Here is a 144,179-nt window from a genome sequence, read left to right on the forward strand (position 1 = left end):
AATCGTTTCAATCGGTTTACGGTCTACTCTTAATGTATGCAATCATAAATGACACAGCCTAACCGGGAAAAGTATGTTCTAGACCAAAGTATTATAAGATTTTATGGACCTTTTGGATAAATCTCTTCGTTTCTTTTTTTTGAAAACTGAAGACCTAGAACCATGTCCTGCATATGTGGGGAATGTTTACATTAATACATGATAATGAACCGGGAGAAGTATATTCTAGGCCAAAGTATTTCAAGATTTATGGACCTTTTGAACAAATCTCTTTCTTTTCTTTTTTTTTGGGAAAACGGTTCGACTAATTTGGGTAGGATTTTTTTAAATTTAAGACGCATTTCCCAGATTCTTTAAATCTTTATAAATCAAGACAAAGCTTTTTTTTACAAATCCTCGGGAGGTCACTATGTCCTGCGTGTGTGGATATGTGGGGAATGTTTACATTAATACATGATTACTGAAGACCTGGAACCATGTCCTGCATATTTGGGGAATGTTTACATTAATACATGATTGATGAAGACCTAGAGCTATGTATGTATATATGTATATATTTCCAAAAAAAGACACCAGGCCATAAAAAAAAAAAAAAAAAAAAAAAAAAAAAAAAAAAAAAAAAAAAAAAAAAAAAAAAAAAAAATAAAACCAATAAGAAAAAGACAAATAAATTGAAAAGAAAAAACGTACTTATACGTGAATCTCCACAAAATTATTTATAAAGAGATACATTTTTCACGATGTATCAGCCCTTTTTCAACATACTTAGCCAGATTCTATAATGTCATTTTAACTCGTGATCCTACAATCCCTTCCACCCACCTTCTATCTGTCAACACTAAGGAAAAACACACATTTCTCAGATCCGCCAATTCCTTACAATTCCCCAAAAAATGGAAAATATTCTCATCATCTTCCCCAAACATCGGGCAAGGGACTGGGTTAGCACTATAATAATATTTACATTAATACATGATTGCTGAAGACCTAGAACCAAGTCCTGCATATATGGGGAATGTTTACATTACATGATTCCCGAAGACCTATAACCACGTCCTGCATATGTGAAGAATGTTCACACTAATACATGATTGCTGAAGACCTAGAACCAAGTCCTGCATATATGGGGAATGTTTACATTACATGATTCCCGAAGACCTAGAACCACATCCTGCATATGTGAAGAATGTTCACACTAATACATGATTGCTGAAGACCTAGAACCAAGTCCTGCATATATGGGGAATGTTTACATTACATGATTCCCGAAGACCTAGAACCACGTCTTGCATATGTGAAGAATGTTCACACTAATACATGATTGCTGAAGACCTAGAACCATGTCCTGCATATATTGGGAATGCTTACATTACATGATTCCCGAAGACCTAGAACCACGTCCTGCACATGTGAAGAATGTTCACACTAATACATGATTGCTGAAGACCTAGAACCATGTCCTTCGTATGTGGGAAATGTTTACAGTAAAACATGATTGCTGAAGACCTAGAACCATGACCTGCATATGTGGGGAAAGTTTACATTAATACATGATTACTGGAGACCTAGAACCATGTCCTGCATATGTGGGGAATATTTGCAGTAATACATGACTGCTGAAGACCTAAAGCCATGTTCTGTATGTGTGAGGAATGTTTACATTAATACATGATTGCTGAAGACCTAGAACCATGACCTGCATATGTGGGGAAAGTTTACATTAATACATGATTACTGGAGACCTAGAACCATGTCCTGCATATGTGGGGAATATGTGCAGTAATACATGACTGCTGAAGACCTAGAACCATGTCCTGCATATGTGGGGAATGTTTACATTAATGCATGATTACTGAAGACCTAGAACCATGTCCTGCATATACGGGGAATGTTTACATTACATGATTGCTGAAGACCTAGAAACACGTCCTGCATATGTGGGGAATGTTTATATTAATACATGATTGCTGAAGACCTAGAACTATAGACGTAGCCGATATTTGGTCTTATTAAAATCTGTATATTTAATAAAAAGAAGTTAAACGACAATAATAATATAAAGGTAATAATAACAGATATATAATGATAAAAATATGACATAAGATTCAAACTAATCTAACTCATAAAGATTTTTACCATCAACCTTTATTTGAAATACACGCTATAAAATCATAAATAATGGGTGGATATAAACATTGGAGGAAGCAACTATGCTACTGCCTTAAAAAAATAAACTTTAAAATATACAAAAATTTAAAAATCTATTGGTGATTTACACATACCAAATCTTTTAATACAATTTTCACCAAAAAAAGGTTGGAGACTTGAATTTTAGTTATTGGTCAGTATATAAAATAATTTCCATGGTCACACACACATCATGCCAATGGTACAAGGATATGTGTGTTTCATCTTCCTAATTTGTGTACCCTCCTGGTCTGCCCTTTTAGAATAATCCTGGAGACGGCTTTTGGCAAGTATCATAGAAATGTGACAATGTCAGATACAACCTTTAGATGTGGCAGTGACGGTGTGGTAAGTCACATCTGATGAGCTGACTTTATAAGAGCAAGGCCTTAAAAATTGTGAGAAAATTCAAAATGTATCACTGATTTATACATACTGAATTTATTAATTTAAACATGGCTTTAGCTGAAAAACATTCAAGAATTTAATTTTTGTTTGAAGTTCAGTATATACAAATCACCTATACAGTCAGACATATAACATAACCATGCATTACAAAAATAGTCATAATGTTTAGGCTTGAGCGCCTGAATGGAATTTACCCGCCAAATTTTTTTTCCTTTCGAGCAAAAGGAATTGAGTCACAATTATACCTCGTTTTGAATCTTGTCTCAGTCAATTCAAAGCCCTGTAATTTTACTGTAGTCTTAGTTGGTACTCACACTAATGGGATCTTTTATTGGTTACCCACCTACAGCAACAATCCTGTTCGAAAAGGGTTCATTCAATGTCTTGATTGTTAGTTAACACATGCATTCATAGAAAATTGCTAAAATAAATATATACATAATTGTATCGTTGTAGGTGATAAGTGGGGCAACTGCCCCCTCCAGACCTATGTTTACCACCTTCCCCCAGCTGAAACTTAGTTTCTGCAAAAACTCTTTTCAAAATTGAGATAAGCCTTCATTGTTCAACGTTTCTCTGGATACTTATCCAGAGAAACAGGTCATTTTTCTTTTTGCTTTATGGTAATATATGACTCATTTTTCGTTTTTCATTGTCATTTTCACTTAGCCTGTGAAAATTGGCTCAACTCCCCCCCCCCCTCCAGGATTTTGCCGGAATTACGCCAATGGACTCAATCCATACGCCATACGCGTAATCCATACGCCAATGGACGGCAAAAGATACCAAAAATGCATTGAAAGATAGGTTAGAATGAAAATTAGCAGCTTTTATTGGCTATCTACATTGGATAGAGGAGAGCTGTTTAGCTCTAGTGGGTAAAAGTCACAACTGCTGTGATGATCTTGAGGAATCTCACAAAAAGCATAACTGATTAAGGTTTAAATTATGTCAAGCAGTCATTTACGTAATGGGATCACGTGAAGGTAGTCTAAACAAAGACAGAGTTGTCAGAATGTAACGTTGACCCTTAATTTGATTGGATCAACTTCGTATTTATACTACCTGAAATAAAGCTGTACGATTCTAAAAAAGGAAATTTAAAAAATAGAAAGATTTATGAAATACAAATGGGAAAATAACTTAGAAATTTAACTTTATTCGCTTATAACTTCTATTTGTTTTCACACATTGGTGCACACAGCAAAAGCTCCGGAAGGAGGCTCAAGAGATTTTACCAGGGGGGAACATATATAACATAGACAAGATAAGTAAACAACATAGATAAGATACAAATAGAAAAAATAACTTAGAAAGTCAATTTATTTCATAGATGACGTTTAATTATTCCCATACATGGGTGCACACAGCCAAGGCTCTAAAAGAGGGCTCAAGTGATTTTACAAAGGGGGAAATTGACGCTTGATACAATTTTTTTTTTTTTTTTTTGCTTTCTGCACTTCAGAGAGGAGAGGAAGGGGGGATGGCTCAAATAGATTTCGGAAGCGCTCATCTTTATAGATATTCTGAAATATTCTAAAAGACAAATTAATCCTAGTCCCTCATGACTGAATTGGACAACTTCAATATTTAAGGAATTAATATCCCAGCAAGAGTAAACCAAAAGTAAGACTGAAGATCCTATCCCCTCTCATAAATTCTAAGAAAAATACCTTAAAATACATGAAAGTTCAGATATTTGACTATACAGGACATTTTTGAGCATTATGGGACCCCTTCCCTAGGAAAATATTATTAACTGTCAAAGAAGAGTTTTTGAAGACTTTATTTTCAGGGATATAACATCAATTTTGCCAAGGAATAAATTTTTCCGAGGGAGGGAGAGGCTAAAGTTTAACTAGTTTTTTTTTGTCAGAAAAGTATCTTATTTCCTCCAAATAATTGAAAATTCCACTGTTTCAAGCTTTCAAAGAGGATTTTTTACCTCCCCCTCAAGGGAAAAATCTAACAGATTTATTGCTCGTTGATTAAACTGGATCGTAAAGGAAAAAATAACACGAGTAAAATTCACATATACAATAACTGTCTAACAGTGATTAAACTAATAGTTGTATCATCTCCGATTCACGCCATAGGAATGCAAGTAACTACACGACTGCATCTGTCAGTAAGTATTTGACTGGTATAAAATGGCAGGATTAAGTAGTGTTCACACGAAGCCACATTCCAAACACTATCTCGCTTTGAAAATAAGTTGTCCTATGTATCGCATCACTGCACTAACGGAAGACTCCCAAGCATTATGGGCTACGGTAGACTTTGTCGCGAGTAATCTCCATATCAGTAACGCGGCTGCAACTTGCCCAGTGTACTGCATTGCATATAACCTATAAGAAAATAATTGCATCAGTTAACATGATTTGACTCACATATTCATTAATACTGGAAATGTGACTTAGATGATAAGAGGCAACAGGGAATATAACTCTCTATACGAGGGCACCTGACCTGTATTCATTTATGCACACCTTGAAATCGGAATCCACATTTTGTATGAGAATCCAGCCTCTTGGTAATTTATTCCTAGCATTAACTAGATATAGAAAGAGATCTCTACCAAATTTGAGATCATCTCATCCAATCAAAATCTTTGATACGGGCCTGATGTTAATAATGTAAGGGATTAGTTTCGAACACGGCCTTCTTTTAATTTGAGTATTGTTCTTTTTTTTTCCAGCTTTTAATGTTAAAATTTTTGTAATAAAGGGTTCCTCAAAAACAACGCCCGACTAGAATCTACTATAAATTCAATTTACCGCACATTTACAACAAATTTACGAATTTACACTACAAATAACAATTTGGAAAACAAAAGGGCAGTACTAAAACATGACCTCAACGATGAGTGATAAAAGAAAATCCAAAACAATAACTGGCTTTTAAAATCTGACGTTCTTTTTCAGACAACCTCTATTATCTAGCTTATTTCAGCACTTGAGAAGTATGCCGATTTAGCAGTTAGATGGGACTTCGTCGATGGGACTGCCTTATATAACAGCACAAATTAATTTAGAATAAAAAAAAATATCAAATAAACTGGCTTTTAAAATCTGACGTTCTTTTTCAGACAACCTCTATTATCTAGCTTATTTCAGCACTTGAGAACGAAGCCGATTTAGCAGTTCGATGGGACTTCGTCGATGGGACTGCCTTATATAACAGCACAAATTAATTTAGAATAAAAAAAATTATCAAATAAACTGGCTTTTAAAATCTGACGTTCTTTTTCAGACAACCTCTATTATCTAGCTTATTTCAGCACTTGAGAACGAAGCCGATTTAGCAGTTAGATGGGACTTCGTCGATGGGACTGCCTTATATAACAGCACAAATTAATTTAGAATAAAAAAAAATATCAAATAAACTGGCTTTTAAAATCTGACGTTCTTTTTCAGACAACCTCTATTATCTAGCTTATTTCAGCACTTGAGAACGAAGCCGATTTAGCAGTTCGATGGGACTTCGTCGATGGGACTGCCTTATATAACAGCACAAATTAATTTAGAATAAAAAAAATTATCAAATAAACTGGCTTTTAAAATCTGACGTTCTTTTTCAGACAACCTCTATTATCTAGCTTATTTCAGCACTTGAGAACGAAGCCGATTTAGCAGTTCGATGGGACTTCGTCGATGGGACTGCCTTATATAACAACACAAATTAATTTAGAATAAAAAAAATTATCAAATAAACTGGCTTTTAAAATCTGACGTTCTTTTTCAGACAACCTCTATTATCTAGCTTATTTCAGCACTTGAGAACGAAGCCGATTTAGCAGTTCGATGGGACTTCGTCGATGGGACTGCCTTATATAACAGCACAAATTAATTTAGAATAAAAAAAATTATCAAATAAACTGGCTTTTAAAATCTGACGTTCTTTTTCAGACAACCTCTATTATCTAGCTTATTTCAGCACTTGAGAACGAAGCCGATTTAGCAGTTCGATGGGACTGCCTTATATAACAGCACAAATTAATTTAGAATAAAAAAAATTATCAAATAAACTGGCTTTTAAAATCTGACGTTCTTTTTCAGACAACCTCTATTATCTAGCTTATTTCAGCACTTGAGAACGAAGCCGATTTAGCAGTTCGATGGGACTTCGTCGATGGGACTGCCTTATATAACATCACAAATTAACTTGGAATAAAAAAAATTATCAGCTTCAAAGCGCTCGTTTACTCGGTTTTTGTAGTGCTCCTTTGAATTTTGACAATGTTATTTCAGCTGAGAATAAGAACTCAGTTGGTACCAAATTTGTTAATATTTTTGCAACTTATGGATAAGCTATGGATGTTCTAAGCTGTAAAAGGTTGAAAACGTTTCGACACTAGGTTTTACATAATCTATAATTATCTATTGTTGTTTAAAGTTCTTGAGTCATCCCACGTGAAAGGAAAAAAGTTTACAACACCAAAATTCAAATTTACAGTGTAGAACTATGACGCAATGTATCTTGTTTTAATGTATAAAAGATAAACGACAAAAATTACTATTCTGTGCACGATCAAACATACCTCTGAAATGAACAGATTATGAAAAAAATTAACTAGACTCTGACTCTTTTACTGTTACTCAGTATCAAACACATAAGAAGTATAGTTTTGGTAGTTTAATTGATAAAACGCCCCTTTAAGTGTCGCCATCTAATTTAAAGCTAGAGAAGCATGAAATTGTAGTATGTAAAATTAAATATATCAAGGTACATCTTAACCAGCCAGCAACATAGTGTTTGTTGTAGGGATAGGCTAGAAGTAAATTTGCCAAAGAAATCGGGCGAGTTTTTCTTAGATATTGTTCAAGAATATTGCCAAGTTATTAGAATTTGAGCACTAGGCATTGAAAGGTGTGTGCATATGCCTGAGTAGCACCCATACATTTTCTACAACTCCCTAAAATTAGTTGGAAAATAAGTAATTAAAAGTTGTTCAGTTTCACCATGATTCTAAAACATGGCATTAGATGGTGATGATAAGGTTAATATTTTCTGTCATATTTAGCTGTTTTTTTAATGTTTTTTTACAACCTCTTTTTTGAGCATGCCTTTATCTTATGATTATCCACATTTAAAGATAACTATTATTACAAAGGCTAAATTTAACCAACGGTGTCCTCAGTAGCTGCTGAGCAAGGGTGTATCCAGGATTTTCGGAATGGGGAGGGGGGGAATCAAAAATATGTTTCTATGCATTCTGTAACGTTTTTGTGAGTTGGTCAATGAAGTCAATGAAAATCTGTTTAAGAATGTTAACAGATTTTTATAGATGATTTAAGCCAAAAGAAAACAAAAACTAAATAAGAAGCACATTACAGTACTGAATAATGTAGCTTATTTCTTTACAATTTATATTTTGGATTTAATTTTTAAGGTAAAGTTGGATTTTACAAAGCCTTTTAGTCTCAGTAAGATTAATTACTTATCCGTTGCTCTGCCTGGTCTTCTGTTAATTTTGATAAGGCAAAGCTATTGGATATATGCACATTTTAACATGTGTTCACGAGATTGTCCTTGCTGGGGTCCTCAAGAGCTCATTGGCAAGAATAGATCGTACACAGAGAAGTGAGACCAACCTCTTCATTGCTTTATGGTGTAAATACAACTCCGCGAATGTCAATAGCAGACACATATCAAATATAGGAACACAGATCATACGAGCCCAATAGCTCATTTTCGAAAGAAAAACTTAGATAGCCTATGTCCCTCGGCATTGGGTAAGACGGTATGATGCTGGGCCCGCTGTATCAATTGATGACATTTGAGGTGCCATGACGGCAGGAGTGCCAATTCACGAAAATATAGGGGACAAAAGGATTTTTCTTTATTTTTAAATAAAGATACTAAAAAGGTATTTTTCGAGATCTAGGGGAGGGGGGTAATTTTTTTTTCAATGAAAACAAAGAGAAATATTTTTTATGATCCATGGGAAGTCGAATGGGCTCTAGGGGGCAACTTTTCCTCCTCCCAAATGGCAACCTTGCATAATTTACCTTGCTCTTTCAAAGCTAAGTATTCATCACTTTCTACATGGTCTGCTAACTTCAAATCTGTATTCTTCAAAACTTTAATTATGCTTAATCTATTTTCGGATTCCGGTGGCCAAGATACAGATCACAATGTTCTAGTTTGAATTATTGATTTGTAATAGCTATATATATACTGTCGTGTCTTGGTGTAATTGTGCAAGATAAAGTTAGATCTCCTTTATCTCCAGTACTAAAATTCATTTCAACTGAGGGTAGACCAGGGGCTCCAAATAATTAATGAACTGATACTTTTCAACTGAGGGTAGACCAGGGACTCTAAATGATTAAGAAGCTGATACCTTTCAACTGAGGGTAGACCAGGGGCTCCAAATAATTAAGGAGCTGATACCTTTCAACTGAGGGTAGAAAAGGGGTTCCAAATAATTAAGGAGCTAATACCTTTCAACTGACGGTAGACCAGGGGCTCTAAATAATTAAGGAGCTGATACCTTTCAACTGAGGGTAGACCAGGGGCTCCAAATAATTAAGGAGCTGATACCTTTTAACTGAGGGTAGACCAGGGGCTCCAAATAATTAAGGAGCTGATACCTTTCAACTGAGGGTAGACCAGGGACTCTAAATAATTAAGGAACTGATACCACATTGTTAAAGGCAAAAAGGCAACTTTCATTTTTCAAGGAGATGATGTGTTTAAATTGTTTTAGAAACAAATAGATATGTCTCAATTTGTTCAAATTCCAGATGTAATGGGTTCCCGCCCTATAATAAGTTCAGCCAGCCCTTTTCCTAACCATTCAACTCCAAGCTTCTCCTAGCATCTCCAAGCCTCCCTAAGAACTAGAACTTTCAACAAAGGGTGGTTTTCATTTTAGACCCAGACAAACCCAGACTAACAAGCAGGTACACACACATAAAATGTGTTAATGTCTATAGTATTCACATTTCCTGGAATAAGGGTTTAGATACTTTAAGGGTACTGGCTTGGTATTTGGTAATATGACTAGTTTTTATCCTAAAATTCAGCTTACCTATTTAGGTGATGTTTTGACTCTTTACAATCTACTTCTTCTTTAAGCAAATATTTTTTGGTTCCCTGATAATATGTCTTTAGGTAGTTGTCCCAAATAATATTCCTAGTGTCAAAATAGAAGATCTTCTTATCTTCCGCTGACATTTTGTCGAGAAGAGAGACAGTATTCACTGAATGGAAAGTCCACTGGTTTACTGTAAAGTGTTGTAAGCAGGCCATTGCTTTTGTTGCTCTGTCATGGATCCTTACAAACCTGTAATCAAATGAATAATTTCACTATATTTTAAATCTTACTTTATATATTTACAAACAGGGCCTAAATTTTCTTGAATTCCTGGACGCACTTTATCCAAAATATATATATATATATATATATATATATATATATATATATATATATAAACTAGATTTTATAACCCCCTCCCCGAAAAAAATAGGTCCGAAAGGAATTCTTACATACGTATGACACCTAGACAATCCTTTGAGGTTATACAACGGATACATGACTAATTTTACAATCAGAATTCAGTTGGTTTCCGATCTCCACAAGAGGGTATACCCCTCTCGGCTGGGAGATCAAGTTGGAAAATAAAAAAAGAATTTTTTTTGGGACGTGGCACTAGGCGACTAATAATTTTGTGTTTAAAGGAATGGGGGAGAATATTTTTCTAAAGTCTCCACAAAAGGCTATATGCTACAGTTTTTTTCTTTTTTATGCCTGGTGTCTGGCAACGTTTTGGCAAATAACTAGTAAAATATCACCCCAAATATAAAGGTATGTACGTCTGATAACATGATACCTATAAAATGACATTTTCCATCGTTGAAAATGCTCTACAGGAGGGGGGAGCATCTGAATAATCTTGTCAATATTGTCTCGAAAATAAACACAATAAAATTTTGGGTGGGATAAATAAAAAATAATAGAAATAAAATAAGAAACCAATGTAATTAAAGTATGCAAGAGAAATTGTTATTATTTGAATACTATTTATGAAATTTGAATACTATAAAGGACTTAAAGTCCAGCAGCACCAGCCCTGAGCTGGTAGTCCAATATTGGTTGCATTCAAGGAGCACTGCTACTGCTGGTCACTCACTCATACTGCTACAAGTGATGGTTATTACTAAGATGGTTAGGTGTGCCTCCGGATTGACGGGCCGGTACTCTTAACTGGGTGGCCAGTTCGTTTATTCGGATCAAATTGATATCTGGAACTATTTGATAAACCCCAAACAATTAACATTTTTCCGAAATTGGGTTAGTGGACATCTGAACATCAGCATTATATTGATCAGGACGTCATAAAGTCTTGTCCTCAGTAATTAAACCAGGTGTTCTTCATCAATGGATGCAATCTATGTGGTAAAAAAATTACTAGATAAAGCTACTCTTCAACCATAAGGCACTTCCGCCATAAGCCGTTAACCTATTCCGTTTTCTTAATTAGCTGCTAAAGTCAAGGATACGCACTACCAATGTTAAAATATGCGTAGATCACGTATAAATAATTGTGTGTCTTAATCTATTTCAACTAGCATGTTAAAAAACAAAAACAAATTTGCTCATAAAAATTGCGATTTGATATTTAATTATACCACAAACATAGTTTAAACTAAATTTGGAAGTCTTAAATCTATTTTACGTGAAAAAAGCTTCACAAGATTTCGCCGTTGAAGCAATCTGTTATTTTCAGCAATGATATTGTTTCTTAACTTCTTACTTTAGAGTTGTATAAAATACCAGGTGGTAAGCTTTTTTTCTTTTATATATTTATAGTTTTTTCTAAACATTTTTAGTTTTAATTTTCACATTTCAATGCAAGTTTATATATCATGAAAAGAGAAATCACCAATGCAACAGCACAAACACATAAAAAAAAAAAAAAAATATATATTTTTATATATTTATATATATATATATATATATATATATAATATATATATATATATATATATATATATATATATATATATATATATATATATATATATATATATATATATATATATATATATATATATATATATATATATATATATATATATATATATTTGGTGTTGTACTGAAGACGGCCCTTGGACATAGGGCTGAAATATTCACTTAATTCAATTCCGCTGTCTTGAAAAATTTCCCTATTGTTTCTAAGTTGTGTTCGTTTGATATGGAAGAGCAGTGTGGTATTCGTCAGTATTCTGCATATTCTGTAGTATGAATTGTTTTCTTACTTCATACTGTCCGAATACTTAACCCCCCACCCCAACCCCTATCGTGCAAATATACAGTCCAAATTGTATATTTTGCATCGATTCCATCACTTCGCTTTGTCTTGTCTCACGCTAAGCTGAAAGAAACTAACGAAGAAAAACGGTTCTATAATGCTTCAATTAATGAACAACCTGAGCGGTAGGGGGTTCATCATACAAGTACCCTCGGTATAAGAAAAGAAAGGCTTTATTATAAGTGTAATTTAATTGTAATCCAGTGTATTCAATACTAATAGTTTTTCTTTTCATGAAAGGTTTATTTATTTTCTTACTGAACATATTTTCAACTTATGAATTTTGTCCTCCAACACCAATAGAGAGAAAATACGAATGTGATGTGAACTCACCTGGGTTTGCCTCCAAATATCTTAGCAAATGTATCAACAACGTATGCAGGTCCATAGTGAAATAAAGCAACGTCAATCTTGTGCCTGAGCATACTACTTTTGAAACTTCCGCCAGGTGGCCAAACTACTCCCTTCATTGGATACTTCAGCATTTCATTCTTAAGGATAGATTCAAGAACTCCCCACTTCAAAGGATTCAAGGAACCGGATGTAGAGTTGTAAATAATTGTGTTGTTTGGCCTGGAAGGAGAATCAACTTTCAAGTTTATTCTAGTTCGGTTCAATATAGGGTTTTGATTTCAAAGACAAAGATTTAAAAATATATTTAACACAAATCCTTATGCATTGATGCACGTTTGTGCCCTTAGATAATACCACGGGCACCCATATGAGGGGGGGTAAGCTCCAGACCCCTCTTCCCCCCTCTGAATGACGCCACCTTATATTTCTATATTTTGTTTTGAATTTTCCACTATACAGCATTGGAAGTGTCGATTAGAACAGGTAATACCCCCCCCCCTAAAATTCATCTTATGGGCGGCCATGGATAATGCATACATTAAACATAGCGTGGTCTCCTCTCTTCCCAAATTTCCGTCCCGAACCACCATCAAATAATCATAAATTTAATATAACCCTTCCTCCGCTCGCACCCCTTGAAGTACCAAACAAAAATATAATAAATAATAATTACATCAAAATTATTCTAAGCATAATAATAAATAAATAGATATAGAAATAAACATTTAATCCTTTAGAAAATATTTAACCCTTTTTTAAAGGAGCTGAAATCTGAACCAGCTGTCGGTGTTGGGGGTATGTAGATTTCAAATGAAGATCTCGTGTTTAAACTATGGATTTGTGAAGCTTTATTGAATAAACTTTTAAATGGCAATGGGAGTTTTCCAGAAAATAATTGAAACAAAGAACAATCTCATATTGTTACAATTCCTTTAAGTACAATAAAGTTCCTATAAGAATTGATTATTCCATTGCAGATGGGACGACGGTTTGAAACTTAAAAAAGATGCTTAAACTTAAGCCATTTCTGTATTTGAAATTGGTGGAGCCAAACATCGTCGAAAGCTGCCTGGCACACAAATTCCTTAGGCATAAAAACTTAGAGACGGTTCTGAATTTTCCTTAATCATCAATGCTGTTAAGAATGTGCAAATATATAATTTTGGGATTGATATAATCTTAAAACTTAATTTGATAGGGCGAATCTTGAAACTGAACAAATTTTGCTGGGCATATTTTTTGCTTTGTATCTGAGCATGTCAAGCGTGCAGTCTAATTATAAGGGTTGGCATCTGATATCAGTTTAATTTAACATACGTTAGAAATCTTGGATTTAAAAATATAAATGTTAAGTCGTGCTTCCATTGTGCGTTTTAACAGTTTTCTCGCAGTTTCATTGACTGACTTGATTTCCAGCTTGTCGTAAGACGCCAAACGAAAACGCAGGTTCAGTATAACATCTATACTTTTTTATATTCTCGGCTTATTTATTCACCCACAAAGGATTTTGACAAAATTCTTTAAGAATTTTCCCCTGTTTTCAACCCGAATATTTCAAGATAATTTACAACGTTGTTCGGCAAACCTTTAAGTTTTTAGAGCCCTCCGCTATATAAAAAAAAAACCTTATAGGAAGTATTGAAAAAAAAAATTCGAGCTGAAAACGTTGACAGAGTCCTAAAAAGGAAATTATCAAAATTCTAGGCATCTGAACAAAGCATTAGGTTTTCATTCAAATTTGGCACTGAACATCGACGTTAGATGGTAGATAATGTTTTTATTTCAGAATCTTGACACTGCTTCTATATCATGTTTCAAATCCCAGGTGAACAGCGAAAACCTGGTATTAGTTGTCATGTTGAATCATTGTTAGTGTTTATTTGTCGTTTGTCCTTGTGTATTTTTCAAACACACACATTTGTCAAATTGTTTAGGAGAGCGGGAAACCTGTATGAAACTGAATTTAAACTTATTTATAATGCGTTCTGGGCGGCTTTCTTTCCATAATTCTTTGTTGTGGTTTCCTTAATTTTGTTACTAAAGTATTACCATTTTCATCATATTTTGGTATATTTCATTATGATTAACCTAACTTCACTTCGTGAGTGTGTTTGGGATAATACACAAGTACAATAATGAATTTCACCACAACAATTCACCAAAAAGAGAAATTAAACAGACAATAAAACTAAAATGATAGAATTTATGGTCCCTCCCCATTCCATAGCAAATATATTATCAAATATAACAGATATGTTAATAATTGAAAATCTTGGCGATGAAATAGAGCAAAAGGGATCTCAGTAGATCCCTGAAAATGTTTTACACAGAACCATAAATGATGAATATAAATGACTTCTGCTTTTTGGAATTCTTTTTTTCAAAAGGGATCTCAGTAGATCCCTGAAAATGTTTTACACAAAACCATAAATGACTTCTCTTTTTCGTATTTTTTTTTTTTTTTTTTTTTTAAAGGATCTCAGTAGATCCCTAAAAATGTTTGACACAAAACCATAAATGACTTCTCCTTTTTGGAATTCTTTTTTTTTCAAATATGTCTTATCCAAATTGTAAACACTTGAAAAAAGGTATAATCATCCAGAGTACATAGGAATAGAAGATTTTTTCTTACGTAAGATGCAGTTGATCAAATATGTTAACGAAAATAAACCTGACCACACAGGAAGTAAAAAATAAACCGAACACATCCTTACTAATTCAAGGTTTACCATACATTACTATAACAGTATCTGCCCTTGGACAATCAAGATTTGCTGGATCGCATAACAGTTACGAAATTTTTCTTGTTTGCAATAGCTCAAAGGCTTTACAGAATCAATAGACAATAAAAAAAACATGAGAAATAGACCCTTTTTGGTACTGATTAGAGGCAACCGAGATGTGACTCTGAAAGAAGGTCCACATCAGTGGTAGAAACAGATTTTTGGTTTATTAGAAGAAAAGAAAAATCAGAACTTTTCAACAACAGAAAATCAGAACCTTCGTTAAGAGATGTGCCGATTGACAAATGAGCCCGTTGATAAAGGCTATTGGATGTAAAACCAAAATTCTCAAACTTTTATTATTATTCGTACAAAAAAAAAGTCTTTCTTCAAAAGGTGAATTTCTTATTAAGAATTTTGGCACTTGTCTGTAAAACAGAAAGCACTCACATCATGCCAAAACATGATGATAATATAATACCTAAGAAACAAAATATGGAAACAATGACAAAGAACTGTGGAAAAGAGGCCACGCAAAACGCATTACATTAAATACCTAGCCTAACCCCTAACCACCTCTATATATTAAATATCTAATAAAAAAATATACATCCATCGCAGTTTTCTTACTCGAAATAAGCAAATCATAACCGAGACTATGTAATTGTTGGAAATAAAAAATTATCTATCTATCGAGCCAGGAAGGGAAATCAGTATATGTAAAATCTTACACAGCTCATAATTCTTACGATCGTCAAGTGACAAAATTTTATCTTTATTTCAATATTCCAACTGCTGATTGAAAATTCAGAACCTGGAGACCTAGAACTCCATCCTAGGATTAGAGTCCTGGGAGAGATTTTAATTCCAAGGACTGTTTTTCTTAGCTATTAAATAACAAAAAAAAATTTGCATGTAGATTGAATTACTTGGTGGAGGGGTTCAAATCCTCAGTCAGGCACGTACGTTAGAATTTGGGGACGGACCAATAATACAGACAATTATATGTCCCAGAAGATTCGTGGAACTCGAATATTTTTGGGGAGGGAAACCAGCACCACCACCCCCCCCCCCTCATTGCATACGTGCCTGTCTAAGATCCTTTGAACACGGCCTTTGTTTTTTTGTGAGAATATTACATTTTCAGATATGTCTTCCGTTACTAACATATCTCCGTCTGTGTCAATCGTATAAAGAACATGTACGTTTTTCATTACAAAAAGTCAGCACCGATTTTACTTATTTTCTACAGGTTAAGAACTCTAATGCCTACTTGTAATGTTTTTGATAATCTTATTTACTCCAAATTATATAAAAGAAAAATCTGCCCTGAAATAGGGTCTTATTTACCTCAAGGTGAAACTTCGAACTTGAAAGAAAACTCTCTGACTGGAATCAAATCTGAAGTTGTCACAAGAATTTTCGAAGCATAATTTGACAATGAATTTTATATAAGTTCTATCGAATCAATCAAGCTTTTCCTGAACCTAACACTTCTGGGAATTCATTTAAAACGTATGAGCAACTGTTTATTCAAACACTAATAATTAGATTGTATAAGGTATATGAACTGTGAATAAATTTTTGATCGAAGGAAGTTAATTAGAATAATTTAGCTATCAAAAATCCAAAGCTATATATCCGTATTACTATCATAATTTAACACTAGACTTAATTTTTTTGAATTAAGCGAGTTAAAGGAATAACATATTTCTGTTAAGAGATCAACATCGGATTATTTAATACTAGCTGTTGGGGTGGCGCTTCGCGCCACCCCAACACCTAGTTGGTGGGGCGCTTCGCGCCCCCCCAAGCCCCCCCGCGCGTGTAAGTCGTTACGCGCCATTGTAGTTGTGTCCCTGTGTCCCACCTGTGAATAGATATATATATATATATATATATATATATATATATATATATATATATATATATATATATATATATATATATATATATACTAGCTGTTGGGGTGGCGCTTCGCGCCACCCCAACACCTAGTTGGTGGGGGCGCTTCGCGCCCCCCCAAGCCCCCCCGCGCGCGTAAGTCGTTATGCGCCATATTAGTTACGCGCCATTGTAGTTGTGTCCCTATGTCCCACCTGTGAATATAGATAGATATATATATATATATATATATATATATATATATATATATATATATATATATATATATATATATATATATATATATATATATATATATATGTTTTTAACTACGTAAAACTTGCGAATATACAACATTCTTTGCTGTCCCATTGTCTGTGCATATAAATAGATTTTCAGGTCTTCATTTGTGTCCCGGTGTTCCAGTCTGTGATTTCTCTTTGAGTGTCCCGGGCGTCATTTATATTCCTTGTGTCCCGGTGTTCCGGTCGTCATTTATATCCCCCTGTGCCTCCCGGCGTCCCCATTGTAGTTGTGTCCCTGTGTCCCGGTCGTCATTTATATTCCCTGTGTCCCGGTCGTCATTTGTATCCCGGTGTCCCGGTCTGTATATACATTCGTTTTTTAGTTTTGTTTTTCTCCTTTATTTTTTTCCTTTTTTCTTTTTTTTCTTTTTTAGTTTATTTAGATTTTTAGATTTTTTAGTTTTTTTATTAGTTTTTAGTTTTTTTGTAGTTTTTACCATTTTTTTAGTTTTTTTAGTTTTTTTTTTTTACTTATGTCCTGGTCGTCATTTATACTCCCTGTGTCCCGGTCGTCATTTGTGTCTCGGTGCTTTGTTGATTGCTAATTTATATTATATTTATATTTATATTTTTTATATTTATTAATATTTTTTTAGTTTTCTTTTTCTCTTATTTTTCAGTTTTTTCCTTTTTTTTAGTTTTTTCTTTTTTAGTTTTTAGTTTTTTTTTGTTTTTTACCTTTTTTTAGTTTTTTTAGTTTTTTTAGTTTTTTAGCTTTTTTAGTTTTTTTATTAGTTTTTAGTTTTTTTTTAGTTTTTGCCTTTTTTTAGTTTTTTCAGTTTTTTTTAGTTTTTAGTTTTTTACCTTTTTTTAGTTTTTTTTAGTTTTTTTTAGCTTTTTTAGTTTTTTTTCTTTTTAGTTTTTTTTGTAGTTTTTACCTTTTTTAGTTTTTTTCTTCTTTTGTATTAGTGTGAAATAATTCAGACGTCATATGCGGACAAACACGACGTCACTCGACAGACAGACAGACAGACATAAACCACAAACAACTTATTTTTATATATATTTATTCATATTTTTTTAGTTTTCTTTTTCTCTTTTATTTTTCAGTTTTTTCCTTTTTTTTAGTTTTTTTCTTTTTTAGTTTTTAGTTTTTTTTAGTTTTTTACCTTTTTTTAGTTTTTTTTAGTTTTTTTAGTTTTTTAGCTTTTTTAGTTTTTTTATTAGTTTTTATTTTTTTTGTAGTTTTTGCCTTTTTTTATTTTTTTCAGTTTTTTTTTAGTTATTAGATTTTTAGCTTTTTTTAGTTTTTTTTAGTTTTTTAACTTTTTTAGTTTTTTTTTCTTTTTAGTTTTTTTTGTAGTTTTTACCTTTTTTAGTTTTTTTCTTCTTTTGTATTAGTGTGAAATAATTCAGACGCCATATGCGGACAAACACGACGTCACACCTGATCCACAGATCCACAGATCCACACACAGACAACTTATTTTTATATATATAGAAGATATATATATATATATATATATATATATATATATATATATATATATATATATATATATATATATATATATATATATATATATATATATATATATATATATATATATATATATATGACGACTTATACTTATTGACGACATGACTGCCTGTCCATGGATTATTCTTTATGGTTGATTGTGTATGGCTATGCTGTTTGACCTATGTGATTGTATGGATGAGTAGGGTTAAGGCCTCATTCAAGTGCTGGTCTATATTAATCACTAATTTAGGAAAACAGTCTTCCTTTTCTCCTTCTGTCTCGCTGTTGCATTGATGATTTCTCTTTTCATGATATATATATATATATATATATGTTTTTAACTACGTAAAACATGCGAATATACAACATTCTTCGCTGTCCCATTGTCTGTGCATATAAATAGATTGTCAGGTTTACTGACTCTTGAACATGCAACATATAATTGTCCATGGGAAAAACAATCCGTATTCAGATCTATACCTCATTATTCTAATGATGTGTCCCTGTGTCCCGGTCGTCATTTATATTCCGTGTCCCGGTCGTCATTTGTGTCCCGGTGTCCCAGTTTGTAATTTCTCTTTGAGTGTCCCGGTGTCCCGGTCTGCAATTTCTATTCGAACAATCCCTGTGTCCCGGTCCCGGTCGTCATTTATATTCCCTGTGTCCCGGTCGTGATTTGTGTCCGGGTGTCCCAGTCTGTAATTTCTCTTTGAGGTTCCCGGTCGTCATTTATATTCCCTGTGTCCCGGTCGTCATTTGTGTCCCGGTGTCCCGGTATGTAATTTCATCAGTTGACAAACATGACGTCAGTCGACAAACAACTTCATGACGCATACAGCTCAATCATTATAATGACGTCAGTCGACAAACATGACGTCAGTCGACACACAAACATGACGTCACTCGACACACACACACAGACAACTTATTTATATATACATATAGATACATAATTGAAATTTACTTTTTAAACTATAACTTTCTGTATTTTTCTAATAGCAAACCTATTTTTTCTTATTTCGAACACCAAATTATACGGAAGCATCAACGACTCAGAATTGAGACAATTATTTAGATTAATAAGTTTTCTTTTACCTCGGAGCTACCAATGGGAAAAATGTGTAGTTGGAAATATTTCTGAAAAAGCACTCTCCCTGATTGGCTAAGCTAATCGTTATTATTAGAACATGATTGTTAAGATTTGTCAAAAAAGAAGAAAAAGGGATTTGTCAAAAAAGATGAACGTAAGACAAGTTTGACAAGATTTGTCAAAAAAGATGAACGTAATTAAAAATCAATGAAATTATTTACTTTCACTTTCAAAAACGTCTTGCTATGTCGTGACTGATTCTTTTTTATTTCTAGGGAAATCTTTTAAAGAACAAAACAGGTTATGGTTGGATTATTTTTTTTTTCCTGTAGAAGTAAAATTGTAAACCAAAATACAATAAATTAAACTGTTTTTAGAAAAAAGTACATTTTAATAGAATTACAGTTGAGTTTAGACGGCAGTCTGACTACTTCAACTGTGATATTTGAATATCAAGCCCAGTGACGTAAATCCAAAAAATATTAAGAGAGAGGGGCAAAATGTATTTATCAAACTTTAAGGGGTGCATGTTTTTATTGTTGTAATTTAAAATTAAATACTTTAAAAAGCCGCTTATCAATGAAAATTACCTAAAACATGTATTAGTCAAAACCTAGCCCTCACTTGAGTCTTAGTCACATTTGAGTACTATTAGTCAAACCAAGCCCTCTAACGAGTCTTAGCTTGTTCAATTCAAAGCAAATAAAACGATTAGAAAAAAAAAAACAATGACAGAAAACGTTATGAATATTCAATAAGAAAATAATATGTAGTCCAAATTGATTGACTTCCAATTAGAATATAGCTTAAAATATTCGGTAAAATTCTAGTTAATTGACTTCTTGCTATCTCGGAAAGACTTTAGGTTAGGAAAATGAAACTTTCAGGGATGGGTCTACAGGCTAAAATATGTCCTGGGAAGGTATTTTAAAGTACCCACCTCAACTCCTTCTCCCTCTAAAGGGCCCTGAAATTTGCCTACATGACAGGTCTATACCTATTGAAATTTTGACAAAACAACATTTTACCTTAATTTTCAGTAACCAGTTGCTTTTTCTCTGCTTTTAGTTCTAAAAATGCAATTCCTATTATTTGAGTAGAATTTTGGGCCATATCAATATTTTTTTTCAGAATTTAGGAAATGTATTTGCATATCTTTAAAACCTTATAAAATGGGACTGAGCAAAGTTATGAAGCTGAAAACAATTTTGTTGTACTTCAATTAAGCAGAAGATCTATTTTGCAAGGTTTCATTTTTATAAAACACATATTTTTAAAGGTCATCAAAGGTCAGGGCCCTCTAGAGGGAGAAGGAGCGGAGGTAGGTACTTCAAAATACCTTCCCGGGACACACTTTAGCCTGAAGACCCGTCCCTGAAAGTTTCATTTTCCTAACCTAAACCCTTTCCGAGATAGCAAGAAGTCAATTAAATAGAATTTTACCAAATATTCTTATGCACATTATTACGTTTGAACTGTGTAATAAGATGCCTGGCATAAGATAGCATAAGATAGCACTGCCAAAAAATAAAAATGCTCCGAATCATTATTTTTCATGCTGAAATATACGGAACATGTAATTTAAAAAAATGCTTTAAAAATACTCTTAATTGAAGAATTCAAGGTACAGCCGCCTTAAAAGTGCCCAGATGGGGTCGCAAATGCATTCCCCGCAAGTAAAACTGCCTTAGTAACACGTTCTCCATAACGCACGAGCAAAACAGGCGAATGATTGGCCAGATTTAATGAAATTCAAAACTGTATTGCGTTTAAGGGGTAAACGTGGGGGGGGGGGTAGGAATGAATATCTCATCACTAAGCCTAATTAAGGGTACTGTAGGGAGATATCTCCTTTATTATTGCAGAAAAATGTCTCTGACATCTATTTTAGAGCTTCAATTAACTAAAATAATTTGCTTTGTAATTCACTAAATTGGAGGTCGGTATTTCCCTACAAATATTTGTGGCTTTATTCACTCTGTATGCTTGACCGTGGATATTCCAAAAATGTGCATAAGTTTTTAACACTTGAAGTTGTTTACACTTGCTATACTTATTGGTTTATACCAGTGATGATGAACATAAATTAAATGATCTTTAGATAAAAGTGACTATGGAGTCTATGCGGCGAATTGTTCAGAAATAGAAACCATGAACAAACACTTGTCATATATTTTGTCTTTAAGTCAAGGTAAAAGCTTTGCGTAATCATTATGCCCGGATAACATAATAGCCACTTTCGTTGAATAAGAAGAAAAAACAAGATTTATGAATTGAGTGTGTGTTTTTCCTTGGTGTTAACGTAAAAATTTGTACTACAGAAGCAGAAAATTGAAATGGCAAGAGCTGGTTTGAAAATTAGATCGACACTAATTTATTCCTAAGTATTGTCAACTAATGCTATCGTCATTCAGATAGGAAAAATACTGTTCTACGCCTCCGTTTTTTTTGTAAATTCAAATTTATGCTTTAAATCTTCATTCTGATTGGTTAATCATACAGTTTACGCTTTAACGTTAACTTTACTTAACATACAGGGTTCAACGTTGATACCATAGACTCGTAAATTTTAAATTGCATCTATACAAGCGGGACTACATACATATGTGACTATGTACATATTTGACTATAATGCACCCCAGGCATTAGTTTACACTACATAATCCTATGTGCTCATAATTCATAGAGCATAAATTGTCTTCGTGGCTTTTTAGCAACTTAGGTTTTGTCAGTATTTTTATCACTTACTGTGCTTTATCGCCTATATTTCGACCCTGTTCACATTTGCGTATCAATAATATCTGATTTTTTTTTTCTTACTGTCTAATTTGGAAAATACTTGATTTGGGGCTAAAATACACTTGCCAATACACGAAAGCCCTCACTCCAACAAGCCTTTTTTCTTCTTCATCCTTTTTTCCCGAAGGAATGTTATATTTCTTTCTCTATAAAGAAACAAGAGCACTCAGAATATACTTTTTAGTTAGCAAAGAGTACACTAAAAATGCATAGAGTACAAACACACAAATACCGATTTGAAAGTTTCAGGATTATGATTAACCTGAGGAAATGTTCCAGCAGTGACCCCTTATCCAACCCCCCCCCCAATCCCTAAGAAGACTAAAAATGTGCAAACAGTGCAAAAATACAAAATATCCAGGGGAAATGACACTTGTCGGGCGAAAAAAAAAATACATTTTAATACATTATCTTCTTTCTAAACATTTTTGCGGGTTTCCCTCAGATTTCGATGCAGTAGAAAAAATATATAGTAAAACTTTAATTCGGTTGATCTTTCCGCAAATTAAGGATATTTCCTAATTATGCAAGGAACAGATAAGGTATAATCTTCAAATATTTTAAAATAAAAATTAAATTCGAAGAGGCGCAATTTAGTTTTTATAATCTTCTATGTCCTTAGCCTAGAAAACAATAAAATGTTAGAACAAACCATTTCATACCCAATTTTCTGGAAAAAAAAATATAAAAGAACAAATGAGCATACTTTTAGACTTTTAGGGGAAAAAAAATTTTTTGTTCCTCTACCACCTCTGTTTATTTTTTATTAATTCAAAATAACAAGAAAGAGTTGCATGTAGCTGAAGAAAATAGGGTTTATTCAATAGTTAATTATTAATTCAATAATAATTCAATAATTAATTCATATAAATTCTTTTGTTTAATTCTTCCATTTTTTTTTTAATATAATAAGAAAGACGTACCTATGGGTTGCAGTATACCAGGCTACAGAGAGCATGAGGTTAATAGGGTAGTCAACTGGTATTATATCTGCAATCATTTGCCGCTGACAGTATACGCTTCTAATTAAACCCTTTCCACAACCAACAATTAATCCTGTAGGTCCATTTATATTATCGATCCATCCAGGTAATGGCTCTTTCTCAGCTGCCGTAACTAAAAATATAAAACAAATTGATATATGCTAAATTAAAAAGAACACAAATTCAAGGTTAATATTTCCCATACGAAAAAACTAAAACAAAGAAAAACAAGACATCCCGGACACATTGACATTCAAGTATCAATAATTCTTGAGTTATTTTCGACGTAATACCTTAAATTAGGTATTGTTTTCCCGGGACCACACTGCCTTTCTATGACGAACAAATAAACGTTCAAACTTGGACAAGTCCAATTATAAGACAGTAAAAACATATACAAAAGTCTGGATATTCCGACCACATATACAGCTATCGTCATCAGTAGAAATATTAAAGCACTAAAATTAAAACTAACATACTTATACAGAACAAAATAATAGCTTTCAGTTTTGCTTTAGCATTCGTTTTTTTTTAACTTTTATGCTTTAGTATTGCTGCTGATGACGGTTTTTGTATAGGTGGCTGAAATATCCAGAATTTGTATCTGTTTTCACTCTCTAATAACTGGACTTATCAAGTTTGAACGTTTATTTGTTCGTAATTCTTGAGTTGTGTTTTTTTTATTGTCTAGTGCGTAAAATTATAACCTGAATTAAATAATTTTTTAAATGTCAAATGTGAAGTCATAACCTGAAGGCCAATGTGAATACTAAAAAAAAATATTATTTTTTAATAAAAGTTCATAATGCCCGGCAAAAGTACTGATTTAAGTGGTAGTGACGAATTTTAAGATAGAAAGTTCAAATATAAGCTTTAAAGCCTGGACCCAATCCACCTATAAAGGTCCTATACATGGACCATTCCTATAAAACTATATATAAATTTGCAATTTGCTAACATATCGACTAGGTTATCACAAATTAATAGTATAACAGCATAACATACAAATTAATAGTAATAGACAAATTAGCATACACATTAATAGTGGAATTACAAAAAAAACGAGGGTTTTTCTTCAGCAGGAAGAATTCCTTCTCCCAGGAATTTCAACTTCGCTCCAACCAAAAGTGGCTGGTATCCAAATCCGGTAATTTGGGCAACAGAGATCAGCAATTGGAAACACTGCTTTAGCGGCAAAATCATTTTACAAATAGAGCGGAACACTGAAGAAACGTTGCAAACCGTTTGAACTGCTACTACAGATTCAAGCAGGTTTTAATTCCGAATTAAGCATGTTGCCAATTTTAAATAGTATCAAAAAAGGCAACCTTGGATCTAAGTTATAAAGACAATACTGCCAGAGTTGTTGCAAGAATTGCGATACAATTTATAAAACTGGAACCACTTGGTCTCGTAACTGTGAATGACCGTGGGTTTGGAAGATTGAACATTCCGTGTTTGCTTTTTTATCTAAATATTTACAGCTATGTTTTGTTTCAGGTGTCATTATCCATGAAATTAGACATCTAGGGGACGATGGGAGTCTAGGTGGTTACCAGTAGAGTGTGCCGGAAATATTATTTATTAATAATTGAATTCCAATATCATTTTACTATTTCATGAAATATTATATGAACAAAGATGGCATTCCATCTTTCAAACTGAACATTTTTTCTTATAGCTCTTCGCTTCATTTGTACACTATAATTATGGTGATGGTTCTCCCACTCTATAGATTAGTTCTATTTACACTTAAGCTTCACCACTACGAATATATGATGTTCAGTTAACTCTTTTAAATTTCACCGAAAACTAAGGCTTTCAGTGTTTCACAGTAACAGATTTTTTGGTTTAAATAAATGAAGAAATCTACAAAATTGAATTGTTTGGTAGAATAATATGGCTTGGCTTTTCCACATATGAGTCTTAATCATTGACAGTCCTCTTTTTCATCTGTGGAGTAAATATACATCTCTGTCATTTGTAAGTGAATCTCTGTCATTTCCTGAAGTGAGAGAATTAATTGGGATGTTATTCACTAAGACTCGGAGATATTTGTTGAAAAAGGAGAAGTGACGTATATAAAATCAGCCACATCGAAATAATAAATGAATAAAAAGGAGGAAATGTAATTTGAAAAGCTACAAAGCAGATTTAGTTTACTTACCAATAGTTGGTCTAACGATGGCAACAGGAAGTTGTCCACTTTCATGCATTAGTAAGTGTTCGGCAAGTGCCTTTGTGTATGTATAAGTATTGGGTCGCTTTCCCACCATCCTAGAAGAAGATAGATAATTATGAATACCATTAAGAATACAAATAAATAAGATTACATTACAATAATACCTACTTACACAGCGCATGGAAGAAATTCCTCCCAAGATCTCAACAAACCATCGGATAAATCTCGAAAATTTGGGGCTTCAACCGGACTTCCCTGGTGTTCCAAACCATAAAAACCATGAGAAAAATCATAAAAAATTTCGGATGGGTTCCTCTGTAATCACAATACCATTAAAAAAGGTATTTGAACTTCCTCAAAGTCTTTCATGCTTGATCAGAGCTTGAATCTCAGTCTCTATTCCATATTTCTAATTATTTAACTATTTTCTTTTGACGATCAGAGCCATATCCAGGATTTTTTGGGGTGTTGTTTTACACAAGGATTTTTTTCGTAGGGGGGGGATGTAAGAAAAACCTAAAAATGCATAAAAATTTGTTTATATCCATTTTAGTTACATTTTCACGAGTCAGACAAACATTTCAGGGGGGGGGGGTAAATCCCCTAACCACCTGGATATGGCCTTTCTGATGATTGTGCTGATTTTAGACGATTACCATCATGTTTTGATGAATTTTTACTAGCATGAAAGGCTATGCTTAACGCAGAGGAACGTAATCCCTTAACATAGAAAATTCCGTAAGCAGTACGAAATCCTTATGAACAGTTACCTTTCGAGGCAGTGAAAATAGTTTAGCAATCCAATGAGACGTGTACTTTTACTAATCAAGTTTTATCGCATAAACAAAAAAAAACAAAAAAGGGATCGATTTCCTCTGCTTTTATTTTAATATTAGAATTAATTATTTTCGTTTTGCAAAATATTGCTATGGTACAGTGTCAATATTTTCTTTCTTTAATTGGTGGTGTAATATATGCATATAATATATGACACATAATCTGTGACCTCCATAATATACGCCAAATAATATTGATATCAATAGAACTTTAAGTGGGGCGGGGTTATTTGGCTTCCCCTTCTGACGTATACTTGAGGAATAATGTGCTCCACAAGAGTTTGTCACAGACGTATACAATTGAAATTAAAGCACATTTTTTGCAACAAATTATAGGATTTGTGTATTTACGTTCACTGGAATTATTTGAGTAATTTATTCTGGAGTAATTACACATTAAGATTTTTGAAAAAGATCTAAGTTTGTCTATTAAATTGTTAATAGTATAACTTATTACCTGGAACTGTGTGCTGTACGTTTATGGGCAGATTTCTCGATCTAAATCAAGGCTCCCTCCATGTATTCTGTAGACTTTGATATCATGTGGATTTTTGTTGCTTTGATAATGTCGTAATACATCGGTGAATGAGGTTATTTTTAAAATGGTGAGACCTATGGAAAGACAGTTTTTCCAAAATCTTAATAAAGTCGTTATTTTTGGTTGGTTGAAAGTTAAAGAGATGCGGGAGCCATGGTAACTAATAAGAATTTTTCAGTGAGCCTTTAAGCATAGAAGAGTAGTAGTGGTTTTGGTAATTTCAAAACGTCCGACCAATTCATTACTGCTAAAAGACGAAATTCGAACTGTCTTGACAAATAATTCATGGTATGATTTTGTGGTAAGGACGACATATAGACATTCCCTTGAAAGTAGAATAATAGCCTTGAAAAATAAATGAAACTTTTGCACACCGACCAAAAACCTGTCAAATCCAATTCATGCCCCAATGTGTATTTAAATTTTAACCAAATTAATTCATGTAATGCAGACAATGAGCATGCTAATTGAGTAGCTTGAAGTAAGATTGATGAATAAAATTTCACTTATGATGACAATGGCATCAACAAATTCTTTTCAAAATATTTTTAAGCAATAGAGGAAAATATTAGCTTATTACTGACAGCCAGATTCAAATATTTGTTCTAAGGGGGGGGGTAGAAACCAAAGCTGTATATATAAAAAGTATTTGAGCTGAACATTATTTATTGAATTCTACTTTTAAAGTAAGGTCGCCCATTTTGATCCAATGGTTAAGAACGTTCGAGGGGATGATTCAAGATATGGAGTGAATCTGTTCCTTACCCAGGCTGCAATATTTTTCACTGACATCCACATCATGGCTGAAGATCAACTTTCTTGGTGAGTATTTACAGTACCCTCTATACTACCCTGTTTGCTAGAGCATTCAGAAAGTAAATGATAAAGCAATGTTGTCACCTAGACTGTTTTAGTAGTAAAATAACGAATCATACCTCTTTGTGATTGCTAGAATGACATCCTCATCTAAAAAATCGATCATTTCCATTAGTTTATTCGGATCACATGGAGGAGCATAAAAACTTTCATGGACTTCAGATTTGTCACAGTTGCAATAGGCTGTAGATACATGAACCAGTGCCTTAAAAGCAAGATCTGAATTACCTTTGATAAAAATGTTTTGCACATAAGCTTTTTGAAATCTACTTGTAGATAGGCAATGATTTATCAATAAGCCCACTTGGCCCAGGCTTAGGCGCACACTATGCCAGGGCCGCAAGAAATAACCACTCTGCTTCTTTTTTTTTTTTTTTTTCTTAACAAAAACTGGACTGACGTGATTTATCGTCAAAGTGCCAGGTGTACTCCACCGCCACATAGCCTATTCACAGAAAAGTAATTTTAAAACAACTCAGGAATTCCGTGGCCTTATAAACTGTCAGATGTCTCCTAAGAATGGTAGCTGAAGGTTTGGTATCACCTCTCTCTTTCATTACTTTTCGCTCATCGGTTGCGTTCTGTTCCATGCTTCCACCATCCCCCGATTTTTGGGTATTTCTCAGAAAATTTACTAAAAATAGAGCTGTAAAAATACTTGGGCCTAAAAGCGTCAAAGCTTTAAATCCGGCCCTGCTTGCAGACCATCATAAGCTGATTTTATGGTCGATTGGAAAGTCGTCCGCAGAAACGGTAGCAAGAGAAACAAGAGCAAACCTGTTAACGTTTTTCTTGGGGGAGGTTGGAAAAGAGTGTCGGAAAACCCTTGCATTTTTTCTAGGTATTAAGTATGTTAACCCTTTTGTATAATTTATGGTCCAATTACAGACGTAGGTGTGACGAGCATTGGTTTTGAACTGACGGAAATAATAGAAAGGCTTTAAAGGACGAGTTGTAATTCCCTTGCATCATTGAATTTGTTTAAGTAGCAAATTGAAGCCTGCATTTTAGACTCTATATCCTGAACTTTTTTTTATTTTTGTATTAACCTTAATTTAATTATGTCATTCCTTAGTCGAAAAAATAAAGTGTAAGTTATACTTTTGTAAATAAAACGTGTTATTGCGTAACTTCTTTTAACTTAGTTCGGTCAGTACTTGACAATGAGTTAAACTTTAAAAACTTACAAAGCCTCATTAATAGCACGCTAGACTCAAGTTAACAACATCTGCTTGATCAAATTTGAGTAGGCTATCTGTACTTGGCACCTAAAAATGGGGTACCGCTTGAATTTCCAAAATGTCTTGATTTAGAGATTTGTCTCAAATTACAGTTACGCTACCGCTTATTGCTTTTTTGACGAACTGGCCCTCTTTACTCAACTTTTCACATGTGAAAACTCTGTTTTCTGTTTGGAAACGGTACAATAAAAGAATGACACGAAAAAAAGCCAGATTATTGTTGATTTTCAATAGAAATTCTCACTTTGTGATAGACAGTTTGTTCAGCTTTCTTGAGCCATCAACCTTTTCTATATGTACTTTGAATATTTAATAAGCTGGTCATTTAATAACGGAAGAGTCTTGCTATTGTGAAAAATGAGGTGACGAAAAGAAAAACAATGTTTAAAATAATAGTTGCTGGTATTAAATGCGGAAGAAGCATATTCATTATACCACAAATTACAGAGAGGCTTAACCTTGAATTAAAAAAAGAAGAAGAAACGCAATTGCTTCAATAAGCGGATGCGTAGGCCCATAGATTTAGGTAAAAGAAGCCTCGTCTGTCTATAACTGCCCTTGACCGACAGAATATTATTGGAAAACAGCCAGAAATATTTGAATGATTTATCGATGAAACCGCAAGAATACTCAGTAGATGATAAGTAATAATAACAGGTTGAGTGACTAGACAGATGTAAAGACATTTGTATAACTGAGAAAATCTGAAATTCTACACACTGAATCTAACGCCCTAATCGAACACATTAGACGCATCTTATAAAAGGTGGGTTCCTACCAGACTTTTTAGCTTTTTATCGACTGTGGATAGATGGAGGGCAAGCTAACTTCATAAAAGGAGTGACATTCTAACTCACAGGTTACCAAATATAACGTAATGTATGCTAAAACCACACTTTAGTTCACAAAAGTTTTTCTAGACATTTTATTATTTTAAAATTCCACAAGAAAATTCAAAGGAAATATTTCAGCTTTCCTCCGTAATTCTGAATAGATTAATTAAATCTAAAGATTGTCAAAAACAGACAAAACGTACAAAAAAACTAGACACGCTACCCCTAGTGATATTCCGAAATTCTAAAGTAAAACATTGAGATACAACGACATTTCCTAAATATTAGGAGTTACATCACGGGTTATATTGAATAAAATGTTTTTTCCACAGCAGGTTTTTTAAGAAAGAATTCTGCAAATTTCGGTCTAATATTGGAAGGATTTTTTGAAGACCTTTATTAGAAGGAAAAGAGAAAAAAGCCTAAAATCGTTGGTAATACCAAATAGCGGGGTTTCCTTTTTAATCGAAAGCACACGAAGTCAATGGCTCTAACGTAGTTTAGTTTATCATGGCATAATGCATAACCGCGGTAGACACAAACGTGATGAAGAATATTATGTGTATGGAGTAAGTATAAGAAGACCAATAAGATTCCTTTATCCTGTGTCAACCTAATTAAACGCTTCTAGAATTTTGTTGAGATCTCCACATGTTTTAACTTTTTTTTTAGAACATAGTTGATTTTTAGTAGAAATTAAATAAAAAACAAGTTATTTTAACTGAAAGTAAGGAGCGACATTAAAACTTAAAACGAACAGAAATTACTTCGTATATGAAAGGGGCTGTTCTCTCCTCAAAGCCCCACTCTTTGCGCTAAAGTTTCACTCTTTCTCTCAAATCTACTTTTTAAAAACAGTGAAAACCTTTAGCGTAAAGAGCGGGGCGTTGAGGAGGGAACAGACCCTTTCATATACGGAGTAATTTCTGTTGATCGCTCCTTACTACAGTTCGTTATCACGAACTGTTTGATGTTGTGTAAGCTATGAGAGAAGAGTCTAGTTTATGCCTACAAAACTATGAACAATACGCTTATCTCTGCAATAGCCTGAATAGAACTTCTCAATGATATATTCTACTCAATTAAGAGGAGTCATCTGCTTGGAAAACATCTTGAACTCCAAATACGGTGCTATATGTGGTATAAGTACGCTAGCATGATAAGATGTGCGGTGCAAAGAGGTGCTGTTTGACGGCAGTGAGCCATGCATAGCGCAACAAGTGGCGTGTCACGGTGTAAACCAAGTGGTGGAGATTGGGTGACCACTTGGTGCGGTACACTGAGACCATGCCGAGGGGGTGACGGCATTTAGAAATCACTTAAACCTGGTAGACATTCCAAGCGCGACAAAAGTGTGCCAAGCGTGCCAAAATTACGCCAAGCGTTATGGAGACTGCGGTATGGAAACGTGTCAAATGCGGCAGGATTGTGCTACCGGTAGCGGCACTGTGCGGCACACCTGGCACTCAAATGTACAACATGTGGCGGAAAAGGTGTGGCCCTTCGGATGATGTTGTTTTTATTTGAATGGCTCTATTTCATTACTTGATCGATAGAAATAAAAAGCTGGAAGATCATAAAACAAGAATTTGTGAAAACAGTAAAATGATTAGAATTTATCTAAATTCTTACTAAATAAAAATATTAACAATTTAATAGCAACTTTCTAAATAATCAGTGAACATCATCGCGAGAAGTTACCCTAACTTCATGTTCCAGCACATCACAAGTCAACGCGCATTTTTTATTTGTAACACAGTAAAACACAGACATCCCTGACAATTTTGTTACAAAATTGTGCCCTTCCGTCCAATTTCTCTTGAAATGGCTCACATATAAGAAAGATTTGAAAACAAAGCACAATAATCAAAAGCCAATATCCCCGAGTAAAAAACAACAACAACAAGGTATTGGAAAGAAAAAAACAATTATTGAAAAAGTAAATATTTATGAAAGATTGAAAAATATGAATTTAAAGCGACAGAAATTGATTTATATTAAAAACCATTTGGAGGCCACTTCTACAACTACCAAATAGCTGGGTTTAGCTTAGTATTTAAGGTATTTTTTTTATAACACAAGATTTCTCAGGGGCAGGCAGGAACACAGAAATTTTTCGGGGGGGATAAAAGAACAACTTTAATTTGATATTCTGAATAAGAAGTGCCTAAAAATTCAGGAGCATTTGGGATTTTCAGGGGAGGGCGGGCCCCGAGGCATCCCTGTGAACATCTCGTGGGCCCACCCCTCTTATCTGTGTGTGATGTATGCATTCCTTAAGCTTTCCATAGAAGCTTTCAACCCTGTTACTTCAAAGTACATTAGCACAAACAAAGTTTTTGCATTTAATGTGTTGTGGATTTTGGCAATCATACCCTTTAGCTAATTAACGGTTGGTTTCCGAGAAAGGAATTCTTTATATGTCATAAAAACAGTTCTCAAACTGTCACAAAAAATGTAGGGTCTTAATCACCGGTCTTAACCAAGGTCATGTCTACCTAAAGTGATTTATGGTGTGACGCAGTACCGTGAGGTAGTATTTGGAGGCCTCAACGGCTATATAACTACTTCCGTGTTTATCGTGTTCGAGTTGCCCGGCCAGTTCTGTGCGTAGTACTTTACTAGACGAGGTTGCATACTGGAAATTGTGACTAAAGGACGAATGTTTTTACCACTTGAATCTTCCTTTTTATAGGATGTTTCCAACCATTTGACAGCTCTCAAAATCGAGGCATAACCTTTTTAGGATTTAGATCTACAAAATGGCTTATTTTTAAAATTTGGAAGAAATTTTATACGCGGTAACATTTTTAAAGTTTTTTTTTTAATGTTTTCTTTTTGCGAGGTCCCTTGAACCCAACGTTTAAAATTGCAAAGTAAATTTATTTTTTACTTCAAAACTGATGGATAACCAGGAGCTTACTCGAGGGAATGGCAGCTTGGGCATGAGGGAATGGCAGCTATTCAAATCCAATCATTACCTTTTCAGGTACTTGTGTATTAGCCAGTACACACTTGAGAAATTTGCTGAATGTATATCCTAAGAAAACCGGTTTCATAGTCACAAAGACAAATGACGAGTGACAGAATGCATTAGACTTGTATAATTTGGGCTATTTATTTGCACATTAGGGGGGGGGGTAAGGTTATTTACGACACGACTGCCTGTCCATGGATTATTCTTTATGGTTGATTGTGTATGGCTACGCTGTTTGACCTATGTAATTGGATGGATGAGTAGGGTTAAGGCTTCATTCAAGTACTGATCTATATTAATTAATAAAGCAAGAAAACAGTCTTCCTTTCTCCTTCTGTTTTTTTTTTATGCTGTATGTTTATTTATGTGTTTGTGCTGTTACATTGGTGATTTCTTTTTCCATTATAAATAAAAGTATTATATTTTAATCATATTTTGGTATATTTCATTAGGATTAACCTAAATTCATTTCTCGAGTGTGTACTGGCTAGTACAGAAGTACCCCTTTTCATTTTAGGATTTAGTATCTAGCTCATGAAAATGGCTTATTTTTTAGATTAATAGAAAATTCTGCACGTGCTGTAATTTCTGGTGAGACCTCTAAAACTGAACGTTTAAAATTGTAAAATAAATTAATTTTTTTTTAACTCTAAGACTAATGGGTAAACAGGGACAGACATACTCAAGGGAATTGAGAAGTTTTAAGCATGCCTTCCCCCAACACTTAGGACTTTGCAGACGTTTCCTATTTACCTGCATCATATTTCGCTTTTTTACTTTGGCAGTTTTTCAAAGTTGTGCCTTCCTCAAATTTCTTTGGTGGAACAAATTTTCCACTTGCATAGGCCTACATGATATTAACTAATATTAGCAAACCTGATTTTAAGTAGTCCTCAAGCGGACTTGACTCTTTGTACTCTGAAATATTAATGGGAAGTATTTCAATTCAGAATTGAACTCCGCTATCAAAATGTGAAAAGCTACTTAGATATGTGCACTTTCATGTAGTTTTATATCTCAAAAAACCTAATCAAGAATAAATACCTCTCTTTTTCAACTTTAAAGAAAAAAGAGTTTAAGAAAAAATGTTGTAAAGTAGTGGCGTCGTTTGGGGGGGGGGATAATTTGGAGAACAAATTTTTATATACTCCAACAAACAAAAAGAGAGATAAAACTGAACAACAACAACAAAAAACACCTCAAACGAGACTGCAGCCAATAGAGAGAAAAGAGATGAAAGACTAAAATTAACACGAAATTTTAAAAATTTATTAAAATTAACGCAATAGTTCCGCGTTAATTTTAGTCTTTCATCTCTTTTCTCTCTACTGGCCGCACTCTCGTTTGAGGTCTTTGTTTTATCTCGTTTGAGTTTTATATCTCTTTATTGTTTGTTGTCATGTCCGGCCAGATCGGCTTAAAAACTTTTATATAGCCCATGTTCCTTGATTCTCTGGATGTGGACCCCTCCTCCCCCCCATTAAAAATGCTGAAGCTATGCTCCTGATCTAAAAGGAAACGGTTTTGGATATTTCAGAGATTTACGTACTTTCGTCTATAAAATTATTGTTAAATACTTTATAAATAAAAAAAAGGAAAAAGTTTTATCACAACTAAACATTTTATTTTGTATGGTTAGTTATCGTTCAAATCCTGATTAGCAAAACTTAATCGAACACAAACTTCTAATTATTTTGTTCTGCAATGAAAAAAAAAAAATACAAATCTGTGTGATTAGTTATCGGTTAAATTCTTTAAATGTAAATAAATTTTTGGTGCGTTTCTTTAAAGTTTGTTTTGTCAACCCACCCAAAAAAAAATCTGGGATATAGTCCTGGTGTCTAGCCTTAGATTTGGTTACTTTCCCTGCATTGCACAGTGACTTAATGCAGTTTTTATGGAATTAATGCAGTCAGTTCCATATTATGATTTTTTTAAAGCAACGTTATGTCTATATATTGCATTTTCGAAAAAAAAAAGGAAAAATATCAACATTCTATACGAAGGAAAAACCCGTAAGTAAAAAAGAAAAAACTGCACGACCTCATTATGTTCCTTAAGTCACTTTTCATGCTTTAACAATGATTCGATATCCAGGAAACCCCAACTTTTTTTTTCTTTATAACATGTGGCTTATATGATGATGACAAACAATTACTATTAATTGTTGCACCAATTCAATGAACTTTCAATGTTTGTCTTTAAAAAAACCTTTTTCCTTGGTTTGTTCAAACTGTTATATAACTAGCAGTTAAAAGTAAGAAGTCAACATGAAAAACGGAACTATTTAATGGGCCTTTTTCATTTTATATTTTTAGAAAGGTGCTTTCAAGATAATATGTGTGGAAATACCCTCTAATCGTTTTCAGCATCCAACAAGAAGACTAGAAATTTTCATTCGCAGTCGACTGAGCTGACCTCCAAGTTTCTACGACAATCCCTTCCGTACTATATAAAGGTAAAGGATACGGCATTAGACTTTACAGTCCCTACCGGCGGTCCTGATCTCCATTTCTTGGCCCTTCAGACAGGAAGTGCAATGGGGGGTTGGGGGCCATCCATCCTGTGTTTTCGCATACCCTTCCTGTTTACCTTCCCCAGATTTCTCCAGGTACCCATTTAGAGCTGGGTCGACTCTGGCTAAGCTTACAGAGTCACGCCACTGACCCCTGTCCCAAGCTAAAAAATTGGGTACACTGGGATTCGAACGTACTATATGCACAGGGTAAAAATTACGTCGAGGACCTGCAGCTATTGCAGCAACCGTATATAGATGTATAAAATACTTACATCGATTTTGCTCATTTGCTTGCACAAATCAATTAGTTTTTTTGTTCCTTTCAAGTTCATTTCAACGGCTTGCTGAAGTGGTTCATCGAAGCGAACGGTAGCCGCTGAGTGAAAGACAACTGAAACATTTTCTGCCAAAATTCGTACGTCGGATTTAGAAATTCCAAGACCGGGGAGTAACATGTCACCAGATATAGGGATTAGCTTCGTAAATACTTCAGGATGAGCTTTCCTTAGATTGTCAAAGATCTACAAAGCGTTAAATATTACTCATTAAGCTATAATTCATACAATTTATTAAGCTAAGCTTCGCAGCAAAAAAAAAAAAAAAAAAAAAAAAAAAAAAAAAAAAAAAAATCAAAACCTTAGGCCTAATTTATCAGCAAGGCTGTTCGACTGATTCCCTTAAATATTCCCAAGGAAACAAACTCCCCAATTTAACACACACCTAAATCCTTATTTCATATGTTTAAGAGTTAGACATTCTTTAGTTAGGTGGTATGAAATTTAGAATAGCCGGGGAAAACAGTTGGTTAAGTTCTGTTGATTTATTTGTCTAGAGTTTGAAGTAGGAACGCAAAAAATAATTTGATCCACGGATAGGGGAAAACAGTGAAAATCCTAGAAATTCCACGATTTCAGGAGAGTAAAAATCTGAAAAACCGCGAATCATGGGAAGAATATACCTCCATAAGCACTTACATGTACTCAATGATTGACATTATACTAAAGTAAAGTCGTTTAAACAAAAATACTTCGAAATAAGATCGGAGCAGCCAGGAGCAAAAATATGGTCCCAAGTCACCGGGAGTCTAAGACGTCTAGAAAAAACCTCAATCCTAGAAGTGAAACTATTTTGTATTTATTTTAGAGCTGTTGAAACGGCTATCATTAATTAAATTAATAGGTTCTGACTCTGACGAAATAATTTGACAACATCTTTTTTTTAGTACTTTCGCTTTAAATTATACATTTGTTCCACGTACATCTTTCGTCTCACTTGTATTTTGACAGTGGGTAAAACATGTCATTTTATGCTTTTTAGTGCGATTTTAAAAGCTATAAATTGTGAAATTATCTAAACATTTACAAGAAACCAGCATCCAATCAAACTTAATATTTATTTAGTCAAAAAGACCAAAAATGCATGCTTTTGGGAAACTTTTCGTAAATTGGAGATTATTGCATAGTAGGAAATTATCTAAGATTTTCTTCAAGATGGTTTTTTTTTCCTGCACCGGGGTAACAGGAAAATAGCTAAAATGTAGCGAGACGTTCTTGAAAACACTAATCTACGTTATATACTTACAAGAGAATCACTCCTTAGTAACTGCGATAATTAGCTATTTGTGTTTCTTCTTGTGCAGTTTCCCCTTGTTGTAACTCTTTATTTATCTCTTATTGGAAGTTAATGTGTGTGTTTGAGTATTTCAAAGCTGGTAAGGCCATATACAAAACTGATACAAAGAAACATAATAAATAGGCCGATACAAATATATAGACTTCTTATTTTCGGGCCTCTAAACCTTTTAAACTAAAATTAGCTATTGGCACTACAAATCTTGAAGTCATTGATTTAAGAATCCCTAGTAACAGCTCATTATTTTCATCATTAAACAGATTTTCCTTACATTCGCCAAAACATTTCACCTAAAAAGAAAATGTTTCGGTTCATCCTCCAAAAATGGTTCATTTGAACAGAAATAAATTTTCTAGCGCCTTTTTAAATGACCAAAAAGATGGGAAGAAAAATAGCCCCCTCCCCTCTCCCTAAAGGCCCCCTTCCCACAAAGTCGCCCTATAAAAATTTCGAGACAGTCATTTTGTTTAATATAGTTCAATGGTCCATTTCAATATGGACCATAGTTCAATATGGTTTTGATGATGATATGGCCCTCCATAGTCCCCAGGGAGAGGCTGTACATGGTATCGGGCGTATCGGTATCTCACGTATCGGTACCGAACCACAGCCAATAGTAACTAAAAGTTAAAAAACGCGTTTTGAAAAAAATCTGCATAGTTAAAAAAATTGTCATCTGACACTGACTCAGTTCGTCTTAAAAGTAAAAGTTTATTGTGAAAAGAAATTTATGGTGATTTTGAAAAAAAACCTCAAACCCCTCGAAAATGGCGTCAGATCAAAATTAAAAGTGTACCATTGGAATCGACATGGTCTAAAACCTTGTGAAAATTATAAATCCCTCTCCTTGAACAACAAGGATAATCAATTTTTGCATCGGTAGCATGGAGGGTTACTAGAGCCCTTCCCGTACACTCTCCCTCCCAGCTCCCTCAGTAAGTTTCATAAGTTTAGTAGTCAAGAAGTGTCGTTAATCTGATACAAAGTAAATGATGTCACAACTGGTGTAAGACTATGAAAAGCTTTATAGATTCGTTTATTGTTGTCAGGCTACATACTCACTTTTGACACCCAAATCAATATTCCTGTTTTTTATACTTTACTTTGTGTTTTCATTAATGCGCTAGTTTTCTATAATCCTTAAAGCATAGGGGAACATAATTAGTTGATTTATTTATACTAGTTTTGTTGATATATGTTAGATAGACTATGAAGCAAAAAACTTTGTTTGATTAATTAATTTGTGAAGACGAGGCCGACCAAAGAACACACTGCACAGGCAGTATGATCGGGACCTGAAAGAGGCCAACATTTTACTCATTCCACAATGGGAGGATATCGCTGCAGCCGCACAGCTTCGTGATGAATGGAGAGGCTTTTTCGACGCTCTATGCGCCACAGATGGTTCAGGAGGATTTAAGGTCTAGGGTAAGGTAGAAAATTAGCTGGCACCTGGATCCAAATTCTAGTATGTTTAATTGGTAAATTTTAATAATGTTCTTTGCCAAAACTCTCCTTAATGCTTCTATAGAGAAATAAAGTAGTCAAAGCACTTGGGCCAGCAGCCCAACGCTGAATATTCGGGTCTTCTAGAAGTCTGTTTTTATGTTATCATAAGTCTCACGCAATCGTATTCTCTCAATTATTCTAGAAATTTCCATTTTCAATCTTAGGATGTTTCCTTAGTAATAGACCGGATATCCGCCGAGATAACCGTCAAAAATGAGTTAGAGCATAGAATCTAAAACTTGTTTTAAGCGAGATTTCAAAATGAAGAATACTTCCTCGTTTTTTTACTAGGAAAGGTCTTGAGAGCCTGACAAAACAGGACATCCTTCATCTCGCTATCATCGATAGAACTAGAGAGCTGCTATTTCCAAGGACTTATTCAGAGGGGGTTCCAACCGGCGCCCCGATATTCAAAATCTTCGCCATTATTTTTATATTCATCTTTTTAGTACAATTCGTCTATTTTAGTGCCTTTTTTCAAAGTTGTGCCCCCCACCTTAAAATATATTCATGTATATATTCCAGGCAGACACGTGCGCAGAATTTGTATTTGGGATAAATTTAAAGAAACCGACTTTATTTAATAACTTGAATAAAAAGTGCCCAAGAATTTTGAAAAAAAATAACATTTCGCAGGACCGACCCCCTCCCCCCTACCCTAAGTATGTTCACGATTCCAGGGTACATTTGATTTTAAATATTAGCATATCATTTTTATTGGGTAAAATTTAGCAGTTCGACCAATTTACTCGTTATCGGAAAATAAAGCTACCAATCAAATACATCAATGTTTGGAAATATTAAGTTATGTTCAATCAAATTTTATTGACCCAGCTCTTCACGGAAGTTTATTTACCAAAGTCATGCTAGGCAACTAAATAGCCACCAACTTGGGCATGAAATGAATACATTGATGAAGTTATATCTTAATAACAACAATACTACTTGTCAAAATAAAAACAACTCGATTAGATAACTAAACTTGGATATGCCAGTGACATCAATCTGGGGAGCTTACATCCCCTACCTTCCTTTATTTGTGAAAAAAATACATTGTTTGGGGCACTTTCATGTAAAAATGCCTTTTCTCAGTACTTCCATTGGAAGAATCGAATAAAACAACAACCTTATTCCTCCCCAGATATCCAAAAATACATTCTCCCTCCCTCCCCTAAATTTCCACCTATTGATGCCACTGAACAACCCAGGATGAAGAGCACACTAAAACATAGCTATCGGGAGGTTGTTCGTTTTGTATATTTACTTGTTGAAAAAATTTTTCAACAAGCATTTGTACAAGCCACATAAATTTTTTCAACAAGCCTCATAAGCATTTGTGGTCGCTAGCAAAGAGTATATTATTAAATGGGTATCTTCTCCAGGAATTAAGAGAATTAGAAGTTTTTCCCTATTATGTGGGACAGTGTTGGCTCATCAGAGAATATTTGAAAAAAAAAATCCGTTAGATACATGTGATATACCCCAACAGGGCATGCTTTATCGAAAAGTAGGATACAAACGTGATTTCAAAGCACGATATTTTTGTCTAGGTACTATAACCCATATACAATCAGAATGAATGGACAGCTACTAAACCAGTTTTACATGGCAACAGGATACCCTACCTTATTCTTGAAAAAGAGCTATGGGTAAAGCAAAATTAGGAACTGGCTCAACAAGTTTTTTTCTTAATATATGGGTTTTTTAACTTCAATTCTAAACACAGATAATGTCTTTCAATAGCCATGGTCCAACTAGCTGACTGAGTAAGTTAAAGTTGAGCAAAATAATATTTCCCTCCTTGAGCACATCTGACATGAAAAAAAACCTTTCACGTGAAGCTGGATAAAAACAAGCACACGGAATTTAACTTAATTTTTTGCGACTACAGAAATATTGGTGGGCTTTAGTGTAACTCGGGGTTTCCACCGAATCCATTATTCTGGTACGACTCAACTAGAGAATATGTGCCACATTCACTTAAAAATCTACTTTGTATTGGAATACAAGTCATACGTGAACCTTTTACAACATGTGCAGCTGTGCATTTTGAATGACCCTAAATCCCCAATCACCATGTTGGGAGGCAAAAAATTTCAAAACTTGATGGAAGATATGGACCTTATGTCGCTAATTTGAAGAGAATCTGCGATGTTTGAGGAAAGATCGCCTCCAAAATGACCTCATTTGATATCAACCAGACCATCAAGTTCTTGGCTATGACTGGTAAGTCTACTATAGCCCATAACAAGATAGGAATGCATGGGTGGTAATTCTAGTCATAATATTTCATCTCCAACCGTACAACCGCAGGTGAAGTTTCTTGTGTCCTTGCGCATGCTTGTGGTGTTAATGAAACTAACAATGGCAACAGAGACCTCACATGTCTCTTACAAAGTTCCAAGCTATCTCTTAGTTAATGAAAGCGGGTTTAAGATAAAGCATAAATATCTTCCAGAGTCATTGATGGTGCATAAAAGTCAAATCAATGGTTAAGTTGCTGGGTCTTTTTTACAGGGATGGATAGCCAACTTTGGTTCTGCGGTAGTCGATCCCCGGGTTCCGTATTGCCAAGCAAATCAGCAATCCATTGTACTTCCCCACAATTAAGATCAGCCTAAGCCTGCCTGAAATCACTCCAAACCATGCTTCCTTTACATCTGAGCCTGGTTCTATACCTCCATGATTCAGACAGAAGGAGTTAACACATGAGCCTTTGTTCTTACCCACAGAAGAATTCAAGGATTTTGAGGTTCTGCAACTCAGTTTACAGGAGTCGTTTTTTAGACCTGTTGCTTTTTGACTGGGCTTTGCAAAAATAAATTCGCAACCCCAAATTGAACTTAGAGGAAAAGTCATCTAGATACCGTACATTTGGCATGATTTCTCTTTGTTCTGAGTTGAAGGTTAAACTTAGATGGGTAAACTATGCATTTAACTTTTCTACAAAGTTAAAGGAAAACTCGTTCTCTCACCTCTTTTAAGATAATTACAAGCCTAGCCTACTTCACATACTATTAAAGGCCTTCAAATTTCTTAACGGGTTCAACGTACAGATGTTTTTAGACGCTCAAAGTAGACAAAACGAGAGACTGACTAAATATATGATATCAGGAATGTGGACACTCTTTTTTCTTAGCTGTCATACCATCTTAGAAGCTTTTTTTAGGGAATACTCACTGCTCACTAACTGAATTTTCAAGTTCGTATCAAAGTCTAACAAAATTAGAAAACATAGCGAGAAATTGGTCTCAGCCAGAGAACACCAGATTATATATGCACATTTTTCGGCAAGGGAAAAGGCCAAGTAGCAGACAATAAAAAAAAACAAAAAAAAAAAAACTGCAAGAATTTTCAATGAACCTACGAAAAATTGAAGTTAAAAAATGCAATCAAACCTACGCAAAGTTAAATTTTCCCTTTTTAAAAACAAATTATAAGAAAATGCCAGCTTTTTTTGCACAAAGGACGAATTGACAGAGGTCCTTGCCAAAATATTATGAGATACTTATATGATACACAAATGTTTTTGCTTTGTATTATTACAAAGCAAATGCAATGTGTATTCTGAAGCAGAATCAAACAATATATTTGACACAAACCCATAAATTTCTCTCGGTATCCCTGAATTATCATCTTAACCAAATCAAGGGTTGCTGACTTTCAGCAGTCACATACACCCGGTGGCGCATTCCGAGCGCGGAGGATCTGTATAACTATTGCAGGAACCTTGTCGCGGTTGGGTTAACTGTGCCAAACGTGGTGGGACTGTTTGGCACGAGTGGCGCTCCGAGATTTACACCAGGTGTAGGAAAGTGGGCGATCCTCCAAGACTGAATATTGCGCAAATGGTTATCTACTGTGTTCCCCAAACTATCATTCATCAACATTCGAAATTTTGTTATTTTACTTTCAAATTTCAGCAGTCCTACGGAATATTGCCCACCCATCCTGGAAACATAAAAAGCAACACTTACCGTTGTATTAATCAGTTCTTCCAATCGAGTTCTCACATCATTGCCTCTTTTAGGCCTCATTAGGATATAAACATTCTTAATTCCCGGACAACACCGGAGCAGTTTTTCAACTAAAACCTTGCCCATGAAGCCTGTGGCTCCAGTTATAAAAATGGAGCGATTCCGGTAGAAACCGGCGATGTCGGACTCGCCGGTCATGTTTTCTTTTGGTAGGGCCGACAGGTTGACGGTTAAGGGAAACCACTTGGAGCTAAGAGCCTGGAAAATAGTTAAGTCAATTAAGCACAAAATACATCCAGGCACAAATTAATTTGCAAAACACAGCATATTGTAAACATATTTTGATTCAAAACCTCCACACATTCTTGTTTTTAATTTATAGTTGTATGACAGTTAGCAATATAATATAGAATCAATTATTAATTAACTTATACATTCAATTATTAACATATATTCAACAAACAAGCAGTTATAGAACGTAAAGACTATATTCATAAACTAACCTCTACACTTTTTCTTTTAATAAGAAAACAAACAGGCACCGGAAGTAGACTTATTTTTCTAGGCAAAGAAATATTTTTTGGAGTCCATGTTTCTAGTGGCCAGAATTTACCAACAGCAAGGCCATAGTCACATATCATAATTTCTAGAGAATGCAACTTTCACGCCAATCTCTCAGCTTGATTCATTCCCAAATAAACTCTTCAGAGCCAATTCGTACCAAATAAATAATTCATAACTAACACTATTCGTAAAGTGTTAGTAAACCCTAGTGTTTCAGAATCCTATCAAATTAGGGAAATTTCACGAGCCGGTTTATTTGAAACAGTTTTTAAAATATTGTTGCCTAAGCTGTGAAGCAGTAATTTTTGTTTGCTTCCAGTTTCTACTTCGCTCTTTACTTTTATCAGAAAGACTTAGTTTCAAAAAAAAATTGGCATTAAGAGGGTATGCCATCAGCCATGCGCACTGAGTCAAAAATTAATTTCTACATTTATTGCAAAATAAAAGATTCCTGCGCATAATAAATATTTAATAAGTATTTAAGCTTACTGGAGATACTTGAGTTCTTGCCCAGAAAATAGTTTTGCTGCTGAATTATGTCGACTAATAAGACTTTTATATTTCTTACAATTTCATTTCGTAACGCTAAAAGTTCATTTTAGAAATGGAAAACAGCGGAATTGGTATAAAAACCAAAGTTACAAATATTTTGATAGTGTAGACGTTAAAAATATAGCCAACTTTTTCTTGTGTAAGGAGTGGGGCATCTCCATTAAAAGTGGATAGCTAAAAAAGGTCAGGCCATTGATATAAGTCAAAGTTAAAATTTATTTCGAGCGTTTATTTTAACATTTTAATGATCTTAGAATTGTTCTATATAATAATAAATTTGCCATGAAAATGGTGACTGAATTTTTTTTTTCGATTTGAATCTGGAATCCTAATTTTACACCCATTTATTTAATTTAGAATATATTGTAAATACAAAAACTAAGCAGAGAACAAATAAACAGAAAAAAGGTGAGACACGAGCACGTAAGAACTTGTATTTAATATAACACACACAAAAGGCTATTTTCATGGAAAACAATAAAATATATAAAATTCTTCAGATTTTGAGTGAGAGCGACCCCCCCCCCAAATATGCTCACCTGTTGAGGCGCATGACAGTGTTATCTGGCCTTAGTATACATAATCTGTTAGGGTAGGATAGTGTTTGTTATAATATTTTTCAAAGGGGTTTGACATTTAGAAACATTTTTTGTTCGTCAAGCTCACGTTTTCTAGTAGGGATTTCGTAGAATATTTACACTAAGCAAGTTTAGAACTGAGGCCTTGGGGTCCAACCGCCTTCCCCAAAGTCTAATAATGTTTGTGATTTTGTCTATGTAATACTGTTTCAACTCTTGTTGAAACTACAGTTTTTAAACTGTTTTTTTTTTTTTTTTTTTAATCAGAAAGCTGCTGAGCCAGTAAATGAAAGTATTCACACATCAAATTACGACCAAAGATGATATTTATAAATCCTAATATCCATCCCCTAGTCTAGTTGTAAAGGTTGAAAGATTGTGTTAAGACAAGTCTATAACATCTCTTAACCTCAAACATACGACATAGGTATTTTTGAAGATCACACTGATATAAATAGCAGTTAAAAAGGATAAATCCTTTATATACACAGTGGCCGTCTTTACCAGATAAACTGTGTATGTGAACAATACATCACCGGATTTTTTTGGCTCACTGTGAAATAAAAGATTTTCCCCTATTGAACTGTTATTTATAACCTCAAACAAATTTATTTTTCCAGTTTGGCTTATGAACCCTGTTATTTCAGACGGTATGCCTTGACAAAGTGGTTCCCGAGATTTGAACCAGTCAAATCCCGGGCTAATTGTCCTAGTCCATCAAACCTTATGAATGGTGAAAGAGCTCTTGGTACCTTTCTAGTAAGAAACACTAGTCTATTCCCCTATTTCATGTACAGCTGCATGTTTTGAAAGCATTATCCCCGTAGCACACACACACACACACACACACATAAAAAATCAAGTTCTTGAAAAGTCAATACACTGGATGGGGTGGAAACGAATGCTAGAAAGTACCATCACAGACCTTAGCTCAAGCCACTAAACTCTGTTCATCCAGTTTTCACATGAATCGCCTATTTTGACGAGATCACCATACCCTCCCCCCAAATTAATTCCTGCAAATAGGTAAATTTCATTCCTTCCAGCTCAGAATAAGAAAGCAATACTAATTCTCATTAAAATGGCCTAGTTTGACAAAATTGCCACTCTTTTTCCGAAGTAAATTCTTGCATACAGGTGCTTTAATTCATTCAGTCTCAAAATAAGCAACTAACACAACAGTCTACATATTAACAGACTAAAACAGATACTAGTGTTATGTAGTAAGAGAAAGCCCACTTCTGCTCTCCAGACTTGTGCTCTCTCCACGGAGAATGGGTCTTCTTTATTAAGTCTAATCAATATTCATGAAAATATGTGGCGAGAGGGGGTATCGTTTAGAGAAGAAGAACAAGAAAAAACTTGACAATGGGAGACACAAAGTTAAGTTAAGCCCAGGCGTATCATCCATGGACATTGCCACCCAGAACTATTGTTGGGGATGTAACTTAAGACTAGATTTTGATGTATTGAAGAGTCTATAATTGGAATAGTTGTAAGTGAAAAATAATAAATATGAGACAAATTGTAATTAGAACAATATATTTGTCTCAACATATTTTCCGATGCCACAATGTGCTAGACTGTCAGAATAGAAACCACCATTGGATGATTTATTCCCCTACTTTAAAAATGTAACCAGTGATACATTTTTCAGCTGTAGTATTCTGGGGGGATTTTTATTGAGGGAATTTTCTACCGGAGAGTTTTTTCCGTAGAAAGTGTTCTCCATGGGGGATAGCCTAGCACCGGTTCATTTTAATACCAACAATTCTAACTGTTGGTTGTTTACCAGATATCTTGTAGTTCAGTATTCATTAGAGTTAAATAAAAAAGTAATGAGCACAAATTATACTGTATGATTTGCACACAATTTGTGTGCAATGCGGTTTATCTATGTCTGATCAACTTCTGCAGAAAAGGCAGAGGCTCATACCTCACGATTTGAAGTGGATATGTCTGAAATTCCAGGCAGGGGCGTAATTTAATGTGGGACAGGGGGGCAAATGCTCTTCTTACACCTCAGTTTTCCCCTTCCAAAGATCATTCCCCCCAGGTGAAATTTAGTTTTTTTCAAAAATCTTGTCGAAACTAAGATAAATCTGCATATTTCAAGCATCCACAATTTTTCTTACTTTATTTGGGAAAATTAGCTCCAACTTTGCCCTCCCCCCAAATTTCGACGACATTAGGCCACTGATACGTCTTTTCAAGTATTCCCGAATAAGTATAAAGTCCAAAGAAGTTTTCATGGGGAAAAATCAACTACATATCAGCTTTGTACATCTATGCCAAATGGGACAAGATTGTAATCAATGTTTTGTTGAAGAAGCCAACCCTTCTTCCTAAAGCCCCATCTGCCTCACGTTAGAACCTCTAGAACTGAAAAGTATTGAGAGGGGCCTTCAAAGCACCCCAAAAATATAAGAGTTTCATAATTTTGTTTCGCAATTTCTGACGATATCAATTCAATTTGCCTATTATTTTTTGCTTTGATGAATTTACCTTTCTCTCCTTCTCAAACATCTCCTCTTCTATAGATCGCATACATAAATCTTGCAATGTCTTTTCTAAATGTCTAGAAGCTGCAACACGACGTAATATTGAAGCTGACCTAGATACGAAAGGGTTGTTTATACTAACTTAATAGGGGTATGAATGCTTGATTTTATTATTACTTTGTACAGTAGACAAAGGTCAGTGACGTTAAAAATTTCTAGTGCATTCAACCTTATAAGTAGTTTAGTACCTGTGCCATCATGTTTTTAGGTAGCACGCACGTACGCCAGGGCAATGGAGCCTATGAACCAGGGTTGCCACCACAGTCATTTCCGAAAGTGCTACAATTGCCCAAATTTGCGTGCTACACATTGATTTTCAGTGCAGAGTAAAACAAAAACTGACCGCAACAGCGTTAAAATAGCACTTTCGTGCTTATGGGATTCTCCACCTAAATAAATACCACACTCATACAGTGTAGTCAGGGACGTTTTTTTTTTTGGGGGGGGGAGGGGGCGTGTCCGTGTTCCCAGAAAATATTATCAAAGCCATGGAAATGGACTGTTTGAATCAGGCTCATAGGTCAATTTTCAGTGTCCTTTTTAGGATTCTCAGATAAATTACCAGTTTTTTTTCTCGTTTTGACAAGTTTGGCCTACCCCTGGAGTAATTACTTACAAATCTTCCTAATTTGAGTAGCTATCAGGATGAATGTTTTAATTGTTAAATGAATACTGTTTTTCTTTAAGTTTGTTAGAAAGGTTGAAGCTTTCCAAACCCCTCTAACGAATTACATTCTAGCTTAACTAGCCAAAATTTGAGTACCTAATAGGGTTTTATTTTAAAATTATTTATGCAAAGATTTTACATAGAAAAACAGACTAACTTCTTGGGAAAAAAGGTTTGTTTTTATACAAATTTCATTCTTCTACTAGCTTAAATGTTCCCTCAGAATAACCAATCAGGTGCAATTTAACTTGTAGTTATTTGCCAGACTTGAATCCCATCCCCTTCTAAAGTTTTTGCCCAACTCGTAAAAATGTAAAAAAAAAATGCATATAAACAAATTTTTGATAATTTTTTTAAGTTTTTTGTAAAAAAAACAAAAAAAAAAACACTCGAACAAGAATCTCGGATACGGCCTTGGATTCAAGCTTTTGAAACCAATTTCTCGGCACAACAAATTTTCCACTTCGTTAGTGCATTTATGATAATAAAATCTAGAAAAAGGCCCATCATTCACAAATCTTGGCCTTTTTATCGACAGGTGTGACGATTGATCAGGTACAATTCTCAATTTTCATGTTAATAAAGATATTACCGAAAAATAAATACCGCTGTTAGAAGCGACTACACTATCTCCTTAAAGTGTGCGTGTTTTCTGTGCAACAGAAAAACTGTTTGCAGACCGTCAACGGAAAATTTTTGCTAATATAGCATTCTATTTTAATCATATTTTTTATCATTAGCATTAACCAAACTTCACTTTTTATATAATAGACAAGTACCAATCCTAGTTTAGGGGCCTTTGTTAATCTTAGAAAGTAGTCGAGTTAGGTGAATAAAACCGTCGGAAATGGATCCAGAGCCTTAGTAATCCCCTGGGAAGATATGTTCAAGTACCTACCACTACTCCTTCCCCATCCAAAGGACATTGACCAATGGTGACGTTATATAATCTTTGTGCAATAAACGTGAAATCTGGACAAATAGATGTAATGCTCAAATGAGCCACAAGAAAAGTATTTTGAGCCTCATACCTTTGCTCAATCCTGATTTGTAAGGTTATACAAATTTGTAAATCCATTTATTAGATTTAGTATTTTAAAAAAAACCTTGCATTTTCAAAATCTAGAGTCAATGAAAAAAAAAATGAATATCCCAAAATTAAGGTAAAACGTTTTTGTCAAAATTTAGATATTAAATATGCAATCTTCTAAGTCCTAGATAATACGAAAGGGATAGAGATTGTAGCATGATAACACCTTTCCAGGTTATATTTTAGGCCTTGAATTCACCCTTGAAAGTTTCCTTGGCCTATCTTAGCTGCTTTTTAAGATAGTAAGAAACCCCTAAACTTGAACTTTGTCCTTAGGATAATTATGATTTGTCATACGCTTATTTTGCTATTCCAGGGAGTAATGTTTAATGGATAAATTAAACAAAAACTTACCAAGTTGAAGTTTGATTGTAATTCTAATCCAAGAAAGGAGCACCAGCGTAGCTGAGACTTCAACTGAGATAGACGCTCACGATCACTTGGATTCACCAACAGTAATACCAGTATTTTAAAGTCCTTGCAGTATGTAATGGTTAATCTCATGGTGAGCCGCTGAGAGTTCAACGGGAAGGGAAATCGGGAGGATAGTTGAACTCTCAGTTACACTGGTGCTTCTTTTTGGAGTAGAATTACAATCAAACTTCAAAGTTGGAAATTCTTCGTTTAATTTATCAATTCTAATCCCAAGCGGAGCACCTTAGCTACGCTTTCAAGTTAAACTGAGATTTTAAAGTTGACCATGAGCTAAACCGTCACTAACAATCAATAATAGCCCTATTTGTAAAAAGAGGCTATTGTACGAAAAACTCTCTAGTTGAGTTGCCTACAAGGGCTGGATCACGTTTCTTCCACAAAAGTCGACCCTTTTTTAATGTAAACCCTTTACTGGTACCAAGTCGAATCCCACCATTCACCCTTGATAATATCGACTATGGAAGGAGAATATCCTTGGCAGTAACGACCATGCCAGAGATGACGCAAGCCGCTAGGTGTAACGTCTTCGACAATTGATGGTGCAAGGTCGGTTTCTATGGCAGAGACAAAATAAAATATTATCTGGTAGAAGTATGGGACTTCATATTAAAAGCTTTAACAGCAATGGATACCAGACTTATGTGGTCTAGTTTGGAAAGATCAAAATACCAGTTGCATGATCAGTTTCTGTATTCCGAAGGCTCTTCAGGAGTAAACTAAATGGGGGAATCCATAGAAGAAATAAGGCTTCCAACTCGTTGCAATGGCATCTACGAAAAACATTCTCGATCTGGTTTCCAAGAAACAAATGGGTCAATCTGAAAATTTTAACTAGTTGCAAACAAATCAATGTCCGTCGACTGAGATACCAAAGAGTTCATAATTTTAAATATTCGATTTCCATCTTTTTCATTGTCAAATTTCCGTGATTTAGCCATTCTAGGCATATATCTTGCATGTAACCACCCTTTACCCAGCAAAACCAGCTGCTGAACCTTATTTGCGAAATGATTACAAAACTTAGATTTTGATCCTCTCTTTTTATTTATGTAAGCTACTGTGGTTTTATTGTCTGAACACAGCCGGGCATGCATTCCCTTGCTATTCTGAGCAAAGCTGTTTAATCCCAGATAAACAGCCTTTGTTTCTAAAACATTGATGTCAAATCCCTTTTCTTCTGAGGACCATTTACCTGTGGCCGTTTTCATGGAATATTCATCCACAACTGCCCAGCCTAGTTTTGATCATCACCCACATCCTAGTTTTGATACATCATCACACATAAATTTTGTCCATTGGTCTAGGCTCAATTACTTTAGAAGAATGATTGGGAATATCCAACCACTATTGCTGTTCCGAACTTATATCGGATGGCTTGGCCGTAAAATTGCCCTGCGCGTCTTTTAGTGCTTGGGCACTCAATGACTTTCCGGTTAAAGGCCCTAATTTCTTCGATAGTTTCGACGGAGAGCCTCTTTCTACCAGTGGCAATAACGGTAGACCCCCTTCCCTTCCACATTTTTGGTCTCCCAAACACAACACGGAATTTGCTTTGGATGGTGTTTTGGCAACATTCTTGCCAAAAAGAAACTCCGTCACTTTGACTTCAGGAATACATAAAGCTGATGCTACCTTGGGATCTGGACTCACTTCGAATATCATCGAATGAGGTCTTTCTAGACTAAGATCATAATCGGTGAGGCCAAGGTGAACTGTATCTGTTAGGTTTTTGACAACCTTTTCTTTTATATCCTGATTTTCAAGCTAAAGAATCGCATTTGCTGCCTCTAAAACATAAAAGGTTGAGTAAGCAATAGTCGGCTGCACTTGAAGGGCCTTAGCATCCCTGTGTTTAGCCCGTGATAAGAGAGTAGCCCAAATTATACTGTTAACCATGGGAACAACAATTTCATCGGTATTTGCAGGCCTAGTGTGGGGCTCAAATAAATCCTTCATCTTCCCTATTTCCAGAGACTCAGAGATAGCTCTGTTTCTAAGTTTAGTTTTTTATGGATCTTGGGACCTTCATTGGTACCACAACGTTCTTCATGAACCTTTTTAAATAGACCATAGTTTGACATTCTTTGTCTTAATCTTTTGCCTTTGTGCTTCTGGTTTGACTCGAAAGCGTAGCTAAGATGCTCCGCTTTGGAATAGAATTTAACAGATTTATTAAACTTCTGTCATTTAAAAGGAAACTTTTAGGCACAGTACCTTCTATTTGTTACGTATGTATAAAAATAAATTGAACAATTGAAAAGCAGCAGAAATAAATTTGAATCAAAAAAATGAGTTGTTACAAATTATCAAAGCAAAGGATTTAAGGGAAAATTGCCAAATGGGACACATGTCGTTTTTTCCATAGTCCGTGTAGTCATTGGGGTTTATTTCGAAATGACAGCTTTGGTTCTCGGTTGGACCAGCTATTGTAAATATGTTCCCAGCTACTGTATTGCATAACTCCACACAGTTTTCAAGATTATGGGCGATTTTAGTGACTATAGTCAAGCAGTAAACCAGATAAAGCCGGATAAAGCTACGTAATACGAATTAAGGAACCTTTTGCTATCATCGGAAGTTGTTGTGCTATTGAATAAAAGTTTTAAGAAGACATCCGCAGTCCAAATAAGGTTGAAATTTTAGATGACGGAGCTTTTTAAGTTAAGATACATTTTAGACAATCTTTAAAACCTTACACATTGAGAAGAACTAGAACAATTCTTTCTTTATAATATGAGAGAAAATTACCATGAACACATCTTGAAACACCTTCCCCTGTACTTTAGCCTCAACCCCTCTCCCAATTTGCAAATTTATAGCCCATATCATATATTTACCATGTGTTTTTTCGTTTCTTAATTTCGTCACTGTTGATTCACTTTACAGATACTAAGAAGAAACAAAAGTGAGCATATAGTTTGGACAATATATTTGAACATTAGGGAGTATGAGGGGTAAATACAGTAGAAGCAGTGGCTCCAAAATGTATTCATTAGGATTAATTCAAAATTGTTTTATTGACATGTTTCCTTCTCAAGAGCCCCCGCCAATTGCACATTTGTAATTCATATTTGGACTGTAAATTCATTTCGGGCATTTTTGTTTGCCTACCATAAAAACCTTTCGAGTTAAAAAAAAATTGTCATTCCCAAGGAGTGACGAGAGTAGTAGAGGTGGAAACTTAAAACAACTGCATGGTTCCTGTTTGGAATCTTGTATCCATTCTTTAAATTTTCATTCATCTGGCTAAACAACTTGACAATAGTAGAGTGTATATGTCGTTCTAAATTAAAGCAATAATAAGAAAAGTCTTAGGTACACTAATGCTACTTAGTTACATTAGGCCTACTTAGTTACATTCATAAAGCATGATTTCGGAATCGCTTCTAGGTAAACTGTGTCCCAGTTTCCTCTCCCCTAGCGCCTGAATATGGTCCTAGGTTATTTCTAAAGTTAGCTGTTTTTATTTTTTATCGAATTGATATCGTGAACCAACCGATGACAAAAATTAGCCTAGGAAAAAAAAAATAACGAATGCAAACCAAGCAAACAGTTAGATACAGTCTAGGGCTGTATCCAGAGGTAAAATTCTAGTTAATTGACATATTGCTATCTCGGAAAGGGTTTAGGTTGGGAAAATGAAACTTTCAGGAATTGGTCTACAGGCTGAAGCATGTCCCGGGAAGGTATTTTAAAGTAACCACCTCCTCTCCTTTTCCCTTTAGAGGGTGCTGAAATTTCCCTACATGACAGGTATTTCAACCTACTGAAATTTTGACAAAACAACATTTTACCTTAATTTTCAGTTACTAGTTGCTTTTTCGCTGCCTTTAGTTCTGACAATGCAATTCCTGTCATTTGAGCAGAATTTGAGCCATATCAATTTTTTTTTTCAAAATTTAGGAAATGTATTTGCATATCTTTGAAACCTTATAAAATGGGATTGAGCAAAGTTATGAAACTGAAAACAATTTTGTTGTACTTCAATTAAGCAGCAGATCTATTTTGCAAGGTTTCACTTTATAACACACATATTTTTAAAGGTCATCAAAGGCCAGGACTCTCTAGAAGGAGAAGAAGTGGAGGTAGGTACTTCAAAATACCTTCCCGGGACATACTTTGGCATTTAGACTCATCCCTGAAAGTTTCATTTTCCTAACCTAACCCCTTTCCGAGATAGCAAGAAGTCAATTAACTAGAATTTTACCTATCCAGACATTAAGGAATGGGAGAGGGCTGGGATGTAATTAAAGTGGAATTAACAGTGAAAATTTAATCATTTTCTTGGTCAAATGAAGTAATAATTTTGTTATTACAGTGCTACTTGGTTAGAACGAGGCTTACATTCCGCTGCAAGGACATACGTAAGGGAAAGGGAGTACTCGGGGTCTCGGCAAAATTGCTGCGTACGTGCCTGTTCCAGTCTTGCCAACGACTTTCCGAGTTGGTAAAAACTGCATAAGCTGCAGTCCAAGCCAAACCAGCTTATCTTTTTCTTAGCAAATATCTTTATTGAGAAAATCAAAGTATTATCCAAATAGTAAAGAATTTTGCACATATTTCTGATCTTTTGAAGAAGGGTTAGGGAGGCTTGTTTCATCTCTAATTATTGTAATACAACTTAATACACCCACCTCGTTTATATCCGCTGTGAAAAAATCCACAGCTATAAGCCAACAATTATGTATTCACAGAACCACACTTCACGTGCAAGCAGCTTTATCAGACTGTAAGGTAACTAACAAAACTTTCTAAACACGATCTCGATTTCAGGGTCGCTACTTCATTTACAACGCAGCCCTACCCATACCCACTTATAAGTTACGCTTAATTAGCCAACCCGTAACCCGAAGTCCAGAGCTGCTTATCTTGCTGGGTATTTTGCACCTCTTCTCATTTAGTTCTTTTTTTATTCGGAAATTCCATAATTCTTTCCGCTTCCGGAGTGGATGTCTATGAACTCGTTGAAGAGTAGTTATTCCAATGGTCTAGCTATAGCAAGCCTCAACTGACGCTAAGAAAAATAGGAGCACTTACTATTACATATTTAACACCAATTTAAGGTGTCTTCAAATAAAACCCTATAAAAGGAAATGAATAAAACCAAGTCATTGACACTTGTAGGAGGGGGAGTCTATGGGATTGTGCATACATAAAGCAATTGATCTTCGGAATGGATGTCAGTGTCCCCACGCCTGGGAAAATTTCCCCCTGCGGAAAATTCCCCTCGAATAATTTAGCCCCGCAGAAAGCCCCTCTCCAGAAAACTCTCCCGGATAATAAACCCTTTCCCCACGGAATATTCCACCAAATAAAAACAGAGTAGCCATACAAAAGTACAAATATGTACCTCAAAAAGTCGATCGGACGGCCTAAGAGGTAACAAAAAGACATGACATCAAAATAGTTTAAGGAAAGAGGCTGGATTGTTTCCAATCACTTTCAACTTAGGACTAGAACTCTCAGTTTTCGATTGAATGGGCATCCTCCTAAGTTTCTACCACCACAAGGGGTAAGTTGGGGGTGAGGAAGGGGTTGTCCCCTCCTATTCGGAATAAATACTGCTAATTTTGGGGTTTAATATTACTCTTAACTTTCATAGTAACAGAGTAGACCAGAAATATTTCCAGAAATCAAGAGGAATTAAATAATAAGTTCTAACTCGACCCACGCCCCTATCTTAGAACTAATTCTGCATTTACCTAAAGCCTCAATAAGAGTTAGGATGTTTTGGCATTAAAATACACCCTTTGAGGCATCTGCCGCCTCCAAAGTTTTGCAACCACTCTTCCCGTAAAAACCTTATATTTTAGCAATGGACAACTTTTATAGCCGACAGCCCTTGCCCCGGGGGCTGGATGGGGGAGGGGTGTCAAACCTGGAACATCGAAGACATGGTTATTTGACCTTCGGACTATTTGAACAAATTAGATGATCGGATTCATTTGGGAAAATGAGAGGAAAATCGGAGAAAGGGGAAATTTTACAGGAGGATATTTCCGCAGGGTGAATTTTTCCCCGGGGAGAATTTTCCGAGAGAATATTCCTAGAATCCTTCAGAATATATCCTTCAAAACTCTATACAAAATATTCAGGCTGAAGCCTCAACCCAATCTGAAGAATTGTGTACTTTTGGTTAGTGGCTAAAAAGAGCCAAAAACGAGTTTTTCCATGATTGAAATTAGCCCGAGGGAGTTGTACCCCCTCTATAGATTTTGAAAATAACTTTTCGGTTTGTTTTTTCATAGAAATAAATTGAAAAACAACAAATTCTCACACTAGATATTGAAGAATTCATCCTCCCCCAAATGTTCGTGATTTGTCGCCATTGCTTAGCCCCAAAAAAATAAATCAAATGTCTGGGTGCCTCCGTGATGCTTGTCATTAAGGAAATATTACAAAAATATCTGTTTCTGAGTGGAGGGGGGAGAAACCAGTATTTTGTGAAGTACGAAATTGTCGGCACGTTATTGCACCATAATTTTACAGATATTTTTTTAATTTATTTATTTTGTCAAGTCTTTACAAATAACAGGACACCAATACTCTGTAGCAAACAGTAAACTCTGTGCTTTCATAAATGGACTACTTCCCAATTAAAATGTAAATTTAATATCGTTAGTTTACGTCAAGGCATAAGAGCTGGTAAACAATTGATCGAGCGCCAAGTCTTTTGAATAGAAGATTACTTGAATAAATCTATTCTAAAAATGCATTTCAGAATTACTATCAGAAGTACTAGGGTAAATAAGTAGCCATTTTATTAGTAGTTATTTTGCTAAAAGTAAAGCCAAACGAGCTAAAAATACAATCAAACTTAAAACGATTAGAAATTACAACAAATTACAAAATGAAAGCCCAAACGAACAGAAATTAACATAAATAATCAAATTAAATTAAATTAATCAAATCTAATATAATATAAACATGAAGATAGCATATCCTGGTATAGGCTACATAAATCCTAAAAGAAACTGAAGTATGGTTGCAGCAGGAACCGCAACCCAGTAAAGAACGAACTCCAGCCCACAGCAACCAAAAATTGAAAAATGCGTTTTGAAGAAAAAAATGTCAAGTGAAGAAGAATTGCCTTTTCAAGCTGATTTAGGAATGGTAACTGTTATTACAGCGAAGATTAATTATAAGAGTTTATCGCGAAAACCAATTTAAGAGAATTTTGAAAAATTAGTCTGTATCTCCATGAAAATGGTGTTAGATCAAAATTAAAGCTGCACCAATGGATTCAACCAGTTACACCAGGTCGAAACCAGGTCTACCTGGTAACTGGTCGAAAACCAATAGATAGGAGAAATCTTTAGCGAACAGGAAAATTACTTTTTCGCATATGAACCAGTGACGAGTCTCTTTTTTTAACGTAGTCTCGTTAGTTAACTTGTTTTTATTGCATCCTTGTGGCAAGGTATCTTTCCTGTAATCTTGTCACAATCCTGCAGCGTTGCCAACAGTTCGAAGTCAACTGTTTCGGTTTTCTGATTAAAATTGCACCGCAAGAGGATCTTTTATACCATCTGAGCAGCAGGTTAAAAATTTACCGTAACAAGAAGAAAATCTTCATCAAGCTAAAACCTGAACATATATCCAAGAAAGAAAAGAGCGAGTAAAACCAAACTGTACAGGGAAATTTGAATTGTACTATTTCTAAATTTACCGCACTGTACCAGGACCTCCAAATCGTACCGTGTTGGTAATGCCGTAATCCAGTTCTTCAATTTGCAATCCTTCTAAAGATACTCAGTGCGACATATGCTTGGCCATTAGCAAAAAGTTTTTTACCCAAATTGATAACCGTTTGAAAAATTATACATCTTTGTATTTTATTAGTTTGAAAAAAAAACAAAGTTCTTCTGAGGGAAGTAAAGAGCGAAGTTGAAAACTTAAAACGAACAAAAATTATTGTTTCACAATCTATTTAACATATATCGATAAAACTAGTACAAATAAACCAACTGATAACATTTCCCTCTGTTTTTAAGATTATAGAAAACCAGCGTTTTGCTGAAAACACAAAACAATATAGGAGCAGCAATAAAGCAAACACAATGAACCTAGTCCAATGATTGGCTCTGGTTTTGGTTCCAAAAAGGACATTTCAAGATTATTTTGTAGAGAAGTGAAGCCATCTTGATAGTATCAGGACTATAGACTAGCTTTAGAATTTGCATCATAACTTGAAATTCTTCGTTACATAGAGAAAAACAACCAGGTTTCCGTAGCTCGAATTATGTTTATTTGTTCTTCATTTCTAGTAAATCGAAAGCGTGTTTTTCACAACTTAAAGTTGCATATGACCCACTATTAGTATTATAAACAAAAGATCTAAAGCCGAACTGGCCAGCCATGATTAAAAAAAAGACATGAATCTACAAATGTGTGTGTGGCCAGTAAAAGTAAACGAAGAGAACAAAAATCAAACGAATCTTTCGATTAGTATCATAGCTGGTCAGAACGTTTCTGACAAATCAATTAATTACTTTTGTGTGCTGTTTACTTACTTTGCGGTTATTAAAATAGTATATATTTTTATGCTTAATTTCCTAAGATACTTCAAACTGTATACTGAAAGTTACAGATATTACAGCTGGTTTGGGGCTATGAAAAGCGTTATTAATTAGTTTAATATTTAATAGTGACACCCTTCTGCTTTTAAACACACCCATAGGTGACAAACGCGAAGTTACTAGTCCCTCAAGACGTTATTACGCGCACCTGGGTCTTACGCAGTAGTGCACCTGTAACGGTATAGTACACCTACGTCAAAGGGTTTGTTTAGTTTTTCTTTTGACATGATAGTTTCTTTTAAAAAAATCCTTCAGGGTTCCACCATATCAGGATTTCTTTGGATGTTACTTCAAATGGAATGTTTTCTAAGAGATACAGGTGATAATTACGTAACAGCAAATGCTTTCTAGAAGATGCAAGTGCTTGTTACGTAAATTACTTTAGAAATCCGTGAGGTCCAGGAAAAACCCTTCAGGGCTACCTCAAGTCAGGACATAATCATTATATCCCCCAAAATTTTCTTCTTGGACGTTTTTTCAAGACATCTCAAGACGTTTTTCCAGAAATTTTCTTGTTAAAAATTATGAATTAAATACATGGTTCTTGGTTTATCAACCCCACCATCCATGATAGACCATGTCAATTCCCGTCACCGTGTCAAACAATGGATGGCAGACAGCACCCTTTGGCACCATTCATCATTCCAAAAGCATTTCTTCAGATATTTTCACGATAAAACTATGCTTAAAGTCCAAAGGTTCCTGTTTTTGCAAACCAACCTTAACATGATACACCAAGCAATTCACGCCACTGTGAATTTAAAAAAGGAGGGAATAGTTGTGGGAAAAGTGGAAGTCATGGCCAATTGTAGAAAAAAGCCAAGACAGATTGTTGAATTAAGTGGGCAGCCCAGTCAAGGGTTAATTTTATCCCTTTGATTGCCGTTGTTACTGTCTGCCATTTATGCTACACCTTTCCGTGCATGTGTGTCCCTTTACAAATGCCAAACTAGAGTCGGTTTTGAATTTAAAAAAGGAGGGAATAGTTGTGGGAAAAGTGGAAGTCATGGCCAATTGTAGAAAAAAGCCAAGATAGATTGTTGAATTAAGTGGGCAGCCCAGTCAAGGGTTAATTTTATCCCTTTGATTGCCGTTGTTACTGTCTGCCATTTATGCTACACCTTTCCGTGCATGTGTGTCCCTTTACAAATGCCAAACTAGAGTCGTACCTGTTGGAGGTTCTCGCCGGGGAACACACGCAGGTTGACTACGGGTTAAATTACTTGAAAATTTTCCTCTCATGGCTATCACTCGACAACGCTGAACTAGAGTCAACCCTCTCATGCTAATTCACGGTGGGTTGGGTTCAACCTGTTGGAGGTTCTCTCTCAGGTTAATTCACGGTCGCAGAAAGAGAGAAGCAGCCCTCTGGGACCACTAGCACAAAAATCCACTAATCCACTGGCTCTCATTTTGTAAGCCACCCTCAACATGATACACCATGTCAATTCACACAACTGTGCCACTTTATTATTCGCCCTCTGGCACACTATGGCACTCCTCATCATTCTTAAGACATTTTTAAGATATATTTTTCAATAGTTTGATATCCAATTGCGGTCCCCTTCCTGCTTCTCTCCCCCCCCTAATACAGCAGTTTAAGTTCCATTTCTGCTTTTTCACACCCCGGTTCAAGTTCCAGTTGCGGTACCACAGATTGAAATTCCAGTCCCACCACTTCTGCCTCCCGGATTCCACAATTCTGGTTTCACCAATTTTCGGAGATTACCCAAATCAAAATTTAGCATTGTTCTCGCAAAATCGTGTCTGTTACTGTCAAAATATTATCAGGCGTTACTAAAATCTTGTGAGGTATTATCAAAATATTGTCTTATACTACATTATCAACATATCGTCTGATATAATGGGAATCCTCTATTGCATTATCAAAACCTGCAGTGGTATTGTCAAATCACGCAAGTTATTAGCATAATCTTACATGGTATTGTCATAATCTCATAAGTTATTAACAAAATAAATTCAACAACAATAAAAACGTGGCTGCTATTACCCAAATCTAATATGATGCTATGGAAATCATATTACCTATTAACGAAACTTAACGTAAAGCTATCAAAATCGTGCGCGCTATTATCAGGTTATCAAAATCTTATCATATATTATATATACACTACATGATATTATCGATGTCTTGCATGATATTACCAATTCTTATTACATATTGCAAAATCTTGTCTCGCATAATCAAAGTCTTGTCAGATATTATGAGAATCATTTCTGGCATTACCTAAATCTTGCAAGATATTATCAAAAACTAGAATGGTTCTAGCAGAATTGTGTGTTCTTTTATCAAGATTATCAGCATCTTGTCAAATATTACAAAATCTTGTCTTGCATTATCAAAGTCTTGTAAGATATTATGAGAATCCTTTCGGGCATTACCTAGATCTCGCAAGTTATTATCAAAATCTAGAATGGTTCTAGCAAAATTGTGTGGGCTTTTATCAAGATTATCAACATCAATCTTTTCAAATATTATCAAAACCTTACATGGTATTATCAAAGTCTTGAATCATATTATCAAATCTTTTTAATATTACAAAATGTTGTCTTGCATTATCAAAGTGTTGTGAGATATTATGAGAATCTTTTCAGACATTACCTAAATCTTGCAAGTTATTATAAAAATCTAGAATGGTTCTAGCGAAATCGTGTCTTTTACTATCAAAATATTATCAAGCATTGCCAAAATCATGTGTGGTACTATCAAAATCTAGTCTAATATTATCAAACATCTTACACTACATTATTAAAATTTGATATAACGAGAATCTTCTATTGCATTATCAAAGCCTGGATTATTATTATAAAATCATGGAGGGTATTTGAAAAATCTTGCATGTCATTATCGCAATCTTACCTGGCATTAATAAAATATTTTTCTGGTACTATCAAAACATGTCTGCTGCTGTAAAGATCTAAGACGGTGTAATGAAAATCCTGTATGATATTATCAAAATTTAATGTAGTACAATGCAATCGTATCTCCTATTATCAACATTATCAAAATCTTTTCAAGTATTACCAAAATAATGTGTGGTCATATAAACACCCTTTCTAATATTATCAAACATCTTGCACTACATCATAAAAATTTCGACAGATATAATGAAAACTCTATATGCTATCATCAAAATCATACATGATTTCATCAAAATCTTGCAAGCTATTAAAACAATCTTGCATGATATTACCAAAATGTTAAATGACACTAACAACCTATTTGCAGCTACAATCAAAACGTGTCTATCACTACCAAAATCTAATATGGGTCTATCAAAATCATGTAACCTAAGAACAAAGTTTAACATAGCGCTATCATATCATGTCGGCTATTACCAAGATTATCAAAATCTTGTCAAATATCATCAAAATATTATCAAGCATTGCCAAAATCATGTGTGGTATTATCAAAATCTAGTCTAATACTATCAAACATCTTGCACTACATTATTAAAATCTCCTTTGATATAACGAGAATCTTCTATTGCATTATCAAAGCCTGGATTAATATTATAAAATCATGGAGGGTATTAGAAAAATCTTGCATGTCATTATTGCAATCTTACCTGGCATTAATAAAATATTTTCTTGTACTATCAAAACATGTCTGCTGTTGTAAAGATCTAAGACGGTGTAATGAAAATCCTGTATGGTATTATCAAAATTTAATGTAGTACAATGCAATCGTATCTCCTATTATCAACATTATCAAAATCTTTCCAAGTATTACCAAAATAATGTGTGGTCCTATAAACACCCTTTCTAATATTATCAAACATCTTTCGCTACATTATAAAAAATTTTACGGATATACTGAAAACTCTATATGCTATCATCAAAATCATACATGATTTCATCAAAATCTTGCAAGCTATTAAAAAAATCTTGCATGATATTACCAAAATTTTAAATGACACTAACAACCTATTTGCAGCTACAATCAAAACGTGTCTATCACTACCAAAATCTAATATGGGGCTATCAAAATCATGTAACCTAAGAACAAAGTTTAACATAGCGCTATCATATCATGTCGGCTATTACCAAGATTATCAAAATCTTGTCAAATATCATCAAAACCTTTCACGATATTAACAAAGTCTTGCATGATATTACCAAATCAGGCTTGAATATTACAAAATCTTGTCATGCATTTTCAGTCTTATGAGATATTAATAAAATCCTTTCCGGTATTACCTAAATCTTCCAAGTTATTGTCAAAAATTAGAATGATGCTAGCAAAATCGTTTATTGGTACTATCAAAATATTATAAAGCATTACCAAAACCTTGTGGGGTATTATCCAAATCTGGTCTCATATTATTAAATCCAGTTTTACCTAAATCTTGCCAATTATTATCAAAATCAAGAATGATGCTAGCAAGACAGTGACTGGTACTAACAAAATATTATAAAGCGTCACCAAAAGCTTGTGCGGTATTATCAAGATCTAGTCTGATATTATCAAATATGTTGTGATACATTATCAAAATCTCGACTGATATAACTCTGTTGCATTATCAAACCTCAACTGGTATTATCAAAATTATTCAAGGCATTAACAAAATTATGTATGGTATTATCTAAATCTTACCTAGAATTAAAAAAATATTTTCTGGTACTATATAAACGTGTCTGATATCGTAAAATCTGACATGATGTTATCTATATCATATTTCTATATTTCTATAGCAATATTATCTATATTGCCAAATTTAACAGAGTGCAATCAAATCGTGCCTTTCCTTACAAATATTAACAAAATCTTGCAAGAAAGCACACCTAAAACCTTGCAATCATATTAACTATTAACGAAACTTAATATAGTACAATCAAAATCATGTCTGCTATTATTAAAATAATCAAAATTTTGTCAATTATTATTAAAACCTTACATTATATTATCAAAGTTAGCATAATATTACCAAATCATATTTAAATATTACTAAATCCTGACTAGTACTATAAGTCAAGTGAGATATTATGAGAATCATTTCTAACATAACCTAAATCTTGCAAGTCATAATCAAAAATTAGAATGGTTTTAGCAAAATCGTGTCTGCTGGACAACTATCAAAATACCATCAAGTATTACCAAAATTTTGTATGGTTATTATCAAAATCTTGTCGGATTTTATCAAACAGCTTGCACTACATTATCAAAATGTCTATACAATGAGAATTCTCTATTGCATTATCAAAACCTCGTGTGGTAGCATCAAAATCATACAACCTATTAACGGAATCTTGTGAAAAAATTCCAGAAACATGGCAAAATATAATATGGTGATATCAGAATCATCTTACCTAATAACAAAGTTTAACATAGTTCTATCAAAATCATATCTGCATTACCAAGATTATCAAAATCTAGTCAAATAACAATCAAAACCTTACACAGTATTATCAAAGCCTTGCGAGATATTACCAAATCATGTTTAAATATTACAAAATCTTGTATCACATTTTCAATGTCTTGTGAGATATTATGAATGATGCAGAAAATCTAGAATGATACTAACAAAATCGTGTCTGGTACTACCAAATATTACAACCTTGCATGATGCTACCAAATCATGTTTAAATATCACAAATTCATGTATTGCATTTTCAAAGTGTTATGAGATATTATGATAATCCTTTCCGGTATTACCTAAATGTTGCAAGTTGTTATCAAAATGTAGAATGATACTAGCAAAATCGTGTCTGGTTCCATTAAAATATTATCAAGCATTACCAAAATCTTGTCTTATATTATCAAATCAAGCCCTGAAATTATCAAACATATTCTGCTACGTTATCCGAATACCCCATGACATAAAGAGAATTTTCTAAGATACTTTCAAAACTTTACATTGTATTATCAAAATGTTGCATGTTGTTTACTAGATCATGCATAATATTATGAAAATTCTACCTGATATTAACAAAAATGTTTTCTGGTAATATCAAAACGTATCTGATATCGTCAAATCTGACATGATGTTATCTATATCATGTCTGCTATTATAAGATTTAACATGGCGCAATCAAATCGTATATGTCATTATCAAGATTGTCAATATCTTGGCAAGTATTACCAAACTTGAGCATTATACTATCAAAATCTTGTCTGATGTTACAAAACATCTCACACAACATTATTGAAATGTCGACGGGACTAATGAGAATCCTTTATTAAAATATCAAAAATATGCATTTTATTATCAAAATAATGCAAGTCTTTAACAAAATCTTGCAAGGTATTATCATTTAAGCTCGCAGATTATTAACAATTTTTTTCAGTTATAATCAAAACGTGTCTGATATTACCGAAATCTAAAATGGTGCGTTAAAAATCATATTACCTATTAAAGGAACAAAGCGTAGTTTCATCAAAATCATGTCTGCTATTTTCATGATTATTCATGATTATCAAATCTTGTCAAATATAATCATAACCTTACATGATATTATCAAAGTCTAGCATGATATTAGCAAATTCTGTTAAAAATTACAAATCTCATCTTGCCTTATCAAAGTCACGTGATATATCATGAGAATCCTTTCTAACATTACCTAAATCTTCCAATTTATTATAAAAAATTAGAATGGTTTAATCAAAATTATGTCTGGTAATACAAAAATACTATCAAGTATTACCAAAACCTTGAATGGTATTATCAAAATCTTATAAAATTCTAAGTTGTAAAAAGTTCTAAATTGCACTTGCATACTTACTAAGCCCAAACAAACCTGACTCAGAATCAGTTAAGAAAATGTAACCTAAGTCAAAAAAATCAGTAGTGGTTCCATCTATAACTTTAGATTTTTGGGGCATTTTTTGGGACACGTTTTCATTATAACTGAGAATATTTTGTTAATATCTTCCGAGATTAAATGATAATACCTTGCAATATTTTTTTACAGGATTGTAATAATAGGTTGTTTGATTTTACTACTACCACGTAAGGTTTTGATAATGCAATAGAAGATTCTCATTATATCAGACAAGATTTTGATAATTTGGTGCAAGATGTTCGATAAAATCAAACAAGATTTTGATAATACCATACAAGATTAATATTTAAGCCTGATTTGGTAATATTATGCTAGACTTTGATAATATCATGTAAGATTTTGATAATATTTGGCAAAATTTTGTTTATCTTGATAAAAGTAGTCATGATTTTGATAGCACTATGTTAAGTTTTGTTTATAGGGTAATATGATTTGGATAGCAGCATATTAGATTTTGGTAATATGAGACACGTTTTGATTACTTGCGAGATTGAAATATTTTGTTAATAACTTGCGAGATTAAATGATGATACCTTGTTAAATTGTTTTAATAAATTGCATGATTTTGATAAAACCATGAATGGTTTTGATATTGTCATATGGGATTCTAATTAATCCAGTCGAGATTTTGATAATGTAGTGTGTTTCATAATATCTGACACTATTTTGATAGTATCATACATGGGTTTGGTAATACTTGAAAAGATTTAGATAATCAAGATAATGACAGGCACAATTTGATTGCACTATGATAAATTTGGTAATAGTAGACACGAATTAGATAACAGCATGCCAGATTAGACGATATCAGACACGTTTTGATATTACCAAAAAGTATTTTTGTTAACATCAGGTAGAATTTTCATAGTACCAGGCATGATTTTTTTTAATAGCTTGCAAGATTTTGATAATACTATGTAGTTTTCATAATATCATAATATCATTCTTATTACATCATGTGGGATTTTGATAATATTGCAAAAGATATTTGGTAATTTGGTAATGCTTGATAATATTTCAAATAGTACCAAACACGATTTTTCTAGCATCATTCTAGATTTTGATAATAACTTAAAAGATTTAGGTAATATCGGAAATAATTGTCATAATATCGCAAAAGGCTTTGAAATTCAAGACAAGATTTTGCAATATTTAAAAATGATTTTGCTAACATAATTTTATATTTTGATAATAATTTGCAAAATTTAGACAATACCGGAAAGGATTTTGGTAATAGCACACAGGATTTCGAAGACACCATTTTAGATTTTGACAATAAAAGACATGTTTTGATAGTACCAGAAAATATTTGATTAATACTAGGTATGATTACGGTAATACGGTAATACCGTGCAAGATTTGTCAATCACTTGCATGATTTTTATAATATCACTTCAGGCTTTGATAGTGCAATATATAATTTTTGTTATACCCGGCGAGATTTTGATACTGTACAGCAAAAAGTTTGATAATATCCGGCTATATTTTCATAATACCACACAAGATTTTGATAATGCATGAAAATATTTTGATAGTAAAAGACACGATTTTCCTAGAAAATTTTTAGATTTTGACAAAAAATTTTAAGATTTAGGTAACGCGCAAAAGAATTCTCAGAACATCTCACAAGACTTTGATAATGCTAGACAAAATCTTGTGATATTTAACAAGATTTGGTAACATCATGCAAGATTTTGATAATACCATGAAGGTTTTAATAATATGCGGCAAGATTTTGATAACCTTGATAATAACACACACGATTTTGATAGCACAATGTTAAACTTTGTTAATAGGTAGCATAATTTTATTATGGCATATTATAGCAACATATACCACTCCAGGTTTTGATAATGCAATAGAGGATTCCTGATATATAAGGCGAGATTTTGATAGTGTAGTTCAAGATGTTTGATAACATCAGATTAGATTTTTATAACACCACACATAATTTTGGTAATGCATGATAATACTTTGATGGTAACAGCCACGATTTTGATTGAACCATTCTAGATTTTGATAATTACTTGCAATAAAATATATACGACTTTATTAATTTTAACTTGTTGCATATCCCAATACTAAGTAATACTTTTCAAAAGGCTTTATTGTTTTATTTCCCCCATTTGGCTATCAAATCATTACTTAAAAGATATAATACTATATTAATTTTGACTTTAGACATACCCCAATACTAAGCAATGCTCTTCAAAAGGCTTTATTGTATGATTTCCCCCATATGGTTGTCGTATCCACTTAAAATATATAAAATTTTATTATTTTTTACTTTACGCATACTTGGTGGTGGGTGGAGCAAGTCCGGAATGAAGCAGACCTTGGTCTGCTGACCACGGGCCACTGGATATGGGGGAATCCCCTAACTAAACGCTTGTCGTAAAGGGTGGCCTTGACCTCACAACGTGGGTGGAGCCCACCCCAGGGACACTCAATAGTTAGACTCCTCTAGCTACTCAGGTCCCACGACTAGGGTCAGTTGGGCTTGCAACCCTCTATCCGAACCTAATTACAATGAATATTGATGTTATTGCCTCGGATGATCGATCTTTCTTTTTACTCTTCAAGGCCTCAGCATGTCCCCGGACCGAAATGACCAAGGTGGTCTTCGCTTGGCCACCTGGAACGTTCTAACCCTTAACTTACCTGAAGCGAAGTCAATACTTGCGCTAGAACTCAGGCGTTTTGGTGTGGCTGCAGCAGGCGTAACTGAAGCTCGCCTTATAAGAATATGTCGTTTTTACGCTCAGTTGTCTCACATCCTAACCAAAGTATCCCCTCATGATTTTTTAACCCTTCTTGGCGAATTCAACGGCACTGTCAGAGATACAGACGGCGTGTGGAACAATGTTCTAGGACCTGTAACACCCGACTGCTTGAACGACAATGGGCTACGGCTCCTTCAGCTGTGCAACATGCACGATCTCGTGATCACCAACACACTTTTTCAAAGGATAGAAGTTCACAAATATACCTGGTATAGCAATGACGGACGAACAAGAAAGATGTTAGACTACATATTCATGTCACGACGCTGGCGTTCCTCTATAACTAATTGCCGAACTTAAAAAAGCGCGAAATTGGGAAATACCGACCACAGGCTTGTCATCTCTAACCTTAGACTACGCCTGAAAGCCCAAAAAAGTGATCACCATCCCCCAAATTAAACCTGAACAATCTCGCAAACTCCAAAACTTGCCAGGTCTATGCTGTCTCCATCTCAAACCGTTTCGACTGTCTTGGTCAAATTTCAGAATCTGAAGAAGCATGGCAACTATTCAAGGACGTCGTATTGCTTTCGGCCGGAAGTACTATCGGTCGTCTGAAGCCTAGAAAAAAGTCTTGGATATGACAGGAAACTCTAGATGTTATTGGACAGCGTCGCAAAGCAAGCCTAGCAAAGGACATGGTTACCTGAAGACGTCTAAACGGCGTAAGAAATAAATTCCTCCACAGAAACAGAAAGCTGTTCACCGAGAAAAAGGCCGCTGACCTCAAGGAGGCCGCCAGAAACAGTGATACATGTGCTCTATAGAAACACCCTCGGGATCTCAGATGGAAAGACATCCTCCCTAGGCCCTATCACATCTAATGATAGAAATATTCTTACTGACGAGAGCGCTCCACTGTCTGCCTGGAAGGATCACTTCTCTTCACTTCTAAACCTGGACTGTGTTAGCCAGCCAGACCCTGACCTTCTTCAAGTTGCATCCGAGATTCTGCTAGCATCATATAAGAGTATAGTAATACTTGGAAATATTTATATAATCTTGATATAATAGGCACGATTTGATTGAACTATATTAGATTTGGCAATAGCAGACACAATTTAGATAATATCGGGACAGATTTGACAAAATCACATAGGTTTTGATATTACCAGAAAACATTTTGGTTAATATCAGGTAGAATTTTCATAATAGCATGCATGATCTTGTTAATAACTTGCAAAATTTTGATAACACTATGTAAAGTTTTGATATAGCATAGAGGATTCTCATTACACCATGTGGGATTTTGACAATGTAGGACAAGATATTTGATAATTTCAGGGCATGAATTGATAACATCACTAAAGATTTTTGTAGTGCTTCACAATATTTTAATAATATCAGACACGATTTTGCTAGTATCATTCTACATTCGATAATAACTTGCAAGATTTAGGTAATACCGGAAAGGATTGTCATAGACAAGATTTTGATAATACAGTGCAAGATGTTCGGTAAAATCAAACAAGATTTTGGTAATACTTGATAGTATTTTCACAGTACCAGACACGATTTTGCTAAAACCATTCTACTTTTTGATAATAACTTGCAAGATTTAGGTAATGCTAGAAACAATTCTCATAAAATCTCACTTGACTTTGATAATACATGACAAGATTTTGTAATATTTAATGGGATTTGGTAATATCATGCTAGAATTTGATAATATTATGTAAGGTTTTGATAGTATCCGACACTAAGGAGCCACCCAGGCACTTCCAAAAGGCGAAAACCCACCAAAAGGACCATGACTACTGCATAGTGGTCAGCAGATGGTAAGATTCACTATAACTTTCCACAATTAGGCGAAACCATCACAGCAGGGTTCAATTGAGAGAAAACCAATGAAAATGCACCAAAAATTGCTTCAGCAGCAGCTAGGACTGGTCAACAGAAGAGTTCCAATCCTGCTCCATGACAACCCCCGTCCGATCGTTGCACAAATTACCGTCCAAAAATTAAAAAAATTGAGCGTCGAAGTTTTGCCTCACCCACCATACTCTGCAGAACTCTCCCGAACCAATTACCATCTTTTCAGGCCCTTCGATAACTTTCTCACCGGTAAAACCTTCGCAAATTTGGACGAGACAAAAAGACCTTTGTCGATTCCTGAGTACCCAGTTTTTATACTGATAGAATTAATCGACTTGCATTATGTTGACTAAAGTGCAGTGAATCAAACGGTCCTTATTTTAACTAAATTGAATGAGTATTAAGTGAGATATCACAGTCTGGAGATGACGGATAAAATCCGACAAAACTTCTGAAGTAACCGCAAACTTTTTCACTTTTGCACATTTCTTTTGTGGTCCTTTGTTGATTTTGTACGACACTCGTAAAACCTCTCAAAACAGTATTTTTTTTTCGTCTTGCAGTATTTTTCTGCAGGCAATAAAATGAAAGTTCTACGAAGAGAAATGGCAGTTCAGGAAACAAACCCAGTGTAAAAACTGGAGCAAAATTACTGTGTAAACGAGCCAAATCAACACCAGTCCAATTGCTCGAAACTTTAAAGGATATTAAAAGCTAGCCAAATATATTTTGCCAGCAAATGAGCATTTTAAAGTAGAGTATATAACATTTTCAGGCTAATGCTATCCTTGAAACTAGTAAAATCCTTTGATTTCCTGAAACATTATTTTGCACAGAAAAGTTTTGGAATTTAGCTAAAAACAAGAGCCAAGAGCTCATATAGTATGAACTCTAGCAAAATTCAAAGAATCAATACATTTATTTAAAAGGAAAATCAGAGGCTTAATGCCGGTCAGTATTTAAAATAAGAGCTCTGAGTCACGAGGTCCTTCTAAATATAAAAATTCATTAAGATCCGATCACCCACTCTAAGTTAAAAATAACTCTATTTTTCTATTTTTTCCTCTCCTTTCAGCCCCCCAGATGGTCAATTCAGGAAAAACAATTTTATCAAGTCGATTTGCGCAGGTCCCTGACACGCCTACCAATTTTCATCGTCCTAGCACGTCCAGAAGCACCAAACTCACCAAAGCACTGAACCCACCCCCTAACTCCCCCAAAGAGAGCGGATCCAGTTCAGTTACGTCAATCACGTATCTACGACATTTGCTTATTTTACTCACCAAGTTTCATCCTGATATCTCTACTCTAAGCGTTTTCCAGGATTTACGGTTTTCCCCTCTAACTCCCCCAATGTACATAGATTTGGTCGGGTTTCGAAATAAGAGCTCTGAGACATGAGTTCCTCCTAAATATCAAATTTCATTAAGATCCGGACACCCGTTCTTAAGTTAAAAATACCTCAATTGTTCTAATTTTTTTCAAATTAACAACCCCCAGCTCCCCCAAAGAGAACGGATCCGTTCCAATTATGTCAATAACGTATCTGTAACTTGTACTTATTCTTCCCATCAAATTTCATTCCGATTTCTTTACTCTAAGCGTTTTCCAAGATTTCCGGTTTCCAAGATTTATTTTCCCCGCCCCCTCCCACTCTCTATGTCTCCGGATACGATTCAAATTGAAAATCGATCATCTGAGACATAAGATTCTTCTGTATTTCAAGTTTCATTAAGATCCGATCACCCATTCGTAACATACCTCGATTTTTCCGTTTTCCGAGAATTCTAGTTTCCCCCTCTAACTCCTCCCAATGTCACCAGATCTGATCGGGACTTGAAATAAGAGTTCTAAAGCACAGGACCCTTCTAAATATCAAATTTCATTAAGATCTGATCACCCGTTCGTTTTACCTCATTTTTAGTTTTTCCAAATTACTCCCCCCCCCAACTCCACCAAAGAGAGCATATCCCATCCGGTTATGTCAGTCACGTATCTTGGACTTTGGCTTATTCTTCCCACCAAGTTTCATCCTCATCTCTCCGCTTTAAGCGTTTTCCAAGATTTCCTCCCCCCCCCCACGACACTGGATCCGGTCAAGGTTTAAAATAAAAGATCGAAGTTACGAGGTCCTTTTAAATATGAAATTTCATTAAGATCCGATCACTCCTTCGTAAGTTAAAAATACCTCATTTTTTCCAAATTTTTCAGAATTAACCCTCCCCCCAACTTCCCCAAAGAGAGCAGATCCGTTCCGGTTATGTCAATCACGTATCTAGGATTTGTGTTTATTTTTCCCACCAAGTTTCATCCCGATGCCTCCACTCTAAGCGTTTTCCAAGATTTTAGCCCCCCCCCCAACTCCCCCCAATGTCACCGGATCCCGCCAGGATTTAAAATAAGAGCTCTGAGATACGCTGTCCTTCCAAACATCAAATTTCATTAAGATCCGATCTCCCGTTCGTAAGTTAAAAATACATCATTTTTTTTAATTTTTCCGATTTAACCGTCCCCCACTCGCCCCCCGCCCAGATGATCAAGTAGGGGAAATGACAATTTCTAATTTAATCTGGTCTGGTTCCTGATACGCCTGCCAAGTTTTATCGTCCTAGCTTAACTGGAAGTGCCTAAACTAGCAAAACTGGGACAGACTGACCGACCGACCGACAGAATTTGCGATCGCTATATGTCACTTGATAGACACCAAGTGCCATAACCAGTCTTTCTCCATTTGTTGTAGCCTCAAATTACAAGCTCTAAAGCAGTGGTTACCGACCAATTTTGGGCCGTGTCCACGACCAAGGCGTTTCTAATATCCTGTTGCCCCCCTCATGATATCTAAATCTCGTTATCCAAAATTTTACGTGTATTCAGCTGAAGGAAGCTTAAAAGGTCATTAACTTGCTACATTTTCTGGGATTGTCTTTTAGTTATATTTTATTCTAATGACATTTATTCTTTAAATGCAACCCCTTTTACACAATCTATCAAGTATATTTTTCGTTCTCAAATACATTTTAATGTGACGTCATTCGCATGAAAAAAAATTCTCCAAAATTAAGGCTACAAAGTACAGTCAGTGGAAGGGTATAAGTCCTGCCCATGGACTTCCAAAATACTGTCATGTCCCACAGGTGGGGCCTGGGCCCCATGTTGGGAATCACGCCTCTAAAATATATTGTATATAAGCTCCATGCACTAAGGGTTCATTGCAATTATCGGGTGAGTTCCCAAAATGGGAAAATGGGAATGGTTTTCCCAAAACGGGAAAATCTGAAACAATATTAAAAGCTTGCGCTTTTAGTTATATAACGGCATCGAAAAGACCGTTTCATAGTTGGACTCCTCCCCTGAGGGAGGTTGAGATCCTCCTTGAAAATTTTGGCAACGGATCTACTTGGGTTTTTGCACATTTATATTACTATCTAAACAAATACTCATTTTCTTCGGTTGTTCAAGTAGTAAAAGCCCAATATGTTTGGTAACTATTTCGAAATAGCCAGTGCGTCACTAAATCCTTTCAGAGCCGAAACAGCGGCACGATTGGGAAATACACGTCTAGTGAAAAGAAATTTTGTAGGATGATTGAAGTTTCGAACGGTCATAGACCTCATTTTCTTCGACTAATTTAACTCTAAAAAAAAGTTGATATACAACCTCCTTCTATACATGTTTTAGAAGTACTGTATTATCTTGTTCCTTATTGTATTAGACCGTAGGCACGTAACCAAAGGGATAACGGCAGATCTGGGTCCTGATTTATTTTTTTTTTTCCAATTTAGCAAATAATGAAAACGGATCAATCTTTCTACTTTTCTGAAAAAAACGTCAAATTCTTGTGACCCATTTACAAAAAAGTTTTAGATCACAAAAAAAGCTAATTAGTTAGATAGTTAGAATTAAAAAATTAGCTGTAGGCTATACTTGCTACTCAACATTCTCAGGCTTAAATTTGTCTTTCTACACAGTTCTTTGTGTTATTTTCTTTTATTTACATCATTTTTTCTTCTCCTGTACATTTATTCTTCATCTTCCTTCTTTGTATCTTAGTCTCATGCTCTTTAAATAAATTCATTCTTGCATATCCAAGCTTTGAAAACAAAATCTATCGACATTTTTGATTTGACTTATTACTTTTGACATAAATTTTACGTTGTATTATAAAAAGTAATTGACCCTACGGTTCCATCCCTTTATAAAAGTTGCTCTTTTCCAGAGGCAGTGTTAGGGGGGAGGGAGGAGAAAAAAACTTACCTTAGACGGAGAAATTCTTGGGGCACAAAATTTCAAATAAATAATCTAACGGTTATAATCATTTTATGATTTTGGAATTTTTATTTCTATTTAAATAAAGTAAGGGGCGCAGTTGGCATTAAATACAAGCAAATTGAATCCGACATTTTCATTTTTTTTTCCCCATATGGAAAAATATGTGGGACTCTCTCTCCCGCGTGGCTTTGAGCCAATATTGTGATTTTTTCGAATGGTGAATAAAAGTCTTATTGCTAATTAACGATACTGGATCAAATCAAGGAGTGATAAAGGTTTTACATTTTGCACTTTGACAAGTTTATAAGGGTGTAAATGGCGGTCCAAACACGAGAGGCCGAGAAAATGCAAAGTGCCCAGTTCTTGCAAGAAATTAATTTTAAACTGGATTTATTACCGGTGCTTTCGCAGAAAGTTAATACGATTCCTGAACTTTCGGATAGCATTGATGCCATACAAGTACAGTTAAGTAACATTATTACGCAGTTATCTAACAATGCTAAGACAAATGATGAAATTAAAAAAGAGCTGGAAAATGTGAAATCTAACCTAGCAGTCTCTTATGAACGAGCCAACAAGCTCGAAGCAGAGCAGAAAAGAACGAATTTAATCTTCTATAATTACACCCCTCAACAACTCGGAGATTATACTCTGAAGCAAGAAATAACGGGGTTATTAAATCGTACTATGCCGTCTCTCGGAATAAATCGAAATGATATCCGTGACATTTTTAGATTGAAATCAGGGCCGATAGTAGTAAAGCTAAACTCGGTTGAAATCAGAGACTATATTTTAAGAAACAGCTCCGTATTAAGAAGGTTTGGTTTATCGGTGGCTCCGGATTACACAGCTATACAAAGGGAGGCCCGTAAACATTTAAAGGAAATGTTGACTACTGCGCAAAATGATGGCCGTGATGCAAAATTACGAGGTGACAAACTATTCATCGAAGGCCGAATATTCAGGTATGATGGAAACTCAATAGTCGAGATTAAGCGTAATTTGAAGCCAGTACAAAATTCTGGTCCACCCTTTAGTGCTAGGCTCCCAAATGATCCCAATAATATTCCGATGAGGCTGGTTAGTGATGCCAGTGATAGTGATACTGAGACATTAGTGCCATCGACCAGCACTCCTCAGGCAGTATCGACAGCTAAAAGATCTGCTAGTGCTATTGTCAGCCCAAATGACTTGTTTCGACCAGGTACTCGTAATGTAGCACCCAAAGGAAGCCATTCGCCAAGAAAGAAGTTTAATGAAAGACATCGTGGTGGTTTTTCACGTGATTTTTATGACAATAAACACCGAAGTGAGTTAGCGGATATAAATAACCGCACTCGTGAGTATTATCATGTTGCCTTTCCCCCGACTAAGACTAGTAACGAGCAATCTCAACCAAAGGCTAGTGATGTTAACGTGCTAACAGAAAGCGTAGAAACATAGGATATAGAGGGCCATATACTGAGTCTAGTGTCATGGAACATACAAGGATTACGTGATAAGTTGACCTATTTATATGACGATTTATTTTCGTTTGATGTGATTTCGCTTATTGAAACATGGAACGATTGTTCTCCTAAATCACCTCTCCCCGGGTATTTCGTTGCGTAATGTAGCAAGAAATAATAGACATTATGGTGGCATTTTGGTTTTGGTTAAAGCATCTTCTATTGACGGCTATGAGAGAATTACTAGTAGATCTGAAAACTTGCTTTGGCTGTCTATTTATTTGAAATGTGGGAAGAAATTAATTTTGGGTGTAGTGTATATACCTCCACAGAATAGTTCGTACAATCGAGAAAATACTTGGGAAATTTTAGGAGAAGAATTTTCGTTAATACAAGAAAGTTATAAAGATCTGGATTGTGTGTTAATGGGGGATTTCAATGCTTATACCGGCCTGGAGGCTGAGATCCCAGATGTGTTGATCCCAGATTTAGGTGATTTTGTCCCAATTTGTTGTAGAATACTACGAAGCAACAAGGATGAAAAAAGAAAAATAAATGTATGGGGAAGAAAGCTCCTGGCGTTTTGTGGGGAACATGGTCTGATGATTGCGAATGGTAGGTTTGGGAATGATAAGGGCAGGGGCGAGTTCACTTGCCTTTCGGGTCCAACTCAAAGTGTTGTAGATTGTGTGCTAATTAATACGCAATTTGTACCTGAATCAATAAATATGGGAGTATTAGATTTAGTTGGATCTGATCATAGAGCTATTATGCTTGAGGTAAAGATTGGGCAGTTTGTGAACCACGGTTCACGAGTAAGAAATTTCTATAATGCGGATTATAGAAAAATAGGTTTAGAAAAACGAATTAGAAATGATTTAACAGATAAAGATATTGAGGCATTTAGTAGGGAGTTCTTGGACTCGCATGTAAAAAATAAGTTGAAAGCGTTAGAAGACAATGAAAAAGATGCACATAGTGTAATTATGCTGTTAAATGAAATAATGGGCAGTTGTGCAGAATCATGTGGCCTGACTAAAAAATTAAAAAAGAATGAGGGATATTTTGACTTGGATGGCAAGTTAATGAAAGAAGAAGCAAAATATTTATTAAATCGTTTGAATGAATTTGATAGCGCGGAAGATCAAAGTCTAAAATTGGCTAAATATAAAGATAAAAGAAGAGAATATAAAAGTTTAATAAAAAGAAAAAAAAAAGAGTACGAAAATAAGAAGAAACTGGCTATTGCTGATGATTTTAGAAATAAAGATTTTAAAAAGTTTTGGGGTTATATAAAGAATGATAGTGGAAGGAGAAATGTTAATACCCAGGCTGTTCCGGAAGCTGATTCATGGCCTGATTACCTAAATAATTTAGAAGGTGTTTGTGCAGATCTTCAGGAGGTAGCGCATACCCCAGAGATGGTTATTTATCCCATGAGAGAACATGATTACGATTTAGTTGGTGATGTGAATGGCCAAGAGATTAAGTCAATATTTAAGAATTTAAAAGGTGGTACTGCTGTGGGTGTTGATGGTATACCAATATTGTTATTTAAGAATTTGCTTTCCATTTTGATGCCGATAATTGTTCTTCTTTGTAATAAGGTGTTACGGTCAGGGCAATGGCCAAGCGCTTGGAAGACATCATTGTTTATGCCACTTTTTAAGAGAGGAAACCCGAAGGCTCATGAAAATTATCGTTTAATAGCACTTGTCCCTGCTTTAAGTAAGGTTTTGGAGAAAATTTTAGATACCAGGCTTTCCAATTGGTTAAATAAAAATAATTTAATACATGAGGAACAAGGAGGTTTCAGGACAGGGTACGGGACGACAGATAGTGTGTTTATTTTAAAGGCATTAATAGATAAATATGGAAAGGGTAAAACTTGTCTTTATGTGGGATTTCTGGATCTCCATAAGGCTTTTGATAGTGTCGACAGAGAGTTATTGAAGGATGCCATGCTAAATATTGGCCTTCCCCATTCATTTGTTAGATGATAGTGAGCATGTATACTTGTGTGAGTGGAATCATTCAAGTTGGTAATAGGTTTTCGAAGCTTTTTGATATTAAGCGGGGAGTAAAACAGGGCAGCACCCTTTCACCTAAGTTGTTTAATATTTTTATTAATGATGTTAATTTTCTAGAGAATAGATGGGCTCCGAAAGTTAGCCTAAGGACTCAAAAACTATCTCTCTTATTATTTGCAGATGATATTGCTTTGGTGGCTAATAAACCGCAAGATCTACAGACTCTTTTGAATCTCATAGAAAAAAGTTAAGGCTGAATACTGAAAAGAGCGAAGTTGTTATTTTTTAAAAAAGGAAGGTTGGGGACGATGAAAAATATACATTTAAATTTAATAATAAAGAACTATTTATAAGTAAAAGAATAAAATATTTAGGCTTTATCTTATCGGATAATGGAAGCCTAAGGAGTCATGTTGATGAAATAATTAAGAGAGGTAGGGTGGCCATGTCAGCTATATTTAGAAACCCGACGATAATGGGGATCAAAAACCTAAAAATGCATAAAAGAATATTTAACACAAAAATTTTACCCGTGATAGAATATGGAGCAGAGATATGGGGTGGAGAAACGGTGCAGCAACTGGAGTCCCTTCAGCTCCAGTATTATATCAAATAAAAAAAAAACTAGTTTTTTTAACTGAAAGTAAGGAGCGACATTAAAACTTAAAACGAACAGAAATTACTCCCTATATGAAATGGGTTGTCCCCTCCACAGTCCCTCGCTCTTTACGCTAAAGTTTGACTCTTTGCCACAATTCTACTTTTTAAAACAATTAAAAACTTTAGCGTAAAGAGCGTGGGACTGCGGAGGGGACAACCCATTTCATATACGGAGTAATTTCTGTTCGTTTTAAGTTTTAATGTCGCTCCTTACTTTCAGTTAAAAAAACTAGTTTTTTTTAATTTAATTTCTGAACGTTTTTGAATTAATGCACGTTTGATTTTGGCTCTCCGCACATAAATTATTGAAATGAAATTAGTATATTAATTTTTTTTTTGGCTAAATGGCTTTCTCTTAGTTTTGATCAAACGATTTTGAGAAATAAGGGGTTGGGAAGGAGACCTAGCTGCCCTCCAATTTTTCGGTTACTTAAAAAGGCTACTAGAACTTTTAATATTCAACGAACCTTTTTATTAGTAAAAAATATACGTAACTTAAGAATTAACTTACGTAACAAACTTTTATATTCTTATATTTTTATTATGTGTACGAGGGGGTTTGTACCCTCGTTAATACCTCGCTCTTTACACTAAATCGTAAGTTTTGTCCCAATTCTTTAAGAATGACCCCTGAATCAAAAAGGTCGTAGAATAAATAGTTGAAATCACTAAAAATATTTTAGCATAAAGAGCGAGGTATTTATCTCCTCCTAAATACCTCGCTCTTTATGCTAAAGTATTTTTAGAACCCCTCATATGCGTAATAATCTCTGTTCGTTTTAAATTTCAATGCTATTCCTTACTTTCATTTGAAAAAACGTTTTCATGTTTATTTTTTCATTGTTTTTTTTTTTATAGTAATGCTAGAAAATCCCGCACCCTTTTCATTGAATTTTTCTTCCCCCATGACATATTCCTCAAAGGAAAGATCCTCCCACAAAGCCCTCTCCCATCAACCCCACCCCCAAACCAAAAAATCCCCATGAAAACGTCTGTACACTTCCCAATAACCATTACTATATGTAAACACTGGTCAAAGTTTGTAACTTGCAGCCCCTCCCTCAGGGATTGTGGGGGAGTAAGTCATTCCCAAAGGCATAGTTATTATGGTTTTCGACTATGCTGAACAAAATGGCTATCTTCAAATTTTAATCTGTTGACTTTTGGAAAAAAATGAGCATGGGAGGGGGCCTATTTGCCCTCCAATTTTTTGGTCACTTAAAAAGGGCACTAGAACTTTTCATTTCCGTTAGAATGAGCCCTCTCGCGACATTCTAGGACCACTTGGTCGATAAGATGACCCCTGAAAAAAAAAACAAAACAAACAAACAAATAAACACGCACCCGTGATTTGTCTTCTGGCAAAAAAAAACAAAATTCCACATTTTTTAGATAGGAGCTTGAAATTTTTGCTATAGAGTTCTCTGATATACCGAATGCGATAGTGTGATTTTCGTTAAGATTCTATGACTTTTAGGGGATGTTTCCCCCTTTTTTCCAAAATAGGGCAAATTTTCTCAGGCTCGTAACTTTTGATGACAAAAACTAAATTAATTGAAACTTATAAATTTAGAATCAGCGTAAAAATTTGATTCTTTTGATGTATCTTTTAGCATCAAAATTCCGTTTTTTAGAGTTCCGTTTACTATTGAGCCGGGTCGCCCCTTACTACAGTTCCTTACCACGAACTGTTTGAAAAGAAAATAATTCGGTATTTCGGGGCTTCAGACATTATTACTCCTTTGCGGAAGTTAGGCTCAAAATTGAAAAAGGATTATATTTTTTCTCTGGGCCCCTTCCACCTCTTAGTTCGTTTATTTTCCCGTTAGTTTTCACCTGTTTTCGCTTTATAGTTGTGTTATCTCTTAGCAGTTCTTTCGTTAGTTGAGTTATGGTTGTGGTATATATGTTTTATCGCTCGTATAGTTGTGTTATTTTCAAATTATACTCCATAATAGAGAGGCTCCGAACACCCAGCATTGTATATTAAGCTCTTAATTTGACGTTTTTTCTAACGTGACCAGATTCGTCCTGCGCCCTTTTCATTGAATTTTTTTCCCCCATGGCATACTTCTCCAAGGAAAGATCCTCCCACATAGCCCCCTCCCTCAACCCTACCCCCAAAACCAAAAAAATCCCCCTGGAAACGTCTGTACACTTCCCAATAACCATTATTATATGTAAACACTGGTTGAAGTTTGTAACTTGCAACCCCTCCCCCCAGGGACTGTGGGGGAGTAAGTCATCCCCAAAAACATAGTTATTATGATTTTCGACTATGCTGAACAAAATGGCTATCTTCAAATTTTGATCCGTTGACTTTAGGAAAAAAATAAGCGTGGGAGGGGGCCTAGATGCCCTCCAATTTTTTTGGTCACTTAAAAAGGGCACTAGAACTTTTCATTTCCGTTAGAATGAGCCCTCTTGCGACATTCTAGGACCACTTGGTCGATACGATGACCCCTGGAAAAAAAACAAAAAAAAACAAATAAACACGCACCCGTGATTTGTCTTCTGGCAAAAAATGCAAAATTCCACATTTTTGTAGATAGGAGCTTGAAACTTCTATAGTAGGGTTCTCTGATACGCTGAATCTGATGGTGTTATTTTCGTTAAGATCCTACGACTTTTAGGGGGTGTTTCCCCCTATTTTCCTAAATAAGGCAAATTTTCTCAGGCTCGTAACTTTTGATGGCTAAGACTAAACTTGATGAAACTTATATATTTAAAATCAGCATTAAAATGCGATTCTTTTGATGTAGCTATTGATATCAAAATTCAATTTTTTAGAGTTTTGGTTACTATTGAGCCGGATCGCTCCTTACTACAGTTCGTTACCACGAACTGTTTGAAAAGAGTGTTTGGTCTACATCAGACAACTCATTCACAGATTCTGAAAGGTGATATGGGCCTGTTTTCTTTAAAGCTACGTAGGTATATTTTAATGCTTAGATTCTGGTTGAAGTTAACTAAGAGTAATGAAGATAGACTAGTAAGAGCGGCATATGAAGAGATGTTGAAATGTGTTTTAAAAACCTCGTGGCCATCCCAAATTAAATCATTACTAGAAAAAGTAGGAATGCCTTATTTATGGAATAATGGTCTTTGCTCTCGTGATGTACCAACAAATTTAGAAAGCCAGGTACGATTTATATTAGAGAGTCAGGAAATTCAGCATTGGCAAGGGCTGGTTTTTGATTCTACAACCCTGCAACATTATAATCAGGCAAAACCTAGTTTTGGGGAGGAAGTTTATTTTAAATTTAACTTACCGGCTATGATTCTACGTCGTTGGATTCAGCTTAGGGCAAATTGCCTTCCAATCCAGAACAGGCAAAAAACGTTCGACAAAAATAAAATGATAGTTGGTCCTGATAGGCGGTATGTTTGTCCCCTTTGTAAAGATGATGATGAAGACTTGGATCATTTTCTCCGGAAATGCCCGGTGCTCTTGGATTTACGGGAAATTTATATGCATGGGGTTAATTTGATGCTTCCGGGTATTCTACAAAATAGTAACCCAACCACAATATTTCGAGTGGGAGTATATATAGATAAATCTTTAATAAGAAGAAAAAGTTTTATATGATTAATTTCTTTTGTAGTTAGATTAGGTACTTTTTGCGTTGAATTCTGTTTTTGTGCGTGTTTGTACTGTTGTTAATATCCTTGCTTGTTTGTTATTTATTTATATTTTTGTGTATATTGCCCACGGGTTTTTGAAATACACTTATCTATCTATCTATCTATCTATCTATCTATCTATCTATCTATCTATGTTCATCACCATTCCTTGAAAATAACTGTAAGCAGACGGAATTTAATTGACGTTAATGTTATTTTTTATATATATTTTGTATTGAAATTTTGTTGATAAATGAATATTTTGTTTAAATTTCGCATTAAAATTATTGGGAAACAGAGGGGAGGGGACGCTAATCAAGATTTTACCCCGGCCGCAAGAGAGGCCAGAACTGCCACTGTCTTTTTACAACGGAAATTTGTATCTATTCAGTTTTTTTATAGAGTAAGAATAAATGATGGGAGGGACAAGGTCCTACCACCGGAGTTCTTAGGATTTTCCATAGATTATGGTCAAGCTATAGTCTCCTACATTCTATTGCTAAAGTGAAAGAAAGTTTGAGATGCTTAGAGCACGTTTAGGATAGAAGGTGACCGATTGCAGAAAATTTCGCTTTTTGGTCACCCATATAGGGTTCGACAAAAGCTGGTCATCCCAGCATAGGTTAAGGAGGGGGCCATAATGTAGGATTTAAAAGCAATTAGAACCTATTGGGGGGGGTAAAAATTGAGGCTTTGAGTAGATCAGGTGGAAGAGAAGCGTCTAGAGGTCTTATGGCCTCAGATGGCTCGTTGCAGCAGTAAATTGTTAGTAGTAGTTGTAGTGGTAGTAAAAGGCATTTTGGGTATTATCACAATCAGATTTTGTTTGTTCCAACGTTTATGCTTTTGATAAATTGGAAATTACGAAAATATTAAACTTATATAAATATAGTTTCTCCGTGGGTGAATTTATGTGGTCACATTCGTCAATTATAAGATGATATTACCAAAGTAAAAAAAAAGAATCATTTAAAACTGCATCTGTTTTATGTGATAAAATGTGCATATAATAACATAATAAACAGACTTGAGTTATTATTCTTTAGTTCTTAATATGTTTTGACTCCCCAATTATTTATTCCAATAATTTTAGCGCCTGTAAATGAATACATACAGGGGAGAGTGTTCTATCTTTGGTCATTAAAAAAAAATATGACAACTGTATTTCAAGATGAAATATTTATTAGATTCATGACAAACTTTAGTTTTTAATACATACTTATTAGTCTCTGGAACTTATATGCTGTATTAATTTTTTTAGGTCACAAAATAAAGTAAATAAAGGTCACAAAAATATACATCACCTGATCAGAGGTGCAACATAGGTCATGTACCTTTGACCACCCTATTTTTATCTAAATAAAATTTTCTCAGTTCCAACTGAAAATTCTGTTTCAGTTAATTCTGAGTTGTTGTGATTGTTGAAAATCAACAACTTACATGACTTTCAGATTCTTCGAATGATTCTATTGGGAAACGATATGATTCTCAGATTGGGAAAACTGTTTTTACATAAAATAAATAGCAAAAATAATTTGCAAAAAATAATATCTTGAACGATAAATGGGAACAAATTAGATGTGAACCGAGAACCAGTCTTTCTCTTACTCATCCTCCCTCTCTCTCTCAATTTTATTTCTCTTTGGGTTGACAAATAAAATACGTTTATCACTTCTCACAGAGGATTGTCTTAATTTATCAAGCAAGTTATTTATGTTCACACAAATTTTTTTCCTTAAAAACTCATTTCATGACAATAGGCAGCACGGTCTTTTCAGACTTTGATTTTTACCCATACAAACTAGTAATTACAAAAAGAAAACCTGATTTTTTTAAAAATACTTCTTGACTCTTCACCTCTCAGTATCACTGTTCAGGTTGAAGTATTTCTTGTTTTTGAGTCACTTGGCAACAGTGATAAATAAAAACTATGTTTCAAACTTAATATCAATGACCTAACGAAATGTCGGGAATCCCGTAAAATTAGAAACATTAGGAAATTCCTAATTGTTACTAATGTTACTTCCCACAAAGACATTATAGTCTATTAAAGTATCATGAAGACCTTATTAGGAAGGGGTCTTCAGCCAGGTAGGTATGCCGGAAAGGGATATGAGAGCATACCCGGGTAGGTATGAGAGGAAAGGGATAATTAGTAAAAACAGTAAAAATAAGTTGCAGGGAAATAATGGTGATATCGTAAAAATAATTATATGATTTTGTGGGAGAAGAGCCTGGGATCCCTAATGCATTTTTAGGCCTCGCCCTTCTAACCAAAATTTTTTGAAGCCCCCCCCCCTTGCTTATAGTTTTACTTTTGCAAAATAGAATAACAAGGAGGAATCTCCGGTCCTAACATCAATGCGAATCCTCGCCACATATATTTGGCTAACCTTCCTAGGGGAGGAGGATTCAAACAAATTCACCCACTCCAGTTTCTTAAGATTTTTACAAATTTATCCCTAATCTCGTTACTTTTCAGAGCATTCAACTTATTTTTTCAATCCCCTCTCCAAAACCTTATCACCCAAAATAACCTCCTGCGTACACGTGTATTAAAATCCTATCAAAATTATACCCAAGTCTATGTATGTTTGTAACGTGTTTCAAAAGTCCTAGAAGAAACCTGCACAGTAGACTGTCAGGAGAAACTCTATTTGGGGTCACCAGGGATGGAACGAAAATCGTCAACACAAGAATAACTGCTATCTCCTTGTCAACGATGCTTGAATTCTGCAGGTTTATCTTAGTTTTGACACGATTTTGGAAGAGATTAAATTTCAGATGGGGGGGCAAATCAAGGTGTGGGAGGGGTAGTTTCCTCCCCTGCCCATAGCAAATTAGGCCTCTGATTAACACCCATTAAATGTAAGATGGAAATGAACAAAGATTCAATTATGCATCTGTTTTCTTACACAGATAGGAGAAGTAATGCTCCAAGTGTTGACATGTTTAATCTCACTTTGCTAAGCTTTTGGTTACTAGGTTACTATGGGCTGTTTTGAGCTCAAAATGAATAGTCCCCCACTAATGATTATTGAATTATGAAGAGCATGGAAAATAATCATAAATTAATTGTGCTGAGAAAATAAATTTTGTTGAAAACTGCAAAGTCTAGGCTATTTCCTAAAAATCTAATATAGTTTATAATTCAGATTATATGTTTGACCATTATGGAGGAGAGGGAGGTCTTTAAAGTATATGACTTTAAAGTTAGTCATATTTAGGTTCACAATGGAATTCTGACCTTAGGTGTGTCTATTTTTTAACTAGGCCCAACTTAATATTCAGTTAGGCTAGTCAGAAAATTGAACTAGTCTAATGTAAATGTAATTTGAACTAGAATGTAAAAAGTAAATTGAACTAGAACATTGAAATAGTCTGAAGAATTTTCTAGTGTTTCTATATTGAAGGTGATAGCACTAAACTAATATCAAGATTCTCCAAAATTATAATCTTTCCTTTGTAAGCTCATCAACAAAATTATTAAATAGGCTACCTGCATTTGAATAAACCACGCCTAATTTACATAAAATGAAGTATTATTTATTGTATTGCTTACCATGATGATGAACATTTAAGTGAACTTTTAGGATTCTCAGGAATCCTATTATTATCATCTTGGATAGCAAGAGAAGCTATATGGGGTGTGACAAGGGGCTGGAACATATATCCTGATATGGTATCGTAAATACCATCTAGTATTTGGTGACCATCAACTACATTTTTTGATGAATCAGAATAGTTACTTTCAGAATTTGATGAACTCATATGTCACTAGGTAGATTTTCACTAATATAGGGATCAACAGATTTTGTAGATTTGAATTTGAATTGAATTGGGGTGGCGCGAAGCGTCACCCCAACAAAACAAAATTTGTATATTAAATTAATTGCAATTAATCGGAAGATTTTGAGAAAAAAGGAGCGAGGGCCTAGTTGCCCTCCAAGTTTTCGATTACTTAAAAAAGGAACTAGACCTTTTAATTTTTTACAAACGTTTTCATTGGTAAATAATGTACGTAACTTACGAATTAACTTACACAACGAACTTTTATATTCGTATGTTTTTATTGCGTATATAAGGGGGTTCTACCCTCGTCGATACCTCGCTCTTTACACTAAAGCTTAGATTCTGTCCCAATTCCTTAAGAATGACCTCCGAATCACAAAGGCCGTAGAATAAATAGTTGAAATTACTAAAAATGCTTTAGCGTAAAGAGTGAGGTATAACGAGGAGGTAAACCACTCATATGCCTAATATTTTTTGTTCGTTTTAAGTTTTAATGCTGCTCCTTACTTTCAGTAGAAAAAACTGTTCATATTTATTTTTTCATTGTTTTTTCAAATAATGATAAAAAATTCCTGCGCCGCCGTAATGGAAATTCTCTTCCCCCATGAGAAGTTTCTCCATTGAAATATCCTCCCACGCGTCCCCCCTCAAATCTCCCCCCTAAACCTAAAAATCCCCCTGAAAACGTCTGTACACTTCCCAGTAACCATTACTATATGTAAACACAGGTCAAAGTTTGTAACTTGCAGCCCCTCCCACGGGGACTGCCGGGGTATAAGTCGTCCCTAAAGAGATAGTTATTAGGTTTTTCGACTACGGTTAATAAAATGGCTATCTCCGAATTTTGATTTGGGGAATTTTGAGAAAAATGAGCGTGGGAGGGGGCCTAGGTACCCACCAATTTTTTGGTCACTTAAAAAGGGCACTAGAACTTTTGATTTCCGTTAGAACAAGCCCTCTCGCGACATTCTAGGACCACTCAGTCGATACGATCACCCCTGGGAAAAAAACAAACAAACAAAAAAACAAACAAACAAAAGTAAAATAAACACGCATCCTTGATCTGTCTTCTGGCAAAAAATGCGAATTTCTACATTTTTGCAGATAGCAGCTTGAAACTTCTACAATACGGTTCTCTGATACGTTGAATCTGATGGTGTGATTTTCCTTTAGAACGTATGACTTACAGGGTGTATTTCGTCCTATTTTCTAAAATGAGGCAAATTTTCTCAGGCTCGCAACTTTTGATGGGTATAACTGATCTTGATGAAACTTATATATTTAAAATCAGCATTAAAATGCGATTCTTTTGATGTAACTATTGGTATCAAAATTCCATGTTTTAGAGTTTCGGTTACTATTGAGCCGGGTCGCTCCTTACTACAGCTCTTTGCTACGAACTGTTTGTAATAAATATATATATATATATATATATATATATATATATATATATATATATATATATATATATATATATATATATATATATATATATTTCTGATATAAAGCCCATGCTACCTTTTTTTAAAACCATTCTTAAGGCTTCTTAGCCCCTTCCCTTGCCTAGAAAATATCACCTTTCATTCCTCTCTTGGAAATATTAATTAAGAATCAGAATTTCCGTTTTATCGTTTTTAACCGTTTCCCTTGTTTGGCTGGTACACACCCAATGAAGTCCAAGAAAATAATCTTAACCAATTTTCAACACAACGACTTGCAAGAAAAAGACACAAAATATTTAAGTGCAGTCAAAAAACTCTTGATTGGATCAGATATATCACATGACAGGATTAACACAGTGTACGTAGAGCTTAACTTCTGGTCATTAGTATTCAATCAAATCTGGCACGTTTGAAAAAAAATAGGGTTATTCTGAAACATGTGGGAATGATGGAAAAAATATTGAAAGTATTGTTTTCCATTGTTTGGCTGGTACACACCCAACGAAGTCCAAAAAATAATCTGAACCAATTTTCAACACAGCGGCTTGAAAGAAAAAGACTTTCAAAACAATTAAGTGCAGTCAAAAAATTCTTGATTGGATCAGACGGATCACATGACAAGATTAACACAGTGCATGTAGAGTTGAACTTTTGGTGATTAGTGTTCAGTCAAATCTGGCATGTTTGAAAAAATACACGGTTATTCTGAAACATGTGAGAATGATAAAAAAATATTGAAAATATTTTTCCCCTTGTTTGGCTGGTAGACACCCAACGAAGTCCAAAAAATAATCTGAGCCAATTTTCAACTTAACGGCTTGAAAGAAAAAGACTATCAAAACAATTAAGTGCAGTCAAATACTTCTGATTGGATCAGACAGATCACATGAAAGGATTAATACAGTGCACATAGAGTTGAACTTCTGGCGATTAGGGTTCAGTCAAATCTGGCACGTTTGAAAAAATACAGGGTTATTCTGAAACACGTCGGAATGGTGGAAAAAATATTTAAAATAAAAAATAAACTTTGGATTGGCTTTAAAACAGATAAAAGGTAATAAAGTAGTTCATTATCTGATTCAATAAGTAAAAACCTTAGCAACAAAAAAAACTCAAATTTAAAAGTAAGGAGCCAAGTGAGTCAGTTGCAGACTTTTTTAACAAGAGAAACTAAAAATCAATAATCAAAAATCAATAATCAATTGAAGGCATGTCTCACCCTCGGCACCTTTACAAGAAAACTGCCTCAAGTTTTCAAGTTAAATTTCAGACACGCTATGAAAATGTAAGGCATCTATATCCTTTGGCTGGTTTTCAATCAAGCAAGCCGCATGGTGTGCAGTCAATTCAGATCGTCGGTAAAACTCCCTACAAACATATATTATAAAATCACGAGCCTGCAGCAAGTCCGCTGATTCAGACGCATTCAATACGGATGGTCAAACTGCAGAATGAATAAATGAATCAATGAATGAACTTTATTATCCGTAAAAGTATAAAAAAACACAAAATACGGAATATTATAAATAAAAAAAAAACACTAAAGAGCAAGAAAAAATTCAAACTAGAAAAGACAACATGGACTGATGAACCAGTATCAATATGGAAAAAGGCTGCAGAGGGTTGTAAACGTGAATACAATAGATAGTCTTTTTACATAAATTAAATTAAAAAAAAACAAGTTTTTTAAATGAAAGTAAGGAGCGACATTAAAACTTAAAACGAACAGAAATTACTCCGTATATGAAAGGGGCTTTTCCTCCTCGACACCCCGCTCCTTACGCTAAAGTTTTTTATTGTTTTAAAAAATAGAGTTGCGAGAAAGAATCAAACTTTAGCGCAAGGAGCGGGGTGTCGAGGAGGAAAAGCCCCTTTCATATACGGAGTAATTTCTGTTCGTTTTAGGTTTAGTGTCGCTCCTTACTTTCATTTAAAAAACTTGTTTTTTTTTATTTAATTTCTGAAAGTTTTTGAATTAATGCATGTCTGATTTTGGCTCTCCGTACATAAATTACTAAAATGAAATTTGCATATTAATTCTTTTTTTGGCTAAATGGCTTTCTCTTAGTTTTGATCAGACGATTTTGAGAAATAAGGGGTGGGGAAGGAGGTCTAGTTGCCTTCCAATTTTTCGGTTACTCAAAAAGGCAACTAGATCTTTTAATTTTTAACGAACGTTTTTATTAGTAAAAAAAAAAAACGTAACTTAAGAATTAACTTACGTAACAAACGTACATAACTTACGTAACTTACATTATGTTTATCCCAATTCTTTAAGAATGACCCCTGAATCAGAAAGGCCGTAGAATAAATAGTTGAAATTATTTAAAAATTTTTTAGCATAAAGAGCGAAGTATTTATCTCCTCCTAAATACCTCGCTCTTTATGCTAAAGCATTTTTAGAACCCTTCATATGCGTAATAATCTCTTTTCGTTTTAAGTTTTAATGCTTCTCCTTACTTTCAATTGAAAAAACTTTTTCATGTTTATATTTTCATTGTTTTTTTTATAGTAATGCTAGAAAGTCCTGCGCCCTTTTCATTGAATTTCTCTTCCCCCATGAAATACTCCTCCAAGGAAAGATCCTCCCATATAGCCCCCGCCCCTGAACCCCACACCCAAACCAAAAAAATCCCCCTGATAACATCAGTACACTTCCCAGTAACCATTACTGTATGTAAACATTGGTCAAAGTTTGTAACTTGCAGCCCCTCCCCCAGGGACTGTGGGGGGTAAGTCATCCCCAAAGACATAGTTATTATGGTTTTCGACTATGCGGAACAAAATGGCTATCTCAAAATTTTGATCCGTTGACTTTGGGAAAAAAATGAGCGTGGGAGGGGGCCTAGGTGCCCTCCAATTTTTTTGGTCACTTAAAAAGGGCACTAAAACTTTTCATTTCCGTTAGAATGAGCCCTCTTGCAAAACTCTAGGACTACTTGGTCGATACGATGACCCCTGGGAAAAAAAAAAAAATAAATAAATAAATAAATAAACACGCACCCGTGATTTGTCTTCTGGCAAAAAATACGAAATTCCACATTTTTGTAGATTGGACCTTGAAATTTTTTCTATAGGGTTCTCTGATACGCTGAATGCGACAGTGTAATTTTCGTTAAGATCCTATGACTTTTAGGGGGTGTTACCCCCTATTTTCCAAAATAAGGCAAATTTTCTCAGGCTCGTAACTTTTGATGACAAAGACTAAATTTGATGAAACTTATATATTTAAAATCAGCATAAAAATCCGATTCTTTTGATATATCTTTTAGTATCGAAATTCCGTTTTTTAGAGTTTCGTTTACTATTGAGCCGGGTCGCTCCTTACTACAGTTCGTTACCACGAACTGTTTGATCATCACTGGAAGACCGAATCCAAGAAGGCATATCTATTAAATTAAATCGATTTTTTTCTGTTTTGGTGCCATTTAGCAAGCTGGAGGAGGATTTTGCAATATCTGAAATAAGCTGCACGTAGAGTATGGGGATTTTCTTACGAAACAGATGAGCCATGCCTGATAAAAACAAAAGCACAGGGGCGCAATAAGCGTTATAAATCATGCACAAACTGTTGCGGTTGTATCGGCCTTTGTTTGGGGATATTTTTCCGTAAGCGACGCGTAGGTTTTTCACGGCTTTATTCACTAGGGAAGAACAGGTAGTGGAAATTGTTGGACAGAAACACAGACCAAGCCAACTAACAAAAGAAGAATATGGCAGAATTGCAGTCCCAGCAACGAATGGCTAGACGGCATAAGGGCTATTAAAAAAAATAAACTCGCATTTAGACGCATTAACTGACAAACCAATCTAGTAAAAAGAGTCCAATAGTAATATTGGAAAGCTATCCATGGCGAGTCCGGGTAACAAGAAGAACGTCGCCTGCACATGCAACAGAAGACAAACCAATATTAACGTAAGAAGCGGAATTTTAAGGGGACGCAGGTACGATGCAAGCACACATTTAAATATACTAGAAGACAATACGGCAGAAGTTGTAACCCATCTATTTCTAGCAGCAGTTTTCATACCATGAAGTGGCAAAACTATGAGACTAAGTTGAAAATCTTCTGAGAAAAAAGGAATAAAACAAGAGCTAAGAGCTCATATGGCACCTGTGACGAGGTCGGAAGAGCCAAGACCTCATATGGCATGAGCTCTAGCAAAATCATAAGAATCAATAGATTAATTTAAAAGAAAAATGAGAGGCTTAATGTTGGTCGGCATTTAAAATAAGAGCTCTGAGACACAAGGTTCTTTTAAATATCAACATTCATTAAGATATGATCAACCACTCACAAGTTAAAAATACCTCATTTTTCTAATTTTTCCTCTCCCTTCAGCCCCCCCCCCCCCCAGATGATTGAATTGGGGAAATCAACTTTATCAAGTCAATTTGTGCAGGTCCCTGACACGCCTACCAATTTTCATTGTCCTAGCACGTCAAGAAGTACCGAACTCACCAAAGCACTGGACATTCCTTAACCCCAAGCACTGCTCCACAGAAATTTGGTTCAGTTGACGAGATGACAAAACCCAAATTGACTACAGTATGCAACATTTAGCACAAAACAAGGGATTTTAGCTCACTGCCGACCCAGTGAAATGTGAAATAATTTCAATTTTCTTTGTTATATAACTTTTAAACAAAAATTAAACCAAGTGTTAATCGTACTATAATTTTTTTCTTCAAAAACAAGACCTTGTTTCATATCCAAAAATAGGGCATGGAGCTATATCTGAGTTTACTCTAAATCTAAAGGGTGATGTTAGCTTGTACATTGCCAAAGCACAGACATACAAAAGCTATATCTGAGTTTGCTCTAAATCTAAAGTGATGTTTTCTTGTACGTTGCCAAAGCACACACACACAAAATTTTCGTGTCAAAGGTAAAGTATTTGAAAAACAAGTACATTAAAAGTATCTTAAGTAATAAGTATTTTGTAATCTTACTTAAGTATCAAGTAATGGGTTTTAAAAACCTAGAGTTTTTACTTAAGTACAAGTACAAGTAATGGAAAATTTTACTTAAGTAGTACTTCAAGTAAAAGTACTTCAAGTAAGTGACAGCATTGCCTATATAGTACTATAAGTACCTTTATAGTATTTTTATGTCACTTGATTTTGGAAAATTAGCTCCAGCTTTGCCCCCCCCCCCACAGGATTTTGAAGAAACTACACCAATGCTGTTAATGGGTATTTTACTTTATATATCTGTCTCATTTGTTCTCTACAACAATGATATTTGTGTAATTTTTAAATTGATTAAACAAACAAAAAAAAACAAGTTTTTTCAACTGAAAGTAGGGAGCGACATTAAAACTTAAAACGAACAGACATTATTCTGTATATGAAAGGGGTTATCCCCACCTCAAGGCCCCGCTCTTTACGCTAAAGTTTGACTCTTTCTCACAACTCTACTTTTTAAAACAATAAAAACTTTAGCGTAAAGAGCGAGGCGTTGAGGAGGGGACAACTTGTTTTTTTATTCAATTTCTGAACGTTTTTGAAATAATGCATGCTTTGGTTTTGGCTCATCGTACATGAATAATTAAAACAAAATGTGTATTTTTTTTTTTTTTTTGCTAAATTGCTTTCTCATAGTTTTGATCGGACAATTTTGATAAAAAAAAGGGATGGGGAAGGAGGCCTAGTTGCCCTCTAAATTTTGGTTACTTAAAAAGGCAACTAGAACTTTTTTTTTATTGACGAACGTTTTTATTAGTAATAAATATACATAGCTTATGAATTAACTTACGTGGCGAACTTCTATATTTGTATATTTTAATTACGTATATGAGGGGGTTCACCCCCTCGTCAATACCTCGTTCTTCACACTAAAGCTTGAATTTTGTCCAAATTCTTTAAGAACGACCCCAGAAACACAAAGGCCATAGAATAAATAGTTGAAATTACTAAAAATACTTTAGCGTAAAGAGCAAGGTATTGAGGAGGAGACAAACCTCCTCCTCTATTACGTATATAAATACGTAATAATTTCTGTTCGTTTTAAGTTTTAGTGCTGCTCCTTACTTCCAGTTGAAAAAACTTTTTTTTTTCATTTGTTTTCTCATTGTTATTTTTTAATAGTGCTAGAAAATCATGCGCCCCTTTCATGGAAATTCTCTTCCCTCATGATAAATTCCTCCACGGAAAAAACCTCTCGCAAAACCTCAAATTTTTTTGGTCACTTAAAAAAGACGCTAGAACTTTCAATTTTCGTTAGAATGAGCCTTCTTGCGACATTCTAGGACAACTGGATCGATACGATCACCCCTGAAAAAAAAAGAAAAAGAAATAAACAAATAAACACACATCTGTGATCTGTCTTCTGGCAAAAAATTCAAAATTCCACATTTTTGTAGATAGGAGCTTAAAAATTCTACAGTAGGGTTCTCTGATACGTTGAATCTGATGGAGTGATTTTGGCTAAGATTCTATGACTTTTAGGGGATGTTTCCCCCTATTTTCTAAAATAAGGCAAATTTTCTCAGGCTCGTCACTTTTGATGGGTAAGATTAAACTTGATGAAACTAATATATTTAAAATCAGCATAAAAATATGATTCATTGATGTAACTATTGGTATCAAAATTCTGTTGCTTAGAGTTTCGGTTACTATTGAGCCGGGTCACTCCTTACTACAGGTTGTTACCACGAACTGTTTGATACAGGTTTTTACAAATGACCATTAAAATGTATTCTTTGAGGCATGAGCCCCCACCTACAAAATGATTCCCTACCATTTCTTGAAAATTGCTAAACATACTTTTACCTATACTAGTGTGAAGGCCCATAAAGAGATAGACAATTTATCAGTAACTTTCAGTATACAATTAAAATTACTGTAAAAACTAAAAAAAAAAAAAAAAAAAAAAGACTGTGGATTATCAGTTTAATTGACATATTCTGACATTTCTTCCTTAAGGTTTTGATAATTTTTCATTTATGAAAGTAAGAAAGCTGACAACATTTCAAACGTTTTTTTTTTTAGTAAACCTCAAATTGTGCTCTGGTCTAGAGAAGGTATAGAAGTTATCAGCCCTACTCATACTAATTTTTGCAAGTCTTGAGTTTGACTCGGCTATTTATTGCAATTTCTGTTCGATTTGAGTTTCATTTATTTACAGTGATTGGTGGTAGTTTAACACTTGGAAGATTATTTGACTTTATTTTTGCTCATTCTTGGCTTAATGGAGCTCTTTACTTTTCTTTGAAAAACTTGTCTTGTGGAAAAAGGTTTTAAAATTAATTTATGTTCGTTTTTTATTGACATAGTCTTTTTCATGAAAAAAAAAAATATTGCATATCTTTTTAGTTTCCTTCTATAAGAATCCATAGTATGGGTTTAAAATTAATGTTGGAGAAACTTTTTTAACAATTTTTAATCCTAACACACTGTATTTTTTAAATTTAATTTTGAAGCTTCTGAAGTTGACCTGAAACATAAAACTGTATATCATTCCCAAATGATTCTATCTATGCACTTTGACAACCTGGATACACTTACACTCTTTTATTTCATTTAAATTGTAAGAGCAGAAGTAGTAATAGTAGTATCTCCAAAAGTTTCAACTTCATACCTCCAGTCGTTCTCAATATATTGCTGGCAGTCTTATTGGCAGCCATAAACACAATGCTTTTTTATTTATTTTAAAGCGACATTTAGTTTTAAAGCATAATGGGTCAATTGTTCAATTCTGGAGGGTTGGCATGCCTAATATCTTTAAAGCCATAGTTTTGGACCGGTCTACTCTGCTGAACCAAATGGTTGTCTTAAAGGTTGACTGGATGCGTTTAGAACATGAATGGGATCGACAGAAGTGATGCTTCCCCTCCTATCTCTTGTTACTCTAAAAAAAGCGCACCAGATACTCGCGCTGTAATAGGAGTGCAAGGGGGAGGACTTCCCCCTTTATATACCTAGTAAAAACATTTTAAACAAGTAAAAACAAAGTGAAAAGATTTTAAATGTATTTTATTTTCAGTAACGTGCGAATTATGTTATGGTCTAGAGAAGGCATGGTGGTCCTACTCATGTCAATTGTGTTGCGAGAGCTACACTTTGGTTTTGTCCCGTTTTTTTTTTTTTTTTTCATATGCCGCCGATCTCGGCTTATTCCTGGAAACTGGTAAGGGTCTAACCTGTGCAGTTTTTACGGAAAGTGTGGACCTCAGGCCGGATTCATGACTATGGCATTACATTTTGGAAAGCTCCACAGAACTCTTGCCTGGGGCCAAAAAGGATAATTTTGGCTTGTCCACGAGCCAGAGACTATGGTGTGCGAAGTGAAGTGGAGTTATATAGCCTATGTCAGAGAGGAGTATCTGAAGTTGTGCAGCCAAGCTTTCGTTTCATCAAACCTTGTTTCTGCTTTCGAGTGGAAAGCTCCGTTCTAGCAGGCAAGCAGACAGGCACCATTTTCAAATTGAAGATGGACTAAAATCTATAAGTGTTAAATATATGCGGCAGTTACCCGGCCCCACATCCAATATATCTTCTTTGAATGATAAATAGAAAAATTGACAGAAGCAAAAAAGCGGCATTTTCCCACGGGTCCGAAAGTGCTGCCATCTATTGTTTCTACCCATTTCTGTTTGTGATTTCGGCTGGGTTTATCCTTTGCTTTTTCGGACTTGGGATTGGGGTAGAGAAATGTTATCAGATGTAACTCTTAAACTTTAAAAGTTCTGTCATTACTAAAGAAATTGGAGCTTATCCTTTGCTCCTTTCTAAGTGGTGACGTTAGAAAGTTGACCTACGGCAAAAAAAAAAATCAACTTTTGAACTAAGACCGATAGATTTTTTTCGACGGCAATCGATAGCTCTTGATGAGCTGATCAAAGTGTATGTTATCCATTTTTTGGTACAAAAGTTCCTTCATGAGATATACTAGTTTGAAAGTTTCAAGGGGTTGACAGCCTCAGTAGTAGGGTACACACCGAAACCAAAATACCAATTCCAATACAAATTCAAAAAAAAGGCCGATACCAATTGTGAAACAAGTAGAGGACTTGTAAGCAACAGTCGGCTGTTAGACCATAATCATCTTCGGCAATAAGGGGTTTGCAACTTTGGCTAGTTGGTGTACCTATTATTTGTTTCCGGTGTATTTGATGGTAAGACCAATTTGATTCCAGTGGTAAGACATGCAGGGGACTTGTAAGTAATAATCGTCTGTTAGGCTACAATCGTCTTCAGTGAAGAGGAGTTTTTATCTTTTGCTAGTTGGTGTAGCCTACTCATACTCACTGTAACCTAGAATTAAGTGTTTACGCAACGGGTACAAACGATAACTTAAAACAATGAAAGCATTGAGGGGTTTGTAACTTTCGCTAGTTGGTGTACCCATACTCACTGTAACATAGAATTAAGTGTTTACGCAACGGGTACAAACGATAACGTGAAACAATGAGGCAGTTTCGCAACAATTAATAGAGTTTTATTAACAGAGATTATGGTATTTTGATCCTGAAAAGTTACAGATAGCTTTATAATACCAACTAGATTAATAAGATATTGTTCCAAGTCTTGATCCGTCATGATGTCTACGATTGAAAAGGATTAAGTTCAACTGGCTGCAAAGTCAATTTAGTCCCTTCTTTTACTATTATAGCTCGTGATGAGCTGACCAAAGTATATGTCATCCATTTTTTGGTACAAAAATTCCTTTATACCAGTTTGAGAATTCCAAGGGGTTGACAACTTCAGAAGTAAAGTACACACTGAAACCAAAAATAGGCCGATACCAATAGTGAGACATGTAGGGGACTTGTAAGGAAAGGTCGGCTGTTAGCTCATAATCATCTTCGGCAATGAGGTGTTTGCAAATTTTGCTATTTGGTGTACCTATTATTTGTTTCCAGTGTATTTGATGGTAAGACCGAGTTGGTTCCAGTGGCAAGACATATAGGGGACCTGTAAGTAATAATCGTCTGTTAGGCTACAATCATCTTCAGTGAAGAGGGGTTTGTAACTTTTGCTAGTTGGTGTAGCCTACCCATACTCACTGTAACCTAGAATTAAGTGTTTACGCAACGGGTACAAACGATAACGTAAAACAACGAGGCAGTTTCGTAATAATTAATAGTGTAATCTATGGTATTTTGATCCTGAAAAGTTACGGATAGCTTTATAATACCAACTAGATCATATAAGATACTGTTTCAAGTTTTCACCTGTCACGATGTCTCCGATTGATAAGGATAACGTTCAACTTGCTGCAAAGTCAATTTAGTCCCTTCTTTCGGTATTATCGATAGCTCGTGATGAGCTGATAAAAAATATGTCATAGTAGTTTCTTCATAATTAATAGTGTCATTTATAATATTTTGATCCTGAAAAGTTACAGATAGCTTCATAATACCAACTGGATTATATAAGATAGTGTTCTAAGCTTTCATCCGTCACGATGTCAACGATTGAAAAGGATAAAGTTCAACTGGCTGCAAAGTCAATTTAGTCCCTTCTTTCGATATTCTTTTGTTATTGTTGTTTTTTTCAACGCTGAGGAATAGCCTTTGATCATGTGATTACTGATCACGTTCTTCTTTGAACATAACGTTTTAAAAGCTTCGATAGGCTGAAAGCTTCAGCGTTTAACCGATAGCAAAGAAACAAAACCAAAGTGTTGCTCTCACAACACTTTATTCGGCGAAGCCGGAAAAAGGCTGCCGCAACACTTCAAGTTGCTCAGGCAACGTAGGTCTAGTTTTTACTGATTTCAAGGTTGACTCGGTTATCTATTTTATGATTTAAATTATAAAAAATGCGTTTAAAATGTTTTAACTTTTTTTAATTTAATAAATTGAAAAATATCGAAACTTTAAGGAATATATAACAGTATGTGTACATTCAACAGACAAATCCATACCTGTTTTTTTTTTCAGTGCAAGTTATATTTTGGTCTTGAGAAGATATGAATGAATGAACTTTATTACCCGTAAAAGTATAAAAAACACAAAGTACGGAGTATTATAAATAAACAAAAACAAAAACGATAAAAAGCGAGAAAAAAAAATTAAACTAACAAAAGACAACATGGACTAATTAACCAGTATCAATATGGAAAAAAGGCTGCAGAGGGTCGTAAACGTGAATAAAGTTGGTAGTCTTTTTACATAAGTCATGTATGTAAAAAGGAAGACCGAATCCGACTGGAAGACCGAATCCGAGAAGGTACATCTATTAAACCAAATCGAGCAATTATTTTTCTGTTTCGGTGCCATCTAGGAAGCCGGAGGAGGAATTTGCAATATCTGAAATAAGCCGCACGTAGAGTATGGCGATCTTTCTTACGAAACAGATGAGTCATGCCTGATAAAAGTAAAAGCACAGGGGCGCAATAAGCATTATAAATCATGCACAAGCCGTTGTTAGGGGACATTTTTCCGTAAGCGATGCGTAGGTTTTTCACGGCTTGATTCACTATGGATGAACAGGTAGTGGAAAGTGTTGGACCGAAACACAGACCAAGGCAACTAACTAAAGAAGAATATGGCAGAACTGTAGTCCAAGCAACGAATGGAGCGACCGCATAAGGGCTATTAAAACAAATAAACTCACATTTAGATGCATTAATTGACAGTCCAATCTTAGATAGTTCATTGGTTAAAATAGTAAAATTGGAAAGCAATCCACGGCGAGTCCGGGCAACAAGAAGAACGTCGTCTGCATATCCAACAGAAGACAAACCAATATTACCGTAAAAAACAGAACTTTTAAGGGGACGCAGGCACAATGCAAGCACACATTTAAATATACTAGGAGACAACACGGCACCTTGCCGAACTCCCTTATTAATTTTTACCGGGTCAGATATTTGGCCATTCCAGGTAACTTGAATTTTAGACTTTGAATACCAAGAAGACAATAAACATAGTACAAAAGGATTAACACCTGAAGACGCAAGGGAAAATAGAGCCTGAGAGTGCACAATATTGTCAAAAGCCCCAGAAATGTCAACATTAAGACAGTATAAAGACATTTTAGTTTTTACGGCATCTTTCATGAGTTGGCTTAAAACATGATGTGCATGGGAGCAACCGAAACTTTTCTGAAAATCAAACTGAAAAGGCGTAAAATCACAATTCAACTCAATTTCTGGTAGTAATAAATGTTCAAGCAACTTACTTAAAAAACACGATACTGTAATGGGACGATAATTTAGACAGGACGTGGGGTCCTTGCCTCGCTTTTGAATAGACGTTACACGACCACAAAGGAAACTATCAGGAACAAGCGACTGTGCTAGGCAAGACTGGAAAAATATTTGTAGATGGTTAAGTAGAGCAGGACAATCATAAGCAAAAAGTCCGTAAGAAAGGCCGTCACCATCAAGGATATTTGAACGTTTAATTTTTCTTAAAGCTCGGCGAATTTCAGATATTGCTACTGGCTGGACGTGAGCCTGCAAGAGACGGTATGGTAATAGCAGTTTAAGCAACTTATAATAAAAAGACTGAAGAAAATTATTAAATACACTGAACACATTCTTAAAATGATAAACAAAATTAGCTAGCTGGAGACAAGATAGGGCAGATGGGGAACATTTCTCACTATTAATATCCTTATTCCAGGAGGCCTTATTGGTGGGGCCTGGCCATGCATTCAAGCGTGCTCTCTTTAAACTGGCCTAATATTCAAGTTTACATTTTTGTTTCACAGAGAAAACAGCTCCAGACGATGGTCAGTCACATGATATCCACATACGTAGCCAAAATTTGGCTTTTTGCTTAGCACGTTTTATTTCAGGATCAATGTTCCAATTAGGCTTCCTAGTACCAATCCGAACTTTATCCACAGGCACTGCAGCTTTGGAAGCTGATTTAAGGCAATGGACAATTTGATAATCATAGCAATTTAGGTCAACTCCACTTGAAGGCGAGGAAACCAAAGTTTGCAGCAGGTGATGTGGCACTTTTATGGTCGACAGTAAAGCAGTTAGCGTAGCAAGGTATAGGGGGACATATACCTTGGCCACTTCGGCTGAGCCGAAAGTGTTTTGCCAGATAGCTCACAGGACAAATTACAGCTAAGAATAAGGTGACCATCATCAATCTCCTCTTCGTCCACCCTGACAATCGATGATAATAAGCTGGAACTGGAAGTGATCACGTGATCCAGATTTGAATTTGAACAGCCTCTGTTATGAATATACATGAATGGGAGGCTCTTATCTGCGACGTGATATCTGCTAGGAAGTGATTCTAGCAAGAGGGTTGACCTATCGGAGGTACAAAGAAAGTCACAGTTAAGATCCCCACTTAAATCCCAATTTAGGTCTTTTAAACCTAGACTTTCGAGTAGAGACTTTAAACTGGAGCAACATTTAGCAAAAGATGTGAACGATGCTATAGAACGTCGATCGCAAGGTAAATAAACGTTTATAAAGCCAGTACTGTCACATTGAATCGCTAAGATGTTATCATCACAATGAATCACAGAGGGCTTTGATGGGGAACGGAAGAAAATTGCTAGACCACCGGAAGGGCGACTCTAGTTTTCTTGGCCTCTTGCAAAAAAAAAAGGTGGACAGAAGATCGCCTTAGGCTAGAAACGTTTGATTTGGTCAAAAGATGTTCTTGCAAGAACCCTATGTCATTGACTAATAATTCGTTAATTAACAAATCTTTGTCTTTTGTGCCGTTAATATTAAGAGAAGCAAAACTTAAAATAGTGGCTTGGTTCATTTTGGAGCAGAGTTCAGAGCTCGTTTGATCACTGGGCAATTCTTACTATAGGAAACATGAACTTCACCTCAGTTGGCACATTTTGGAGCCTCTAAGCAAGGGTTGTCTTTAGTATTTGAATGGCATCCAGAGCATATAGAGCACTTCATCTCATTCAAGGCACATGGGCAGTGAGCTAATGAATGATGGATACTTTGGCATCTAACACACCGTCTGGGTAGTTCTTTGTATTCTGATATTTTAAAAGACTCGTAACCCAAGCTTAGACCTGTAGCAATGGCAGATTTTAGTGCAGCGGAATCAAGGAACTCTAAACGGAATGTATGAGAAGAGCCAATCAGGGTGGCCTCAACAAGACCAGGAATAGCGGTGATGAGTATACTGCCAGAAACACTATCGGGAAGTCCCCTAATTACTCCAAGAAGTTTGCGATCGATCACTTTAGCAAGAATATTTGGATAGCTTGCAACAGCAGATGCGGCAAGAGAATTGGCGGAAACTTTATCCCGCGTGACAACAACCCATCTTTTCCGTACCGGGTCAGACTTTACCGACATAATTCCGTCATGTTCGGCTAAAGAATCAAGCTTTTTCTTGCGAGAAGCAGGGTCTCTTAGTTCTGGAGGCGGATATTTAAGAACGACGGCGTATGAGGGTTTGCGATTGGTAGCCTTACTATATGAGACTAAAGAACTATTTATAGACGTTGCTGGACTATTGAGGTGAGCAAACAATTTTAGCTGATCAAGGCACTGGTTGACTTTGGCGGTAAGGATAGAATAAGCTGACGCCGGAATGCTGGGGACTTCAGAGGGGGATTTGATCACGAATTCTGGAATATCAATATTTTCGTCAGAGCAGCGAGAAAGAGTTGCGATAATGTCCGACAATGAACTATTTTTAGCACTGGGTCGCAAACGACGAGGTATAGGCTCATCTGGGAAGCACTTGCTATATAAAAGTTCTTAGCGCCAAGAACGTCTTCATACGGGAAAAAATCAGTAGCGTATTTCACAATCAACTGATAGTCCAACCCTTCATCGAGATTATGCTGAACAAAGTTCAAAATTGGGCAATAAGAAAGCGTACTGGTATTCCAATTGTCCATGATAAGCAAATTTCACTCACGACTCGGCATCAGTCCAAAAACAATTAAGCAAAAAAGGTATATCCACAGAGAAGTTCTCAATAAGCACAATTATGAAATGATCTGCACTGGCTGAATGAATGCAATAAGAATAAATAATAACTTATCTTTGAGTGGGGCAAATAATCCAGTAATTTGCCAGTAATCCAAGTATCTCAGTGCATGATTCAGATGATAGTAGTGCTGAATACTAACTCAGAGCCACAATCCATAAATAATCCTTAATTTATTCCAAACAGGTACAGAGTTAATCCGGCTTAAATTCAATTAGATGTTCACTGGTCAAGTACCAAAAAAAGTTGATATAGGGGTTGTCAAAGACATAATTTCCACGCCTTTCAACAACGCTAAACAAAATACTATCTCAACATTTTGATAAGAGGTTTTTTAGGAATTGATGGTCGTGTGAAGGGCTTATTGCCTTCCAATCACTTTTGACTAATAAAAAGAGCACTAGCCCTTTCAATTTCCAATCAAATTAGCCTTTTTCGAAGTTTCTAGGACAACAAATGGCCATCTCAAAACTTCTATCAGATGCATTTCAGGAAAATACGAGGTTCGGAGGGGGGATTTTTCCATCCTCCCATCACTCTGAATCTTAGAAAGGACACTAGAACTTCTGATTACCTATCCAAAGAACCCCTCCAAAGTTTATACGATCACCGTTTCTGTATACACCTTATTTCACCCACAAGGCATAACTTACAACCCTTGTTCTGAGGGCTGGAGAGGGAGGTTGTCATCCTCAAAGACATGTTTTCTGGTCCTTTTAATTATGTTAAACAAAATGTATATCTCAAAATTTTGATTGGATGTGTTTGGGGAAATGGTGAGCGTGGGAGGTGGGTTAGTTGCCCTCTAATCACTCTTGACGACTAAAAAGGACACTGGCCCTTTTCTAATCAAAAGAGCTGTTCTGAAGTTTCCACGACAACAAAAGGCCATCTCGAAATTTCTAACAGATGCATTTCGGGAAAATACGAAGCATGGGATGAGGAGGTATCCACCCTCTGATCACTCTGAATGTTTAAAATGGCACTAAAACTTTGGATAAAAAATTCAATAAGCCCCCTCTGAACCTTATATAATCACCCTTTCTATATGTACCTTATATGCCCCCAGTGCATAGTTTACAACTCTTGCCCTAAGGAATGTTGGGGATTGTCATCCTCAAAGACATAATTTCAGGACCTTTCAGTTACGTTGAACAAAATGGATCATTCCAAGAAAATACAAGGTGTGGGAGGGGGTATCCAGCCCCTGATCACTTTAAATCTTAAAAACAGCACTAGAAATTCTAATTACTGATCCAATGAGCCCCCCACCCCAAATTTTATACAATCACCCTTTCTATATATACCTTATATGCCCCCAGGGCATAATTTACAACCCTTGCTCCGAGTGCTCTGGGGGGAGGGGCTGTCATCCTCAAAGACATGATTTCCAGACCTTTCAATTACGTTGAACAGAATGGCTATCTCAAAATTTTGATTGGATATGTTTGGGGAAATAGCGGGCATGAGAGGAGTGTTAGTTGCCCTCTGATCACTTTTAGCTATGAGCTCATAATGCATAATGCAATGGATAGATAGAATATCTGGGTGACTAACATTTTTTACTCTTGCAACAAACTATTGAGAAATATCCAGTCATGTTTACAGCCCTGTCTGTACAAGTGCCAATACATTTTTTCTATTCAGTTTTGTACTTCAGGAAATAGCTATCAAATGCTTTAAAAATATTATAGCTAGTTGTTCTGCCTGCCAAGTTCAAGGAGCAAAGAAGTTCTTCTTATAATTCTGCTTGAAACTCTTTCCTTAAAAAGCAGAGGAGGAGTGGTTTGTTACTGATGTCTGTAGATTCATCAAGTTGAATTGAATAAAATGGCATATTTGTTACCATTTTTATAACTTGATTTTCAATATCTTTAGCTATTTCTTCAATTCTGCACTTAACAGTGTTAGCAGACATAGGAGTTAACTTTAATCTTTGAATAGTCTGTTTTCCCAAAATAGCTTCACCAGCTTATAACATTGAAAGTTTAATTAATTCTTCTCCTATTGTGTATTGCATTTTATTCTGTGTTATTTGGAGTGATATCAAGTAGGAAGCCATTAATTTGGATTTAGCTTCAGCAGCCATATTTTTGAAGTCTCTATTTGCTTTTTCACACCTTCATGCATTCTTTGAAAAAATTTAAGTCAGTTGTCAATTAAATCTGGGTGTTTTAATTGCTAATGAATTCTCAGTTTTGACAGTTTCATGGCATTGTTAGATAGACTTTCATGACAAATAGCATAAATAGGCTTTAGATCCAGCTCACTGTAAGGTTCTTAAATAAATCTGAATTTCAGGCAGTCTGAATTGCATTTTCCTGGTATTTTGTACTTTTTTTCTTTTTGCAGATTCTCTGTTAAGTCTACTTGATTTATTTTAATTTTTTCAAAATGAATTGCAAGATATTCACTTGCCTTTTCTCACTCTTTATGAGTCTTTTGGCTATTCTATTTGAATCTGGAAAAAAAAAAAAAAACAATCTAGAAAACCAGGACCTTATAGTTCACATAGGAACTAAACAAATGCTGGAGACTGGATTGGGAATTGAACAGAACACAACTTGTTTGCAGAATTTGCAAGCCAAATAAAAATGTATCCTTTCATAAATGTAACATTTTGAGCTGAACTGGTCAACCATGACAAGGAACAAAGAGAGAAAAGTCAATGAAGAACCAATGAAGTACAGCAGGTCAATATTTTTAGCTATTTCAGTTGCAGTTGTGGACCAACTAAACATTTTCAAAAGGCAATTCTTTTTATGTATTAATTTCTATTAAAAATATTTTCTTGTTGTTTGAAAAAGTTTCTGACTCCTTACAGTTTTCTACTAAGAACTGCTTGATGTAAAATAATATTTACAGAGCATGAGCCTAGAATTCTTATGCTAGTTTGAAGTACTCTCAAGTACAAGAATAAGTTGGATGCTGAACTACTATACTTTTGAAATGTTTCCTGTCAAGAATTGTTTGAAATAAAATTTCTGCCATCATGCTTTATTGCAAGTAAAACTTGTTTATTATTCAAACAAGAAGAAATCTCATCTGAAATGGCACAGAATGACATACAATCTACAGTTCAAATGTAATCACAGCTGTTCCTAGGGTTGATAGTACATGGGGTAAATATAATTATAATTCACCCCTCCTGACTTAAATATCAGCTAACAGCTAAATCAATATAAAAAATTGGTAAATTTTTTGCCATTGATATAATTGACTTACTAATAAAGTAAAAACACCACTTGATGTTTTTTTTATGAATATTAAAATTGCTTCTACTTCAAATTTTTGAGCTTGCACTTTTTGAGCTTTTAAAAATGACAAATTTTCAATTAAAGTATGAGTTATCATTTGTTTTTAACAAAATAATGCTATGTTTTCTCAGTGCCATTTTCTTGGCCATTTTCTTGGCCATTTTTGACAAAATAATACTACATTTTCTTAGTGCCAATATTATTTATAGGCTAATAAGATTAGTTTAGGTTAGTTTGTGTCAAAAAGTGCTTAAATTGGAATTTGCAGTAGAAGCAATTATTATATTTGTAAAGAACCAAAAAAAGTTATCAAGTGACATGATCACTTTATTGGTAAGTCAATTAGGTCTGTATGAACTAGAAAAAAATTCCAAAAAAATTGATCAAAATAGGCAACTCCATTGCCTTGCCACCTGGGCAGCAGCGCCAGTTGTCTTGTAACCCATGAACAGCCCTGAATCTAATTTTTTATGTTATGGCTGGCAAGATAGTAGACTTATTGATGCTATATTTCAAAGTATTTTGTAGGCCTATTTGAAATACAACAAAACAGCATAAAAGGTATGTACTACTATTATATAATGAATAAGAGGTAGATATATATTAAAATATTCAAGCAAATCACACAGTCTACTGGGTAGCCTAGGCTATCTTACCATAGCCTACATGAAGTATCAGTGAAAGTCATTGATTCTGAAAAACAAGCAATAGGCTACAATTTGATACTTTCTTTTAGAGCCAATAATTTTTACCTGTAAATTGCTTCATTGTTGAAAGATACTTGAGTGCCAAACATTCTAGCAAGCCTAACCAAGCTCTTTTCAAAAAGCATGACTCAAATTTGTTTTTGGAAAGAGCTTTGCTGAACTAGATCCCAACATCTCTTTTATCAGAACATTCAAGAAAGTAACACCTTCTAAGGTTATATGATTATTTCTTTTTTGACTCATTGTCTGCTGCAGTAACACAAGTTCTTTATTTTTAAAATTTACGACGAATGGTCTGTCGGTCTGTCTGTCTGTCTGTCTGTCTGCTTCCAGGATAACTATGAGTTGAAGCTCGTTTACCTTGAACTGATTCCTGGTTTTTCATAATTTTTTAGAACATATATAGTTCTGTTTGTTTCCGCTAGACTAGACCAATTTAAAAAATTAGTTTTCATTTTTGGTGTATTTGTTCCTTTAAAGAATTTGGACAAAATTCAAACTTTAGCGTGACGTGCGAGGAGTTGAGGAAGAGCAACCCACTAATATTTGTAATCATAGCAGTATAGTAATTACCGATTCTGCCTCACCTAGATCACCCCATCAACTTACATTATTTTCAGTCCATTATACAGCACCTTAACATCAAATATTATACATTTTGAAAATTTTCTTCCCTATATTCAAAATGAAAACAGGTCCTCGAAAATCAAATTTGTTCTCACTTTTACACTTTTTCACAATGTGAACACGGGTTTTATGCTCCACCCGAATAACCTCATCAATTCATACCATTTTCAATCAAATTCACACCATTTTCAATGAAACTTCGCAACATTTTTACAACTTCCTGAGTCTTAAGATCAAAACAAGTCTTGTGGGATAAGAATTTGATGAATTTGTGAAATAACAGTTGAATTATATTCCATTTTCTTGTACCATTGATAAAATATGATTATTTAATACGATTTAATATTTAGTGGATAGTTCAATATCAATATCTAAATAATTACTATTGTATTTCTTTTTTTTTCTATAACCTTTAAAATCATAACTTTATCTAATTTTTTTAATTTCTTTTCAAGATCAGTTGCTTTAGAATTAAAACGCTTAGGTGCAAATAGATCAACAATTTCAAAATTTGAAATCATTAGTGATAAAGATTTTCTTTCCATATTTAGTTGTAACGCATTTCATTGCTTTGATTGTGTATTTTATTCCATTGTCTAAATTTTTATTCCTAATAGTTCGATTATATTTATTTTCAATTTTCATTTCGCTTAAAATTTTCTCCATTTATTGGTAATTAATTTTATTAAACAAACTTCTGTCGAAAACAATTTATATATTAATATTCCATTAGTATTCAACTCTAAACAAGTGTCCGTTGGTGCAACTGGTTAAAGAGCTTGAGCTGGAACCTTCAGGCTCCAGAGAGTTGCGTTTCACCCTTCACCTGTGAGTCCAGGGGACTTATTGGTCATGTTTCAATCCTATGACATGGTATTCCACTATTAGACTACAAGCGGCAAAGCTTTATTTGGCTTTGCTTTCAATGTTCGCTGCTACTGAGTCCAAGCAAATTCAGTCCCATACCTTGCATACAGGTCCAGTGGACGTTGTTCGTCACACTTCCACCCAAAATCATTCCAATCTTTTATATCTTAATTCTATGACTATATACCTTAGTTTTACCCTAGTAATGACGTATTGATAGCGGATAGATAGGCTTATCTATAAAGAAATGAAATGATATCATTTTTATACAATCCTTAAAAAAGGTTTAACCCCGATTTGCCTCTCACTCACCTGGACTTTCTTTCTTGCATTTTTCTACAATTACCGTGGCTTGATGCATTCCGCTATTACTTGACTTTAATTCAAAATCAACGGACTCGGTCAAGGCCTACAACCTTGACTTCGGACCAACAGGGCTTATCCTAATTCTACTCTCACTAACTTTGACTGTCTGTTTTGGCTTTTTCTACAATTAGCCATGGATTGATGCATGCCCGAAACTACTTGATTTTTAATTAAAAATCAACGGACTTGATGCATACCCACAACTACTTGATTTTAATTCAAAATTTTAATTTTTACTATTCGTTGTGAGTGTTGAAGTTTGATTTCCGTAAAAAGTGCACATTAGTTTAAGCTGAAATGATGACAGTTTCCTTTCTTTCTTTTTTTGGTGATATACCACGCGCTTAAGAATGCTATTAGGCATTTGCACTGTTTGTTTATATGGTTTAATTCTTGTTGCACATAAACATGTATCTATCTATCTGTCTAAATATTTTAGTTCCGGGTTCAAGCAGTAGCCGGCAAATTTTTAGTGATTCTTTATGTCAAATGAAATGCAAAAAAATTGCAAAAACTCTCCTTACAGGCCAGCATGGTCGAGTTCGTAAAGCAATTGATTGATCATCGGTTGTGATCCAACATTTTGACTCTCACTTTTACCTCGCGTAGCATTTGATGATGTAAATACGATTTTGTCAATGCTTTCACTGCTACCTCGTGCAGCAGTTGATGATGTAAACACGATCTAGTCAACATTCTCAATGTTAAAACGTGTAGTGGTTGATGATGTAAGTACGAACTGTTCAGTACTCTCACAGTTAAAATGTGTAGCAGTTCATGATGTAAATATGATCTGATACATAATTTCACTTTTACCTCGTGTAGCAGTTGATGACGTAAATATGACCTGCTCAATCCTCTCACTTTCACGTCGTGTAGCAGTTGATGGCGTAAAATCGATCTGCTCAATGCTCTCACTGTTAAACCGAGTAGCAGTTGATTATGCATTTACGATCTGACCGATACTCTCACAGTTACCTTGTGTAGCAGTTGATGATGTAAATACGATCTGGCCCCCGATCAAGGAAGGGTTTATTTATGGGTTTAACAATATTCTTCACGAATAAAAAAACTGCAGTATTTTGCATAATTGATTTTCTCGTTTAATTATTTCTTCATTAAACAATCCATCCGATTTGCACGTAGCAAGCCATTCTGAATATACCGAATAAGCATTTTTCTGCTCAGGCTTTCTTTCTGCTATTCTTAGATGTTATTCAAGTATTTGAATCAGAATTCCCCCAAGACTTAAAAAAGCAAGGGATAACATAGCAAAAGCAAATAAAAATGAAGCACTAAATCTAAACTTGGATATTAATGAACCACAACTAACCCTTCCGTAATATTCGAAACTTCTACCATAAAATTAAATACAATTTTGTGAATGTATTTCCTTAAATCTTCTTGTTATATAATCAACACAAATGACCATAATTCATATATTCAAAATTTTGGACTTGAGTAGAATGATAGGCGTGACCCAATTTAAATGAAAATTTCTGACATTTTTAAAATTTCCCATCCTGAGCTTTAAGATAAAAACAGGTCTTGTGAAATAAGATTATGATGAATTTGTGAAATAAGAGTTTAGTTATATTTCATTTTTCCTATACTATTGATAAAATGTAATAATTTAATAATTGGTGGATAGTTTGATATCAATATCTAAATAATTTTTAACAACTTTATTTTTTCTATGAACAACCTTTAAAATCATACCTTTATCTGTTTTTTTAATTTCTTTTCAAAGTCGTCTGCTTTCGAATTAGAAAGGTTAGGTGCAAATATATTAACTATTCATCCTTTAAAATCAATAATGATAACCAGTGTCCTTCCATATTTAGTTGTAACACATTTCATTCTTTTAATCTTGTATTCCATTCAAATGTCAAAATCTTCTTTCCTTTTAGTTCGATTATATTTTTTTTCATTTTCATTGTGCTTAAAAGTTTCTTCACTTACTAGAAAAGAACTTTATTAAACAAATTTCCAAATCGAAAACAACTTCTAATAAAAGATTTAATAATGAATGAATGAACTTTATTACCCGTAAAGTATAAAAACCACAAAGTACGGATTATTATAAATAAACAAAAAAAATACGATAAACAGCGAAGAAAAACAAAATTCAAACTAACAAAAGACAACATGGACTAATTAACCAGTATCAATATGGAAAAAAGGCTGCAGAGGGTCATAAACGTGAATAAAGTTGATAGTCTTTTTACATAAATCATCACTGGAAGACCGAATCCAAGAAGGTACATCTATTAAACGAAATCGACCAATTATTTTTTTGTTTCGGTGCCATCTAGGAAGCCGAAGGAGGAATTTGCAATATCTGAAATAAGCCGTACGTAGAGTATGTCGATCCTTCTTACGAAACAGATGAGCCATGCCTGATAGAAACAAAAGCACAGGGGCACAATAAGCGATATAAATCATGCATAAGCCGTTGCGGTTGTAACGGCTTTTATTTAGGGATATTTTTCAGTAAGCGACGCGTAGGTTTTTCACAGCTTGATTCACTAGGGATGAACAGGTAGTGGAAAATGTTGGGCCGAAACACAGACCAAGCCAACTGACTAAAGAAGAACATGGTAGAACTGCAGTCCCAGCAACGAATGGAGCGACAACATAAGGGCTATTAAAACAAATAAACTCGCATTTAGACGCATTAACTGACAGTCCAATCTTAGATAGTTCATTGGTTAATATAGTAAAATTAGAAAACAATCCACGGCGAGTCCGGGCAACAAGAAGAACGTCATCTGCATATGCAATAGAAGACAAACCAATATTACCGTAAAAACAGAACTTCTAAGGGGACGCAGGCACGATGCAAGCACGCATTTAAATATACTAGGAGACAATAAGGCACCTTGCCGAACTCCCTTATTAATTTTTACCGGGTCAGATATTCGGCCATTCCAGGTAACTTGAATTTTAGACTTTGAATACCAAGAAGACAATAAACTTAGTACGGAAGGATTAACACCTGTGGACGCAAGGGAAAATAGAGCCTGAAAGTGCACAATATTGTTGAAAATCCCAGAAATATCAACAGTAAGACAGTATAAAGACATTTTGGTTTTTACGGCATCATTCATGAGTCGGCTTAAAACATGATGTGCATGGAAGCAACCAAAACTTTTCCGAAAACCAAATTGAAAAGGCGTAAAATCACAATTCGACTCAATTTATGGTAGTAACAAATGTTCAAGCAACTTACTTAAGAAACACGATATTGTAATGGGACGATAATTCACACATCATGTGGGGTCCTTGCCTCGCTTTTGAATAGACATTACACGGCCACAAAGGAAACTATCAGGAACAAGCTACTGTGCTAAGCAAGACTGGAAAAATATTTGTAGATGGTTAAGTAGAGCAGGACAATCATAAGCAAAAAATCGGTAAGAAAGGCCGTCACCATCAAGGCTATTTGAAGGCTTAATTTTTCTTAAAGCCCGGCAAATTTCAGATATTGCTACAGGCTGGACATGAGCCTGCAGGAGTCGGTATGGTAAAAGCGGTTTAAGCAACTTAAAATAAAAAGACTGAAAAAAACTATTAAATACACTGAACACACACTTATAATGATCAACAAAATTAGCTAGCTGGAGACAAGATAGGGTAGATGGGGAACATTTATCACTATTAATAACCTTATTCCAGGAGGCCTTATCGGTGGGGCCTGACCATGCATTCAAGCGTGCTCTCTTCAAACTGGCCTTATATTCAAGTTTATACATTTGTTTCACAGAGAAAACAGCTTCGGACGATGGTCGGTCACATGATATCCACATTCGTAGCCAAAATTTGGCTTTTTGCTTAGCACCTTTTACTTCAGGATCAACGCTCCAATTAGGCTTTCTTGTACCAATCCTAACTTTATCCACAGGCACTGCAGCTTTGGAAGCTGATTTAAGGCAATGAACAATTTGATAATAATAGCAATTTAGGTCAACTCTGCTTGAAGGCGAGGAAACTGACGTTTGCAGCAGGTGATATGGCACTTTTATGGTCGACAGCAAAGCAGTTAGCGTAGCAAGGTATAGTGGGACATTAGAACGATCCCAGTTCAACTTCGTATGCCACTTCGGCTGAGCCGAAAGTGTTTTGCCAGATAGCTCACAGGACAAATTACAGATAAGAATAAGGTGATCGTCATCAATCTTCTCTTCGTCCACCCTGACAATCGATGATATTAAGCAGGAACTGGAATAGATCACGTGATCCAGGTTCGATTTTGAACAGCGTCTGTTATGAATATACGTGAATGGGAGGCTCTTAGCTGCGACGTGATATATGCTAGGAAGTGATTCTAGCAAGAGGATTGATCTATCGGAGGTATCAAGAATGTCACAGTTAAGGTCACCAGCTAAAACCCAATTTAGGTTTTTCAAACGTGGACTTTCGAGTAGAGACTTTAAACTGGAGCAACATCTAGCGATAGGTGTGAACGACGCTTTAGAACGTCGATCGCAAGGTAAGTAAACGTTTATAAAGGCGGTACTGTCACATTGAATCGCTAAGATGTTATCATCACAATGAATCACAGAGGGCTTTGATGGGGAACGGAAGAAAATTGCTATGCCACCGGAAGGGCGGCCTCTAGTTTTCTTGGCCTCTTGTGAAAAAAATGGTTGATAGAAGATCGCTTCAGGCTATAAACGTTTGATTTGGTCAAAAGATGTTCTTGCAAGAACACTATGTCATGGACTAATAATTCATTAATTAACAAGTCTTTGTCTTTTGTGCCGTTAATATTGAGAGAAGCAAAACTTAAAATAGTGGCTTGGCTCATTTTGGAGCATAGTTTAGAGCGCGTTTGATCACTGGGCAATAAAAAACTATAGGAAAGATGAGCTTTGCCGCAGTTGGCACATTTCGGAGCCTCTAAGCGAGGATTGTCTTTAGTATTGGAATGGCATCCAAAACATTAGAGTACTTCATTTCATTCGGGGCACATGGGTAGTGAGCTAACGAATGATGTATACTTTGGCATCTAAGCCACCGTCTGGGTAATTTTGTGTATTCCGATATTTTAAAAGACTTGTAACCCAAGCGCAGTTTAATTTCTAAATAAGCCGTTGATTCACTTCTATATATATTTCACTCATTCTTTGAAACATGAAAACAAAAAGAAGGATATACTGTTTTCAAATCAATGTAGTTTAAAATTGTTCCACTCTGAACATTTTTATGTTGATATCCTAACTGTAAAAATCGTAGATAACTGGTGGAATAATCTTCATTAGCATCACTGAAATGACATTTCGAATCTTCTTGTGGATATTTATATCCATTTACACTCACTTCAATTATATTAGTGATAAGATGGTCAAATACAATTATTTTTTGTATATAGCTGTTATCTTTTTCAGATCTCTGTAACAAAACAACAATTTTAGTTGTATTATAGGGCTCACAGCCTACCCTCCATATTAATTCTTTATTAACTTTTTTATCACTTTTATAGGCATTACATAATTCCCATCTTAATTGAAATGAGCTACACTTTCCTAATCCAGATTTAAATTGCTCCGCTTTCTTCATTAATCCAGCTTTTAATTGAGTTGCTATGGATAAACTGGGATGTAACACTAGTAACATCCAAGATGAATGCATCATATAGACTTTTAAATTTTGAGCTCCAGATTTTATAATCATACTGAGAAATTCGTTTTTTAATATAATTTGATTCGTAATGCATCTAAAAACACGATTAATATCTTGACAAAATCCAAATGATCATGATAATGGTAAATAGATAATAACCACGTGACTTTCTTTAATTTTCTTCAGTCTTTTAAATAAGCGACTATTATAAGCGTTTTTTCGTTTTATTGTAATGGTTCCACCACCTACTGCAGCAGGTTTAAAGGGCTTTCAAACTCATTTTCTACTTTGATGGAGTCAACGGATTGGGTTTTATTTTCATACCAATAAATATTAGTAGCTGAGTTTCCACTACGGTCATCTGAAAAATTCTAATATTTTCTTAACGGCAGTCGTTATACCTACATAATCAATACTTTCAATACATTTTACATTGATAATGAATTCAGCTTTTCTGAATAAATTAAATCCACTATTTTTTAAAGTATTTTCATCATTATTTTGAATATTTGCTCCATCCAATCGTCTTATTTTCACCTTTGCATAAAGGTAACTATCACTTGGAAGAATTCAAGATTCCGCACGTAATATGAAATTATAATTTAATTTTTTGTGAGGTGTTCACAACGTTTTCTCTACTTCCTGTACATTAATATTTGATTGTAGAATCATCAATTATGGGCTTTGCAAATATTTTCCAGTAAGGAGCAACAACTTGATTCGTTTTCATTTATAGAGAGAAAAATTATTAAATGAAATATAAAAGAATTTCAAAAAGTAGAGGTGGATCTTTGATTGTCACTGAAGGTATAAAGAAGAGTATCGGCAGGGATGTAGTTCAAGTACCTTTCCTAAAATCATTGCATCCCATAAGCCTTTTCTCTGTTCATCAAGATGTTTATAGAAATATCTCTTATTATATATATTTTAGAGATCTCACATCATTTAACTCTCTTTGATTATAATCTATCAAATCTTTTTAAATCCAATCCCTCTATTTTTGGATAATTCCAGTCGAAGCTTAATCATAGTGTCATACATGGAACAAGCTTCATCTTTGATATATTTTATGGACGTCTTGAATAATTGAGAAATGACGATATTTTTAAAGAAACTACAAATCCCGTCAACATACGGGCTGGTATACAATAATTCTTTCTAATTGATCCACATTTAGTATAGATAAATATTATTAAATAATTTCATTAGACCTTTTTCAAATACAAATAATCTAATATTTTCTCGATTCTGATCAATTAATCTATATAATTCATTAGTTATAGTCATTTTTAGCGAATTGATATATTCGTTTCGGTTGATTTGAAGATATTGCTATTCTATAGGACTCTCACACAGTAACGTTTCATTTTCTGTCTTTGCAGCAAACCTCCAGATCACATCATAGGTTGTATTCACATTCACAATTGAACTATTCTCTAATGAGTATTGAATATGTATTTTATCAACATTTCTGATGATACTAGGATTTATAGTACTTTCATTAAATTTACGATTTAGTTCAGCTTCATTTTCAAACCCTAAAATAAAGCATAAATCACTATTGAAGTGATATGTTCTTGATTGAGCTTGATCGCTTGCTTGTAAACTTAATGCATTGCTTAAAAATTGATTCAGTCGTTGTAATCGTCTTCTTGATTGAGCTTGATCGCTTGAATGTAAACTTAATGCATTGTTTAAAAATTAATTCAGTCGTTGTAATCGTCTTCTTAAATTAGTGTCATTTTCAAGTAATTTATCAGTAAGCATATTCGTATTTTATCTTCTTCTTCGACGATTGGAGCACTCCACATTTCAGCTTGGTCACAAAATCCAGGTTGCTCTAAGAAACGTTATTGAAAAATATTTCTTTGCATTTATCTACTTTTCGCTATACTCGCTAATAATTTATATAGTGAGTAATAATCTATATATTCGCTATACTCGCTAATAATTTAAGTTTTTGTTGAATAGCTTTCGAGAGTTTTTTTCGTAACAACCACCAATAATGACTTCACCAGTTTTATCCGACAGTGCATATGTTATAGGGGTTGTATGTTTCACTGCAGCTATTTGAAACACTTCGGTTGTGCAATTTGGTAGGTAACCTTTATCAAAAGTACCCATACTTTTATTAATTCTAACCAAATCACCAACATTGAATTATTTTATCGATGGTTTTTAACTTCAACATCAGGAAATAAATTAGTGTAGACCTTGTTTTCATTTCCTTTTTTACTCACTTCTACTGGTTTCATTTTGATGGATCTATGATATGAATTGTTATAATTGTCAACGAGAGAGGGTAATACATCTTTCAAATGTTTTGTGTTGTTATGAGTAAAATATTTCTATAGATTCTCTTTAATAGTTCTAGTAAGCCCTTCAACTATTCGAGCTTTCAATTCACTTTCAAATGAGAACCAATAAAGTTCGTGACTCTTAAAATATATTTGAACATTCTTCATAGCAAGTTCTTTACCTTTATCTGTTTGTAATTTTTTAAGGTTTCTATTTTTAAATAAATTTGTACAGGCATTAATAATTTCCTTACTCTTTTTATACTTTAAAGGAAAAAAACCAAGCATATTTACTAAAACAATCGATAACTGTAAGAATATAATTAAAATTATTAGTTTCACCACGTTTGTACTGCTGCATATCAACAAAATCTGATTGCCATTGGTCATCAGCATCATGAATGTAAACGTGTCTTATCTCTAATGCATCATAAGCTGTATAGTGTAAAGAATAACTATATTGATTTTCCATGCTTTTTTTATTTTAATTTTTAACACAGTAAAACCATGTTTTTTAAATTTTCTATGTAAATCACCTATCCCTGAAAAGTTTGAATAATAGAGTTCAAAAATTTTGTTTTACTCTTGCCAGTAAGGATACCACTTGTTTTTGTCCAGGGTTTTGCTCATTGCTTCCTTTTCTAAATATAATTTGTTTTTGCAGCAACAAAATATACAAATACATTCAATCATTACCGCTTTATTTCTTTTTAAACTGTTCGAGTTAAAGACTTGGTTGCAGTAACCTTTTTACATCGAATACATTAAACCTCCATTCATTACAGATTTAAATCATCAAATAAATTTGAATTATTAAACATATCAATAAACACTAACAGATTTCTATGTTTTCAAAAACGTCTCAGGAATAGTAAATAGCAAGTAATAAAATTCCTCAGGCTTGACTACTTCTTAAGATTTGGAATTTTGTTTAATAAAACTAGCTTCAAAAACATGAATGACATAGCAGAAGTGATCAAAAGTTGTTTATAACGAAAATCCAAATTAGTCAAGATAAAAATCAATTGCCGCATTATACAATTAATAAATTGCGGTCGTTTTCCAAAGACATAATTTAAAGACTACTGGAGATAACTTAAATATTCATAACGATCAATGATTATCCTAATAAAAAAGTGTCAATGTGTCACAATATTAAATATGTCACAATATAGTCACAATATTAAATGGATACGAAATGTAAAAAGAAAAAGACAAAAAGCCTATCACTACAATATTGAACCCGAATTAAAATTAAAATTAGAAAATGAAAACAAAGAAAAGAATAAAACTATTTCAGATTTAAAACTTCAATTTATTAGTGTACAAAATAAAGATGTTACTGAACATAAGAAAATTTAAAATAAAACACGATTTAAAGTACTGGAAATTATAATGAAATAAAGAATAAAGTAAAAAGTTATTTAAACATCAAATAGAAATCAATTTATAGGATGTTGATCAAAATTGATATTTTACTTGAGGCTTAACTGGTAAAGAGAGTGTTAAAAAAGATCGGAATATTGTCATTTAATGTATTTATAGATAAGAAAACAACGAAAGAAACTCCAGATGTCCCAGAGTATAGGTTTAAAGAAGGAGAATACGACAATAATCCGAATACTCAATGGATTAGAGAAAATTGTCTTACAGTTAATATTTTAATGAATGCAAGTGGATCTGATTTTGGACCTCTTTTTGACTATGTTGTTAGAGATTTAAAAATAAAATGAATGATAGAGATAGTTACAACGTTCAATTTACAACACCTGTAATATTTTATTCTCAGAAAGATAATGGAGAGTTTAAACCGTTTCATTATCATAGATACTCCTGAATTTTTAATAAAGATAGTGCCAATGAACAAAGCCATCTAAATAGTAGTTGCAGAGATGTACATACACTAGTCATAGAGAATACGCCAAGATCAGGCTTTCAATTAGAAAGAGTCGGGGAAACGGATTACAGAATGAAAAAAATTACCAAATTATGTGGGAGGTATATTATATAAAACTACATGAATTGAAAATTAAAAATCTTGCATTAATATAAAAAGTAATGATAGTAAATGCTTATTGTGGTCAATACTCAGTCATCTTCAACCAGCGAATAATAGATATGTTGAAAACTATCAAAATACAAATCCTACCAAAAAGAATCCAGCTTTAAAGGCATTACTAATTTTGCTAGGGATATTCAAGATATTTACAAATTTGAAAAGAAATGTAAGATAAAAATTTGCTTACTTCAAATAAGTGAAAATAAAGAGGTTGGAGCTCATATTCATAAAACAAATATCAATGGAAAAACAGCCACACATATTGTTAATTTACTGAATTTTGATAATCATTTTGTTTAATTTCAAATTTAATCAGATTACTTGAATCTCAAATAAGTAGAAATTGGCATAATATTCGTCTATCTACATTCTTTGGAAGACACCTAAATGAACAAGAAAAACTTGAAGAACTTAGTAAAATAAAATTGTGAAGCTCCTGACATCATTATACCAAAACCAGGATCTAAAATTGACTTTAAAAGTACAGCTAAACAAATGAAAGTACTCTATTACATAATAGCCGATTTCAATCATATAATAAAGAGTTTACCAAAAAGAAATGTAAAAGGACAGTTAAAGGAGCAGAGCAAAAGCCATTTCCTTATGGGTTCCAACTATGTTGTTCTTTTGACAAATTACAAAATAAATATTACAAATACGTTGGTGAAGATGCTAGTGTGCATTTTGTAACTACCATAATAGAAGTTTGTACAGAAATAGCCAATGGATATGAAAACAAACAGAGAGATCATGGTTATACACAAGAACAAGTAAAAGAAAAACGGAATAATACAACTATTAAAAGCTGTCATATATGTGAAAAGGAAATAGTAGATAATAATTGTTATTTAGATTACGATCATATGACTGGTAATATACATGTATTTACTCATGTAGAATATAATGAAAGCTTTGTAAATCCTAAACAAATCCCTATTGTAATGCATAATCTCTCAAAATATGACTCTCATTTATTTCTTAAAGAACTAGCACCTGATAACGGTATTTTTGATTCAGCGGAGAGTTTTATATCGTTTTATAAAACAATAACTGTTAATGAAACCCAATTCTAAATGCGTTTCATAGATTCACTCAATTTTATGGCTTCATCGTTAGATCGGCCTTCTGAAAATTTAGCAAAACGGGAATATAAAGTAAATTGCAATTATTAAGAAACAATTTTAAGTGAGCTTCTGGTGTATAGTAGATAATATTTTTTATTTGAATCACGACCATATGACTGGTAATATACGTGGATTTATTCATGTAGAACGTAATAAAAACTTTACTATTCCTAAACATATCCCTATTGTAATGCATAATCTCTCAAAATATGACTCTCATTTATTTCTTAGAGAATTATCACCTGATAACAGTATTTTTGATTCAGCAGAGAGTTTTATATCGTTTAATAAAACAATAATTGTTAATGAAACCCAATACTAAATGCGTTTCATAGATTCACTCCGTTTTATGACTTCATCGTCAGATCGGGTTTCTGAAAATTTTGCAAAACATGAATATAAAGTAAATTGTAATTATTAAGAATTGATTTTAAGTATACTTGTGATGTATTTCAAAGCACTGAATAATTCAAAGAAATAATAAACAAAGGTATTTATCCCTATGAATATATTGATAGTTATGAACAAATAAATGATACCAAATTACCTTCAATAGGCAAGTTTTATTCTAGATTAACAGGGAAAAATATTTCAAGAATATTGAAAAAGCAAAATCTATCTGAGAATTGTGTAAATGTAAAACGTTATTAGATTAAACAGAATAATATGTAAAAAATGATGTTTTAATTTTATCAGATGTCGTTGAAGATCTTAGAGATATATGTTTAAATAATTACGAACTAGATCCACTGTACTTCTTTTCACCATCAAGACTAACATGGGCATCTTTTCTCAAACACTCTAAAGCTGAAATTTTATTATTTTAATATATAAATTTATCCCTAAATCGACGCCAAATCAGTATATCCTCCAATCTAACAAAAATGACATTGAGATTCCAATAGAAAGAGATTATCTTCCGATCAATCGAAAAGATTATATCAACGCGCTAAGAATGACTATAACTGATCAATTAGGTAAATTAATTAATCTGAATGCAGAGAATATTGAATATATTTTGGACTTGAAAAAGATTGAATCAAATTATTTAGTAAATTCTATTTATAATAAATGTTGATCAATAGAAAATAATTATTGTATACAAGACAGCATGGATGCGGGATTAGTAGTTTAATTAAACAAATAACCAATTCTAAATTATTCAAGACGTCCATAAAAAGTACAAAAGATGAAGCTCGTTCTTTGTACAACACTATGATTAAACCTTGAATGGAATTATTAAAAATAGAGCGATTGAATATGGAATAAATTGGATAGATTATAATCAAAGAGAGTTAAATGATGTGAAATCTCTAGAAGATATCGTTTCAAATAACAAAAGATATTTCAATATATATCTTGATGAACAGAGGAAAGGCGTAATGGATGCAGTGATTTTAGGAAAGGAACTTCAACTACATCCCTGGTGAAGCTCTTGTTGATACCCTCAGGGAAAATCCAATATCCGTCTCCACTTCTTAAAAGTCTTTTAAAGTTTTGTTTATTAAATTTGTTTCGTATATGAATGGCAGTGAATCAAGTAATTGCTTCTTATCGGGAAATATTTGAAAAGCCTATTATTGATGATTCTAAAACCAAATATGAGTATACATAAATTAGAGAAAACTGTGTGAATGTATCTCAATAGTTAAATTTTGATTGAATTTTAAAAGATATGAATCTTGGATTCCTCCATGTGATAGATTCTTTTATGCAAAAGTGGAAATAACACGTTTGGACGGAATATAATTTGAAATAAGGATAAGGTTACTTTAACAAATAATGGATTTAATTGTTTCAGAAATACTGAATTTATTGTCGACAGAAAATGTATTGGAAGTATTGATTATGTAGGTATAACAATTACTTTTAAAAATTTATTAGAATTTTCAGATGACCATAGTCGAAGTGCAGCTGCTAATAGAATAGAATAGAATAGAATAGGTTTTATTTGCATTATCTCTCGTAGTCATAAAACTAAATGGCGCTTGTGCTTACAAGAAAGAGAAAAGGATTAAATCAAACGACAAAAAAAATCAGAAGACAAATAGTTTAAAATCAACAATTGTTATACTTTGATACAAAGAAAGGGATGAATGAGTCGGAAAAACGATTTGTGCGTGAAGGAGGTGCTGCTAATGTGTAAAATTTCTTCAACCTAGTACTTCGATGTTTCAATAAAACTGGTGGTAGTATCGATCTGTATTTATCACTTCTGAGAAGATATTGGCCAAATTCAAGAATCAAACTGAGACGACGCTCTTGAAGAGAGGGAATTTGTAAAGAGGATAATACTAACTTATATTCGGTAAAAGCATCGCACAATATTACTTTGACTGCTCTTTTTTGTATTGACTCAAGCTGGTCAGTTAGGTAAATAGTGTTATTGACTTGTGGGCCCCATACGGGACATGCATACTCTAAAATTGGTCGAATGTAAGTAAGATAGGCTATCCTTAGTTGTGTCACTGAAAAACCAAATCGACGCATTAGTATAAGTATCCGCATCGCACTATTTGCCTTTTTGATAATTGTATCGACATTGGAGGCTGAAAGAGCAGTCGATGCTAAACTTGACACCAAGCACTACTGCCGAAGATTCACTAGGATAAGGAGGAGGAGGGCACACAAAGTCTCTCTTCAGGGGATTAAAGCGAAGGATTTTAATCTTTCCTTCGTTGATTTGGAGGCTGTTCGCAGTACATTCATCTTTGAAGTTGTTGATTATTTCGTTACAGAATTGGGGGACAGCCTCAGACTTCTCAACAATGTACTTCAGTAGGACTGACAAGTCGTCTACATACTTAAATCTTTCTTCATAGCCGGAAAAGGATGAAATTTATCACTGCCTAAAACAGTAGACTAGCGAGCTTAGCACCTTGTGGGGCTCCGCATGTAAGCTCGACCCATTCGGAGTCGGTATCTCCTGGGAAAAGACTGTAAACGCACTGATAGCGGGCTTGTAAAAAATTGATCACTAAAAGGAGAATATGTTTTTGTGCACCCATGGTGCGTAGATTTGTGATAGTATGTTTTGGCATAAAGATAAAACCCAATCCATTGATTCCATTAAAGTAGAAAATGAGTATGAAAGCCCTTGTCATCTGCTGCAGCAGGGGGTGGAACCATTACCAATATCACGATCATTTGGAGTTGTCAAAAATATTAATTGTGTTTTCAGATGCGTTACGAATCAAATTATATTTAAAAAAAAAAATTCTCAATATGACTATAAAATCTGGCGCTAAAAGTTTGAAAGTCGATATTATGCATTCATCTTGGATGTTATGTAGTGATAATAGTCAGTGGTAGTCAGTGAACGCTATAATACAACTGACTCTGTTCTTGTGTTACAGAAATCTGAAAATGTTAATAGTTATACGCAAAACACTATGGTATTTGACCACATGAAAATGATAGAATTGAAGTATGAATTAATAGATATAAATATTAACGAGAAGATTTAAGTGTGATTTCAGTCATGCTATTGAAGATTATTGTAACGCTTATCAATGATTTTTACAGTTAGGATATAAACATAAACATGTTGATAGTGGAGCAATTGTAAGTTACTGTGATTTTAAAACAGTATATCCTTTATTCTGTTTTGTTGTTTCAAATCATAAATGTAATATTCGTCGAAGCTGATCAACTGCTGATATATTAATCAAACCCATATTAGATCGTTATATTTTCAGAAAGAAAAGCAATCATGGAAGTCATCGATAGTAAATTATTTGTTAATATATACATTATTTTTGATTTAGAAGTTTGTTTAATAAAAATATTTACTAATAAATGGAGAAACTCTTAAGCGAAATGAAAATGGAAAAAAAAAATATAATTGAGCTATTAGGAAAAAAGATTTACACAATGGAATGGAGTACACAATTAAAGCAATGAAATGTGTTACAACTAAATATGGAAAGAAAATCGTTATCATTATTAATTTTAAAGGTAAAATGGCTGGTATTTTTGCACCTAAGCGTTTTGATTCTAAAGCAGCTGATCTGGAAAAGAAATTAGAAACTAGATAAAGGTATGATTTTAAAGGTTATAGAAAGAAAAGGGAAAGATACTGACAATTATCTATATATTGATATCGACCTATCCTCTAAATTTTAAATCATATTAAATTATTAGATTTTATCAACATGATAAGAAAAATTGAATATAATTATTAAACTTTTATTTCACAAATTCATCAAATTCTTATTTCAAAATTGTGATCTTAAGAATGCTGGAAATTTTCGAATAAAATACTGAGAGTTTAATTTAAAACGGGGTAAATTGGTGGGGTGATCTAGGTTGGGACTAGAACCTGTGTTCAAACTCTGAAAAATTTTGAAAACGAGACCAGATTTGATTTCCAAGGACCTGCTTTCCTTATGAATGTAGGCATGGAAAATTTTCAAAAGGTGCAATATTTGATGTTTAAATGATGTAAAATTGACTGAAAATGATATAAACCGATGGGGTGATACTATACTACAAACATTTTCTGTTGGTTTTAAGTTGTCATTTTGCTCCTAACTTTGAGTCGAAAAAAATCGTTTTTATTTCATTTCTGATTGTTTTTTTATATAATGTTGGGAAATCTGGCAACACCTTCATATTAAAATCCCTACTCCCCATAAATTTATTCTCTTGGTCATTCGATCCTGGTGCGTAAAATCTCCATCTGAAAATTCACTCCTTGTAAACTTCCCTCTGAATGGGAAATGTGGGTCATGATATCTTGGAAGGCATAGTTATTTGGCCTTTCAACCATGCTGAACAAAATGGCTATCTCAAAATTTTGATCGGACAATTTTAAGAAAAAAGGGGCGTGGAAGGGGGCTTGTTGCCTTCCAGTTTTTTGTCACTTAAAAAGAGCATTATAACTTTTAATGTCCGTTTGAATGAGGCCTCTCCCAATATTCTAGGACCGTTGAGTGAAAAAAAACACACAGCCTTGATATTTGTTTTGACAAAAAATGCAAAATTCCACATTTTTGCAGATAAAAGCTTGAAACATCTACAACAAGATTCTCAGACACTCTGAATCTGATAGAGTGGTTTTCATGAAGATTCTATGAGTTTTAGGGGATTTTATGAGTTTCTATGAGACTCTATGAGTTGTGCTTTTTCAAAAATAAGGCAAATTTTCTCAGGCTTGTAATCTTTAATGGGTAGAACTAAACTTAATGACAATTATGCATTTGAAATCAGCATAAAAATCCGGTTTTCATATTTATCTATTGGTATCAAGATTCCATTTTTTAGTGTTTCGGTTACTATGCAGCCGGATCACTCCTTACTTACAGCTTTACCACGAAATGTTTGATAAAAGTTTCTGAAATACTGCTAAAGACAAAGTTTGTATGTAATCCTTGACGCACCAAGAATATACTGGTAAAACTCTTTACGGGGCGTGTCGTCTTATTTCATGATATCACAGTATAACATATAATGTAAACACAATTGAATATTTTCACAAAATATGTGTTACCAACTCATTAGCTGCTAGCATAACAGTCTGGCATTTGTAATATAGTAAGCTAGAGTCAAAATACGGTTAAACCTTGAACAACAAAAATAATTTTAACATCATTCGATAGAGAAAAATAAGTTTATTAACAAATTCAAATTTGGTATCACTACTAAGGCAAAATGAGTCAAATTTGCCCTTAAGAAAGGAGGGGACAAGTGTTAATTTCATGATATCACAGGGATATTTTTGCCAATTCCCCCTTAGAGTTTAAAGTAGAGTTAGAGTTAGAATTTTAAGAGGGGTACAGTCCAGTCCTTTCTAGGGTTTTCTTGAACGTAGATAACAAAAAAGGAAAAAACTTATAACCTTCAAAACAACCACAATTGGAATATTAAGGAATATAAACTACAAGCGTCTTCTGTAGAATCCTTTTGCTGAAACCCCAAGTGGAAAAAAGTCTTTTCCGCAGTAGCGAAAAGGTTAAGACTGAATAGACGGAACTAAGGCCCAAAAAACAATTTAATCAAATACACCGTTTGAGAGTAAAAAATCCAAGGCTTGACCCTGGTTGCCCGTTTTCGGACTGACTCTAGCTTCTGCATTAGAGAGGCAGATCTTAATACTGATTGGCCTCAGACAAGACAAGCGTATTCAAATAAGGGGCGTACGTGGCACAGGTATGCCCGAATAAGACTGTGGGTTCATTAGCCTCAGACAAGACAAACGTATTCAAATAAGGGGCGTACGTGGCACAGGTATGCCAGAATAAGACTGTGGGTGATGCACCCAACGTGATGCATTTTTGAAAGGTTTTGCAGAGATACGTTAGCGTTATGGGTAACACTATCAATATGGGTAATAAAGGTGCAATCACGGGATAAAATGACACCGAAAATTTTCACCTCATGCACAACAGGGAAAGAAACTACACGGGGGGGAGCAAATTCTCTTTTTATTTCGCTCAGTCTAAGTATTTTTGACTTAGTAGGGTTAATAGTCAGTTTCATATCGGAGCACTGTGAACTTAGTAGATCGAAAATGATTTCGGAGAATTGCTTGGTGGGGACATTACCATGAAGAAGATAGGCGAGTGAGAGCTGCCAGCTCTCTTGGCTTTCATGAAGGTTATTTGTGAGTTCTTTCTTAAAACATAATCCTTTACTAACTTGTCGACCCTATCAGTAAGAATCACTGTTATAACTTTTAGAAGCTTCTTCAGTGTTTGATTCTAAGGGAGCCAGTATTCCATTATATAATTTTTTCAGTCCTTAACAAGGCCATTCGCTATTTTTCGAAGTCGAATAAATTTGAGATTTCAAGCATTTCTATGACAAGCCATCTGTCTTCATGGTCTCTTTTTCACTTTAAAAATGCCATCTCCTTGTGTTGGTCACAAGTCTTTCGTATCTTTCCTGTAAGTTTGCGCATGAGATGGTTTACTTCAATGGAAGCAGGACATGACATAACCAAAAAAATTTGTCATTCCGCCTCCATCATTAAGGTCACCAGAGGTCTTAAGACTCCTCATAAAATCCTTTTCAATAGCCAGATCAGCTGAAAATCCAGCCCACTGCCTTTTGATGTACTTTATCGTATAAAGGGCATCGTCGCAAAAAGATCTGTAAATTTCCGGGTGACAAAAGGATAGCTTGTTCATTTTTGATGGTTGGTTCTAAAAGTCTTTACGTACTCTGAGATAGGAATGCAAGATTTTTACTACTTGCAGATGTTCCTCCACAGACCGAGCCTCTCTGCCCCTAAGGACCACTGAAGCATGCCAACCATATCAACGTACTGCATCCAAACCTTGCGTGTTCTGTTTCCATTGACTGAAAGTTTTTCTTTCTGTTTGCCAAATGCAGCTTCAAGATCTTTTATCACTTGATCTTTACAGATATCTTATTAGCTTAAACTACTGTCGATAAGTCCTACATACAAAGCTTACAATACACCTGCCTGTCTACCCGTTATCCAGCCCATCGATCTCTTTATATTTAAATCTTTTTAATGCAGAAAATGTCCATGTGAGCGTAAGACATGGTTACTATTAACAATTCTACCTGGAACAACCGCTCCCTGAAAACCTTTATTTTCATTTTTTTTTCGATGAAGACTATTTCGTGAATTTGTTTTCCACGTTCGTAAATTTGTGCGTGGCAGTTAAGGAATCTACCAATGAAATTTCAACTCTTGCCGAACGATTATCCTATGAAAATTGTTTGTTGCACAATTTGCTTAGGCAAATCAGTGTCTACATAAATGGAACATTGGGAAGTACTAGGTATAATCTATCAAACCATAAGAGGTGCATGCTGTTACTGTTAATGACTCAAAATCATATACAAAATTTAGAGGCTCAGCCAATGGATATGGATATACAATGGACACGGAGATTACGAGTGCATAAAGAGGCAAAAACTAGCGAATTGCATTTGGTTGGGAAAATATATCATGAAATATTTAACATATCTCACTGGGTACCACCAAATTTTGAGGTGGACATAAAATTAACACTTGCAACGTTCAATTTCATTTGCGAAGGGTATTTGCTGATGTACCCTTTACACAACAATCTCTCTCACCTCGGCAAAGCTTCATGCACGAAGAAAGCAGGTTATGAGTTCTGTTGCATTGGTAGTTAAAAATTGATAGACATTTGTAATAATATCAAACTGCTCGTTCCTCATACATTAACACAGGCTCATGCACCTACGCCGTCTCTTCATTTATCAATGGCGAAATTCTTCCAAGACTTGTTTTGGCATTTGTGAAAAGTGCCAGTGCCATAGGATCATGGACACGCTCTTTACACAAATTTGAATCGTTCGGACTCTCCTCTCTTTTGTGCAAAGTAAATAAAGTCCCATTCTACAATCTATCCCTTGGTAAATCCTAGAGAACTGCGCACGAGTTGACAATGTAATCCTTAGATCGAGATTAACAGCTGTTCGAAAATGGAAAAACTAATTCAATATTCTCAAAAACTCATGGTATTATTGTAAAGGACTTGTCTGTCATTCAAAATATGATTATTGTCCGAACGAGCACTGTACGTTTAGGATGTGCCTTTACTGAACCATTAACGGACAGCATTACACTAATCTCACTAAACCAATATGAAACATACAGGGAAATCCCCCCTCTAACGCCAGTGCTCTACTAAACTTTGTCCCATTAATACGAATCAAATAATCCGTGAATTTAACTTAGATCCACACATGTCCAAATACAATTCCTACTTTGATTCTTCAGATTTCCTCGAAAAAATTCAAAGTGTTAGCAATACCACTATCATTGTTAAGAGTAGTTCACCAAACATGAACACGGGTCAACGGATTTGTATCTTTTAAACAACGAAATATATAGTATTTTTGATCCTCTTGGCCTACCGTATATATTCTATATATATATATATATACCGTATACCTTTCTTGAAAGCAAAGCAAAAATCTATTATTCAGGACCAGAAGAAAGGGCAAGATTTGTCGACCAAAAGCTGTGGCTTTCATGCACTATTGTATTTGTAATCTGACGTCAAGACTGTGCTTATAATGACTTTTGCAGCATTTATGAGGAAATTTTTCATCTCAGTGGGTTCATAGTGGTAGACACACTTTCCTATCGGCAAATTATTGATTCTAGTCCCCTAAAAGTAAGTTTTCTACTACTATTTGTAAATTTGTACATGAATAAAAATTTATGCTCAAAAAAGTATTTTTCGTTTTCGTGAAAAGATTATTCTTTCGATTTCTTCTTCATTATATAGATGTTCATCATCATCGTCAACAACAACTGGTGGCAGATCGTTTTGGCTCACTTTGTATTGATCTTCTGGTTAAAAGTCAGGATCACATTTCCTACAATAAATTTTAAGTTTGTTTTAAATTTAATGTAACTGAAAATATAAATGTAACTTTACTTTTTAAAAATTATAGAGTGAAAATAAAAATTAAAAATGTAGCTTTATTGCTATTGTGTCGCTTTCTGAAGTCAATAAAACATTTACGATTCACATTGTAAAATTCACAAGTTTCCATTTGCTTGTTCAAAATGATATGACATACAAAATTCTCAAATGAAAAATCGCTCTCCATAAAGGCCAAATAAAATGCCAGTAGGCTTATAATGAAAATACTCATTATCTTCACAATGATGAATTAGAAACCACATTCTTTCTTTATTACAAAAATTGAAACGTAGAACAGTATCTTCCTCCCAGAACAATTTAAAACCACAACGATACCTGTCTAGGTTTATTCAATCATACTAGGATAGGTGTTTTCCAGCTAATCACACTTATGACAGTGACAGTTGCCCACTAGTGCAAGTGTCACAAACTTCTTCAATACAGGAATTAAAATCCTTAATTTCAACTACATATCCTCTGTTTAGTCTATATGGATTGCATAATCTACACTTTTCGTCATATTCACCTGCAATAATTCAGTTGTCACAGGGCGGCCAACTGCCCAATGTATAGAAATATAGTGGACATGTGTCGTACCTTTTTCACTATTGAATCTCAAACTGGTGATTACAAACTAACTAGTGCTCAAAAAAAGAATTTTATTTGCTTTGAGTACCCGCTTAGGACAATCACTTATTGGTTCCCTTGAGAGAGACGGGAAAGAGTAAACGAGCGATAACCAGCTAAAATATATAACAAGAAAAAACTTTCTTAATGTAATTTTTTTTTCAAAATTGTAATAATAAAATAACCGTCACATCTCACTCTTTTTATTCACATGTTGATTCGAATCATTACCCTCAGTATACTTCAAGATCCCATTTAATCCAACTTGTAGTCTATATGTGTGCGTTATATTAACTTTTGTAGCAAAACATAACTGTTCCTCAAACTTGAATATACTAAATGATGTCACTTATCTTGCAATCATCTCATTCCACTCTAGGGTTAGCCGACAGCCTCGTACAATTTCTACTGCAACGTTGGGGACTCTTCTCTTCGTATGACTGCAACCCACACTATCAACATTCAATAGTGTAAAACCCTTCCTTTTCAATAGTAAAATACGTTTTTCTAATAGAACTTGGTAAAAACTATATTTACAGTGTTATCGCTCTGAACTTTACTTTTCTATTGTTTAAAAATACAGCTAAAATTCCACCTTACTCACCTCAGATTGCGCAATGATAATCATTATATCGATTGCTAGTATTGCATTAGGCACTTTTATCCATGGAGACACAACAAAAGGACTTTAAATTTCCTTAAAAAACCCGATCAACTGTATAATAGCACCTTTTAGAAAATTTAAGGGACTAGTAGTACTAATTCAGGTGCACCCCCTATCTGGCCACTTGTAATATAAGGAAACTTTGAGCGGGCTAGTAAAATGTCTTTCAGAAATGACTCTGATGTAAAAACTACCAAAGAAGAAAAAAAGTAGTGGCTATGGGCCTCGTAGTGACTGAACCCCCACTACTACTGTTGACATGGCATTTTCATCCTATGCGTTCATCGAGAACAAGCATAGATATAAACTTAATACAACTCCACGTTTAAGGCTCTACCTGTCATCATTTGGTCCAGATTTTAATAAGCTCATCTCGAATATTAAAGCTGAAGAACCTCATTGAGAAGTATCAAGTTTTCTATTCGTAAGTGTTCGTGCTAAATTGTTTAAAAAAATAACAAGGCAAATGTTCTCTTACTTTGAAATTATGTTTAAAAAATGTATCTAAGTTAGGTTTATTGTTTTCAAACTTATATCAATAACTTTTTTTAAATGTTTGAGAACCAAAGCTATGAACCAAAGCTTACATGTATTTTTTTCAGATGGGCATTACTTGAAATTATATCTAAATATATGCGTTAACAGTTAACACTTATGTGCTTATTTCTTTTTACAATTGGCTTGCTGAATTACGAGCTCTTTCTCATGGGTAATCGTACCAAACGAGGTGTCATAGGTAATTTTGACGGGCTCATGTCACGAAATTTAAAGTTCTAGTGCCCTTATCTCAGTCAAGGAAGATATCGTGCCGTAACGAAACGCCAAATATGGTCAATTTGTCAGTGATAAAAACCTTGGAATAGTCAATCTATCGAAATCTATTTCAAATCTGTATATAAAATCAACCCCATCCCCTAAGACCAAGTTATTCTCTATAATTTTTTCTGTAATTTATTCTCCTATGCCTTTTTCATGCACTATTTCTCAACCTTTGCTTCAATTTCTTGGTATTCTACAAGTAACTATTTTTTCTATAGACGATTTTCAAGGTTTTCAAAACCGAAGCATAATTTCCATATCTATCATAAATTTTCGTGAAATTTTACTGCATAAGCTGACTGCGAAACTGAGAATTTTCTATTATTTACTTTTAATGGGCTAACAATACAACTATGCACATTCATCGTCCAGATCGTTCAATTCTGAATCTTCGACCTGAATTTACCTTCCCGTTACCACAAAATGCAATAATAAGAGGGTGTTTGCGTGTAATTGAACCACCGTTTAACTGAATCACAAGCAACTGCACCCCTGTAACTGAACCACTGAGTAACTGAAACACCGTGCAACTAAACCCCTGTATAACTGAGCTCCCTTCCAACTAAAATCTCTTGTAACTGAACCACCGGGCAACTGAACCCCATTTATGTGAACTCCCGTGCAACTAAACAGCTGTACAACTGAGCCACCGTGCAACTGAACCACCGTGAAACAGAACCATCGTGCAATTGAACCATCGTGAAATTGAGCTACCATGCAACTGAACCATCGGGCAACTAAACCACCGTACAACTGAACCAACTTGCAACTGAACCCTCGTGCAACTGAACCATCGTGCAACTGAACCACCGAACTCAAGTTTTTCACTATTCTAAAAATATAGGGGAATATTATTGGGTGAAACACAATCCGATATCACAAACCATTAAAGCTGCTGTATTTCTCTTTTTTTCAGAAGGATATGGAACTCCAGCCTTTTTCCAATATTTCTTCAACATGCCCTGACAGTTTAAACTTCATACCCTCAGGTTTTTACCCTCAGCTGTTCTCGGCACATTGCAGATGCGTCGTCTTGTAGAACTGGATGCACATGGTACCTCTTGATTTAGTTGAAGATGGTCCTAAGAAATTTCCGAACCTTGTGACGGCTTATACCATCAGCCATTGTCAATATTTCTGGTATTCCCTTTTCAAAATCAATAAAGGAAAAAATATTTTTTGATTCTGTTTGGCATTCTTCTTGACATATCCCTAAGGTTTGACCTTAATACTCCGTGTTTTTTTTTATTTATAGGATCAAACATACCCTCTTTTCTTGATAAAAAAAACAGCTTGTATGTTAACAATAGGCAACTTGTATAGCTTGCAGCCCTTGCACAAGGGGGCTTTGGGTTGTGAACGCTGATGACATATTTATTATGTCAATCTTACCAGGAGCCGCTGGTACGATTGTTAACCCCAGAGGCATGGCTATTTGACCTTTTGACTATTTTGAACAAGTAATTTATTAAAAAAAATTACGACGCATCTGGGGGGGGGGGTGGCGGTTAAGAGGAAGAGTCTGATTGTCCTCTGATTACCTTTGATTCTTCAAAAAATGAACTTGAAATTTTAATTTCCAACCGAATGAACCTTTAACAATGAGCAACTCGCAATAATCTCCATCCCTTTACCAAATTAAACGAGAAAAAAATAGAGCTGCAATCCTAAAATGAATTGTTGCTTTATCTTAAAAGGGATTGACCCTAAAAGGGATCTATAATATTTTTATTCTCTAAAAGTATCCTTAATTGGTTTGCTTTTACTGTACCAAAACTCCTATATTGTTTTGTGTTTTCAGTAAAGTGATAGTTTTTTATAATCCTAGAAACATAAGTCAACATAATTAGATGGTTTACCCGTACTAGTTTTATTGCTATATATTAGATAGGCTGTGAAGTAATAATTTTTGTCCGTTTCAAGTTTCAACTTCGCTCTTTACTTCCCTCGGAAAAACTTCTTTTTTTTTTATTAATCTTTGCTCGTTTTTATTTGATTTTCATAGAGAAACAACGCTGCTGTGATCGTGTCCATTTATACGGAATAATCGCTGTTCGTTTTAAGTTTTGATGTGGCTCCTTAGTTTCAGTTGAAAACTTATTTTTAATATAATTTCTAATCATCACCAATCTATTTTATTTTTCTCCACTGTTTTTTCCCAGGCCTTAGGGCCTTACAGGAGAGTCTTTGTTGAAGTGTTTTTGTTGTAAATTTTATTGGTTGAATAAATTGATTGATTGATTGATTGATATGGGAGATAAGACACTTCTAGAAAATAGTACAGACAAGCCTGACAGCTATGACAGACTTTCAGTCTATAATATAAAGTTCCTTATCCATACTTTACAAAACAATACATGTTTTTCACTAAAGTTTGTTTTTCGATGATCAAAAAGCACGCTGTTTTTAGTCGGCCGACTTCGCCTGAAAAAGCCATAATGAAGACAGGGCTTTATAAATCACCTACTGACTAGCAGAAACTAGAATGCTGCTGTAGCAAAAGAGAACGGTTTAAGGGCTCATTTATAAGCTTATATTTATACCTAATCGCTTTTTAAGTGTCCTGCGCCTGTGTTGGTTGCGTTCAAGTCTGCTGAAACTACTATAGAAGTGTTTACATGTTGGTCAAAACTTGCTCGGTCGAAAATTGTTGTTACCGAGTAGGCCTACCTAACATCAAAAAAGAAGCAGATTCATGACTTGGCTAAGAATAAGCTTGGAAACAGAAATGTTTGGTCAAACAACGGGAAGATTTTTGGAAATTCTCGGAGGGAGAGATCCGTAAAATTAGAGCTGTGCTGAAGTGGTCTGTTTCCTGAATCCGACCACATAATTTTGAGTTGTGAAATTATGTTATTGCATTATTTATGTATATTTTTTGCCAAAATGTCAGTTCCTTTCACGTTTATCTCTTTCTTTTTCCTTCTTCTTTCTGCCTATCAGACTTTTTTTGTATAAAATAGTCACCTTCTTCAATGAGTGTGAATAAATATGATGACGCTTTGAATGAATTTGAAAAAAACCGGGTTGTTCTTGGAAGCCAAGCTCGTGACACACTTGTGGGGGATGATGAATACATCAATAATTTTTGTTGAATTGTCGCCCAAGTAATTATGTGAATCCGAATAATCTTTATGAATTTTCAAAACCTGTGAGGGTAGATAGAGCGATTGTTTTCTGGAATTGTCAAGGTCTAAGAACGGCATATTCTTCTTTATGTGAGACTTTAAGCTTGCTAGATAAGAAGCCGTGCATTGTAGGCCTATGTGAGACATTTGTTTCTAGCAAGTCACTGCCCTGGGATTTTTCTTTTCCGGAATATGTTTGCGAGCAAAGAGAACGGACAACCATGGAGCGGGGCGGTCTATTCCTTTTGATTAATGAAGGTACTTAATATTGGGTTAGGGATGACCTCTCTTTATGGCTCGAAGGTAGGATCTAAACCCTTTTCATCGAAATAAAAAATGAAGGAGAAAAAATTTGATTTTGGGATTGATTTACAAAGATCCGTCATGTGATATTAGTTTTTTCATTGATGAATTTGAATTTTTAGTAGATAGAATTCACAATGAAAATAAAAATAAATTTATGATGGGAGATTTTAATATTGATTTACTAAAAGAGCGAATAGCTCAGATTTTGTTAATACGATGGTGTCAGATGATATTTTTCCTCTTTTAACTATTCCAACTCGGATTTTGCATCTTTTGGCTTCCTTAAATGATAATTTTTTCGTTAATGGTGGATTACCTTGAAAAATCCCAAGCAGATGTGATTGTATCCGACGGGTCGGATCACCTTAATAAAGCTGAGTAAAATAAAGCTGAATCAGTCAAAGGGAAATTAACGATATGAAGGGGCTTTGTTTTGCCGTGAAATGAAAAGTATAAGCCTAAAGAGTTTTGCATGTAAGATGGATGAAACAAAATTTTCGCGTGTAGTAGAGAATAAGTTTCCAAATACAGCATATGACCTCTTCAGTGAGATAGTGACGAATGTAATGAATGAAACATGTCCCTTATGAAGAATAAACCCTAATAGAAATTTTCCTAAGAAACCGTGGATAACAAAAGCTATTCTAGTTTCAATAAAGCAGAAAAAACAAACTTTATGTCAATTATTTAAACCATTATTCAGATTATAATTTTATAAAATTCAAAAAATTCCAGAATATTTTGAATTCAGCAAAACGGAAAGCTCAGAAACTTCATTTCCAAAATGAATTTCATGAAAATCAAGGGAATATAAAAAATGCATGGAAAACAATAAATAAACTTTTGGGCAATTTTCATAGTAAGGAGGAGGTGAGAGCCTTGGAGACGACAGAAGGTCGTCTTACTGATTATCAACAAGAAGCTGAATTTATGTGTGGTTATTTTGCAAATGAAGGAAAAAGACTTAGCAATCAAGCACGGGCTGACCTACGCACATCTGTGAGTTTTGGATTTGTTTTTGAAAGACAGCCTGCAAGTGAGAATTCATTTGAATTTACAAGATATTTGGAACGGGAAATGGCACAATTCCTGGCTACGATGAGGTCGAGCTCAAGCGGGATGGATGAGTTTTTGCTGAAACTCATAAAAGCCACAAAAGCGAATGTCTTACCTGTCTTGACGCACCTCATCAACATTTATCCGGATCTTGAAGTCTTCCCGGAAGCACTAAAGATTGCAATAGTGGTTCCTCTTCATAAAGGAGGGAAAAAAGATGACCCATCGAACCGAAGACCTATATCTATTCTCCCATTTTTCTCTAAGTTATAGGAGAAACCAGTACATGTCCAGTTAAGCTATTATATTGAAAAGAATAAGATTCTAATGGAAAATCAATTTGGGTTCAGAAAAGGGCTATCTACGGATATGGCAGTTCTGAAATTGGTTGATTGGATTAATGATCTACTTGAAGCTGGTCTTATTCCTGCAGCTGTGGTTTTGGATATGAGAAAAGCGTTCGATACAGTGGACCACTCAGAGCTTATTCAAGCTCTTGACTCGATTGGGATGAAGGGTTCAAGCCTGGAGTGGTTTTCATCATATCTACACAATCGGTATCAGATACTTCAACTTCTTCAACTTCAACTTCAACTTTTCTTTATTCAACTCAAAAAATACACAAACAATATTATGCCCCAACAGAGAGCAGAGCTCGTAAGGCTGGGACAGTGCAAAAACATAAGAAAAAACATCAACATCTCATCGTAATAATGATTTCAAAATATAATGCGGTAGATGACACACAAAATAGAAAAAAAACTCATAAAAGATAAGTAAATATATAAATATCAGGCAGGAGGGGCGTGGGAGGCCGTCCCAGACACAGGGACACAAAAACAAACAGACAAATAAGAAGATCAAATAATTTAAAATTTCCATCATTAATGGTGAATAATCAAAATTTTAGCAAACAATCTTTAATATTTGCTTTTTTAAATTTAGCTGAGATTTTTGCTGAGATTTTTGGGATGGATCAAACAGAATTTTATCATTCAGCTTATGATTGTTTGCAATTAAGGGTATTTGGTATCTAATCGAAAACCTTGACCTTTCAGAGCTTACAAAAGGAATTTGATACATCCTAGACCTCCAACAATCCGAACGAGGAAGTAAGATTAACAGAGATTTGTCATAGAAATAATTTTTAGAATTTTGGATTTGAAAATGCCATATGGAAGTATTTAATATTCGTATATCATTTAAATCCAACAAATTTAAGAAGAGGAATAATGTTTTAGTTTCCGAAACATTTTCAAGTTTTGAAGGTCGATGTAAGAAATTTCCAAGTATTCTTATTGCCCTATTTTGTAGTACCTGTAAGGGTTTTATATGCTTCCAAAATGTATTAAGATATACAACTGAGCAACAATTCAAATAAGAAGTAATTAGAGAATGGTAAATTATTTTTAAAATGGTAAAAGGAAAAATATTCTTCACATGGTACATCGACCCAATATTTTGAGCAAGTTTTAATCTTAAATACTCAATATGATTATGAAATGACAAAAGGGGATCAAGACATGAAATGACAAGGGGATCAAAGATAGTATCCAATGGATCATTTTTATCTTCAAAAAAGAAAATAAAGTACGGGGTCCCACAAGGGTCAATTTTAGGACCCCTCCTTTTCATCATTTTTACTGATCGAGTGAAGCATTACCTGTCGGAGGCCAGTGTCATCCTGTTTGCAGATGAAATTTTGCTCTTTCTAGCTGCGCCTTCGCTTGATGTTTTGTATAATAAAATTCATAATGCTGTCTCTGAATTTCTAACTTTTTCTCAACAAAATTTGTTAACTCTAAACTTTTCTTAAAACCTTTTTCATGATTTTTTTTAGACTTCCGTCAAGTGCTGGAAATAATCAAATCACTGTTCGAGGAAATTTGATAAAAAGAGCAACAACAACAAAATATTTGGAATTTTTAATTGATGAAAACCTGTCGTGGAAAAACCATATAATTGCGATAGCTAAAAAATTAAGCAGAGGTCTTGGGGTGATCCGCAGGAATAAAAATCTAGTCCCAAAAAAATTCTAAAAATGATTTATTTTTCTATATTTTGTCCATATATTAGCTATGGATGCTCTATATGGGCAAGTAATTTTGTAACATGTTTCAAAAGAGTACAAAAGCTTCAGAATAGAGCTGTAAAATTATTACCGGAATTTTATTATTCTGATGAGATTCCTGCTCATGAGTATTTTAAAATTCGAGATTACAAAATCGCGATTTTCTCGTATAAATATTTGAATCGCCTGTTCACCCCTGCTTTTGAAAATTGTTTTACTTTTAATAAAGACCGTCATGATCATAATACAAGAAAAGCTGATAACTTACTCATGAGGCTAGGGGTACCACTCAGGCATCTTTGTGATTTGGCATTATTGTCCCTGTTTGGAATATATTGCCCGAGTGTGTGAAAAATGCGCCTAGTCTTCCGGCCTTCAAGTCATGGGCAAAGAAGTTTTTTTTTTTTATCTCGTCAGTGATTTTGTTGTGAAGCCCGCTCCAGGTTGCCATTCTATTCAAGGCATTTCTCTGATAGTTTTTGCTGGTAATTTTTTTGTTTTCTGTCTTCGTCTTGTTTTTTCGTCTTTCTCCTTTTTCCTTTCTTTCTTCATCAGTTGAGCTTCTTTTGTGTTGAGTAGCGTGATATGAATATGGTTTTAATTAGCTGAGGGTGATAACCTCGCTTTCCCTTCCAAGCTTATTGCTTTTTGGCAAGCAAATGGCGAATAATGTCTTTTTTTAAATAAATTATTTTAATTAATTAATTATTTAATTTTAATAGATTATTTAAATAAATTATTTTATAAAGTTGACTTGATAGCACATTCCCACAAAGTACACTTTCGGTTGTTTCCCCCATTTTTTTTTTTTTAATTGAAAAAACACCTTTTCCAATGAAATGACAAAATAAAGGTGTGTTTCAAGCAAAAAACTAAGGGGGCAAGGACGTCCCTTCCCCTCAATTACCGCCATTAGAACTAGCACACATGCTTCATCGCAGAGTGAAGTTTTAAGGCTCAATACAAAACTGTTGATCATTCAAGCTTAATTTTTGGTAGATTTTTAGCTTCAAGGTTTTCAGTTTTAGTTAATTTGTTTTCGCAATAATCTTTTACTTTTAAGATAAGTAGGTGATTTATGAAATTTACTAAGAAGGTTTGGAGGGAGAGTATATGTCAGGGGTTCTTATAAACCTTCAGTTAAGGGCTTTGGACTATAATTATTGCAATGGTACTGTTTTATGCTTCCAAACACTTCCACTCAAGAAGTGGCACCAAAAGTACCGTTTTTAGTGCTGTATGGCACTTATGGATGATAAAAATTGATGACAAGCACGTAGATATGAGTGATAGCTTTGAAATGAGCCTTCCCGGGATAAGCTTTAAAAAATGAGTGCATCGCATTTGTAAAAATAGTGGATTATCTGAAAAGTAACCAAACAGTTCGTGGTAACGACCTGCAGTAAGGAGTGACCGGGCTCAATAGTAACCAAAACCCAAAACCCCAAAATAGTAATCAAAACAAAATTTTGATACCAATAGTTCCATCAAAAGAATTGTTTTTTTATGCTGATTTTAAATATACAAGTTTCATTAAGTTTAGTCTTACCCATAAAAAGTCACAAGCTTGAGAAAATGTGCCTTATTTTAGAAAATAGGGGGAAACATTCCTCAAAAGTCATAAAATCTTAACAAAAATCGCACTATCAGATTCAGTGTATCAGAAAGCCCTACTGTAGAAGTTTTGAGCTCTTACATACAAAAATATGGAATTTTGTAATTTTTCCCAGAAGACAGATCATGGATGCGTGTTTATTTGTTTTTTGTTTTTATATTTTTTTTTTCCAGGGGTGATCGTATCGACCCAGTGGTTCTAGAATATCGTGAGAGGGCTCATTCTAACGGAAATTAAACGTTCTAGTTCCCGTTTTAAATGACCAAAAAAAAATTGGAGGGCACTTAGGCCCCCTCCCACGCTCTTATTTTCCAAAAGTTACCGGATCAAAATTTTGAGATAGCCATTTTGTTCAACATAGTCGAAAAACCTGATAAATATGTCTTTGGGGACAACTTAATCCCCCACAGTCCCAAAGGGAGGGGCTGCAAGTTAAAAACTTTGACCATTGTTTACATACAGTAATGGTTGTTGGGAAGTGTACAGACGTTTTCAGGGGGACTTTTCTGCGTTGGTGGGAGGGGGTTGTTCAGGGGAAGGTTTTTACATGGGAAGATCTTTCCATGGAGGAATTTATCACGAGGGAAGAGATTTTCCCTGAAGGGAGTGTAGGATTTTCTAACATTATAAAAAAAAACAATGAAAAAATAAATGAAAAAAGTTTTTTTTTCAACTGGAATTAAGGAGAAGCATTAAAACTTAAAACGAACAGAAATTATTACGTATATGAGGGCGTTCGTCTCCTCCTCAAAACCTTGCTCTTTATGCTAAAGTATTTTTACCTATTTCAACTATTTATTCTATGGCCTTTGTGATGCAAGGGTCATTCTTGAAGAATTGGGACAAAATTTAAGCTTTAATGTAAAGAGCGAGGTATTGACGAGGGGGCGAACCCCCTCATTTACGTAATAAAAATATACAAATATAGAAGTTTGTTGCGTAAGTTAATTCGCAAGTTACGTATATTTATTACTAATAAAAACGTTCGTAAAATAAATAAAAGCTCTAGTTTCATTTGTAAGTGACCAAAAACTGGAGGGCAATGAGGCCTCCTTCCCCACCCCCTTTTCTTATCAAACCCTCCGATCAAAACTATGAGAAAGCCATTTAGCAAAAAAAAAATATATATATATGCAAATCTTGCGTTAATAATTCATGTGCGGTGATCTAAAATCAACATACATTAATTCAAAAACGTTCAGACATTAAATGAAAAAAAGTTTTCTCAACTGAAAGTAAGGAGCGACATTATAACTTAAAACGAATAGAAATTATTCCGTATATGAAGTGGGTTGTCCCTTCCTCAGTATCTTGCTCTTTACGCTAAAGTTTCTTATTGTTTTAAAAAGTAGAACTGTGACAAAGAGTCAAACCTTAGCGTAAAGAGTGGGACGTTGAAAAGGGGACAGCCCCTTTCATATACGGAATTTATTGATCTAGTGATATATTAAGAATATAGTTGCAAACCATGAAACTGGATTATCTCCACTTCCTTTGGAATCAAAATGCTTGACAAGTTTGAAAAAAATAAGTGCATCACATTAAAAAAAAAGCGAATTATCAAAAAAAATAATCATATAGAAGGGACAAAACAATGATTTAAAAAATGCCCAAATAGGAATTCAACACTTGACATTCTGACATGAAGCCTACCGCTCTACTAACTAAGCCACGGCTCTATTAATATAATTTAATCTATTGGTGCTTGTTAGACCATAATTGTGTAAATTACTAAGGGAGCTTGGAGGGGAGCATACGGGATGTGTTCTTGTAAACCTCCAATTAAGGGTTTTTGACCATAATTATTACGATGATACCGTTAAACTTCTAAGCTTTTACTCTTAAGAAGTGGCACCAAAAGTGTTTTTTTAGTGCTATATCGCACTTAAGGACAGTAAAATTGATAAAAAAAAAAAAACTCATAGATATGAGCAATAGCTTTCAAATGAGCCATTAAATTTTTAAAATGAGCCCTTTAATCATAAATTTCAAATTCCAGGATTCAAACCTAAGAGCTCTCTCACCAAAAGCGAGAATAATACCACTAGACCAAGGAGACACATATAAGAACAACAATCATTTGTTTTATCGCAAATAAAAATTCTTCTCAACTATCTCGTTCGCTCGCTCCCCCCCCCCAGACGGTCGAAACGGGGAAGCGACTATTTCTGGTTTAATCTGGTCTGGTCTCTAATACGCCTACCAACTTTCATCGTCCTAGCTTATCTGGAAGTGCCTGGACTAGCGAAACCGGGACCAACAGACAGACCGACGGACGGAAATTGCGATCGCTATATGTCACTTGGCATATACCAAGTGCCATAAAAAGGGACAAACTGAGGTGTTGCTACAGCTAGACAATTGCAAAAGATTACTAAAAAATGAATGAGTTTCTTCATACAGGATATGAGGCTAATTGTTAATTTGGATGCTTTTCTAAACAAAATAATTATTTTAATCAAGAAAACCGTCAAACGTATATTTTGTTTTCACCACAACACAAGTTAAACTTTAATATTAGAAGCAAATGGTTAATGTTAAAAGCGGATTCCCCCTCCTGTCCCGGTAATTCCATTTTAGCTTTATTCCATTTTAAGCTTTAACGTCGCTCTTTACTTTTTATAAAATAAAAGTAACGTTTGTTTTTTTTTACTGAAAGTAAGGGGCAACATTAAAACCTAAAAGTAGTAAAAATTATTATTTATATGAAATTTTGAAAAAGTAAAAAATTCAAATACATAATTATATTTTTATTGTTTTAAAAAGTAGAGTCGTGACAAAGAGCTAAACTTTAGCGTAAAGAGCGAGGCGTTGAGGAGGTGACAGTCCCTTTCATATGCGGAATAATATCTGTTTGTTTTAAGCTTTAAATATTGCTCCTTACCTTCATTTAAAAAAAACTTGTTTTTTTATTTAATTTCTGAACATATTTCAACTAATGCAGGTTCGAATTTGGCTCAACGTATATGAAAAATTAAAATAAACTTTTTATATTAATTTCGGCAGGTTTATTCTGTATATGGAGGGTTCCCCCCTCCTCAATACCTTGCTCTTAACACTAAAGCTGTTAGTAATTTTAAAAAAGCTTCCTATTCTAATTAAATGGCCCTCGTGTTTCAGTGGCCACTGTAAAAGAATTGGGACAAACAGTCAAAATTTAGCGTAAAGAGTAAGGTATTGCGGAGGCCGAGGCAACCGTTAATATGTAGAATAATTTCTGTTCGTTTCTCTAATAATGCCGGTAAATCTAACTCACCCTCCATGAAATATGCCCCTCTCCCTCACGAAAAACTCCCTGTGGAAATTTCATCCAACGTAAAATGCACCTCCTCCCCCGTCAAGTTCCCTCCAGGCAATTTTATCCTTACTTAGAATCAACCCCCCTGTAAAATTGCTTGCGGACGATTCAGCCTGAAAAATTCTCCTTAGCATTTTTCCATCCGAACAAGACTTTAATCTCTAATCGGTTTCTCGATCACTCCAGAAGTGCCCTCTTCCGTGGAAACTATTTCGCGGAAATCAAAACACATGGAAAATAGCCCCCAGATAATTTCCTCGGAACATATGCACACGAAAAATTTGGGAAAGAGAATGTAAGACAATTAAAAACAATTTCGTATAGAAATTCTGTCAAATTCCCCTAGTGTAACATTTCCCCTGGAAAATTTGCCTCTCCAAGGATGATTCTACCCATATAAATCGACCTCAAGCACAATCCACCGCCACCCCCTCTAAAAAATGTCTGTATACTTCCCAATAACAAATACTATACGTAAGCAATGGGCAAATTTCATAACTTACAGGCCTCTTCCCATGGACTGTGGGTAGTAATTTTACACTTAAAGACAAAGTTATTTCATTTTTCAACTATTCTGAACAAAATGGCTATCTCAAAATTTTGATCAGATAACTTTGGGAAAGAAATGGGCGAGGGAGGAGGACCAGTTTCCCTCCAATCTTTTTGGTCACTTAAAAAGGGCACTAGAGTTTTTAATTTCCGTTTGAATGCAACCTCTTCCGATCATCTAGGACCACTATTTCCATACGATCACCCCTGGGAAAAAACAAATAAACACGCATCCGGGTTCTCTGGCACGTTGAACATGATGGCGTGATTTTCTTTGGGATTCCTTGGATTTTAGGAGTTTCCCCTTATTTTAGAAATCAGGCAAATTTGCTCAGGCTCGTAACTTTTTATGGTAACACTAAACTTGATGAATCTGATATATTTGGAATCAACATAATAATCTGATTTATTTGATGTATCTTGATTATTGATATTAAAATTCCTTTTTTAGAGTTTCGGTTATTATTGAGCCGAGCCACTCCATACTTACAGTTCGTTACCACGAACTGTTTGATTGAAAAGTAAACTTTTTTAAGTTCCTTGCATATCAGGGGCCTAATCGTTAAAACACCGGGGGGGGGGCAAATTTTGAGCCAATTTTTTCAAATTATATGAAAAGGACCAACTGGAAACTTAAAATAAGCCATATAGTACCATAAAAGCAAAATTATACTAAAGAAAACTTATTTGTTTCTTTGGATGCTTAAATTATGTAGGCCTTTCTTATTTTTGACAAGATCTTTGAAGATGGTAATTTTCAGCTAAGTGGGCAAACTGGGGTCTGGAAGGGCAGTTGCCCCCCTCCCCCTGCCCCATAAGAAAATACGCTCCTGTTGCACATATAATATTATGTGTATATAGTGTGTTTTGATTTTGGAAGGCCTCAATACCTTTAAAAGTAATATCCTCTCTAGAAAAAAAAGCGGGGTCAAGTTCATTGTACGAAAGGATTAACGCAAGAATGTAGTATTAACAGATCCTGATTCTTGTAAAACGGGAGGCAAACCCAACAGTTGTTTCAGAATACCGCTATAAAATCAAAACAATTGCGCTTGTAGGATTGGGTCAAGGTTTCCACAGACCTTCATAATAACCCGTTTGCGTTTTGCCATGAATCGAATGAGACTTGGGTATAAAATAATTCGGTCAATAAACTGAGTGACGGATCGGGAGAGTAATGCAAAAATGTACACCCTTTGTCAAAGAATTTAAAGAATATTATACAAAAAAAAAAAAACAACAGCAGGCAGGGTGAGTAATTTATTTTCTAATAAATTAACGGATAATATCATTGCCACTGTTGCCGCATAATAATGAAAAGTGGTCGAGGTAGGTCAATAAAATTTTCAGATATTCTTAGGATTTGATATTGCATTATTCAAAGTTTCATTTGGGTGGCTCCAGGATAAACATTCTTTACCAGGACAAATCTTATTTGTTGCAATATTTTAGCAAAAGTAGTTGAACCAGGTAAATTTAAGTTTAAGAAGATTTCGGAATTCAAGTGAACTTTTTTCGCCGTTGTGTCCCAAAAAAATTCTCATAGTCTAATATAATACACTGAAGGTTTTTAACCCCCCACCCCATCTTAGAAAAAGAGGAAAATTACTCTTTTTTTGCATGATTAGCATGTATATCCTCATTTTTTTTTTTTTTTTTTTTTTTTTTTTTTTATGGCACAGCTAGCAGGCTAACATGCAGATTGCAGAGAGATTTTGGATTACTTACTTAAAAGTTGCTTCTCATATCCATGTGCCTCTCATAGGGTTCTAGGCGTTTACACCCCCCCCCCCTTCCCCGGAAAATACCCGCAGCGGAAAATACCCCACGGGAAATACCTCGCCCAGAATATACCTCCCCGTAGAAAATATCTTCCGAAAGTAAATCCTTTCTGAAAGGAAATTATTCCCAAAAATCTACTCCCCACTGAAAATTCCCCCAGAGAATCCTCCCCCTGTGGGAAATTCCTTCGCAGAAAATGTTCGTATGTTTTCAAACAACAAATACTATCTGTAAGCGAATGACAAATTAAAAAAATTAAAGAGGCACTTAAACTCCTACAATGGGGTTCTCTGATTGTTTTTTAGTTTAGGAGAGAGGGAGATACCCCATAGGTGGCATTTTGATACCAAAATATGGGGGATACAAAAGAAACTTCAAAAACGTATCAAAATGTGAAATTGAATTCTACTCCCTTATAATTTCTGGGAATATTTCTGGTCTACGCTGTTATTATGAAAGTAAAAATTAATATTAAACCCCAAAATGAGCAGAATTTATTTTGTATAGGGGGGACTGCCCCTTCACCATCCACACCTCCACCTCATGGTCACATAAACTTTAGAGGACACTCATTAGATCAGACATTGAGAGTTAAAGCCATTTTTTTATAAGTCGAAAGTTATTGGTGACCAACCAGCTGAGGCGGGGGGGGAGGCTATTTCCCAGTAAAGGGTTTTCCATGGGGGGTATTTTCCACAAGGGGAGGGGTATTTCCCGGGGGTATTTTTGCGGGGGG

The 144,179-nt window shown here is 34.6% G+C and overlaps 2 protein-coding genes across 5 annotated transcripts; one reads left to right on the plus strand and one right to left on the minus strand.

The window, feature by feature from the left end:
• Positions 1–1,999: 1,999 nt before the first annotated feature.
• LOC136036299 (putative fatty acyl-CoA reductase CG5065) lies at positions 2,000–105,446 on the minus strand. 4 transcript variants are annotated; one of them, XM_065718448.1, is made up of 10 exons: positions 105,229–105,446; positions 46,834–46,942; positions 42,635–42,892; positions 35,789–36,037; positions 28,007–28,152; positions 25,683–25,792; positions 23,456–23,648; positions 12,249–12,488; positions 9,632–9,886; positions 2,000–4,943 (listed from the first exon to the last, which is right to left on the minus strand). In XM_065718448.1, exons 1-10 carry the CDS (start codon positions 105,306–105,308, stop codon positions 4,790–4,792), a joined length of 1,794 nt encoding a protein of 597 aa, XP_065574520.1. In that variant the 5' UTR covers positions 105,309–105,446; the 3' UTR covers positions 2,000–4,789. The 4 variants fall into 4 exon arrangements, with proteins under 4 accessions (XP_065574520.1, XP_065574521.1, XP_065574523.1 ...); XM_065718449.1 differs by lacking the exon at positions 105,229–105,446 and adding an exon at positions 53,716–53,854; XM_065718451.1 differs by lacking the exon at positions 46,834–46,942 and having other exon boundaries at positions 105,229–105,444.
• Positions 105,447–133,045: 27,599 nt separating this feature from the next.
• LOC136036568 (uncharacterized) lies at positions 133,046–134,401 on the plus strand. Its single transcript, XM_065718870.1, has 2 exons — positions 133,046–133,069; positions 133,808–134,401. The coding sequence occupies exons 1-2, from the start codon at positions 133,046–133,048 to the stop codon at positions 134,399–134,401; spliced, it is 618 nt and encodes a 205-aa protein (XP_065574942.1).
• The last annotated feature ends 9,778 nt before the right edge of the window (positions 134,402–144,179 follow it).

The sequence above is a fragment of the Artemia franciscana genome, chromosome 15, assembly GCF_032884065.1.
Source record: "Artemia franciscana chromosome 15, ASM3288406v1, whole genome shotgun sequence".
Lineage (NCBI taxonomy): Eukaryota > Metazoa > Arthropoda > Branchiopoda > Anostraca > Artemiidae > Artemia > Artemia franciscana.

Bases quoted from the DNA above. Each gene is read 5' to 3' on its own strand.
- LOC136036568 (XM_065718870.1), top strand. From the start codon at position 133,046: ATGACCTCTCTTTATGGCTCGAAG. The intron at 133,070-133,807 runs GTAGGATCTAAA...AAAAAATTCCAG, and splicing joins CCTCTCTTTATGGCTCGAAG to AATATTTTGAATTCAGCAAA.
- LOC136036299 (XM_065718448.1), bottom strand. From the start codon at position 105,308: ATGCTTTTTGAAAAGAGCTTGGTTAGGCTTGCTAGAATGTTTGGCACT. The intron at 36,038-42,634 runs GTAAGTGTTGCT...AACGCTTTGTAG, and splicing joins AAGAACTGATTAATACAACG to ATCTTTGACAATCTAAGGAA. The intron at 28,153-35,788 runs GTAAGTATTTTA...CTTGCTTTTAAG, and splicing joins AGCAAATGAGCAAAATCGAT to GCACTGGTTCATGTATCTAC.